The 137308-nt window shown below is 40.7% G+C and overlaps 9 protein-coding genes across 10 annotated transcripts; 4 read left to right on the top strand and 5 right to left on the bottom strand.

Annotated features, from left to right (window-relative positions):
* Window positions 1-46551: 46551 nt before the first annotated feature.
* On the bottom strand, window positions 46552-54457 carry LOC306972569 (WW domain-containing adapter protein with coiled-coil-like). The gene is made up of 13 exons (XM_079569233.1): window positions 54161-54457; window positions 53747-53780; window positions 53325-53514; window positions 53122-53210; window positions 52933-53042; window positions 52697-52788; window positions 52149-52367; window positions 51229-51345; window positions 49074-49228; window positions 48909-48997; window positions 48662-48836; window positions 47694-47821; window positions 46552-47622 (listed from the first exon to the last, which is right to left on the bottom strand). Exons 1-13 carry the CDS (start codon window positions 54199-54201, stop codon window positions 47553-47555), a joined length of 1509 nt encoding a protein of 502 aa, XP_079425359.1. The 5' UTR covers window positions 54202-54457; the 3' UTR covers window positions 46552-47552.
* A 1057-nt stretch (window positions 54458-55514) lies between these two features.
* Window positions 55515-72903, top strand: LOC306972892 (MAGUK p55 subfamily member 7-like; the record flags this gene model as incomplete). Its single annotated transcript, XM_079569599.1, has 16 exons — window positions 55515-55607; window positions 56343-56420; window positions 57267-57347; window positions 58954-59088; window positions 60184-60265; window positions 61168-61253; window positions 61318-61407; window positions 62066-62262; window positions 63525-63583; window positions 64866-64910; window positions 67364-67537; window positions 71258-71338; window positions 71413-71506; window positions 71586-71694; window positions 71806-71949; window positions 72673-72903. The coding sequence occupies 16 exons, from the start codon at window positions 55515-55517 to the stop codon at window positions 72901-72903; spliced, it is 1779 nt and encodes a 592-aa protein (XP_079425725.1).
* Window positions 72904-80185: 7282 nt separating this feature from the next.
* LOC306972119 (homeobox protein Mohawk-like) lies at window positions 80186-86899 on the top strand (the record flags this gene model as incomplete). The annotated part of the gene is made up of 6 exons (XM_079568601.1): window positions 80186-80367; window positions 80446-80605; window positions 81446-81602; window positions 81677-81991; window positions 86502-86536; window positions 86630-86899. The coding sequence occupies 6 exons, from the start codon at window positions 80186-80188 to the stop codon at window positions 86897-86899; spliced, it is 1119 nt and encodes a 372-aa protein (XP_079424727.1).
* A 937-nt stretch (window positions 86900-87836) lies between these two features.
* LOC306972709 (ras-related protein Rab-18-B) lies at window positions 87837-90995 on the bottom strand. The gene is made up of 7 exons (XM_079569411.1): window positions 90800-90995; window positions 90429-90484; window positions 90288-90349; window positions 90019-90091; window positions 89794-89912; window positions 89586-89652; window positions 87837-88983 (listed from the first exon to the last, which is right to left on the bottom strand). The coding sequence occupies exons 1-7, from the start codon at window positions 90865-90867 to the stop codon at window positions 88811-88813; spliced, it is 618 nt and encodes a 205-aa protein (XP_079425537.1). The 5' UTR covers window positions 90868-90995; the 3' UTR covers window positions 87837-88810.
* An 813-nt stretch (window positions 90996-91808) lies between these two features.
* On the top strand, window positions 91809-95393 carry ptchd3b (patched domain containing 3b). Its single transcript, XM_079569598.1, has 5 exons — window positions 91809-92188; window positions 92441-92572; window positions 92647-92768; window positions 92841-92986; window positions 93872-95393. Exons 1-5 carry the CDS (start codon window positions 91859-91861, stop codon window positions 95380-95382), a joined length of 2241 nt encoding a protein of 746 aa, XP_079425724.1. The 5' UTR covers window positions 91809-91858; the 3' UTR covers window positions 95383-95393.
* Window positions 95394-95482: 89 nt separating this feature from the next.
* On the bottom strand, window positions 95483-101612 carry LOC306972183 (ATP-dependent zinc metalloprotease YME1L1-like). Its single transcript, XM_079568703.1, has 18 exons — window positions 101443-101612; window positions 100987-101121; window positions 100728-100893; window positions 100556-100648; window positions 100147-100256; window positions 99900-100060; window positions 99731-99804; window positions 99446-99619; window positions 99215-99367; window positions 99004-99136; window positions 98868-98930; window positions 98671-98783; window positions 98436-98591; window positions 98196-98347; window positions 97988-98114; window positions 97836-97909; window positions 96535-96621; window positions 95483-96453 (listed from the first exon to the last, which is right to left on the bottom strand). The coding sequence occupies exons 1-18, from the start codon at window positions 101473-101475 to the stop codon at window positions 96310-96312; spliced, it is 2148 nt and encodes a 715-aa protein (XP_079424829.1). The 5' UTR covers window positions 101476-101612; the 3' UTR covers window positions 95483-96309.
* A 302-nt stretch (window positions 101613-101914) lies between these two features.
* LOC306973301 (acyl-CoA-binding domain-containing protein 5-B-like) lies at window positions 101915-105498 on the bottom strand. The gene is made up of 13 exons (XM_079570207.1): window positions 105108-105498; window positions 104684-104807; window positions 104536-104608; window positions 104245-104395; window positions 104110-104136; window positions 103830-104012; window positions 103353-103571; window positions 103184-103275; window positions 102892-103060; window positions 102620-102819; window positions 102491-102538; window positions 102287-102399; window positions 101915-102210 (listed from the first exon to the last, which is right to left on the bottom strand). Exons 1-13 carry the CDS (start codon window positions 105238-105240, stop codon window positions 102198-102200), a joined length of 1545 nt encoding a protein of 514 aa, XP_079426333.1. The 5' UTR covers window positions 105241-105498; the 3' UTR covers window positions 101915-102197.
* A 380-nt stretch (window positions 105499-105878) lies between these two features.
* LOC306973345 (abl interactor 1-like) lies at window positions 105879-121345 on the top strand. Of its 2 annotated transcripts, XM_079570255.1 has the most exons (11): window positions 105880-106183; window positions 108721-108888; window positions 113916-114092; window positions 115737-115751; window positions 116023-116129; window positions 116217-116357; window positions 116800-116900; window positions 117063-117278; window positions 118980-119066; window positions 120429-120614; window positions 120799-121345. In XM_079570255.1, the coding sequence occupies exons 1-11, from the start codon at window positions 106067-106069 to the stop codon at window positions 120972-120974; spliced, it is 1491 nt and encodes a 496-aa protein (XP_079426381.1). In that variant the 5' UTR covers window positions 105880-106066; the 3' UTR covers window positions 120975-121345. The 2 variants fall into 2 exon arrangements, with proteins under 2 accessions (XP_079426382.1, XP_079426381.1); XM_079570256.1 differs by lacking the exon at window positions 115737-115751 and having other exon boundaries at window positions 105879-106183.
* Window positions 121346-123557: 2212 nt separating this feature from the next.
* LOC306972916 (amyloid beta A4 precursor protein-binding family B member 1-interacting protein-like) lies at window positions 123558-136232 on the bottom strand. Its single transcript, XM_079569623.1, has 13 exons — window positions 136217-136232; window positions 135998-136097; window positions 133929-133988; window positions 131304-131364; window positions 130805-131046; window positions 130251-130410; window positions 129847-129968; window positions 129713-129781; window positions 129500-129643; window positions 127838-127948; window positions 125941-126039; window positions 125786-125867; window positions 123558-124407 (listed from the first exon to the last, which is right to left on the bottom strand). The coding sequence occupies exons 2-13, from the start codon at window positions 136070-136072 to the stop codon at window positions 124286-124288; spliced, it is 1347 nt and encodes a 448-aa protein (XP_079425749.1). The 5' UTR covers window positions 136073-136097; window positions 136217-136232; the 3' UTR covers window positions 123558-124285.
* Window positions 136233-137308: the final 1076 nt, after the last annotated feature.

The following is a 137308-nucleotide window of genomic DNA, read 5'->3' as shown; positions in this document are numbered from 1 at the left end:
GTTTGACCAGTTTATGAAATTTAAAAGGTTTATGCAATATTAATAATTTATGCAAATTAACCAATTCATGCATTTTACAAGTTTGTGCATTTTATACAGTTTATGCAACCTTAAGTTCATACAACATGGCATTTTATGCATTTTACTTGTTTATGCAAATTAGATTATGCAAATTAACACATTTATGCAATTTCGACAGTTTATGCAATTTCTGCATTCGCTTCCCGCAATTCCGCAGTTTCATTTCCCTTAGAAAAGACTACTCCACTTTAAGTATGTGGACCATGTGGGTACACTCTTGACATTAGCCTGTTTGTCCCAAAGCTGACACATGATGTAAACCTGCTACAGGGCTGCAGCAACAATGGTGTGTATATATTTAAAATGACAATATCAAGACGTGAAACGTCTTAATAAAGCTGTTGTCAAATTGCTTGTAGATATTGCACAGTACAATTTGTTCCCTAAATGTCATCCATCCTGCAGTGTAGCCCTTGGGTCTCATTTCCAGATCTTAAGTTATGTTTGAATGAATGGCGCATTCACAATTTCAAACTTTGGTCTGGACTTTTGGACATTCCATCTGGTTCGGTCAATCTGATCGTTCCAGATGTGAATGTTCCTGCCCAAACATCGCTGACAGTTGGCAACCATGTTGTCAAGCCAACAGTGGAGACGACTCCGGGACAATTTGATAAGGAACAATGTATAATACAGATTAGGATTGTGCATGCTAATCGGGAAAACCTAAGTAACATGAGGTGAACTCACAGTCTCCATGGTCTGGGAACCCTGAACCTTAATACTCTGAGACAATAAAGAGCTCTAACCACAACCATCAGGATATATGCGCTGATAAGATCCCAGAGCTGTTGTATTTGATAACACTCAGACTGTAGTTATGACCGTTTCTGGCAGACTGCCAGTCAGTGCTGTGATCATGAACTCTGGTGTGACTGACACTAAGGTACAAGTATAGATTCTCACATATTATTTTGTAATACTATGATCCTGTGCTTGTATCAGGCTCTGGTCTTCACCTTTGCAGTTCGGCAAACTGCATCGGCCTTGAGAGTAATGAATGATGGAGCAATTTGTGTAAAATTGCTGTTGGGATTTCCACATTTCAAATAAAAATGTGCTGCTTTCTCTTCTTCAATGAAAAGGTCAAGTGCAAACAACTATTCACACTGAGTCAAGAGCACACTGTTCACTTATTCATTTGAATTTCTTTCTTTGTGGAAGTCAGTGCTTTTAGTGTTTGTAACAATTTGAAAGAGAGGGAAACATTGCAGCCACAGACAGCAGTGCATGTGGCACAATGAAGCAATCAACTTCTATTGTCAATAGTTCATTCAGTCTGAAGCTGACAGGTACTGATTATCAGGTCAAGCTGACATTTGAACAATGAAAATTGAACAATTACAATCAACAATAGACATTCAATTTTGAAATCTAATATTCCTTGATTCCTTGAAGTACATTTGAATATCATTTTCCCAGCACTGCATGAGGCACTGCCCTGCAGAAATTGAAGAATAAATGCTGAAAGTAAAAAGTATTTCATACATACAGTATCTCTCAGCTCTAAACTGTGACGATGCAGATTGGGTGGGGAGGTTTAGGTTTAACTGTAAAGCTCTTTCTTAGAATGACATGGTGTGGCTTTATAGAGCTAGGTGGTATGCATGGTGATGCATCTTCTGTTTGAAAAGCCTTTGTCTCATTTCACTTTAAAAGAGCGGGATTCATTTGTGCCACAGCCCACGCCAGGTCACTTCATTCTATTGCACTGCTCCTGGGGGCAGTAATGTCTCTGACATTCTGCTGTTTACTGCTCGCTCTTGTTCTTTATATGACTCAGCAACTAGCGTCTGCAGTTTGACAAAACCCACTATGGATTTAAGACAACAATGTTACAGTCAGTACATAGTCATGTTTTACCTTCATTTTAAAATATTGGTAAATGGTAAATGGTCTCAACTTATATAGCGCTTTTCCACCTACATTAGGCACTCAAAGCGCTTTACAGCAAGGATCCACTCACCCATTCATGCTCCCATTCATACACCAATGTACGCAGACACTGGGGGCAATGTGGGTGAAGTGTCTTGCCCAAGGACACAACGACAGTGTGCACTTCCAGGGGGTGGGATTCGAACCCCCGACCTTCCGATCACGAGACGACCCGCTCTACCATCTGCGTCACTGTCGCCCTTCTGAGATGGTGCAGGAGGCCATACCTTTTGACCCACTATTGTCAGGGTTAATTACAGTCTCTGGCACTAACTCAGGTGACAGTTGGTCTAAATGAGTTCATTAATACCATGAAATATTCACTTTTGGGGAATTCTGCTGCCAGGGCATGTCACTGCTCAGCTCAAAATCATGAGCCACAGTGACATCTTGTCACTGACAAGTATAGTAACTAAGTCACCAAAAACACACATATCATTTGGATTTGATTTGTTTTACGTCATAGCACTGTCCAGATCACTGTCCAGATCATTGTTTCTTTAGTTGTGGGAACAACTGCAACAAATAAATAATGTCCGGTCACTCTTGTAAAAGAGATTATAAATCTCAATAAGTTTTTACCAGGTTAAATGAATAAATAAATAAATACAATGGATATGCAAAATGAACATATCTTTAACATGTGACATTTTGAACTTAATGATGCAGATCCTTTTTGCTTCAGTGAACTGCACAATATCTGTCTCAATTGCTTAAAATCCACCTGTCACTCACTCAGATTGTGACAGAGGCTGACGAACCGGAGGAGGTGGCCATAAGTTATAGATGTGTCTGTGTTTGACCATAGAGTTGCATTAACTGAAGATTACCACCTTTCCAAATTAGAAGACTGCATTTTGATATGACTTGTTTAGATTTGATACTGCGTATCGCCCATCCTGCTGCTCACTGGTCACACACACACACAGTTAAATATTTACAATTAAAGTCTACATCTGAACCCATGAAGAGTTTATCTATGTGAGTTTATCTGTATGTGGTGACAGGCTTATGACACGCTACAGCTTTAATTGGAGCCGAGGGACTGAAGGAAGGAGGCCATGTGGACAGTATCAGGTCATCTATCCTGTGGAGACATCAGCAAATAAAGAACTTCATTTACACTGAGCTCTCGGGTGCTAAATCAATGGTTTGTGAAACTTAAAAACAGCCATCATTAATTGGCCGGGTCTTTTTAAAAGTATAAGAGAATTCACTTTTGCTTGGCTTTTGTCTGGCTGTCTGTGATTTATGAGTAGTTCCTGCAATTCAATTTCTGACGTATGTTCTACATTTTACACACAGCCTGGAGTATTAAGCAAAATAACTGCACAACAAACAAATATGGATCCCATGCTTTTTTATCACGGTCCAAATGACAGGGCATCTGTTCCGGATGCCTCCTGGTCGCCTCCCGTGGGAGGTGTTCCAGGCATGTCCTAGTGGGACAAGGCCTCGTGGAAGGCCCAGGACACGGTGGTGGGACTATGTCTCCGAGCTGGCCTGGTGTCGCCTCGGGGTCCCCCCAGAACAGCTGGAGGAGGTGTGTGTGGACCGGGAAGTTTGGGCATCTCTGCTGAGACTGCTGCCCCCGCGACCCGGCCCCGGATAAAGCGGAAGAAAATGGATGGATGGATGGAAATGACAGGGTGAGGAAGTTCTATACATAATAAAAAATGTAAAGAACATCTTAGTGTAATAGCAGCCTTTGCAGTTTGTGACCATTGAAATTATAATTCAGTGTAGATTGCGTTTAATCATGCAGCTCTGTAAAGAAATGTTATGGACTGGATAGTGATGAAAAATCCACACTTCAACAATTTTCTTTTTAAGAACTTGATGGGCAAATGGTGAGCCCAGTAATCTTTGTAAAGTGTCCTGGTCTGACAGCGCCACCAGAGACAAAAAGCAGCTCCAAACAGCAGATGGTCGTCTGCGCCCTCACTGTCATGCACTGCGCTTATAAACAAACAGGTAAGATGCGACTGTGGGTCACATTGAAGCTAGAGGCAGATTTGAGAGGAAAAAAGCTCAGAGACTTGTTTATGATCAAGAGAAAAGTCTATTGTATCAATAGACATTGATACAATATGTGCTGCATGATATGTTTGGCATGTAGCACCAGAAATCATATTACAGCACCGTATGTGTGCATGAATTAAACAATAATATACACAGAGCTTTCCTTCACGTAGCACTGCATCTGGAGCAAAGTCTACTCGGTGTACCTACAGATTTCATTTTTCTTCAACAAAACATGGTGAGTGTGATATTCTGAGTTCTGATTTTGGTCACTTGGATAATTTCGATGCCATCAACTAATACTACTGCATCCCTTTGATTATACATGCCTTTCAATCATGTGACTTTTGTTATGGTGGCCATTTTGAATACCGAAGTAGAATTATCCAGTACTACAACATGTGACGATATCTCTACTCAGGATGAAAATGAAAGACAACTGATTGACAGTATCTACTTGTAATCATTGCTTAAAAAGATAACAGTTTAAATAGGGCCCCAGAGACGCACGTTTATGTGAAGAATCCAGTGAGTCTGTGTTTAAGCTGCTCAGGATGTTAGCATGTTACCGGTTAACATTTAGCTTCAACAGCTCAGCTCCGACCGCTCCAAGAGAAAGCCCTGGACCATACTCCAAACATCTAGCCTTGGACACAAAATGTGACAGAGGTCAGAGCTGAGCTGTTACTGTAGTATTTCCTCAGTGTTCATAGAAGTGAGCCACACATGTGTTTATCGTGTTGACAGTTGCTAACCGGTAGCATGCTAACATCTTGAACAGCTTAAACACTGATTCAGACTCTGTTGACAAACTGTAAAAATCACAGAGAAAGGTTTTCTGTTTCCTTTTTGATGTGTTAATTTAGTCTGAGGAGTGAAGCAGATCTGTAGTCAATCCTGCTGTGCCACATGTGCTGGTTATATCACATTAACATGTGCCCTCTGGTGCTCTGTTTTTACTCCCATCTTCTTGAGGAATGATTACGAGTAAATAAAAATGCCACTGTCAATCAGTTGTCATTATTTTTTATCCTGAGTAGAGATAGTGTTACATGTAGGAGTAGTTGAATAATTAATCGCAATCTAAATCGCAATCCTAGTGGTCCCAAATAGAAAATCTCAAGGTCTGGATTTATTAATTACATATTATTGTCCCCTGCAAAAAACAAAATAATCTTGATTTTCCAAATTTACTTGCACTTACAGCTCTGTTATTGTCTTCTTCTGAAACAATTTAATACAAAAATGATTTTCTTTATATTTATTGGAATGAACTGTGTGTTAACCAACTTTCTAAAACTGCGCAACCCTGCCACATAGTCCACTGGAATGGGAGACACTGCTACATGCTCAACTAAGCAGGTGAACACAACGGTCTATCCAGTGAGCCAATCGACAAGAACAATCTGTGAGCAGGAGAGGTGAAATTCCCAGGAAAGACAGACAGTATCCCAAGCGTCATTAATCAGCAGCGGGATGACAGCTTGGCTAAATTGGAATGGCGGGATTCCGACCAGGTTTCCATCAGCCTTTCTGGTCTTTTTCATCAGATTTTAACCCATGCTCCATCTTCATCAGCTGCATTTTCCCCACCTGAACCTCATATGTTACCCCCACACCCCACTTTGTCCCAGCTTGGATATTCCATGACCCTCACAGTGTCCCCGACAGTGCTTGTGTTTGCACACAATTGGACTATATGCAATTGCTTTACAAGCCATCAGGGCTGTATGTAGTGGCCAGATTCTGTTTGGAAGCCCTATTTGCATAAATGGGAGATCCCCAACCCATCATTTGTCTTAATATTTTAAGGTACGCACATTATAATAAGTTTGTGAAGGCTCTCATTTATCCAGGGAGTATCCATCATAGAAAAGGTCAAATCATTGACTGGACCCTCTTTTGTTAAGGCTAATGGGTCGTCTACATCCAATCGTCCATTGACTCAGCAGCAGAGCAGAACAAAGAATTGCTAGTTGAGTAATACTGTAAACAACTTGGGTAAGGAACTTGAAGCAAAACGTCCTCAACTTTACCAAAACCCAGTCCAGTTGCTTTAACCTTTTCTACGACAGTTTAAGCGGCAGCCTCAGCCAACACCTTTTCAGTTGGTTCTTGTTTGTACATTCCTAACATTTACGTGACCATATTCATGAGACCAAAACCACAACACATGTAATAACACACATTAACATATCACATCGAGTCAACATCTGGAGTAAGTTGCTGTCAATGGTACATTTATTTACCACGATAAATTCAAAATGACCATTTGAAAATTTAGGAATGAGTTTACAATATAGTACCTTACTGTGTCAAAGCTTGTAGCGGGAAATATCAAGGGCCTTTAAACAAATCATACACTTTCACCATCATTATGTTCACATTGAAACCATTTAAGGATTTTTGTGTTGCTTTGGTCAATTTAGAACCAACTACAAGTCTACTACAACTTGTTTGTCCAAGACATCTTTGCATAACATCACTCCTTTAAGCCATGGAGGCATCATCGCAGCACTTGTGCCCTCTGGTCTCCATCCTCAGCTGCGGTGTCATTGGGAACAGTCTTCAGAGGCACTCATAACCCTGGCCTCTGACAGAGACAGGCCACTCTATGCTGATCTCCACGCACAGCGCTCACAGTGATAGATGAACTGAGGGCTTTAGAGGGAGCCCGGAGCCTGCATGCTACATCATCAAATGATCATTAGTCTTTTACAGACACAAGGGGAAAGACAGAGGTTAGGTGGTAGTGGAACTGATGACAGTGACGGCAAGAAACAGATTCATGTGTATCTGGTATGTTGTTTACTCACAAGACAGAAACAACTCAAAACAGAAACACAAATGCCAGTGATACTGAACATGCCCCATCTCACATAGACACATAACTAGAATTTTGCAGTGAGATAACAAACAAAGTATTTGGAAAAGACCTAATGTAGTTCAACTTTATGTTCGGCTTCTGTAGTTCATAAATTTGCTCTGCCTGTGGGGTTGTCGCAAGATCTCAACTTTCAGTCTCACAAAATACCACCTTGAAAGACTTGAGTTGATATATTAAGGGATAAAATCCAGTCATGGATCAAACCAATCATGGTTAAAAACATTTACCAACAGCAGCAAGCACTTTTTTTGGATAATAATTAACAACATGGTGATGTCAGAAAAAACAAGGTATGCTGTGACTTAAAAACACAAAAAACATTTTTAAAATGTTAAAAATGTTAAAAAGCTAAACAACACAGCACTTAGCTGTGCTTAAGTGCTGTGTTGTTTAGCTTCATTTTGAAACTCAAAGCAACATCCTCTTATCCTGCCCCCAACCATGTTTGTATTTCATTTTATTTATTGAAATAGCGTTCATTGGTCATCTACAAAATGATGACAGACTCTATTGTTGGACATGGCAAAAAAGGCGCTTTTTCCTTAAATTGTTTGATCTCCATTTTCAATTCTTCCTCTCCTTCTCCTTCTTCTCCTTCTCCTTCTTCTCCTTCTTCTTCTCCTTCTTCTTCTCCTTCTTCTCCTCCTTCTTCTCCTTCTTGCATTTTCCCACATCTCAGGGTCCACTGTCTTGCAAGCTGCTCTCCATTTTGGCCGATCCAATTCGACATCTCTGGCGACATTGGTGACTCACATATCTTCCTTGATGGCATCCCTCCAGCGCTTTTCGGGCCGGCCTCTGGGTCGTATTCCAGAGGGGTCTAATCTCATGGCTTCGATGAATCTCTTTTAATATTTACAACAATAAATATAGCTTTACATATTTGGTTTATGCATGCAAAGACAGTTCACTCCAGTACTGTAACACATAATAGACCAAACCTTAACCTGTTAAGGACCACCTATTTTGATGTACTCTCGCCTGGCTAAATTAAACAGTAACCTCTCCATATTAAAATTACTGTTAAAACAACATACTTTGTCCAAATTGCGTATGTGAACCATCATAGGAATCAGGACAAGAAGTAGCTTCTTTGTACATTTAGAAGGACATTGTGACAAAAACATGTAAAAAGGTTCTTTAGTTATAAAATTTATAAAAAATATAGCTTATATAAACTTTTCAATTTTTTGGTGCTTTATCTCATTAGCATTGTGCACAAACCTCTCCAAAGTGCCAAATGTTATAAAAGCAAAAATATTTTCATATATGTGTCAAACAAAGTGCAGCAGTAACAACAAACCTCCCAGAAATTGACTAAATCAAAGCAAAATGAAGTGGGTGATTTCTTTTCCATATTTATCTCAGTGCACAAAGGTGCGTCAGTCACAATGGTCACACCCTTCCCCCGAAACAAAATGGCCGCCTTGTTTACTCAGAAAAGAGCCTTTGCACGTCTTCATTCACTGTTGATATGGACTATGGCATATTGTTGGCCAGAGACAATGGACCTCTACTCAGATGTACCACTGTCCACTGTGAAATCAATGGCCCTGTGGACATTTTAGACAAGTTTGTGCCTAAATGCTAATGTGGCTAACATGTGGCTAACATGTGCTTCTGGCACCCACTGAGCACTGCCAGCACAAATATCAATGGATTTCTTTGGGAAATGGCTCATTTTGAAGAGAATAGTCATAAGGATTAAGGGAACAGAACTGGAATTGCCAAAAAGTTTGTTTACAAGAAGATTTTCTCATTTGTGGAGTATTTCTAGGTAATTTCTGACAGTGAAAATTGAAAATAATGAGCCAAATTTTCCAAAAAGACTATTTTGTTGAAATATTTGTATTAGTATTTTGGACCCAAAAAATCCAGTCAACCTATGATTGGACCACAAATAATTTAATATGGATAAGAAATGCTTAATTTTAATGCTCGATTTTAATGTTTTGATTTAAGTGATGGTGTTCCATGACTGGAATAGATGTTTTGGGGAGAAGTGCCTGTTTAAAAATCTGTGCCACATGTCTATATTGGTCGAAATATAATTTGCCTAAATACTGTATGCAATGGAACTGGAATCAGTCCCTTATCAGGGACGGCGGTCCTGAACAGGTTAAACAACCAGCCCTGACAGCCACAGGACAGGCTGTAGACCTGTCGATTGAAAAGCCCCATGCTGATAGATAATAGATTTCATCATGGTTCGATTGAAACTCAGTTAACTGCACATCCCTATTGCCCGGTTTGTTCATCTGGGATCAGCCCATGTAAAGGCTTGTGGAGGGCCGGCAGCGACTGAGTGGCCACTTCCCGCCCCTCACTGTGACCTTGGTTATATTGTCAATCTCTGCGTGGATGCGACAACACAAATTCCCTCAGTAGTGAAGGCTCTCTCAGCAGAATAGCAAAGTGAGCAGCACCGGGGTTAGTAATGATCCCATAAAGCATCAATTACTGGCTGACATGTCCCCCTCTTTCAGACAACAATCACAGGAGCAAGTTAATTAAGAAAACAAATGGCTAATTATATGCTCGGTTTAGCACTGGGTAACTCGCAGTGGTAAGGGATGTGCAGCCATTCACTCGTATGGCTCCAGTGATTGTACCACGGCACGCCATCAGTGAGCGAGCTCTTTGGGGGTGGAGACTTACACAGCAAACAATTAAGCTTCACTTGTGTGACATGAATAATAATTACAGTATTTCTTGGCAAAAACGTAAATGATTTTGTAATGGATGCCTCCATGTAGATAGCTGCGGCAGCTTTTGAATATGAATGGGATTTCTTTTCCCAATTTGCACACATCAGCTACTAATTATGAACATAATGTACTGGCCTTATAACAAGTGGTGACGCGTATGGATTTGATAGATCTTGATAGATTCCACATGATTTGTTATTCTGCCTGAACTAGTTGATATAATCCCTTTGAAAAGATTAAAAATAAAAAGACAATTCAATAAATAACACACATTTGATGCAATATCACAAAACCAGCATTCAGCTCATTAGAAATCAGTTCAAAAAGCTGAGCAGATTCTTCACTTGAGTATGTGATATTTTTAGCACTCATTTTTCATCTAAATTGGTTCTATGTAAATGTAAAGTTGAATCACATAAATACAGTTTGCCATTTTTTTTTTCTGACATATGAATTGTGCTCATTGGGGTAAAGGCTGTGACAGATTTTCTCCATTTGAGAGACATCTGCTGAGCGTTTAGCGTTGTGATTGCAGACACTCAAGAGCATTTGTGCAAAAGGAAGTGGAATCCCTGAGTAGTGTGCGCAGATGTAATTCGGTCTCGTCTTGTGATAGATTTAGTTGTATTCTGTCATCAGCGCAGAATGACAGATTGTTCGTCGCTGTCAGAGAGAGCTCCTTTCAAAGTGTCATCATTAATAATGCAAAGCTGGTGCCAAGGAGTGAGTGGATGTGGATACAAGGCAATAGGAAATCTCTTTGATAAAAACTTTATTTTGATCAAAATGCAGACCTCTGTATTTACAAGCGATATTAATCTTTCAATGCCTGTACTGCGTTTGAGGTCATTACTGAGTGGTTGTTTCTCATTAAATTTAAGAGATTAACATGGTTTAATTCAGAAACTAAAGCTACAAAATAATATTCTGACTGAAAATCTACTAAGATTGAAAGGGAGGACCAGATTTGGCGAGTATAAAGTATCTCAATTCAATTCAGAACGTTTCCTCTGAAATGGCGAAAGTGTAGCAAAAGATGCAGGACTAATGAAAGGCTAAAGCAAATTTTTCAATGAAATATTTCTCATTTGGTTTCAAGCATTTTGGAAATGGTTTACACAATTTCTAAAGCATTCTTTTTTCCTCTTTGGGACAGATCTTCCGCCTGGCGCACGGACATCATTGCTCCAAATACGACATTGGACACACGTCATCTTGCATGTGGTGCAGTTTTTGCGTTATGTGCGTCGCTTATAATAAAAGGATGGCGTTTGAGGCGTGGTTTATCACAATCAACACTGTGCATTGCTCTCCTATAGAAGCCTCACATTATTTTACATCGCGCTGCCTCTTGTTCTTCCTTTCGCATTACAGGCTTTTATAAGCTCTATCACATCAAATTAAAAACTTTATTTTTCCCAATGTGCTGTTTGTCCGTGTCCCGAGCCGGTTCCGCTGTAGCGCCGTATTGCGTCGGTCTCCTGTGTATTTCCAGTGGCCGCTTTCCGGGTCGCCAGGCAGCATAGGGAATGAATGGAAGCTCGCCACTCTATTGGCTCCCGGCGCTGTTAGTGTGAATGCAATGTAAGGCGCCAGGTCTGGAGAGCAGCGAGATCTCACATTGCGCTCCTCCCATAGTCTGCTTTAGAAACACAAGATCAGGCCTTTTGTCTTAGACTTTAAACGTACCAATGAAGCTGAAGTGTACCCTATGAGCTTTCAATTGTGGTAGTTAAAAAATGTTTTCTGTGTGTGTAAAAGCATCAGTGTTTGCAATATTGTGTCACGTTTATAGCCACAGATCAGTACCGCCTGTGAGAGTCCATGCTAATGAGCTCGCTGTTGGAAGTGACTTGTTTTTCGGGAGCCCTTCCTAAAAATATAATTCACCCCATTGGTCGGAGAGAAAACACCAAGCTGTAGTTGTAGTTTTCCCTGACAATGGACTGAAGTGTTGGTAGAACACATAATACACAGCCCAATGACAAATGGACACAAGTGGCAGCTCCGTTGTCTCCTCCACCGCTCAACCAATTCATTTTCCTGACTCTGCTCCCCGCTGACATGAAAAAAACTCATCCAAAGAAGACATGACCGGAGAGAATTAGACAATAGGGAAATCAATGCGCCGTCTCTCCGGTGCTGAGAAAAAAGGCCTATTACAGCTGGAGCAGGTGGAGAAAGAGTCTTGTCATATTCAGACATTTAATTAATTTCAAGCGTCCCAGCGGCTGAGGAGGGAGGGACAGCGAAAGGACACGAGTCGGGCTGAAGTGGACAGAAAAGGGGGGACAAATCTGAGAGCCAGCTCAGATAGTGTGTTTGACCTATTGTGAAAGCTCCATTGTTTTGGGCAAAAGGCAAAGCAGTTGAATAAAGGTTAAAAAAGATTGAGCTCAATAAGAAGTCGCCCAGACCGACTGTAAAATATTTTTTGTTTGTTTGGGAATTCAGACTCATCCCTCTATGTTTGTGGACACTGCAACTGAAGATAACCATGTAATATTAAGGCTTCTTGACCAAATTGATTTAGGATGCAATTAACTGGACAGAAAGTCGCAACATTAGCTGATATGGGACTGACATCCTGCAGTGCATCCCTCAGTTTATTGAAAACAGAAAGGAAGTACAGGAAAACATTTATCATCTACAATATTTCTGATGTTTTTCTCTACTTCTAAGAATTGTCTCATCTGATGTTCTGTGGAAACGTCAATAGTTTTTGAAGGCTAACATATGCTCTCCGGTGCATTCAGAGTTAGAGTGATTTATCAAGCAACTGAAAGCATCTCATTCACCGTCTAAACATCCAAACACTTTTTTCTTTTGCTTTACAGAGAGCTGCTTACTGTCAAAGCATTTATTCAATAGTGTCTGTCACTCCTAAAAGAACGTCACGTACAGGATGGGGGACAAATCCTTTAACATGTGTCTCTTTTCTGAAGGTTTATTGATCTCAAATCATCTAAAGGATGTCTCAACTTCCAAAAAGCTACCCTCTTCAACCTACCTTTCACTTCAGATTCAAGGGTACTGCTCTCTGCCGTATAGAAGTGATTTGGACAGGAGAGTTAAAAGTAAAATGGGATAGAGAGTGAGAGGAGACATGCAGCAAACTGTCGGAGCCAGGACTCGAACACGATCATTTTGAATTCATTGTGAAGTATGCCAAACATTTCTTCGAACAGATGCTTCAACGTCACAGTGTGTTGTAAAAAAAAATAATAATAATTCTGAGAGGCCTCCAACAGTTTCCCAAATGTTGCTCCTGTTGTTCCTGCTCTATCGTGACAATAAAGCCACCATTAATGTCCAAAAATATTCTGCACTCCCAGTATTAGCTGCTCCCGTGCGGACGACGCTATAGAGTCCCTATTAAAAACAAAAAGAGACACCTAAACTAATTCCTCCCCATTTCGGTGGATCTCCTGAACTCGGGCCAAAGAGCAGCCGTTTGTAATGGATTGAATAAGATAAGATAAGATAAGATGGTACTTTATTGATCTCACAGATGGAGAAATTGCATTCGATGAGAGAGCATCCGGCAGCAGCACCCATTCAGTGCGCACCACTCTTTTTCCACTCTTTTTTTTTCTTTGGTGAAAGATCGTTGTGTCGCGGCCGCCATCTTCACTGTTTTGGTCACAGGAGGAGCACTGGTTGATGGGAAATCTGTAGACGATGACCACGGCGGTGGAGCTCTTGCGCTTGGCCACGATGTTCTTGGCCACACAGGTGTAGTTGGCTGTGTCGGACAGACGCGCCTGCTTGATGATCAGGTTGTGTCCACGGTGATGTAGAAGTTCCTGTCCTCGGCCGGGTCGATGATCTCGTTGTCCTTCAGCCACTCCACCCGCATGACCTTGGAGGATGGAGAAACTGTAGCTGCCCTCTGTCTCCTCTGATCATCTGAAACGGTGCACCGCCTCCTGGGCTTGTCCCCGTCTCAGAGCGTGGTGTCCTGCACTGGTCAGCTCCACCTCGTCCTTCCTCTTCCTCCTGCACAGCTCCCTCCACAGTCTATCACCATCTCCTCGTTGGTCCCTTTTGTTGTTTCCTGTAGCTCCTCTTGTGACGCCTCCTCCGTGCTGCAGGTGTGGGGGCTCTTGGTGCCTCTTCACTGTTCAGTGTCTCAGAAAAAGATGTTTGTAGATCTCAAATGGGTTTAGCTGATAAGCTAGCAGTTTGTTTAACTTCAAAAAGCTGCTTTCTTCAGGACCATTTTGGACTCTCAAAGTAAACAAATCCACCAAACCTCCACAAAAACAGGGTGAAGACGTACAAAAGTATCCAGAAAAACAACGTGGTTCGCTGAAAAGGGCAAACAATTTACTGAAAAAGGCAAACAATTCAGCTGCACCAGGAGAGAGGGAGGTCACTTCCTCTATGAATATGTCCTTGTGGTCATACCGCCTTTGCTATGCCCAATCCCGTCAGACCTTGGAAGCTAAGCAGGGAAGGGCCTGGTCGGTACTTGGATGGGAGACCGTTTGGTAACACCAGGAAGCCTAGCGAATGTAGTGCGTGAGTGAGTGGTTGGTGGTGGTCGGAGGGGCCGATGGCGCAGACTGGTTGCCTCGCTTCCGTCAGTCTACCCCAGGGCAGCTGTGGCTACAATAGTAGCTTACTACCACAGAGTATGGAGTGAATGAATAATGCAATGTAAAGCGTCTTTGAGTGTCCAGAAAAGCGCTATATAAAACCGATGCATTATTATTATTATTATTATTGTCATTATGTCATTGTATTTGTTTTTTATGTTTTTGTCATCCCAAGACTTCACAAAGATGAGTTTCTAAGCACAATTCACAACTTTACAACTCTAAGGGAGTAGTACTTTCACAGTAACAATAAATGTAATAAACACTTTTGTTTTCATACGCTGAACTCAAAGACATGAAATATTGTATATTTACACAATTGACTCATCAAATATTAGAGGAAAAAGCAATATGACTGATTTGCTCTAGGTGAAATGTGTTCCAAAAGTTTGTATTGGTGCTCTTGGGAAAGGAATCCATACTGAAAAAAAACAAATATGAACAGCACGAGGAAGTACGTAAAAGGCTTATATTTAGACGGCCAAGCAATCATCCGGGCTTAAAGCAGTACTAAGTAACTTGTTAACCTTAATAAATCCTTCCATAAATCCGTTCATGTCTTGCATTTATTTTTTTGTTCAGTGTAAAGTTCACGATCAAAAAAAGGCCTTATTGTTATGTACATCTCAAACGTCTGCTTTTAATGTACGTAAGGACAAAACCAATTTAAAGACTCACAGGACCTTTAACAACACACAAATTGTTCAATAATTTCTAAGGATTAAAAATGGTCAGTGTAATCTAATATACATATCCGCTCTGACCCATTCCTTGGCTGACGAAAGTGTCAGAAAACAAGAATGTCAATGACATAAAAATGCTGCCGTACTGCCTTGTAGCTTCCTGAGTGGATCCTGTGGTGAAGAAATATGGAGCTGTCATAGCTGCGCTCATCATCACAGGAGGACGAGCTGACCTCACCCTCTCGGCAAAGACCAACTGCTACTATCACCTTTTAAATTTCAAGTCTTTGATCACAAACTGTGCAGGAGAAGGCATTGTTGTCAAAGTAAAACACTGTACAAAAGCCATTTACCAAAAAGTTACAATGTGCATAAAAACTTAAACTCCCACAAAAGCAAAACAGTTAGAGCGGGTTTGTCATGCAGGCTATGACAGGGCTTTAAAATTCCAAGATTTAACACTGTTGTACAGTGCCGACACATAAAAACCTGCCAAGAAGGTACTGGAACAACAGCTGAGAAATATTTAGTTAAAAAAACTGAAAGTTAAAATAAAGATTAGCAGAAGAATGCCAGGTCGTACAGGAACAGCTCATTTTCTAATCAGATTAATGGCTTTATCAGTGTATTGAATTTGAAAATGCAGGTAAGTGCTCGTACTTCCCAGAGCAGCCGCTGCAGATTCATTCACAGAGAGCAAAAAGTCAGAGCGCAGTGTGTGCATATATCTCTGTGATTTATACAGCAAGAGGGAAGAGTGAATGAATAATTAGTCAAACAAAGTCCTGAATGAGGATGTTTAGAGGCAGGTGGAAGAGGTGGAGTAAAATAAATAAAACATTGGCATCATGCTAGTTTTATTCCCCTTACAAAATTGCAGGAAATGAAAATCCATAAACTTGTCATTTTTGGAACTCAACTGATGTAATTCAATACTGATTTAGTCAAAGTAGATCTGCTTTACATCCTTTTTGTCCGATGAGTGATTCCGTTCAGTATCACAGCAGTTCAGTGCCGTATACAGGCACCAGTTTTATCCAAATTGATCTGGAATAATAGATCAGGGAAGAACAAAACCAAACTACCTACTACACACTTTATTCATTAAGTTATAATTATTGTTACCTATGCCCAAATCATATTTTCAGAAGATCTATCTTTCATGTTATTTGAATGATAGCCTATTTAAATGGTATTTAAATGAAGCATAAATTCAACCTGGGAGACTAATTCTAGCATCACCTACCTCTAGCCAATGACCACGTCACACCTTCACCTCAGCCTATCAGTGCAGAGCCTCACCTTCGTAGCAGCCAATCATCACCCTTGGTTCTGCTTTTAAGCCTCCAGCATTCACGGCTGTGACCCACCTCCACCCCGTCTCCGCTTCTTCCGTCTACATTTCTCGGTGCAAGACATCTCTAACCTGCCCTTCCATGCTAACTTTAATTCATATACTGATGTCTACTGCCGGGTCTGCCAAAATACACATATCAATAAACCTTTCTAATCGCTGCTTTTGTCTGCTGGAGTCTATCCAGATTGAAATGTTTATACTGTACATGTTATGTAATCCCTTAACCCCCGCCTTAACCAGATGCTTTTTCTCCAGTTCAGCCTTACACAGACCTAAAAGGTCACAGCCAATAGGCCAGAGTAACGCCTCATTTTGAAAGCTAACCCTAACTTACAAAACTGATCTAAACAGATCTTTTTCCTCACGCTGTTGTCACTTCTTTTTTTTTCAAATTTTCATCACTTTTTGTCACTTTTCTGTTGCTGTTTGGTGGCTATTTATTTTCGTCACACATTTTTTTTTGCTATGTTGATGCTTTGTTCAAGAGGTTAGGTACCACTCACATTTCAACCAACTGTCCAAACAAAAGCTGCAGTTACATTAGCTTTACTGGACGAAATACCTGTTATTTATGTTGTGATTTATGTTGTGATTTACCGCTAGCATTCATACTCAGTTATTTTCTCGGCGTGAGACCCCGCACAGGATGAGAGTAGTACATGTGTCCAAACAGCAGCAGGTTGAGGAGGTGCATGTGCGGGTTAGTGATAACAGTAATGAATAGCCCCGCTGAGTGTCTAATGAAGCTTTAGTGACAGAGTGCGCCTCGGCTGGGCTTCTGCAACCTTTGCCATTTGTCAGAGCGGTGAGCAGAGCCCTACAGAAGATGAAGAGATTCAAATATACATACAGCGGGCACATCTAGTGTCAGCTCGGCACTAGCATGAAAAACCTGCGTCTCATTTATTATCTCCATTTGGCGCTGAATATGTAAAGCACCCACACGTCTTTGTGCAGTGGAGCTGTTGTTTTTTTCTCTCCATCTCCTTCATGAAGAATGAAGCATTAGAGAGAGGCGAGGGGAAGCAGGTAGAACATTAATAACTGCATACCTGTACAGTCATAGCCACTGCACTGTTGAAAGATGGATGTCTGTGGCCAACAAAGTCAATTCCGCGTTAATCAACTACACTCACTGAGAAAAAGATGAACTTGTGAAATGCATTTCAGTTTTCTCCCCAAACAAAAGACTATTTGTAAAAAACTAAATGTAAATTGACTTGAATGAGCAGCATGCCACACAAAGGTACTAAATCTTTAACCATTAGATCAAGAACATTACTGCTTTGCTTTCACCACTCCTTTACAGAGTGGGATTGCAATCGGCTACAACACAATGAAGAGTTGCCAGTAGCACTAAATAAAAGACATACAAAAATCTCTTTCTTCTCTCTGAAAACAACAGAAACAAGAATGGATTTAATTATATTTTAAAGCATTCCTTTGTGTTTGATCAAAGGAGATTGAGAGAGAGAGAGCAATAAACACCAAACATTCAAACGGTGGACGCTCCCATTATTTATCTTTATGGCAAAGTATTTCTAAACACTGTTGGATTCTATAGTGCTCACGTCAGGTAAGAACACAATGGAGTGCTGGTAAATCCCAGCTGTGGTCACATCTGACCAGAGCAGAGGTGTAAGGAGGTCTCCATACTGTGCAATGGAGCCCCAGGTGCGGTATTATAGTGTGGAGCTTTAATGGCCTGAGGGCAGTAGCATTATTGAATTAACTACTTCATTATCCGCATATTAACAATGAAGTGAGGTCGCCCTACAATTGAAATAACATGTGCATGTTGTGCTGTTACTACCATTACAATAATACAAAGTATATCTATATTCTCTAAGTGTAAAATGACATATTTGATGGAAAGTGTACCAAGAAAAATCAGAACAGTGAGATATACAGGCTGTATATACAGTGTAGCCATGGCGACGTGAAAACAGGAAGTGACCTCCCTCTCTCCTGGTGCAGCTGAATTGTTGGCCTTTTTCAGTGAATTGTTTGCCTTTTTCAGCGAACCACGTTGTTTTTCTGGATACTTTTGTACGTCTTTACCGTGTTTTTGTGGAGGTTTGGTGGATTTGTTTACTTTGAGAGTCCAAAATGGTCCTGAAGAAAGCAGCTTTTTGAAGGTAAACAAACTGCTAGCTTATCAGCTAAACCCATTTGAGATCTACAAACATCTTCTTCTGAGACACTGAACAGTGAAGAGGCACCAAGAGCCCCCACACCTGCAGCACGGAGGAGGCGTCACAAGAGGAGCTACAGGAAACAACAAAAGGGACCAACGAGGAGATGGTGATAGACTGTGGAGGGAGCTGTGCAGGAGGAAGAGGAAGGACGTGGTGGAGCTGACCAGTGCAGGACACCACTCTCTGAGACGGGGACAAGCCCAGGAAGCGGTGCACCGTTTCAGATGATCAGAGGAGACAGAGGGCAGCTACAGTTTCTCCATCCTCCAAGGTCATGCGGGTGGAGTGGCTGAAGGACAACGAGATCATCGACCCGGCCGAGGACAGGAACTTCTACATCACCGTGGACACAACCTGATCATCAAGCAGGCGCGTCTGTCCGACACAGCCAACTACACCTGTGTGGCCAAGAACATCGTGGCCAAGCGCAAGAGCTCCACCGCCGTGGTCATCGTCTCCGGATTTCCCATCAACCAGTGCTCCTCCTGTGACCAAAGCAGTGAAGATGGCGGCCGCAACACAACGATCTTTCACCAAAGAAAAAAAAAAGAGTGGTGCGCACTGAATGGGTGCTGCTGCCGGATGCTCTCTCATCGAATGCAATTTCTCCATCTGTGAGATCAATAAAGTACCATCTTATCTTATCTTAAGCATTCAACCCACTATTTAAAAAAGTCATATTTAAGCACTTGAGGGTATTGGTTATTTCTAATACTATGAAGTTTTAGAAATTGTGTGAGTTGAACTTTCCAAAGAGGTGGACAGGTTTACATGCTCTAAATAGTACTTTGCACAATAACCACTTTTCTTTAGTTTTGACCATTACTTTAAATGAAATGTCAACCAATATTCTAAAATAAGTATCCAAAACACCCACCTGCGAGTGCTACACGTCTAAAAGTTTGATTTTTCCTTAAAATATAATTGAGGTTTAGTTTTCCACTGGGAGATAAGGCAACATGTAGCCTCCGAGCAGCCCTGTGGGTATCCTCACTAGGTCAGCGACTGTCAGTGAGGATGAATCTGGAGACTGGCACCACATGAGAGGATTTCCACTCAGTGAGCTGGGTCATACAAGTACATGATCTCTATCTTTACTCCATTTAAGAAGACCTTTTAAAAGTTCTGCTTCTGTGTCATATTCTTTACAGACACTAAAATGCACGCAATTTAAAAGTAATGACATCATTTTATTATGATGAACTGAAATGCAGAGAGGCTTTGAAAGGTATAGCTAGTAATTGTAAAGATGATCGTAACTAGTAGCCTGCATTAAAAACACCAGACTACCGATATAAATGTCTGTGTTGACTGGATAATTTTTGAAATACAACCATTTTGCATTTAGAAGAACTTATATTTGAGCAGCATCAGCTTCCTGGTTGTAAGCTATGCAGCGGCGGAGTGATCTGCTAGGTTACCGGATCTTCAGTAGTTCGTTTACCTGCGGCCGGCATTTCTACACGTGGAATTCAGAAAGGAGCTTTCTACAAATCAGATGTGGCAACGTTTGAAAGACTATGATTTTGAAGAGGTTTATAATGCAGGCTACTAGTTACCATTGACATGCACTAGCCTAGCACCACTAAACTCTTCAAATATGAGGACTGCATATTAAAAAATAAATATATATCCAGAAATAAAGGAACTATACAGAGTTTAAAAATGTTAAAATTGAGTATTTTCCTCCCCTACATGTTCCAGCAATGCCCTAATGTGTAGAATCGTTTAAAAGCCAGACCTGTTCACCATAACTGCCTCTAAAATCCTGCACTGTCACTCAAAAAGGTGTTAATTCAGGTCCGAAATGCTGTCATGCACAAGCTTAATATAGAAGCTGCAGTTACGCGTAAGACCTGAGGTGGCAGTAGTGAGTATAAAAATGACCAACTTGCATCTAGTCCCTTTTAGATAAAATGCAAATCATATAATAAATTTCTAGGCAAAAATGAATAATAATAACCGCAGACGTCTGAAAGCTAAACCTTAAATTACAACAAAAATAATTTCCTTAATGCTTCTTGAAAATTCCATAAAAAAGTGGCCATTATCCTTGTTTTGTGGACAGACCAAACTATTGTCAGTGGTGCTAATAATAAATGACCTCATTCATGAAATAAGCAGGTGGTGAAAGAGTCAAGTCTGATGCATAAATCATAGTTCCCCGCTGTGACAGTCAAGTGTTAACCTTTGACCTTCAATCAATATTATTCAGGTCATGAACGTGTTGTTTACAGTTCACACATGTTGTCTATCATGTAAACCTGCAGCCACTGGACTTAGACATCAATACTGCATCATGGACTTGACCTGTGCGAGCTCCTCACCGCCTCCTGGAGAAAGCACATCAGTCAAATGAGCAGTGGTTTGGGTTTTTGCACTGAATGAACCTGTCTGGTGCAGCCGGTTGTCTAGTTATGCTAATGCCACAGACACTGAAAACTGTTCCTCTTCCAGCGCTGTGGATTTCAGTCCCGACTCTGACAATTTGCTGGATGACCCTCCTCACTCTTCACCCCATGTCACTCTGTGCTGTTCTATCCAATAAAGCCGACAGGCAAAAATCCTTCAAAAAGAAATTAATAGCATAACCTGCCTGTGCCATTCATCAACAACTGACAGCTCTTCAATCTCTTCTCAACTGGACTTTACAGTATGCACACACCGGCCACTGTTTCAAATTTACCTTGACCTAAATAGGTTGAAAGGACTAAGAAGTACGTATTTCTGTTCTTGTGTAACCAGGAGTCAATAGAAACCAACAGTGCACGGCAAAAGCAGCTTGATGTTCTGTGAATGAAAGCTTTGCCAGTCATCAGCAAACCCACGGATTCACAAGCTTTGCACCAAAACCGTTACAGATTGGCTGCCTCGCCTCCATCAGTCTACGCCAGGGCGGCTGCGGCTTAACACCACCGAGTACGGTGTGAAGGAATAATGCACAGAATTGTAAAGCGATTTTGAGCATCTGGAAAAGTGCTATGTAAGGCTTACTTACATTATTTCAGCTGTTTTCCAAGCTGGTGATTTAATAACATACAGTCTGTTCATGACAACAAAACAACCCAATTACAGTCCACAGACACACCTCAAAATGTTTTGTGCCTTTCACTCCAACAAATGTGGCCAAGCTGCACTTCTTACAGAGGTTTTACTTGTAAAAAAAATAGGTAAGAACATCAAATAGAGTGTGCCATTTGCGGTTTGACTCTTTGAACTTCTAAAATGTGTGACTTTATGAATGTGTTATGAGATCTATGAACTCCTTTCTGGTGGTTGTTTTGTAGTTACTCCTATTTTGTTTTCTTTTGTGTGCTCAGAAAGTCAATTTGTAAAAGAATTTTCTGTATCACTTTTCTATTTTTCTTCCACAAACTAAATGATGATAAAGAATACAACTGTATACAACTTGGCTCGACTTGGACTACATGAGTTTAATAGGATACCTGGCCTGTAATGTGTTCTTCAAGTGAGCAGGTGGAGCAGGAGGGACTCGCTGGGCCCCCTGACCCCTGTGGTTCGTGCTGCTTTATGCATTGTGCATGCACCTGTCACATTTACCAAGTCGACCAATCAGTTCTCACACAGGAGGCCACACGGGGGCTTAATTATACTGTGCCTCTAGGCTGAGAAACTACTGCTATGGTGTTTGGAACGGCCTCATGCCCGAAGGCTTCCTGCGCCTCAAGTTAAAGGCAGTTTGATTAGATTCTCATAATGACACTTAACAATACTCTGAAAGCACAAATTAGGAGAAACAGATATAATAGACCGCCAGTAGCATTCATTACAGCTATTCAGTGAGCAATTGGCTTTTTCCGTGAAATAATCACAAACATTTAACCAAGCTTTCAATCACCATGTAGTGCTGGTGTTGTGTTTCACTCAGGGCAACAGAGAAGACGACTCGCGACAGACTTCAGTGGAAATCCTTATGCAAATGATAATAACGAATCAGATATATCGAGCCTTTTTTTGAAAAGATCAATCAATCAATCAAAACTTTATTTATAAAGCGCTTTTCATACAAAGTTGTAACACAAAGTGCTTTACAGATTAAAAGCAGTTCCCGCCCACCCAACCACCCACTCTTCCAGACAGACAACAACACTGCTCAGCCCACCCCCATCCCCATAGCCACACACACACACACACACACACACACACACACACACATACACACACACACACACACACACACACACACACACACACACACACAGGAAATGCCATCAGAGGAGCCGTCTGCACCGGGAGCGGTACATCACCACACCTCCATCCGGACACCCAGAGGACAGTGCCCACACAGCCACAGCCAACCACCGCTCCCGGGCAGAGGGCTCCCTCAGAGGAAACACTGGAAATTTTAAAAATGCAAAAATGCGATATGCAAATAACAACAGTAGAATAATAAAAAACATATATATAAAACTAAATAAAAACTAGTATAATAAGATCATTATAAACATAAATAATAATAAAAATAACTGAATAGATAAGTAAATCGATATCGGCTAAAAGCTAAACTAAAAAGGTGGGTCTTGAGCCTGCTCTTAAAGACATGAACGTTCTCTGCAGCCCTGAGCTCCTCCGGTAGGTGGTTCCAGAGGCGAGGGCCGTAATGTTGGAAAGACGCCTCACCATGAGTCTTTTTGTTGACTTTAGGAATAACTAGGAGACCCCTGCCGGAGGAGCGAAGGAGCCGTGAAGGTTCATAAGGTAAAAGCAGTTCTGAAAGATAAGAAGGACCAAGACCATTAAGACATTTAAAAAACATTAAAAGAACTTTAAAATCGATCCTGAAACACACGGGGAGCCAATGCAGCGATTCTAAAACCAGTGTAGTGTGATAAATATCTAATTCTTATTCACAAGCAACATATCTTGTGTGGACTTGATATTAGAAGGAAAGCAACTCCAGAAAGGATGCAAACCTCTCTCAACCCTAAAGTGAACTCAAGGTTTAATGGTTTAAAAGTATTATGACGGTAATTTATGCTAATGCCATACATTTGAAAGTGAATTGCTCTGAGTGAGTCATGGTTTGTGTGTTTTCGAAAACGTATGGGAGCTATAAGTGGCTGAAACCGTGGCAAATGAGCAGTATGTGAAAGGAGCAGTGGACGTTCAGGTCTGCGCAAGTAAAGCAGCAGTAACTATGTGTCCTTGGAGACAGGCAGAGAGTGTTATTCATGTAGGCTGCATCTCAAACCCCCCAGTGAGAGCCTGGCACTTCCACGAGAGATTAATGGACTCCTTTACTTTCAACAAAGTCACCGAAGACCACAGTGATTGGCAGAGGGGCGCAAGGTCAAACAGTGCGTTTAAATGGCACAGGTGAAGTCAAGCGGACTGCTACAACTTTGACAGTGATAAAGACGAGTGTAGCTTTGCCTCAGGAATTATATAATTGTCCACTCAGCAGATGTGGCGTCTAGATGTCCCTGCACAAAATGCTGTTTGAGTGGAGCCCCTTTCACCAACATTTTTTCTTAAATTCTCTTGGCTTTGGTTTCAAGAAAAAAAAAATCCGAAGCAATGTAGATAGAAAGTTTGTGGGGGCATGTTTATACCATCTGCTTAAAGAACTGTAAACAAATATGACAAAATTAAGTCAGTGAGTTGTTTTAATATTTTTTGAAATATATGATTAATACTGGAATGAACAGTACTCAACAAACACAGTATGTTAAAGCAGAACTAAGTAACTCATGCTCCTAGAGGCCATACAACACTGCAGGTGTCATAGCATGTTACGTTTATTTACTCATTAATTGTCCGTGAGAGTAAATACTACGCTGACAGAAAAGACAAAGGGAGAGAGGGATATTGTACATCCAATTACACAATGGAGCTCATTTTTTTCTCTCAAACTTGGCTGTAAATACTGTTTAAGTGGTGCTAGCCCGCAGTTAGCTTTGCATGTTAGCCTGTTAGCTTCTTCTTCGTGATTCCATTAGTGTGTATTGCGCCTCTGACCCGGTGCCGTGAAAGCTGCAAGTGTAGTTTTCTGGCCAGAGACACCAGGGGGAGATGAAAAGACCCCCCAATCATCCCATTAACACTTGTATTACCCCCAGCAGGACTACGGAAAGGATTTATTAAGGTAAACAAGTTACTTACTTTAAATATCCGACAACAGGGCAAATCGTTTTTTACTTTAGGTTGAAATAACATTTTTATTTGGGTCGCTGCTTGTCGTGATGCATTGAAGATAAGTCCAGACACCATTTGGTTGGGTCTAGTTAAGTGACCAATCACATGTCTACCTTTGTGAAAAATAGATTACTCCGCGTATACGCCAAGTCACTGTCATCACAGGACATGACAGAAAGCATCAGGGTGAAGCATTGTGCTGGGGAATCATTTGTCAAGTATCGAAAGTTATTATCTTGAGATATGTCGACCTTTACTATTGAACCCGGTGCCCTTGTTTCAGTCTGACAGTGAAAGGGACTCCACACTTGGATATCAGCCCTGAAATGTTGTCATTATGTTGAGTTTGGCTTTATAGCCCAGGTGTGTGCACATATATCTGGGCCATGATGAGGGGAGCCGTGCCAGTGCGAGGCAGTTTACTGGATTTATGCTGCAGCTCAGTGGCAGGTGTGGACCAACAAGGCTGATCAAAGGACAAGCAAGCTGCTGTGGGGTTTAATGTTTGTCGACACTGGGCCAATTCCTCCATGTTCATAGTTTGCGACCCAACCAGAGCAGGGATTAAATGTGAATGTATCCTCACATTTGTATTTCTGACGCTGTGATGAGAAGCTTCAGCCGATCACGAGCTTCCATTTTGGAATTAAAGGGGCAGTATGGCCACTCACAACCATTTCTGCTTATTGACAAAGATGGCGTTTTTGCATTTATGCTCAGTGCAAAATGTTATGTTGCCGTCCTTGTAAACAAAGATAATTGTACTAGATGTTTGAAGACATTACTTTGCCGAAGAGCAGCCTATTTGTACCATTTCAATCTGAAAGTAAGCTAAGTCTAATGTTTTGAGACACAAAGGTGGATGCTTGTTTTTATCTATATCTATTCCCTGTTGATTAAAGCGCACATTACTGAACAATGGCCGTATAATTACAGGGCTATCACTACAAAGTAACACAGCAACTAAAGAACCTTTTTGGGGAAACTTATAGTGACTAACAGAGCACATCTGATGGAGTTGTGTTTTGTTTCAGCAGTGCATAATCCTGTGTATTTTATCAAACTCTTTCTGCAGAGCTCAAGATGGCAGGCTCTATTTTTTACATAACGTGGCAAACCCCCTTCTGTTTTCTACAAGCTATAAACCTGACCAATGCAGAGGAACTGCTTTCGCTATGGTGTATGTCTTGGTAAAAAGCAATTTCACTGTTAGAAAATCTAAGAAGTTCTCCAGGAGTATTTAAAGCTGTATGGTCTCATGTACAGTAGGAGTTGTTTTACAGTGCTGAACTAAACAGAGTGAAACCTGGGTTGCAAGACTATTTTGTCATTTAAAGTTTGATGAACACTCAGTGATGAAAGACAAGCAAGAATCCAGGAGATATTTTAAGTCCAGTTGATGGAAGGCCTTAAAAATCGATGTGAGGGGGTTAAATTTCCCCTGGGTGACTGCCGAGAGGAGGGCTGCTTATCACGTTACTAACCAGCACAAGCACACTGGAGTAGAGCTGAATCACCATGAAAATCTGGGTTCCTCCTGGTCTGAAAAGCGTACTTTATGGGAAGAGTGCATCCGGTTCATTAAAACCTAAAGTCCAAGCAATTTGAGGAGCACAAAAACAGCTGATTCAGTGCAGATAAATTGGCTCGAATGGAAAACTGGATGGCAGAGATAGTGCTCCGGCCCTCGCAGTGAAAAAAAAATTGTTTACACCATGAGCCAGCCAACACGAAATCTTTTTTTTGTCTGTTTGTTTAGCTGTTGTTTATGTGCCCGGCTGCAAGTGATGTCCAAACACTCGAAGACGCACACAGATTTATTCTAAACCTCGCTCTGATCATTTCAGAGCTCAGATTGCATCCACCATAAGTCTTGCGAGTAGCTTAGTTTTGAGTTGCAAAAGCAGATGTTTCCAAAAGTTAGGAAGTTCAAATAAAGCAGGATATCGGGCCTTAATGTTCATTCTAATCAGTGTTCTCCAGAGTTCCTGCTGACCACAGCCTCTGTCCTACCATCGCTCTCTCTTTGTCCGCCTGATTGCCTCCCCGTCTCCCTCTCTAACCCCTATCCCCCCCGTGTCCAGTCTGTACGGGATAAATGAAAGCCCATCAAGAAGTTATCAAGATAAACATAAAAGTAGTCCGAGGCTGACAAGAAAATAAGAGTCATCCATCAAAGGCCTTGGCTACTTACAGCACATGTCAGAGGCACCCCTGGGTGCTCCACACGCCACGTGACGCCCCTTAATTCAGGACGCTCAAGCGCATCATCACATCGGACAGCTGGACAGTGAGCCGCAGAAAAACTGGCCCCGTTTGCTTTGAAGTCCGACATCTTTTGGAGGAAATCTTCATCCCGCCATCAGAATCATTTGTCTTTTTCAAAACACTTAAAAAAAAAAAAAAACAGCATCCTTTAATATCACAGATGTCGAGAAGATGCATATTTTCCCGTGCGCCACTTTGTCACTGATAAGCCGATGTTTATACAGTTTTGTCCTATACAGTAGACTTCTCCCCTGACAAATGTCACACCGGTGATTTTTAGAAGCAGATTTCTTTTTTTCTTTCGCAATAAATCATCTTCTCCACTGCAAATGCCAGCAGCCCCCCCGTCACATGCTTTAAACAACTGCGGAATATAATTATGCAACTTCTGACAAATCAATCGAAAGGCCCAAACACAAATCAATCAGAAAGGTAATGACGCAGGGTGGTGTTTTATCTGGCAACAAGGGAATAAAGTCAAATATAAAGAGGTTATTAGAGGGGGTGACTTTCCCCCCAGCATGTCAAAGACGCACTTATGAATGACTTCCTTGGCGTCAATACTTCATTATGAGGAAGTGATAATGCCGCGACCGGAGACAAGATCAGTGTGTGCTCTACTTAGCCCTGGCAATGAACTCCAGTTGATTAAAAAGCGCCAAAGACTCAAGTGGGAGTAGTAAGCACCCGGGATCTAGTGTTATAGTGATCTTTAAAGATGAAAATAGCTTATCTGAATACAAATTACCTGAGATTTAAGTACTTTGACGATGAGAGCGAGAAGAAGCTTCTGGAGGTAGAAGCGAACCTTAAAATCCTCAACTCAGTCAACCTGGCCAGTTGATGATGTTTGGAAATCTCTACAATGGAGGTGGTGCTTGGTGTGGAAAGCTTCCTTGCATTTTGTAATAACTGTTCAAAACACTATCAAGCAGTTAGTAATGTTAGGGTTGTGTTTGTGTTTCTGTGCACCAGTGCTGGTGGGGGACGGGGGCGTGGCTTGGACCTACAGCAACGAGGCGCACGTGGTCATGATCATGGTGAGCCCGTATACAAAAGCTCGGCTCAGTCCTCTCAACACTACTAGAAAATTCCGTCACGTTTGGGTCATCCTCTGTGCGTGCAAGAGTTTGGAGCTATAGAAATATGCTGGGAGAGGCAAAATGCTAACAACGTCTATTTGCGTGACTGAGCACACGCACAAAGACCAGGCAGGTACGCATCAACTTGTCTATGCTTTCCCTATGGAAAAACGGTGGCCTGTTCCTTTGACTTTAATTTCTAACACATTTATATAGTTTACTAAACAACATGTATAAGTGTGGTGGTGCGCACTTCCGCTGGTTAACCAATCAGATCCGACTCTATACTAGGGGCGCATCTCCTTTTTTTTTTTTTTTAGCCTGTAAATGGTGTAGCAATTACGTAAAAGGCCTTGTTTTTCTTCTCAAGATCACTCCCGAGTTGGATCCAGATACTTCCGCATTGAACAGTCGATTTGTCCCTTTGTCAGAAATTTCTTGCATTTTATTTTATTCATCGTTTCAGTGGATACGGATATGAATGAGTGTGAATGTGGTTGTGTGTGAGTTGAAAATGTTTTAAAAATAGATTTGTATGTTGACCTTGAGCACATTTCCTATAAAACCAAAATAAATTCAACTTTATATAATAACTTTTGCTTTGTCTGTCCACTTTGAAGCTCCTATCGCACCTGTGACCTTTTTAAGGGTGGGAGAAACACATATTTGTGGTTCCTTGGGTCCAGAATCCAAGGTGGCGTTGTTGGAAATTATTAAAGTAAACATTTGTATTACTTTTTTTCTAGGCCAAGACTTTACTTAACAAGCAGATAAAACGGATAAATCAGTTCGCTTCATGGAGCTTTATGTATGTATTTATGCTGACTAATTGCACCAACAGCCAACAATAAATGACTTCAACAAGCCTCCTTAAGACGATAATAAACAGCCGACAGTTTGCCACAATGTTCAGCCGGGCTATTACAAACTTCACCAGACCATGGCAACAACCGCTGCCAGAATAAGAAAAGAAAGTCTAATCTAAACGAAGCAATTTATTCACCATACGGAATATCTAATTAACTTGTCATAATACAGAGATAATGCTTTAAATGTTTGGTCAAAGAAAATGATGAAAAGGAAATCGTCTGATCGAGCTTGGGAATAGTAAGGATTGCAGGACTTGGACTACTGTAAATCATCGGGCCACTCTGTGAGGTTACGTCGGGGACAAGGCTACAGTATAAGGCGAGAATAACAACAGGAACTATACACAGTGTGCCTCCAAAGCAGATAAGTGCAGCTCCTGAGAACAACTGGCTGCAGGAGAAGTGCCCGCAGTGAGAGGAGGGCCGCAACTTTTAAAAGGCATTACAACTTTTAATGAGTAAAAATGTGTCATATTCAACATGGTCCCCAAAGTTTATCCACAGCATAACATTTACTTGTAAATGTTCCGAGTTCCTCCTGACTCCGGAACAAGTGTGAAACGCTACACGAGGGGCAACGCAGTGTTGTTTTTTTTTACAATCAGGATGGTCAAGGTTACAAATTGCAGAAGACAGGTTGGTATAATGAGCCCAAATGAGAGGAAATGGATAAAAAGCAGATTTTGAACATTGTGAATTTCCTGGCAAAGGAATAAAGACGTTTTCATCTCTGGCAACAAAAGCTACTTGGCTGAGACACTGCCTGCTCTTCTTTCTGACCCTTACATCCTCCTTCACGCATAACTGATTATGAGCTACAATATTGACTTGGCAAAGCACTGTTAGACACTACCTGCAGGTAATCCTTAAAAGCACCAAAACTGGATTATGTGCATAGATAAGGTGCATATAGACAAGGTTTTTATGACTTTGTTTTGCTTGTGTCCTTCGTAATATGACTTATTCCCCATCAGATACTTTACTTTGATGCTCACGTCAAATGTTTATCCAATTTATTAAAGGTAAGTGTTTTGTCATGACTGCTTTATTACATTGAGGTAAATGTGTCTGTTTTGCTTTGGATTTTTCAGAGCTGTCTCAATACTGACCATGCACTATCTAATCTAGGTAAATGATGGAAGAAATCTGTTTAAAGTAGTTGTTGCAAGTTGTTGGTCTATACTTGTACTTGTTCACAAATAAAGGTTATCAAGTTCAATCTAATCTGCAAGTCTTTATCTGTAGGTTGTATTTTCTACCTTAAGCAGTCTTTTAATATTCATACATAATGCAGTAAAAGGGTGGTTCATAATGATGAGTCAGTGTCTATGAGACTGAATATGATTAAGTTTATTGATTCACTTTAAGTCTGTGTAAATTATTATTATTTTTTTTCATCTACATAACATAAATGCTTTAGAAAAATGTATTATTTCAACTGGACTGCGAGGTTTGATTCAATGTTGTAGCTATTATGACGTTTCAACGTTCATCCAACTGTCATCAGTTTTCTTTGAGACTGGGCACTCTATTAAGGTGCGTACACACTAAACGCTTTTCGGGCGTCAAAAACGCGGCTAAAACCCGTAGTTAGACGCTTGTGCTTACCTAAAGTCAGAAGCTTGTCACACTCTGGCCGCACGTCAGCGTGTGTTCGTAGCTACAACAGTCACTCATCATTAGCCTCGAGGCCCAAACACATTCCCAGCGCAGATTCAGCCACTGAAATTGTTTTCTTGTCGCCGCCCAGAGCTGCTATAGCTCCGGTTGACAATGAAGGTAAACCTCCGTGACCTGTTTTCATTTTTTTTTTTTTTTTCTCGGCCGGCATATAATCTGCCCCGGTGGCTCAGCTACAACGTACGTCACTGTTAGGGAAAGCTCCTGATTGGTCGACGCTCTCAAATTTCTCCAAAAAGTTCAACATTTCCCAACTCTAGCGTGGGCTGCGCTGGACGCCCTGGAGGCGCGACAAAAGCTTACCACGCGCGGAAAGCTTCAAAACGCGGGATATTTTGACGCTCCCTGAGGCGCGTCCTCCATGTATTTTCAATGTAAACCCGACGCTTTGCCGCGTTTGGTGTGAACGCACCTTTAGGCCACACCTGTGTCAGTCTGTGTTGCCAGATAAGTTAGTAGGCTATTCCTCACTTTGAGGCAATCCCTTTTACTTTAAGGGAGAAAAGTTGCTAGCTCTCAAACTTTGGTATTGTATTTAGCACAGCACTGTAAGTCTATGTCTCAGATGAAACTGTGTCTCGGTCCAGAACTGCCCTGGAAAAACATTCTGACCCAAATTTGGGACCCGAAAGTGGGTTTCCAGCCGGTCTTAAAGGAATAGGCCACCGTTTTTATATACTAAGATATGTTCTTACCTCACTTTAGTCGAGTTAATATATCCCCGTCTGGTCATTGTCCGCGCGCTCTGTCACGCAAACGGAGCACATACGCAGCCTCTCCCATATGTGACATAGCTCCGAAAAAGCTCACGATAGAAGCTACCAAGCTCTTCCACGTGTTCCCTATTTAAATAAAGTTACGTGAAGTGTTTTCATGCGAAGTATATTTACACAGAAATGTAACGTGTCGATTTTATAAGCAAATAAAAAGGGGGACTATATTGTGAGGCGTAATGATACGAGGAGTAAAACGTCCGCGCAGTAACTCCTAAAGGTTATTGACGGAAGTGAGCGGGGGAAGTCTTTAGGAGTTACTACGCGGACGCTGTGCTCCTCGTATCATTACGCCTCACAATATAGTCCCCCTTTTTATTTGCTTATAAAATCGACACGTTACATTTCTGTGTAAATATACTTCGCATGAAAACACTTCACGTAACTTTATTTAAATAGGGAACACGTGGAAGAGCTTGGTAGCTTCTATCGTGAGCTTTTTCGGAGCTATGTCACATATGGGAGAGGCTGCGTATGTGCTCCGTTTGCGTGACAGAGCGCGCGGACAATGACCAGACGGGGATATATTAACTCGACTAAAGTGAGGTAAGAACATATCTTAGTATATAAAAACGGTGGCCTATTCCTTTAAGTCTATAACAAAAATTGTCGATACTTTGTTTTGATGGTTTTATAAAATCTTATTCTCAATGTCTAAATCCGTATTGCATTTATTAAGGTTATGTTTTTCAATTGTCATTGTAATACAACGGAATTTGTCCTGTGCATTTGACTCATCCCTCAACGCCGCTGGGACGACCCGTAAGCAGCAGTGGGCAGCGGCAGTACCGCACCCGGAGACTCATTTCCAGATGTGGAGCCAGGCTGATGGTCAGAATCACCTGGCTGGAGGATTCACCTATTACACATATTTTTAGTGTTTAAAAAGCCAACCTTTAACAATGTCAAATAGTAGAATATAGTATATTTAAATTAATATATATTTCTCCCGGCTTGTCTAAACTCGATCCAAACTCAAGGGCGCTGTACGCTGGTACTGATATATAATATGTGTATATTCCTCTTCTCTCCCAATAATAGTTTTCTCATTTGGACTGAAGACATGAGGACAGGACACATTTGAATTGTTTTTATGCCTTTTCCCAAACTTTAATGTTTGGGTTATTTCTGTAATTAGAGCTTTAGTGCCTTAAAGAAAATACACTGATCTGAAAGACACAGATGTTTGAGCCCTTTTAGAGCTAACATGCTAAAGGTGTTTGTTAGCTAGCTTACATTGTTCGTAAAGTGGACACTCGGGGCTATTTGTCACAAAAACTGAGGGGTTTTTATGATCACTTTAGTTATATTATTGTTTTATATGTTTGGGTAATTCTAGTGAATTTTTATATTTTATACCTCATAGAGCATTTAGCAAAAAAACATTTAACAGTTCAAATGAGTGTCATGAACTCATCTGGCATTGCATTGTGACGGTTTTAAAACATATGTTATACTTTTCACAAAAAGCTAAAAAGTTACAAAGGTTTATCAAATTTCAAGTTAACATAAAAAAATTAAAAAAAATAAAAGTTGATATCTGTGCGTATTTGACCTTGTAGTAACATAACAGCAGTATGAGTGGTTACCATGGCGCCTTTACTTTCCATTGCAGTGTTCTCCAGGAGGCTCCATGATCAATTGTTTGGAAGGTTTTCACTGCTGACGGACCCTCTCACCAGAAAACCTACAACAATTAATCCTGGAGCCTCCTGGAGGCCACCCTGATGGAATGTAAAGTAGCCATGGTAAGCACTCATACAGCCACTGGGTCACTACAAGGTCAAGGTTACCTCTTATTTTTTATCTTATTTATGTATTTTAATATTCTTATGCATGCCCCTAAAGCCTTATAGGTTAAAGTATATAGCTTATTTTTATCTAAAGTCTGTGTTTTATGTTTTTATGTTTAATGTTGCACGTCTCACCAAGAAAAATTCCTAGTTTTTTTTTTCACATAAAAAGTTGCATAATGCACTTGTTTGTTTGTTGTTTGTATACTTTATTGTCCCCGTAGGGAAATTTGTCCTCTGCATTTAACCCATCCTTCGATGCCACTGGGGCAACCCGACGGCCGTGCCGCGCCCGGGGACCCATCTCCATGATGTGGAGCCAGGCTGATGGTCAGAATCACCTGGCTGGAGGATTCACCTATTGCACATGTTTTTAGTGGTAGGGGAAACCGGAGTACCCGGAGGAAACCTACGCAGACACGGGGAGAACATGCAAACTCCACACAGAAAGGCCCCGTCCTGGTGGGAATCGAACCCGGGACCTTCTAGCTGTGAAGCGGAGGCGCTAACCGCTGCGCTACCGTGCCGCCCCTTTTAAATGTTCTAACATTGTTACACTGCTTGCATTAAACTAACTAAGGTTTTTAGAAGTCCTTTTATTCTGCTAGTCTACAAATTGTTATTACAAGCCTTTCAACAAATCAACCCTGAGATCAACTCCCACTGAAACGGGCATCACTTGTTCTGAGTGAGGGGTGCGCCGAGAGCCTCCGCTGTGCATCGCTCAGGCACCAGCTTTATGGGCTGCAGAGAGCAACCCGCCAGCTGAGCACACACCGGGGTATAGCTCAACTCAGTTTAGCCCTCCAATCCCCCAACCACAGCGCTATAATCCTAAAACCACCGGCTGGCCACTCCACTTCATTCATCACTGCCAGGGCACGGGCCTTAAGTCATTAGTTAAGACCCGTTCACACTTCCACCGCGGCCGTGCACTACAGTAGTCAAAGCTGCAGCGCTCCAGGCTACCTGACCTGCAAACAATGGCACAAGGGGACAAAAGGTAGAGTAAGTTTTAAATAAGTCTAGTCCATGAGTCCACAACTCCAAGCTGGAGATAGGAGGCTTATCGAAGACTACTTTTTCTTCTTTGTGACTGCGCATATAATTAAATATCCAACATAATTAGCTAAAAGGCAAAGTGAGAGCAAATCGCAGTCAATTAATCAGCGGCCCTCCCTATTTGTCGTTCTGCCACAAAGAGATTTTGGCTTGTAAGCTGATTCGCAGTACAGCCGCGCAAACAGAATCCCGCTTCCAAGCCGACCTATCTGTTCTGCTGTCGTGTGGAAAACAGCCAGGCATGGCAGAATGAAGATATATGGCTTATATTAGCTTTTGTGATTTGAGGCAATATATCAAATACAAGTGCGGCCATCTGAATAAAGCGGGGTCAGGGGTGGTGGCGTGTAATTACAGCAATCATTAAATTGACCATGTTTTTTTTTTTTTTAGGGGGGGGGGGGGGCACGTACAGTCTTTTCTTACTCACTCTGTTGTGTAGCTATGATTAATTATCTTGAATGGAGCGGTGGGAAGGCGCCTCTGTTCTGTAAAAAGACAGGAGAGGGGTGACCGCTTGGTGCTATGGTGAAATGGTGTCTGTCAGCTACAGCTGCAAACAACCAAAACCAGCCCAGCTGTGATGGGGGGAGAACATAAACAAGACAACAAGATTAGGATTTTGATTTCAAATTATAGATGCAGAACTAGATGGCACTCTCTCTATTTTGTCCGGTCCCCGTTTTTTACATGCGAGATATGTTCTTACCTGAGCTTAGACGAGTTGATGCGTACCTGTCTTGTCTTTGTGTGTGCGCTCAGTCATGCAAAATGTTGTTAGAATTTAGCCTCTCCCAGCGTAATCCTATGGAGCCAAACAAGGGTGAATTTAGAATTCTTTAGTGAAGATATAACTGTGTAGATGTTGAAGTGCTCCTAAAGTGTTATTACACTTTAGCCTGGCTATCGAATATCACAAGTTATATTTCGTCTGGGAAGCACCAATGCATTTTCTCGTAGGACAGGTGTGGTTTACGTTCTGTGATTGGTCCCCAAATCCATTGAAGATTTTGGCCATGGTCCCCAGGCTGCTGTGCAGTTGGAACTGATTCGAGCGCACACTTGCACCTTACAGTATAGTACCACTTTTTATCCACTTCGAAAATCGACATGTTTAATTTTGTGTAACTATACTTGGATCGTGTAACTAATCATGCAACCGTATTTAAATTGGGAAAATGTGGAAGAGCTTGGTCGCTTTTAACTCCACCCCCGTTTGGGGCCATAGGAATATGCTGGGAGAGGCTAAATGCTACCAGACAGGTACGCATCAACTCATCTAAGCTCAGGTAAGAACATATCTCAGTATGGAAAAAACGGTGGCCTGTTCCTTTAATATGTGGACTGATAAAATTGTTTCTGTCAGACTAAAAAATAATTATTGTAAACACAAATCCAGACAAAGTTACAGAACTTGTCTCATTGTTTTCTCGGTGCCTTTGTTGTGTTTGAAAATAGCCAAATATCAAAAAGCATCCTTGACACCCCCAAAGTTGAGTTTTATTATGAGAAGATATTATTTCAGAATAAGCTTATCACCTCGAGGCCTGCATCAGAATTGATTTCCTTCTATTTCCAGTTATTATGTGTTGCTAAAGTGTACATCAAAAAAGCCAAGTTCATTTTGCTGACTACTACCAACAAGAAGGTAAGAGTTGCAAAAATGCCACCAAGAATAAAAAGCAAAAATTTATAGACCACTGTGAATGGAAACGCTGAAAGATTCACAACCTATGGGATTCCACAGTTGATTTTTACAGGGGCTGGTTTTGTTTTCACATTATGCTTTTTACTCTAGTTTAATTTTCTAGTAACATAAAGGCAAAGTTAAGGCCATTATAATATTATTCCTGTCTCATTTGACCAAAGTCTTTTAACAACTATGGAGAACTATAAATTAGTTTATCTCAGATTAACTTGCTAATGATCGTATTGTAAACAACAAAGTAATGCTTTTCCATAACATCAGAGATAAAGCCCCCATGCAATGTAATTAAACAAGGCTTACCCGGGACACGCTTCCCTGGACTGTCTCTGCCCGGGTCTGCTATAGCGGTGGGTAACCTGTGGGGACGCATTAGAGGCAGACAGAGCTACTCCTGCTTCAGAGCGATGACCTTTTTATTTATTCAGCACCATAAAGTTCAGGAGACAAACTATTATTCTCTCCAAGTTTACAAGAGAAGCTGGGACATGTTGGGGAATTAAAATACACTTTTGTTTTTGTTATTACTGTTGTCTACTTGGTAAAAATAAGAACTCAAAATGATCTAGATGGATGTGTTCCAAGCAGCTAAATCACATGTTTAATCATTGGATTTGGCAAAACACCTCTTCAGCACTTACCTTGAGCTGCTGATCTATTCTTGGTAGTGTGGCCATTAGGGATAGATGCAGTCTTAAAGCGGGCTCTCAAACACCGCTGGGGCCATGACCACAATCAACAACATTACTTACAGCACACTCGCTAGTGACACCGGCATTGATGTTTGGTCCCCATCATCCAAATGGATTATGGTGGGATATTACACTGAGCAGGAAATTCCTATTCAGCTGTTTCAGAACAGATGGCCTCTCACCTCGGAGTTGTGTTGCACAATCTGAGGTGATGGAGAAGAACAAGATGAAACAGAGAGACTGCAGGGCTAAGTAGATGGGACAACATGGCATTGTCTTCTGTTTCCCCCTCATCTGTTCAAAGCTGTACGGTGAGACGTCATAGGTGGTATGTTGCTAGACTGAACAAAACAAACATGCACTTCTCAACTACACATGGTTCATTTTGCGATGGATAATGAAAGCCTTCTGCAGCTACCACTCACTTTGACCGTGACAGACACCAACCAATATGGTTGGTGATTAGGTAAAAGTATCCAAATAAGCAGATCACAAATCGATTTTTATCACCATATCATCCATCAAAGCAGAGCAGCTACATCTCCATGGCTTAAACTTGTATTGCTGTTAAAGACACATTTCTACTCAAAAGCTTTTAACACTGTCTAGCGCAGTGTTTTTCAACCTTTTTTGAGCCAAGGCACATTTTTTTCATTGAAAATATCACGAGGCACACCACCAGCAGAAAATGTTAAAAAATGTAACTCTGTAGCCTATAGTCATCAAAGTGTCTTGAATAGGATCACCTAGTAACAATGCCTCAATGCATCACTGATTCTCTTGTCTCAAAGACATTAACTACCTTAAATGGAAGAGTATTATATGGTTACTCTGCCGATCACTAGACAGCACAGACACTCGAAAACGGTAAATTTTTTGTGGATAATAATGCATTTGTTTTCAAAAAAACAACTAGGTGAAATTGGATAATTTCCCAAGGCACACCAGACAATATCTCACGGCACACTAGTGTGCCACGGCACAGTGGTTGAAAAACACTGGTCTAGCGCACATCATGGCCAAAATCTGAGCTGCTAGTGCTTTGCTGCTTGTGCTATATTTGTGCAATTGAGTTGTTTTTAAATGTGCTATATAAATAAATTTGATGTGATTGCGCTTTTCAAAGCACCACACTATAGACATCATTCATTCACACCATATTAAGTGGTGGTAAGCTACTGTTGTAGCCACAGCCGCCCATGGAACAGACGCTGCCAATCTGCGCCATCGACCCTTCCGACCACCACCACACACCCTCATTCATTCTGACCTATTGTACATGGTCTGGTTTCGAATCCCAGCTCCTGATGGTGCACACTGTTGTTGCATTCTTGGGCAAGACGCTTCACCCACCTTGCCTCCAGTGTCTGCGTACATTGGTGAGTGAATAAGAAGGCGAATGGGTGAGTGGTTCCTTGCTGTAAAGCGTTTTGGGCCTAATGAAGGTAGAAAAGAGACCATTTAGTGGTAGGGGAAACCGGCTGGCATGGGGAGAGCATGCAAGCACTAACCACTACACCACCGTGCCGCCCTATTACCGGCCCTTGTGGCAAAAGTTAGTATCTTTAAACTCCAAATAATCCATGCCTTTCATTTCCATTTGCACAGCTTAAAAATACATCAAAAGTCAATGAATGTCACCAATTGTTTCCAGATAGAAGTTTAGTCAAATCAATTAGCAATTCACCATCAAACCATGAAACAGACGATGTGTTGCAGATGGATCACCTTGATTAACAGTCTCACAACACAACTCACTGTAAAGGTCTACAGATTATTGCACTTCAGATATTGATCAAACTTCTGTCATTGCTGCACTGTGCTCTATTGATTACCTTTACTAACTTATTGTTTACACCAAGGATTTGAGAGTGAGACAGTTTCACTTCTCTGTACATGCTCCTCATATAATAGAACTGAACTCATTGACTGTGTTTCAAAACCGTCTCTCCTGATTGCAAGACAGACACTATTGCTGGCTCTGACAATAACAACAAAACATCCAAGGATATTCAAGGGTTTCACAGACAGTAGCTTCCAAACACCCAGCATTGTTTTGGACACTGATCAAAATTCAAAACGACACTAAATGAGAATCTCGAGATAATTATTTGTTTTGTAGCCTTTATCACAGCCAAAATAAATTAGAGGGAACCGTACGCCAGCAGAGCCAATGAATCTAGTCCAGGGCAATGTATCATCAGCACAGCCAACAGTCTCCTGGCTCAGAGAGAGTTCACCAGTGCCAAGATTTTCAGAATACACCCTTGCACTATTAGAAATACAAATATGCGACGTAGAGAAAGAAGAAAGCAGATGAAACGTGACAGTGAAAGGGAAGGAAACAAAAGGTGCGGATTCCTACGTTTGTGTATTCAGGAGGCTAGAAGGTGAAGAAGGTGATGGAACCAATAGGACTGGCACCGAAAAGAAACAGCTCTGTGAATAATTGAGATAGTCTAAATGCCTAAAAAGCAAGAACGAACTATCACAGCACACTCAACAGCATCAAAATATGTGACACTAGATTAATTTGTCTTTTATTTTATTTTTTTGGTGCAGCCTAAAACTTACTATAATAACCGCGTGTGTGAAACCTCAGGTCAACAATGAGTATGTCAAGAATTACACATATTTTGAGCATTTCTTTGTGTCCTTGCATTAGGTTTTTATGCTGAATATAGATAGGGTAGAAACATAGTTTTAAAAGAGAACAGGATGCTAACTCCTCCTTGTAGAGCACAACAACATTTGTGAAGCATGTAGATCTGTGTGTTGGCCTACTGCAGTAGTCGGGGGTTTCGATAACATTTAATTCACATTTTCAGCCGTTCAGTAGCTTCTGTCTCTATTCCTACTTGGTCAGGTAGTTGTAGCCTACTGTAAGCCACAATGCTACTTACACTTTCATTTTAGGCTAACCTTTATTTAACCCGGTAAAAACTTTTTGAGATTTACAACCTCTTTTACAAGAGTGACTTGGCCAAAAAGTTCAAACCAATGAGACAGCATTGACAGTCAAACCCAATCAGAGCTGAGTATGAAGAGTACAAACATAGACTAAGGCTCCATCTTGAGCTCAAACCTGCAGATTATTACAAGACCATGGTCCAATATAAGACATATCTTCCCTAACTTAATCCAAACCAGAGGGACTAAACCTCTGTCAGGTGCTGACCCTGAGACGGTGTCTGCAGAATAACGAACTTGGACCAGATTTAAGAGGGAAACTTCATCATAAGGCCACAGTGGCCTTATAATAAAAGTAAAAATATAGTGCATTCTTTGAATAGTTAGCCAGGGATCCAGGAAAAAAGCAGCATGGAAAAGGGGGGGCTATGCTATTGTTCTCCAAGGAGCAGCGACTGTAAATTGGACTGTTGTGGGATCTGAAACAGCAGTTTAATCTTCTGAGCTTGAATCGTCACTTCTCCAGTCCTATATAGTTAATGCACTTCCTGCAAACATGCTTAAACATCTCTGAGGACATGTTTCAGCAGGTAACACCGTGTTATTCTATTAAAGTATATATATGACTCCTCCTTTCACAGACAAACAAGAAGAAGTGGCTTGTTGGACAATTATTAAAAACAAAATATGTATGGTCTCCCCAAGAATACAGCCCTGAAAGGTTATGGAAATGCCACACGTGTAAGCGCTATAATAAATCACAATATGAAGGCGCAGAGTGGAGTGCACCTTCATTAGAGGGACCGAGGCAGGGGTCCACAGGGAGCAGCCTCTCTCAGTCTTTATAGATGAACTGAGTCCATATTACACAAACTGTCCCAGGTGAGTCTGCATCCTCCAGTGCTACGCCACAGCCTTTCTTCTTTCTTTTTTTTTTACACAATAGACAAATGGAAAGATGGTAACTTGAGTTTGTGACTTCATAACTGGAAATGAGTTGAGTCACCCATGTTTCCATTGCAATCCCTTTTTGAGCTCAAATGTCTCGATAAACTCTGTGACCTGCATCTTAGTTGCTGAGTATAAATCTCCTTAATCGTTTTATTTGGATAATAAAACGATTATTTGGATTTGGTTATGCTCCCACAGTGGACAGGATGGAAACACCTGCTGACCACAAGCTGCTATTATCCCCAAATGACCCATACTCATATTATTTATATCCAATCTCCAAAACTCATATGGTTATGCAACTAATCATTCTGTGAAAACTCCAGCGCAGGCCACAAAAGTCGTCAACTTCTGAAATAATGTATTCTGTTGGTGAAAGCAGAGTATCACAGCGCAGCCAGATGGGCTTTTGAAATCAGCAGGCCAGGCTGGAAGTCACAAATGAGTCTGGGAAACAAATGAGTACAAATAGAAGAGGTATGGAGGAGGTGCAAAAGGCAATTGTTGCAATGAGCACATTTGTCATTGTTTGGAGGTGCTGCTGTCACATCTCTGTGTTTTGAATGGTTGATGAGACGGGTTGGGTTTTCTAACACTTTTACCACATTATGAGATCACAAAGTTTCAATTGTAATGAATATAGTCTGTTCTTCGGTCTTCTAGCATACAATGCCAACACATTAGATTTGTTTTTTGTCATGGAATATTTATCCTTTTTATAACTGGTGTACTATATCCCTGTGAATAGTACCATTATTCATGTTTAATATGTATTTCCTTCGGCATTTGTTCTGAATAACAGATTTATGAAACCAATCCATATTTTATCATGGTCTTGCTCATGTCCACAGCACCGGTGCACCGCTCTGAGGTCACAACTGGACTGCCCTCGACAACAGGACAGACACTTTCTCTACGTACCAAATCTGAATCATTTCAATTGAATGATTTATTTGACTATTTTCCGTTATTATCTTAAATTGTGCATCTTTAGGACTCCATGCTGAAGGAGATGAGCACCCTTAACACCATATGGGTCAGTTTTTCCTATTGACAGTGTACTGTACATGTTTTAGTGAAGCGTAAAAAGTCTATTTAGAATGTAGTGCATGCAATGACCAGTGCCTTGGCAAAGTCAAATGCCTCTGATTGTACTATCTTGTGTCAATCTTCGTACAATGCTTGAACATTCTAGAAATGGCGATTACACCTTTAGTTTTTGCTTTGGATGCCCTCAAAGCTCTGGCCCGGGCCTCCTGCACTTTGGCATCAAACCTGACTACGTAAGTAAGTAAGTAGTGCTTTTTTTATCATTGTACAAGCGTGCAACAAAATAGTGTTCAGGTGTTAGTCCTGAGCTACTGTAACTGAGCCGCGCCGCCACTGTGGTTCAACCTGACCAGCATGTTTTTGGAGGTCGGGGAAACCGTTTCACCTAGAGGAAATCTGGCTGTCTGCCTTCAGTCTCCTCTGATCCTTTGAAACGGTGCAGCGCCTCCTGGGTTTGTCCCTGTTTCAGAGCGTGGTGTCCTGCACTGGTCAGCTCCACCTCCTCCTTCCTCTTCCTCCTGTGCAGCTCCCTCCACTCCACAACAGTCTTTCACCATCTTTAGGGGAGAGCTTAGCAGTTGATCTGTTTTATTTTCCAGTGAACGTCCATTTGCCAAAACAAAGGATGTGAGGCTTAGCTGCGAGTCTCACCCTCGTTTGCCCCTTTTTTGTTAGCTGTAGCTCCTCTTGTGACGCCTCCACTGTGCTGCAGATGTGGGGGCTTCTTCTGTGTTTCAGAAGAACACAGTTGTAGGTCTCAAACGGGTTTAGCTGATAAACTAGCTGTTTATTTTTTAAAAGCTGCTTTCTTTAGGACCATTATAGACTCTTTGCAGTAAAAATATTCCACCAAACCCACAAAAATACAGCAAGACGTACAAAAGTATCCAGTATAACAATGTGGAACACAGAAACCACAAATGCAGTTTGAAGAAAAAGGCAAAACAAATGCAGCTGTACCGAGAGAGAGGGAGGTTGCTGCCTGTTTTCACGTCGCCATGACGATAATGATGATGTCATGTTCACTAGGTCATATGTTAGGCTTGATCTGTGTGTCTTTAAATTGTTTTTGCAGGTTTATTACTGTGGCCTCATTTTTCCTTTTTGTGACATAGAGCACAGATCTCACCTCATCTCTTGGTCTCGTATTCAACAAGGCCATTGATGCGTGGGCGTTAGGCCACCTCCTTAGAATTCCTCTACCTCGTGGACAACCGTAAGCCAAAATCACCCCAAAATGGAATAAATTACAGTTTTATGAGAAAATGTGACATATTGTGTTTAAAAAGATAGCATCTGAATATTGTTCCCATTTATCAAAAGTTGGACAAAGTCAACTGGACAGTGGCCCTTGGCACTGACAAGTATTAAAGGGGAGCCAGTAAAACAGGCAGGACCACAACAGACAGAACAACCGTGAAAAACTGTACATTTGAGGTACAGAGAAACGCCAAAGGGATGTCAACTAAGACAAGAGCGCAGGGGTGAAGTGTCTGGGGAAAGTGGGCTAATTACGGAGAGCCCATGGGCAGATAAGCACATAGAAAACTGGTGGTAATGGCTTGGAACACAGAGGTCTTTCGGTTCAAAGGACAGAGCCATAAATACATGTGTGACAGTGACAACCATAAATATCACATGACAGGTAATCAGCGCGGTTACCCACTCCCCTCCAAGGACAGCAGACATGGGCCTGTACCAGCCTAGCCTGACAGATTAGCCCCCGAGAGAACACAGCCCCAACATGGGAGAGATGGAGATGACCTGTGACCCCTCTCTATGGGCCATGAGAGATCGAAGTCCTCAAATGATAGGTAGTATCAATAAAAAGTGTAGGGATATTGAGTGAAATATAAGGCAGAGCATATGAAGCCTATCAGATGTAGAGGATTGATGGAGAAGACTGAGTATCCCCTGAGCAAAGCCTAAGCTAACATGGTTAACTTCATCGGTGTTAGTGATTGATAAGGCTGCCAAAGACATATTTTGTGGACACTTGAAGCTGACGTGACCTAGAAGGTTTCTATAGGTGAAAATTGTAGGCTATATATTTAAAGGTGCTGTGTGTCTTTTTTAGCTCTGTATAGTCGTGATTTCATTGTAGATTGAAGTTAGGATTCTTTAATCAGGTTTTTGGAAAATCCATTGGACTATAATTTGACCTACAAAGACTCACAGAAACAAAGAGACATTAGAAGAGTTTTATTGGACATGTATCGTTCATGTTCCCCAGCGGAAGACAGTGAATCAACAGTATGAAAAACATGGACGTGATGAATGAATGTAGGAGTCATCCCCCTGGAGTCTGGACATTGTAGAGGATGAGGTCTGAGTCAGCCAGTGGACAACAAGCCTCGGCGAGCGGAGTAGAGGAGAGGCCAGGTGGAGGAGGGGTGGAGGAGGGTCCCAGCACGTTGAAAAACGACCAAGGCAGGGAATGAGGGGACTTAAGAGGGGAATACTGGGCAATGATTGGTTGAAGCAGAATCGTACTGCTGTGGTGATAGACTGGAAGTGCGGCTGGAGATGAATCGATGATTGAATTGTTGAGGTGTAGTCGGAGATGAGGCGATGAATGGAGTGCTGAAGGTCTTGAATTCACGCTTAAAGGCCCTATACTTGATTTATTCATTTTTTTCATTTCAATGGAAACTACTAAATTAAAATGTTGGTTGAGATATGCTTATGGGCACATTTCACTTGCAGGGTCACTTTTCAGGGTCACATAAAAATACTAGAAAACTATCCTGCCTTTAGTGAAATTGATACAAATGCTTTATAATTAGATCTACATTGTTTTCCCCACAAATGTTTGAGTTTACAACATACTAAAGGAAGACAAAACAAATTAGGTATAGCTCCTTTAAGCATAATTTCAGATTTTTTTTTCAGAAAAAAAACAAAACACCAGGACTCCTCTTCTGCATGCACAGAGGGGAGTATCAGTAATGTTTAAAACAATTGCTAGAAATAGGCTTTTTGTCCACAATGAAATGACCAGAACGAGTCCAGTAGAGCCTTCTCACTTTAGAAAGAGGCACGAGGAGATCATTCGGAGCTCTTGATAATGAAGACCGAGTGAAGGATGCAGTTAAGATTTTTATGAGAGTAAAAATGTCAAGAACTGTCACACCAGTCAAGACATCGAAGGCAAGGTGGGAAATGCCTAAAGACACAGGAACAGCACCAACGAAGAAGTCGGGATTCAAACTCCTTTAGATCTGTGGACGAATGCCTTCAAGGCTGTAGTACAGTAGTTCTCAAACTGTGGTACATGTACATGGTTCTCCTGTGTGGAATTTTTCAGTTTCAGACATGGTTTGCACCCAGTTAAGACATCATTTTGTACAATTTAGAAACATTTTTGCTGTGGTTTGATTTTGTTATGGGCCTGATAATACTTGAAGGTCAAATATTTAGCTATGATGTGGAACTTGGTTTGAAAAGAAAGAAAGAAAGAAAGAAAGAAAGAAAGAAAGAAAGAAAGAAAGAAAGAAAGAAAGAAAGAAAGAAAGAAAGAAAGAAAGAAAGAAAGAAAGAAAGAAAGAAAGAAAGAAAGAAAGAAAGAAAGAAAGAAAGAAAGAAAGAAAGAAAGAAAGTTGTGATTCGGATTTCATGCTTGCATAAAAAAGAACCTTAAAAACATCCTAAATGACAAGTTGAGGACAAAACAATAAATATGCAGGAGTAGCAAGGCTTTAATGAGCAATACATTAGATAAATTGCAGTTTAATGATCTGCCGTCAGACCAGTTCTCATGAATGGGATCGCTCAGAGCCATAGATCACATAATTAAAAAAAAGGAGGGAAACCATAATAGCGTCTGTCTGAACAGTGCAGGGGATACACAGGACTAGAGAAGCTTAGATGGCTGAATATTGTGTAGTGTAGTAAAGTTTTAATATAATAGAAGATAAACCAAATTAAAATATAGGCTATAGAAAAAGAAAAGGGAAAAAAAATGTTTCAATTATGCAGCACAGGGTGACTGAGGCCTTTGTATAGTCACTTTGTAGGTGTACTTCATCCTAAATAAAAAACGTTGGCCAGTTACGAAGGTAGTGCTGTTGTTCTCCAAGTGACTCGCCATCACCATCTGGTGGTCAGAAACAAATGTACTTCGACTGCAAAGGACAAGAGATTTTACAAAAGGTTTGACCTCTTAACCCCCACCTGAACCGAGCACATTTTCTCCAGTTTGGCTTTACCCAAATCTAAAAGGTAAAGCCAAACCTGTGACACAGTGACAAAAATGAGACAAAATGAATGATTGAATGAAAACGCAACATAAAAGTGATGAAAATGTGACAAAAAAGTGATAAAAATGTGACGAAAAAGTGACAAAAATATGACAAAAAGTGACAAAGAACAGACGGAAAAGTGACAAAAATGTGACCACAACTTGACAAAAAAATGACAAAAAAGTTACAAAAATTGGAAAAAAGCAACAAAAGAGTCACAGAAAAGTGGCAACCAAGTGACAAAAATGCAATGGAAAGAAATGTCAAAAAAGTGATAACACATCAAAAACGCAAGGAAAAGATCTGTTTAAATGAGTTCTGTAGGTCTTGGCTTTCAAATGAGGCGTTACACTGGCCTATGCTGTAAGCTTTTAGATTTGGGTAGAGCTGAACTGGAGAAAATGCACTTGGTTAAGACGGGAGTTAGGAGGTTAAAGGCCCTTCAACTGATTGTACTTAATCATGCCTTCAAAATTGTGACCGGTGCTAATAAACTTGTCCCTGTGAAGCATTGGGATGTTCTTATAAGAGTACCCACTTTGTTGAAACAATAATTAAAAAAAAAAAAAGTATAGGGGCTTTGAGGCCAGTACATTTCTACTGTACATTCAGCAAGTTACTGACCAGTGCTTTTAGATGTTAGAATTTATTCCTAACTGTTCCACTCAAAGTCACAGCAGGGGCGTTTGAACAGTGAACATGTATTATTTATGTGAATTTCACTTGCACATAATGCAGTCTCCCCAACATCCTTGTGTACATGTCTCAAAGATTAATTCAGCAATAAAAGTAATAAAACACAGAGTGTGGTATAATATTTATTCTCATTTTTTATGGAATACAAAGCCCCCAGTTGTTCCCCCTTCCCTCCCCTAAGTGTGCAGACAGCAAAAAGAAGAGCAGAGACTTAAGTGTACGAGTCAGTAAGATATCAAAAGACCCATCCTCTTCACACAGTTCAATAACTGGGCTTCAGCCAGAAGAGCTGAATTAATTATGTAAATGAAACAATATGTTAATATCTCCTTTTAGCGACAGTCTTTTCATCGATCTCTTGCGTTCTGACCACAAGGACGTAATCAATGTGTGCAACAATAATTTAGCTGACTGCGAACTTGGTCACTTCTCTAAGCATTTCAAAGAATCTCTTCTGAAGCTGCGCATACGGAATGAATAAGATCTCCAATTCTTCATAGAAAGAAAAAAAATAATACATGAACAAAACGTGAATGTCTGGGTGGATTACTTTAAAATTAATACAACCTTATTTGTAGGAGCAGCCAATGTAGGTCCAATGATGCAGAGGGTGTGTAGAGTGGAGTAAATGTACTCAAAACGCACTGTACGATTCGAGCTACAATGCAATGTCTGAATGCTAAACTAAAAGATGCACACGAGTCTAGCCAAACGCCAGCAATAATCGCCTGCGAAACAAACACACCTGTAGAATAACCAATGATAAGTGATGTGAGTAAAAAAAAATTATTAGTAACAATACTAGCATTCAAGCAGTCCATTTCAATGTAAAACTGTAAGGAGTCGAGAACTGTTACAATCCGCTCATGAGATGGTCCAGAAATCTTGTTATGACAACTACACATCAAAACACGCCAGAAAACAAGTAAGCCCAGTACAATACACACGCAATCCACGGTCCAAATGCAGTCTGAAAAAAACCTTCAGGTCCTCTGTATCCACTGGTAAAAATCCTCTCTCAATTCATGGGACAGGCAGTAGAAAAACTAACTTAAAATAAAAAAAATCTACGGGTTTATACGGCTTTGCTGTTCGGCGTTTTGCTGAACAGGCTGTAGTCCGTGCTGTGTGTCCGTTTTGCAGCTCACATCCTCAGACCATGAAGGAGTTCTGGTTCTTAAGCTTCTCTAGCTCCTTGCTCTGCTGCCTCAGAAACAAGACTCTGGAAGAAAAGATCCAATAACTTTAGTATATAGTAAAATCCTATTTTTTACCAAAAGCAATATGGCTGACCTCTGTTCTCTGAGTGTGGCCTGGATCTCACACACACGAACAAGCGAACGCAGGTTTTTCATCTCCGTGCAGAGCTCAGACATGTACAGGCTGCCCATGTTGTAGATGTCCTCTCGCAACCTTGACGCCTGGACAAACAGAACACCAAAATCGCGTTGTAGAAAATGTGTGAAGTTCAGAAACTATGGGAAAATGTCAGAGGTATGGGAAAACCTTTTGATGAAGGAGCTACATTGGGTTTTTGGAGCGCCGTAACAGTGGCAAATAGAACATTTTCAAATAATGAAGTTGTTCTTGACTGTAGGCCTGTCACAATAACAAATTTGAAGTTCCATATATTGAGGAAAGAAATTATCGCGATAAACAATATTATTGACTAACGATACTGGACATAGTCAACTCTTGAGGCATAAAAATAACAGTCAACCTTTGTTCTAAAAGTTCTAATCATATCACAAAAAGTACCACACAAGATGCAACAAGTTTTACAAAGAAAAAATAGGGGGGAAACATATATGCTAATATATGTACAGACGATAAATATTGAGCCCAAACATATATAGCTTGTGGTTTACACCCTTTTAAGCCAGGGCATATCGGGCTTGTTTATGTTTTTGCAGGTCGAATTGAAAGTCTAGGTGGGCCACATTTGGCCTCCGGGCCTTAGTTTGCCCACCTAAAATTAAAGGCCCTAGACCTTTATTTCCTGGTACTTTCATTTAGTTCTTGCACACCCCTTAGGCTGGCTAGTTACTAGTCATTTTATTGATTCTAAACTAGTATCTGTTATCTACATTATCGTGACAATACACTATTCCCTGTACAAAAAATGTAGATGTTAGAAATTATATACATTATACAAAGTAAAGGCAAATCTTTACAAATAAAAATGTGTTTGAGTTGTAAACAAAGGAAGAACACATGAACAAATGCAGATGTCTCAAAGTAAAAAACGCGATAGGCTGTACCTGTTTCTCTGTGTTTTCTGAAGGCCATCCTTGGATGTGTTTGATAAGGCTCTCATCAAAATGAGTTGCCAGTGTTGGGGTGTAGGTGCTGGGGCTGTCGGCCTGAGTTTGACCAGAGGGAATGTGTGACGATGCAGCAGTGGATAAGTTCGAACCTGAGCTCAGAACGTCTTGGCTGGAAGAGGACAAAGCTTTAATAACAGGCATCAAGAATGAAACTAAAGGTACTAAAGAATACGCCACACACTTCCTTTGCTGGAAAGTTCTAGGATCCTCAGGACGTTTGTCCACCAATTGTGACAAACCTGACACTGGTTTACCTGAAGACAAAGTGCTCTGAAAACACACCAGAAAATATTTATTACAACAGTGAAATTCTGAACATGATCAAAAGCCTTCAGTGTGTTCTTACTCTGTTTTGAGAAGATGTGTGGGTGCCAGGGGGTGGGCCCATAGTAGATTTCTGGTTACTCTGTGGAGTGCCATTGCGCGGTGAGACATACGTCTGTGGTGAGGAAGCGTCTGATGTCAAAGAGACTGGAGACTGTCCGGAGTGCTGTGCAGAAACTGGAGCAAAGAAAAGGGCATATTGTGTGTTTATAAGACAAGATAATCCTTTATATTTACATCAACCTATTGTCTTCAGTGCCCTCTGCACTTCCCAGAAGGGTTTATAAAACTTTACAGAAAACACAAAATTGTGTAAACTAAAAAAAAACAACAACACATGACCATCATTAATTATGGTTCATTCATGTGAACCTTTGAGAACAGAGGAACATATTTTTCCCGGTTGAAAAACGCACATGAATGAACAAACAAAAACAAAAGTCCAAACCCAAGTCAAATGCAGCTGCCTGACAGCAAAAATCCAGATTTATTATTTTATTAATCATTTAAGGCAAGCTTTTTGGCTAAACATTGCCACATTCAGGAGTTTACATTGAGCTGCTGTTGCCCTAGAAGTAGCATAATTGAGAGCGAAATTCACATGACAATAGTTACAGATAAATGAACAACAATAGACCAAAATGGACCTACGTTTAGCTTTTCCAGAGGCCACCAAATCTCAAAAAGGTTAGCTCTGGGAAATGCAACATTGTGGGTCCGACTTGGTTTGTGTGCATCTCACTAAGATGAGCACTCGAGTGAACATGAACGCAGTATCAATCTAGCCTTTGTAATGTATGCATATATATTGGATGTATTAAATAAAAAGGTTGGTGGAACTTTTTAAATAGGCTTGATATCCAATCATTATCACAGCACTGGTAGAAAGCAATGTACCCCGTCTGTTAAGAAATAAATAGCCCCATTAGGCTAGAACTATTAGTTCAACAAAGTAACACGAGAGCATTTTCCAGGACTGATGAGCCATTCCCCTCATACATCTTTGTCACTTATCAAAAGCTGTTTTCCCAGGGTTTCTTCACAATTGGCAATGTGAAATGTCAGACTTTTTTAAACCTTTAAAGACCTGGAATTACACAATTTAGCACCTCACGCACAATAAGACGTGTTAAGTGTAAATTTAAGTCAATTTTTATATGTATGTTTGTTTTCTTGCAGTGCTCAGTTTGGAATTAAAACAGCAGAAAGAATCCAGAGCATCAGACAAGTCATCAAGACAATGGTCTTTAACACCAGTTTGACTCACCAGACACTTTGACCATTCTGTCCAGGCCATTCAAGTTAAAGCAGTTATAGTCAGAATGGTACTACTCTCTGGTGCACAAAGAAACTGCAAAACTTGTCTTTAAGTCATTTCCGCTGCAGAACATCACCAAAGACCACAGCACTTCGCTCCTGCGCGGTCATTGTCCTCAGTGATACAGGGGCACATGAATCATGCACCCTTTGATGCATAATAATGACTTTTAGAAGCTGTAAGATGCTAAAGTGTATTATGATGTAGCCACCCACTTGTGACATTGTGCAACGAGCTGTCGTGTCATTCGAATGTGCATTATTCGGATCTTCTGACTGAGTCACACCTGCCTCCGAAAGAACCAAGTATCAAGGATACAATAAAGTTTAAAAAAGTGACAAGGTGGTGCTAACAGTGTTGGCCCCTCTGTAAACATCGGCTGCACTAGACCAGTCTGACCCTGACTCGTTATAAGCCAAACATAAAACTAGCACATTAATTATTTAAATGACTTGTTAGTCTTGTTAGAGCTGGTCTTAAAAGAACATGCTTCAAATTTAAGACTAAATCCTCATTATCAGAAATGTAAGACTTTTAAGGACTTATATTTATATATACACACATTATTTAATAAATCTAAGACTTTTCAAGATAAAATAAGACCCTGCGGGAACTCTGCCAATAACTTTCTAGACAACACAAGCTTGTTGAGATTTTATGCTGAGATTTTTGTAAAAACAACAGTTGAACCAAGTGACCTGATTATTCTTTAAACCTATTTAGGTAACATAAGTAAACTACCTCCTCCAGAATTGAAGGTCATCATCCCCACATGGGCTTTTAGATTATGTGCATTTCCTTTCATATACTGGCAGGGGTTTGTCACAGCAGATGGTAGGAGACAGTGAAGACACCGTACCTTGGTTGGAGTGCTGAGCAGCTGAGAGCAGAGCAGTGATGTTGAAAGCAGGTCCAGCAGCGAGGAGCTTATGAAGCACAGACCGCAAGGAAGCTTGGGTGACGGCAGCGGCCAAGACTGAAGGGAGAGCGAGAGGGGAATGGATACACATACAACATAGATGATCAGGCAAAGGCACACAACAGTGAGTGCATAAGCACATAGACATAAGTCAGAGCAGTGAATGGAAAGACCATCATAGTGGACGTTTCACATGAAAGTCACAAGTGAATTTTCTACAACTTTTTCACTCTAGAGAAACGTTTTATCCAATCCTGGCTACATGGCAAGATAGTAACTTATGTTGCCGATAATAAGTTACCATTGGCAATCTAGTAACTTACTCTCTTTTCAAAAGCAGCAGTGTTTGTGACCCTGAGATGAAATGATCTCTCCAGCAACCACAGCTGTTTCCACAACATTCAGAGTGAGGCTTAGATCACAACTAATCATTGACTGTCAACTAACTAATCAAAAAACATTATCTAGAATATACATCCACTTCAAACATGCCATTTGATGAGAGAATGTGTAAATGTGGTGTTTTTGATGCTCCAGACTATACATGTCCACATATAGAATAAGAAAAGCAGACCAGACTAGAAACATTTTGCCTCTGATCATTATAACAGAATTTGAACAGTTAAGACTGACTATATTCTATTTGCATCTATGCAAAGCATGAAGAATAATGAATGATAAAGGACATTACAGTCTGGATTTATGTAAAAACACACACAAAAAATATTATAGCAAATATTTCATATATTTACCCCTCTTGCCAAGTTATGCCATTACAAGCCAGCAAAATAAAGACTCCCGTTAACTGAAAACCCACCATATTATCAAGAACAACTTGAAATCAGTTTAAATCGACTTACTCTCATTGAGCTTTGCCCTGTCCATGTTCCCATTGTTCATCTGCAGAAGGAGCTGATGGAGGAGCGCAGGATCCTGGAGTATAGCCTGGGACTGAGCCAGCTGCACTGCAGACAGAGACGAGGACGAGGACAAAGCAGCGGCAGGGGCCGCACCGCTCACACTCTGGCCAGAAGTGGGATGTCCAGAGTTGGAAGAAGTGGACTGATCGCCACAAGGCTCTGCAGAACAAATGCCAATGTATTAGATAAAATTACTCAAAAAACGCATCTATAATAATTATTAAACATTCTGTAAAACCCTTTTAAGAAATGGGCATTTAGCGTTAATGAACACAATGGATCAATTCTCTCTTGTGAACAATTGATTCTCTGTAAAACTTGTTGACAAACAAATATAAAAGTTTACGGTTTAGGTATAGAGCAGTTGCACTATACCCTACCTATGATTGGACAAGAAATACCAGTACCAACGGTAAACCAAACTCATCTCAGATTTGCTTGAATTAGCTTTCATAAGTGATGTACAGTAGGTGTTTGGAAATTCTTACTTGATGCACCTTTGTCCTGTAAGGCCTCTTGTCTGTAGTCCATGTCTCTCGGAAAACTGTTTGCCACAGACTTGTCTTTTTGTCGTTGTTCTCTGAATGATATAATAATAGTAATAACAATAATAATCATTACACAGCTGTTAAAAAGTTCAAGAGCAATCTAAGATCTAAAAGCAAGTTTGAAACATCTAGTTATATATATTAGTTAACATATACTATATTCTAAATATCCTTGCCTCTCCAACAGGTCTTTGGGTTTCTCCCACTGTGAAACCTCTGTTCTACAGTTGTAATAGTATTTCTTTCCAGATGAGCTGATGTGTTCTGTCCAATCATCTGCTGGTTCCTGGTAGAGTGCAAGAATTTACAGATGCATTAAAATAAAATACACAATTCAAAACCAAATAATTATAACATGGTCTTACTCTCTCTGTGGGCTTGTTCTGAGTGACATGTGACTCTGAGCTGTGATGGAGACTGTTGTGAGAATTCTCCTGAGGAGAGCCACTGGTCCCTTCAAAATAGATAAGGATGACATAGAGTGACACAGTGTAGTTAAAGTTGTTATGCATCGAGATGCAAAATAAGGAGACAAACAACCAATACTGACAAAGTTGTTTCTGCTTACCATTCTTTCCTCTAACTGCATGAGGAGTTTTGGCCTTGTTATGGGCTGTGTTGTCTCCATGTCTGCTGACAGGGCTGTCGTCTGACCGGCGGAGCACCTTGTACGGAGGCGTGGGGTCTGAGGAGCCATCGCGCCCCTTCTCGTAGCGGTGAAGGCTGCTGGACTGGCTCTTCGGTTGAGATTTATGGGTCTAGAAAGAGTGTCATAAAACTGGTATAAAAGCTATATACAAGACTTTGGAGTTTTAAGGCAATGAAGTTCTGGTAAAAATAAAAACATCAATCTAAGCAACAAGAGATTGTATCTGTAGTTGATTATGATTGTTATTATTGTTTAGACCAAATTATAACTACTTCATAGTACTACTGAATTACAATTTATTGCAGGCTCTTTGCGGCACTTCAGCAGATGTGGGCTCTTACCTGGAAGGACTGCGAATCCCTTCTGTCATTGCTCCTGAAAAGATATGACGACATATTAACTTTGTTAGCTAAACAAATAACACGTATTTTTAGCAACTAGCTTCCGGAAGCTATGTTAGCTTTTCTGTCAACGGGTTGATCGTCTACTTTGCAGGTTATGTTAGATCTAAGGGTTACATTTGGATGCACAGCAAGTCACAGATTTGTTTTGGTTGTGGTTTCAGCTCGAGTCTCTGTTTTTGACTCAGTGATTATGTGTAAAAAACATGATGGATTCTGGGGCTAATCGAAGTCATCTGTTAGCCGCTAGAATGAGAAAGCTAATGGTTAGCATGGCGAGGAACCAAACAGCACACAAAGTCGAAATCTTGCTATATTGCATAGTTTTAGAATTTTAATCTGAGAGAGATTTACCCATCGCCGACTCTTATCGCTTTCCTTGCATACATCACCATGAAGGCCCCGGTGATGTGAGTATGTGCCTGGCCTCCTGTCTGCTCTGCAGTCGTTTGTGGCTTCCTCTTATTTTCACTTCGTCTACCTTGACCAACAGACACCTACAGGTCTAGAATAGTACAGAAGCAACGCATAGCGGGTGGTCTTAACAAAAACCACCCTCAGAGCATCATCTGACATGTAAATATAAGAGTCTTTAGACTTGGCCGATGTAGGTCAAGAAAAAGCAGCAGAAGCGGAAACAGGAGGAAGTGACTGGCTTCTCACGTTCAGCGAGAGGAAACTGCACTTCCGCTGTACGCTTCAAAGTAATATTCGCCTTTTAGATGAATGCATGATTGTAATATGCACAGTAACGACATGTGACTGATGCTATTCTACTTTTATTAAATACGTCTGGAGACCATCCATGTGTGGATGACAGGTGCATTTTGGAAAAATACTTCCGGTTTTCAGTGATGCGCTCGATGCCCACACGTATTTACTTGATTATTTCTGTCTCACTCTCTAGATAAGTAAATGACATTGATCTAAGTAATACAAAATTAATTAAATTAAACTTTTGCAGTAACCATGTACTGTCTGCTTTTCCATTTTGGTTTTCACGCGGTCCAAACCGCACAGCCTACGCGTTTATTATTATCTTTTTTGTTATTAAACGTTTATTGCGATTAACTAAGTAGGATCCTATCGTATATCAGTTTTTGTCCAAGGATTACATGGTCGTGACCAAAATAAAACTAACTAACTAAACGTTCTCAGCTGGGTTTATTTTTATGGTTCAGCCACTGCATGCTCTGAAATTGGCATTGATCACTGGGGCTTGATTTAGGTCAGAGAGCTTTACGTATTGACAAAATCATAGACTGTTTCTATCTCTTTTACAATTGGATCATCAGTAATACACATCCTTTCCACACAAGTGGATGTCTCAGATCTCAGATGGTTAAAAAGCTGCTGCAAGAAATACTACTGGTGAGTACAATCTTTGTTTCTCGTTTTTAAACGATATCTGCACATTATGAAGTAAATAATTCATTAACACATTCCGAGGTAAAGAAAAAGGCAATGCCCTTTATCAGAATGTATAAGTTTGTCTTCTTGAGTTCAGCATTAGGGGGCAGTAATGTCAAGAGTTATTGAAATTGTTGTCTCACTCAAACAGTACATTTACAAAGCTTACAGGCTGTAAGCTTGGCCGGAGTGAGATTCCACCGGCCCACCAATGTAATGATTTCTCTGTATTTTAGCATTATGTTCTTACATGTATATTTTTGACTGTATGGTTTCAAATGTGAATTGTCATTAGCAAATGTCAGGACTGGAGGATTATCCAGATCAAGAGGAGGACTACAAGTTTCTCCACAGCATGTTGAGAGAGAAGAAGATTCACCTGCTCTTCAAGGTTACATTTGCTTTTACATCCTCATCCTCCTCAGCAAGAACTAATTCACAGCTCCTCTGACTCAGGCATCCAAAGGTATATTGGGTCATATTATATGATTTGGTGCCTGGATCTTCATACAGAACATTGGAGGCACATGTGTTAAAGTTAGGTTATACGTAAAAACATTTGGTCAGAAGGATACATTTAGTGGTATCCATCTCTGCTGCTCATGTTTTGCTCCTAATCTACCCAATAGCTGTAAAACAAATAGTAATAATAACAGTAATGGCTTACACTTGTATTTTGCTTTACAAGCCTGTCAGCACAAGTTATGTCGTCATTATTTTCACTGTACTCATTGTACTTCACTGTATTCATTCACTCCATACTTGGTGGTGGTTGGCTATTATTGTATTGGGTAAACTTTAACAGAAGCAAGGCTGCCAATTTGCGCCATCGGCCCCTTCAACCACCATCAGCAAATCACACACACTACATTCACACAGGCGGTGGGTTAATTGTAGGATCCCTGCACCTGTAGGAGCAGGGATTTAAACCACCAACATCTTGGTTATTGGACGACCCGCTCTGCCATTTGAGCCACTAATCCTTCAAGAGTATAGCTGCTTTGTTTTTTGTTGTTTACTCAGTTAGGATGGATTTGTGGATGGAAGTGTGTACTGAATATAACACAAATTAATTCTCTTGATTAATCAGCAGAGCCAATATTTTGACATTTTACTAACCTGACAGATCCATGAGCGACTGAAGTTTTTTGAGAAGAGAAGACCGGTCGCTGTCCAGGACTGTGCAGCGCTCCTGGCTTCTAATGTAAGAGACTCACTCATCTTTCACTGATAGACAGAAATGTTATTATTGAAAGAGCTTTTACAAATGTACAATTAAGTGCTTTAAAGACACTTTAAGGCAGTTAATTGTGAAAATGTACCTGATGATCAGAGAGAACATCCTGCTAAAATCATTTCTGTGTGCTATGCTGTTTCACGATTGAATTTTGAAATGAGAGTGACACAATAGATGACCACTTACCACTTGAAGTCTTATCCATAAATAGTATATCAGAAATTTTACAAAATTAATTGTGTAATTTACTGATGTTATTTGTCAGAGCCAGTGAGAAAACCTCCAAGACAAAAAGCCTAACTTATATTAGTGAACACAGCCATGTAGGTCACAAGCAGAAGATGCTTTGTTTTTTTTCTGATCAGTTTCTATACTGTCCCTATGCGATCCTCGGCGCTCCCTGTTTCACCACCGCTCCTGTAGATTCGGACGGACAGCCACTCTCCGTCTGGCTTAAATCATCAGGACCTACTGCAAGGGCCAAGCCTCGGTCTGCTTCCCCTCAGCCAGGCTTCTGTTTGCTCACAGTGGAAACTAATGACCTTCATGCATTGTGTCTCTGGAGTGTGGCTCGACATCTTGAAGCAGTAGAAGTCATTACAGTAATACGCTTGACAAGACGACAACTGCTGCTCTGTCTGACGCTGGTCAAGGCTGCTCCCATTTAGCTGTCGCCACACTTGTCATATAGTCTTGAACAGTTGGGAGTTTTTATCAACAGTGGCTCAAAGACCTAAATTAAAAACAGCAAAAGAAACACCACAATAATATCCATAAAGTTGGAGAATTATATATGTATTTTTTCTGTTTCAGTTGATGGAGGAACTGATGCATAAAGTCAGCAGAGATGAAGTCACAGAGCTGGTGGCAATTTTGTCCAAGCCGCACTTTAAGGTCTTTGACACTCAGTACTTTTCTATTTTTAAACCTCCATAGATGAGATATTGTTGCTCACAGTTATTTTAATGATCTTGCTGGGCTGGCTATCTCTGAATTATATTCTTGTTTGTTGTGCTACCAGGCAATACCGTAATAGTAGTTGTTTAACAATGTTTTTTAGTAACTGTATGCAACATTGATCATTACCTCAGACCATATCCTCAAGCAAAATCCATAACTTTTATTATTTATTTGAGCAGGGCAACTAAGTGAAGTGACTATCTTTATTGTAGTCATCACTGGACACCTAACTCATCCATCCCTTTATCCTAAGATTTACCGCCCTTTATCTTCCTTGGTATGTGTCCAAACCCTCTCAATCTTGCCTCTCTGATTTTATCTGCTACACATTAACTTAGGAAAATGTACTTATCCTGTTCATCCTTTTTTATTATCAGCAAAAGACATGTTAACATCCTCAAGTCTACCGCATCCAACTCTCCCGGCTGTCTTCTCCCTGTCCCACTGTATCATAGCACCCCATTTTCAAGCTGTGTTCATCTGTTCTCACACACACTCGCACCTGTATATTGCATTTTAAGCTACACATTGTACATACAGTTTGAACCACTGGGTAGGAGTTTTCATAATGAGGAGACAGAGCCAGCAGACTGTAACAGACTTGTTTAAACAGTCTTAATGATCTGTTTGCACTTGGCTCAAAGGCAGCAGCTCACACGTACTTACCAGCGGCGCAGTGTGGAATAGTCTGTGTTTATTTCTGTAAAATTATGTTCCTAAAGTGGCCAGACACTTATTACACTGCAGAGGTTCTGGTGAACACAGGAGTAACAGGCAGATTTCATACAATATTCAATATTTTTTAAATATTCCACTTTTTTTTTTACTGCCTGCGAGTACTCAGTGGATCATAAAGGTGTTCTCTGAGCATCAGTGATGTGTGTCAAATCATACCTGGACAGAGAGGTAGCAAGGGTTTTCAAAAAGGGATCGGCCAGACCAGGGGTGTCCAAACTTTTTTTTACTGAGGACCACATATAGAAAAATATACAAACAACCACACTCAGTAGAGGTCAGATATATAACTTCACCTCTATTGTATTAAAGTCAGCGAATTCAATAAAATGTTAGCTATGCTTTTTAATTGAATATGCTTAAAGTATAAAAAAAATAGCCTTCATCACAGCTTTCCATTAATGGATTTTAATTTATTTTATATATATTCAATTAAAGCCAAAATAAGAAATTAAATTATATTTTTAGAATTTGCAGCGGGCCAATTAAAAGTGGGCCACAGTTGGCCCGCTGGACACCCCTGGGCTAGACGTAGGACAGTTGACTACCTGTGGATTAACTGGATGATTGTGATCTTACTGACGCTGTCCACTGAGATTGTAAAAGTCATTACATTCACCTAAACAAAGTAGTACCTACCTGTATTTGTTTTTGTTCTTTTCTAACACATATATACACTGTTGACTTTAAACCTGATGTAGTTAAGGTTAATGAAGTATTTTAAAGATGCTGTGTGCGTTAAAATATGTACATTTGAAGTCATTCAAGTGTGTGTCCTTTTATTGAACCTAATCTTCCTCTCCAGAGCTTCCTGTGTGTCCATGATGCTGTGGCTCAAAGAGACTATGAGCCCACGCTGCCTCCGATCCCTGACGACTTTATGGCAGATGATGAAGATTCAGTCAAAATTGTCAGCATGGTAAAAACCAAGGAACCCTTAGTGAGTACATGTGTTTTTATAATTCTGTGTTTCACTACCTCCTCACTTGATCTGACCATTCATTTTCTGAGTTCACCTTTGAGCCAGGCACACAGACACGGAGGGACACAGAGTTCATATTCCACACCACCTTCTATATACAGTATTAGACTAATTAGGGTAATTCTGCACTGACTCACGACATCCTTTTACTATTATCATAGGTGTCTAAATTCCGTATTCATTTGAGCTTGAAAAGGCTGGAAATTTCAGTTCTTTGTGCAAATCCACCACATTGCCCCGGTGAGCATCATTTCCTGATACTGTGACAAATCCATGTTTTATTTCAAGCCATCGACAGTTCATCACAGAAATTTCCTGGAGCAACTCTCTTTATAAAGTAATGAAACTACAAATGCATCAGGCCACCGCCAAGGACGCAAAATCCTTTAAAACTGTTGTTTTAAATATTGAAAACATTTTTACATCTGGACATAGTTCTTTCATTAAATACATTTCTTGATAGACAGTAATAGGCTGCCGTGCCAGATCTTTTCCAGTAAGTACGTCCAGTAGTTTTTTTGGACGTGTGCGTAAAAGTCTCACAACATAAAACAAGGCATTTAATACACAATAAATGCAAATGAAAATGCTGTTATTAATTATGAAATGACAAAAATTGCTAAATGCCAGACAGTACCATACATAAATCACACATTGTTGCATGTTTCCATAGTTTACCATTACGGAACGCAGTATGGTTATAATTAGGCTAATGAGGGTCATTGTTATATGTTTTGGTATAACAGTTTCAGTAATGGGGAACACGTTTATTATTGATCTTAACGCTACACTGGGAGTTGAGTGACCTTTTCCTGACACTGTCTCTGTCTTTGATGAAGCCAATAAGCTCCATTTTCCACAGAGCATACAGACTGATTGTAGGCAGCAACAATACACGCTCTTTTCAGTGCAATTTGCTCCTCAGTGACATCTGGTCAAAATAACGCTGATTTGAGTGACCTTTGCTAACGTTACTGTGTGTTAAGAATGCAATGATTATTTGTCCAGACAAAGCCCTTTTCTGTGTCGATATGAATTTTTCATTTATCTAAGGGCGCGACGATCAAAAGGGATGAATCCAGAGGCGCCATAGTAGTCGCGAGGATACTGAAAGGCGGTGCGGCTGATAAAAGTGGTGAGTTTTAGCATTTGACTATTCTCAAAATCATCAATATATATTGATGTTTTAATGGGTAAAATGGTTAAAAGAGAAAACTTATTTTCCTGCTGCTGTTTTTGCTATCATTACTGACAATAATAATACTGGTGCCAGTGATGACACATGTTCTTGTAAAAGATATACTTGCACAAGATACGTGCACAACTCATTTCAGAACTGGCTGGAGTATCATCCCTTAAAAATGTGTCCAGTTCGGCATTATCCAAATCTAAAAAAAAAAATTAGCAACAAAAACGAGGGTGAAAACACAACAAAAAGGTGGGAAAAAAGAGTGACAAAAACATGCCAGAATAGCAATACAATAACACAGTAAACAAGCAACAAAAATGTAACAAAAAAATTATCAAAAACTCTTCAAAAATGTGGTATAAACACGGCGACAACGCAACTAAAAGGTTTTGATCAGTTCAAAATAATAATAATACATTTTATTCAAAAGCGCCTTTCAGAACACCCAAGGACACTGTACAATGGACACATTAAAAAACATTAAAAACAAGAGCAGCAGAATAAAACAGTACAACATTGAGAATGTGAGCGCGTAGCTAGGTGGTGTTGGACTGTCTGAACAGGTGAGTTTTGAGTTTGGATTTGAAAAGTGGCAGTTATATAGGTCTTAGCGTTACACTGGCCTATGGTCTGTAAGAAGCCTGTTAGATTTGGGTAAAGCCGCACTGGAGAAAAAGGCTAAGGGGGTAAGAGAATGTTCACCTTTATATGGAAAACCAATTAAATCCAGTAGCAAATGTATCTTCCTTCTATTTCTGTATAGTGTTGCATTCATAGATTCATTTCCATGTGACCATATTGCACTCAGACTATACTCAGAGTCATGTGTGTGAAATGCGTGTGCACAGGCCTGATCCATGAAGGAGATGAGCTGAAGGAGGTGAACGGAGTTTCAATGGAGCATAGAAAGCCAAAGGAAATCCTCCCTCTCCTGGTGAGCAGAGGCGCCTCCTCATTTGTTGTTACTAAAACCTAATCTTTTGTTCATTATATAACAGGCAGGTTCTAAAGGTGAGGTGACGTTTAAGATCATCCCAGCTTTTTATAAAGAAGAGGTGTTGTCACAAAGAAAGAAAGTATGTCCCCAGGTATGCGATGTTCACATTCAATATTGGTTTTACTTATTACAGTTGGAATGTTGACTTATTCACAACAACAACAACAACAACAGTGAACTAGCAAGAGCAGGATTCAAACCGCCTGCCTTTTGGTTATGAGACTATACCGCTCCATCACCTGAGTCACTGTCACCCCACAAACTTTATTTTGTTAGTTCCAGCACCTGTTTTTAGTCACAAAAGTGAAGTCACTGCTTAGATGTTGTATTTGTGCCACAGTGCTGTCACAAAAGCATTGGCAAAATTTAAAATAACATCAGACAGACAAGGACAAAGCAATCAACAAAATTGATTAGGCATGTTTCATTGAGTTGTCTTATTTATCCTTTCATACAAGTCACTGCGTCTGAGCCACCACTCAGTGGGATGCCATAATGACGTTTAGACGAAGAGGAAAATGTTAGTCTCTGTCTAATATTTTCTTTTAGTGAAGTCGATAAAGATGAAGTCAATGTTGAATCTGGAAACTGTTAGAGACTCGACCATTTGCTAAAGATTAATTCAAATTATTTTCAGAGATATCTCAAGAAATGACAAAGGTTTTAGTGTCACTGCCAGGAAGCAAAACTGAAAGGTGTATTTTTCTATGTCGTGATTTGAAAAAGTCTTAAAGAAATTTCCTCTGCAGCTGTTTGTGCGGGCATTATTCGACTATAGCCCGGATGAAGACCCCTCTGTCCCGTGTAAGGAAGCTGCAGTCCCTTTTCAAAGAGGAGACATTTTACAGATTGTCAGTTTGGAGGATGAGACTTGGTGGCAGGCTTGTCACCATGGAGATGGCCAGTCCCATGCTGGTCTCATCCCATCACAGCAACTGCATGAGAGGTACATTAGTTCAGGTATTGTGGCATCTGTGCGGTCAACCCAACTACAAAAACATGAACTGAAACATAATACTACTTAAACGTTTCATTTACGTGTGATGACCGTAACTGCCCCAAGGAGTTACACAATTTAGCTACAGCATATTTGGCTACATCACGTGGCCAGAAACAAAGAGATCATCAGACTGCGCGAATATACTGTTCATAAAACATTTTCAAGATATCTTAAATAAAGTTGAGTTTTAGATATCACTAAATCATGTCTAATCAAAATCTGCTTGTAGATATCAAGAACTAGATTTATTACTAGTCGCAATGACATCACGGACATACATATTGACATCACCTTTCCCGATGTCATTTGTACCAGTATAAATTATGTCATGAAAAAATTATATTGGGTATAGTAGAAATGGGATTATGGATATCCGAAGTTGAAAAATTAATTAGAGATATCTTTATTACATAGTAGCATGAGCATATTGCAAAATGACAATTCCATCTTAAAGCAGTACTAAATAACTTGTTTACCTTAATAAATCCCTTTCGTAGTCCCTCTGGGGGTAATACAAGTGTTAATGGGATGATTGGTGGGTCTTTCATCTCCCCCTGGTGTCTCTAGCCAGAAAACCACACTTGCAGCTTTCCCTGCTCTGACCCGGAGCCACCAATACACCTAGTGGAACCACGAAGAAGAAGCTAACAGGCTAACGGGCAAAGCTAACTGCGGGCTAGCACCACTTAAACAGTATTCACAGCCAAGTTTGAGTGAAAAAAATTATATCCATTGTGTAATTGGATGTTCAATATCCCTCTCTCTTTTCTGTCAGCGTAGTATTCACTCTCACAGACAATTAATGAGTAAAAAAACGTAACATGCTACGACACCTGCAGTGGCACTTATGGCCTCTAGGGGCATGACTTAGTACTGCTTTGTTCAGAATGTGTTGACTCTGACTGCGTGACCACTATTTCACAGTTTAATTCCTGGCATTTCCACCTTAGAACATTCCCGTTACATCAAGGTAGAAAATGTTGTATAAACTTGTCATTCAGTACACAAGGTAATCCGCTGACCTCACTCTTTGGGCACATAGCATTGCTGAACCTGCAGTACCTGGAGGTTTCAGTCCTAATTATGTGCAGTTAAAAGCAAGGAGGTGTACATGGATAGTGTAAATAGATCAATAAACTAACATCCCCATTGCACTGAAGACTTCTCTAGCATTAGCCTCTTAATAACCTCTGTGATGTTTCCTTCAGGAGAGTGGCCCTGCAGCGACCCAGGGCCCTGTTCAGGCCGCGCAGACCCAAAGCACCAGGTGACCTAAACATGTGTCTATAAAAGCACCCCCACACCCAAAACAGACTTTCCACCATTCATGTTAGAGCTATGGTTAGAGCTGCCAAACTCAAAAACCCAAGGGTGGAAAGGTCATGCAGGAGGTTATGGTCAAGGTCACTGCTGCTGTCTGACTCTACTTCTGTTTTCTCCACATGCTCCACAGATGAGCCTGAGGATACAGCAAGTATATCTGTTTTTATTTTTAAACATTAATATGAATGCCTTACATTTTGTTTTGGTTTGTGGGTTTGTAAAAAGTGATAGACACAGTAATTTTGGTGACATCTTAATAAAAGCGTGTGTGGTTTCCAGGACCACTTTGTTCATTGAGTAGATGGTTATTAACATTACACAGCTGATGGTCATGTCTAAACATAGTAATGGTAGTGTGTCAGAACCAATTGGGGTAATAATTTGATACTCTTATCAAGCATTACAAATACCGTATGTGTCATTTTTCTGTATATTCTAGAACCGCAGCGAAGAGAAAAAGGCTCATCTTCTAGTTTTGGTGAAGAGGTCAAAGTAGTTGTATCACATGTTGCATTTGGGTCTTTTAAATTGCCGGATTGTCATTGTGATTAGACGTTTTATTTTCAATAAACAAAATGCACATGCCCAAAACATCACAGAGCATTAATTTTTGAGAGAAGACCAATTTATTAATGACTACGAATCCCATGCCTTTCAGGACATGTTGAGGTGAGAATCACAAGGTTCCCAGGGGTTATATAATTAGCATTTTGCAGAGCACACTTTATTTGACCTTTATGTAACCAGGACATTCTCTCAAGCCCTGAAATGGGAACCTTTTGTGTTATTTGGCCTACAAATAAAGTTACTGCCATTTACTTATTGTGTTGCTAAATTATAATTATTGCAATATCCATATCAAAAGCTTTCACATAGCTCAAGTATCACAAATGACTGAGGTTTTCCATATGACATAACAGTCCACAAAAAACGAAAAAATAAAGCATAGTAATTTAACGTTCAGTTTCAGTCATAATGACCAAATAAGATTTTTTTGGGGTCCTGATTTGTTTCTGTCTTGTTTTTTTAAAATATTTTTTGGACACACTGCAATGGAACATAACGTGTTGAAATGGTCTTGTATAATATATCAATAATATTATGGAGACAGTTTTCGAATATTACAATTTGTTCCCATGTCGTGCAGCCCAAGTAAAGAGTATTGTCTTTACTAGCGGCTTTAGATTCACTGTTGTACGCTCATTCTTTCCTTCTTTCTTTTCCAGTCTTGGAGGATGTAGACTACCGAGCCATAACAGGCTTCCACATTGGTAAGACCACTGGAAAAATATGATACAATACAACTGTTTCATTTTATCGTGACTGCTCAAATGAACAGGCATCAATTTAGCAGAAGAACAAAGCGAATGGCCTGTGGTGTAATTCAAATCTGTTCTTGAGATGATGTATCTCTGTGGTTTGGAGATTTTAGGCAAAGGACTAAAACAGGGCTATGGCTTTGGGCTTTCAGTTTATCCCATTTGTCTTAATCTGTTGGATTGCGGATGATGTTATCCTACCTCACAGCTAATTGTAAAAAGGCCCTCATGCAAAGCAGTCCAATGATTAGATATGTTGCATTTCGCAGAGTCACGCGTTTAATACACGGAATGTTCATCTTGTCTTTAGCCAGATACCTGAGGACATGTCCGGAGTCTGGGTGTCCTCAAATTCTGGCTTGTAAACTTGTAAAACAGCTTATATAACCCTTCCTGTGGAGCGGAGGTGACCTAATGACCCGGATACTCACTCCAGTTTAGAACAATAGGTTGATTGGAAGGTAGGTAAGTCTTAATTGAAAACTGCAAAGATGTGTGAATTGTTTCTGCCTCTACTTATTTATAGTATTTTGTAGGTCGCACTGTTTTTATAGTTTGGGGGTGCGTCTTATACTCAGGTGCGACTTATATATCAAAATATATAATTTCACGTTTGTTATTTTCTCACTGACAGCCGCTAGAGGGCGCTCCAGGCTTGTGTACCAGTATCTGCTATCCTGTACGGTTGTACAATGACAAATAAAGTGCTGACTTACTTACTAACCGGTAAAGTTTGTGAGCGAGAAACTTGTGAGGGACTGGCGAAAAGCAAGAAGAAAACCAAAAAAAAGCTAATCGCGGGCTAAAAGCTAGATGGCCACAGCTAGAGCAGTGGTTCTCAACCTGGGGGTCGGGACCCCAAAGGGGGTCGCGAGACAAATTTGGGGGGTTGCCCAAGATCAATACTTTTTTATTGTAGTATGGGTTTGCTATTTTACCAGAGTGCCATTATTTGTTCGTAGTTTGATGAATTTTATTTCAGCCGTTTTTTTTCTTTGTTTTTAAAAAAATATGTAGGCTAATGTTCAGTGACATTAGTTAGAGTCATAAGTAGAAAGGTTGCATAGAGTAGGAACAATAGTAGTTCCCCTGCCCTGTATGAAGCATTTTGCGTGACTTGTGTCATTGGAAAAGCGCTATACATTCATTCTTCTCAATTAGAAATAAAATACATTTACTTTTTCCACTTCTGCGTGAAGGTAAAGTTTTTCAGCCGAAGCGCCACAGAAAGTCTTCTCATTTCTCTGTATTATGTCAAGCTTTGGCAGCACTACATTGAGTTCATATCGTCCCACTCATCTTAATAGGGACACCACAGACTGGGCTCACAACATGTGTTCCACTGCATCAGTCCTCTCCATCCCAATCTTATCTCCACTTGAAGACTCTCAGGAAAAGTGGAAAAAAGTTCTGCCAAAAATATTCCTACTTTTACGACTGAGTGCATAGGGCTGACAATTACAGCATGTTTCCCTGAAGGCCTAACCTGATTGTAGCAAATGCGATTTTCTCATCCATTCATGTATGTATTTGTTTTTGCACATGCATAACTCCCTTTTACACATTAGTCCACATTTCTGAGTGAAGTCATCAGTTTTGAACAGAAGCGTGCCATTGCTGCCAGTTTCCTTGTGTCTCGCAAGAGGAAATGGACTGATTTGCTTACATGCCCAAATTACAGCTGACGTCAAAAAGGCCTGGCACCATCACTTAGCAGCAGTTAACATCATGAAAGAGAGAGTTAGCTGCCGACCCAGGCCAAACCACAGACGCATGGCAGACGGTGGCTCTCAGACGGACTGCAAACCATGCGTGACTGCACTATTCTGAGATACTCGTGTCTTTAATGTAACTCACGGCATAAATCTGTTTTGTCAGTCGAGCTGTTGACATCCTGCTGGGTGGTGGCTATGATGACAGCCAGGACTTTTGGGTCAACTTTGTGTAGCTTTAAATCTATTCACCTTTAAGTCATGGAGCTTGGTCTGTATTCAGCAATGACATACCTTCCTTTACCATATTGACAGGTGAAGGGAGTAACAGATTATCTCTTCAACCTATTAGAGAATAGATTATTTAAGGCTGCTTTGGGTTATATGTCATTTTCTCCCTGAACTACAGCTCTTTGGGGCTTTTTTCTGGTTTACAGTAAACACAATGTTTGAAAAGTGGCTCCACGGTGGATAAGTGTGTGTTAAGTTTGCAAGCATAAGCCAATACAACTTCTAAGCTCTTGTCGTTCTTAAAAGCTCATGAAGTTGCTGCTAGAAAGGTGTAAATATTTACAGTACATCATCGTTTGTTGAAAATGTGAGATCTGTTATTGCAATAGTTATAGGCAGGGGTTTATCATGTACCTTTTGGTAATTTCCCACATCTATCTGTTTGTTCTGTCTGTTCTTCAGCTGGCTTGAGACGAAGTTTCCGACTCGGGAGGAAAGACAGCGTTGCCCGAGAAGCAGCCCGGTCTCGAAGGTGGAGCGCCGGCCTTCACAGCTCCATCAGACCCCCCACATACATGGAGGTCATCCCCTACCACAGACGGCCCACAGACAGGCACAGGCTGGTGGTTCTGGTTGGTATGTAACGTTTATGATGCTACCGCTGAAGCAAAATAGGAACATTTCGTAATGATTCGTTTATTCATGAAGTCAATATTGAGATGCACGGAGACTGAGAAGCTAATGGGATAGGTATTTATTGTCATTGCAAAATTAATCACAACGAAATTCCCTTTTAGAGCACACTCTTGCATAACGGATTGAATTACATCATTTGAAAACATCAAATAAAAATCTGGATGAACAGGTGAATAACTATCAGAGATGTAGTACTCAAGTCCCAAGCTCATTTTCCAGGTCATTTGTGGGACGCGTGACACACGTCAAACATCACATTGAGGGACCTTGGGACTTAACATGAACTCGGGAGTTTCTAGGGAGCAGGACTTGTGAGATTTCAGAATTAGGGGGTTTCTTGAGTGGCCATTGCTAGGAATATAATTTTAAAAAAACTCTTCTTAAATGGGCTGGAATTGTGACTTAGACTCAGTCTTGACTAGGTTTTAGGTGATGATGATTTGACTTGGACTCAGGCTTGACTCGAATTATTCCTTAGTGACTCAAATTTTTATTCAGATTTGAACAATAATTACTTGAAGATGACTTGGATAGAACAAATAAACTGATTGCTGTGAATGAGATGAACCTGGTTTGTTCGTAAGAAAATTCAAGGAAGACAAAGTGCTTCCATTAAAGGTACAGAATGTTCATAATATAAGTAGTAATATAACTAAGGCTACATCAACCACTAATTATAATTCAAGCCTGTTTTCTGTCATTCTTATGTCACGGTATTTGAACTGTAATACAGTTTGGACCCTGATTACCTGCAGATTTACCATATCCTTTTTTTACTCTTCAAAAGAAAAGGTAGTGCATTGATGAAAATGTATGCTCATTCAGGTACAATCTTTTCCATCAGACCCATGTAAACAGTGTCAGGAGCCCAGAGTCAGAATAAATGGTCCTCTTCTGAATCACCGCTGAGCACAGATCCAGGCTCTGCCAGCTCCGAGGCCTGCGCTGTGTATTCAGGCCTGTGCCGTACTGTAGGGAATTGTTGTCTGGGCCACGCCAAGAACCTTTTTAAAGTCATCTTACAAAACAAGTGTAGGAATGGTGTGACAACTGAAGCAAATGTCAAAGATAGAAAGTATTTGTGGATCATTTTGAATAAGCTTTACTTTCAAATAAACAACAAAAATATATTATTATACTCAAAATTCATATCTAGGTGCACTTGTCGTATTGTTTGTTTGTTTGGCTCCAACAGTTCGCTGGATGTCGCTCCTGTTCACGCCCATTTCATGCAGCTTTGAGCAGTTTCACACCAGCTTTGACTATAGTTTGTCCTTGAGTGTACATTTTGACTATATATTTTACTTCTGATGAATGCAGAAGTGCAAAACAGACCGACTGATCGAGACTGAGCAGATAACAGTGGACCGAGACAAGTGTTTTGTGAATATGATTTTTCCAAGCGTCTCCCTAGTGCTCCATCACTGTCCTGGAACAGTGACCACAGCTTGGATTTGGATTTAAACTTAAATCGTGCTGGATGGGACTCCACTCTGGGTTCAGTTTTTACTGTCCGCTCTTCTCTGACAAGCGCTCGTCATTAGGAGTAGGGTTTATTGGCATTCGGGCTTGTAGGCAGGAAAACCACAACCTGGATGGCAAAAACAGCAGCGGCAGATCACCATGGTCTCAAGTTAAAAGTTTGTTTTTCTGTGTGTTACATATTCACTAGAGCGATTTGTGAGTTCATACGGTGCACATTTTTTAACTCATCCAAGAGCTGAAACACTAAGACTGAAATATAAACTGCTGTTACAAGCTCATGCATTTCGGTGTGCATGAGTGAAAGTCGATCGAAGAGTTTTAAACTGGGGGGTTAGAAGGATTTGGACAAAACAAGACCCATACAAGATATTATTTATATGCAGTGGACATTATATTGCCTAAATGTGCATATGCCGCAGTCTCACTAACTAGGCTATTGGAGCGCACAGCTTTTGTGAATTTCTGTGCAATCATTCTAGTAGATTGATTCAATAGCTATTAATCTCCCAATATCCAGACTACATTATGTCTTAAGTGGGTGTAAAACAGTACAGGCGGCAACCTCCCTCTCTCTCGGTACAGCAGCATTTTATTGCCTTTTGCTGCGAACTGCATGTGTGGTTTCTGTGCTCCACATTGTTTTACTGGATACTTTTGTACATCTTTTCTGTGTTTTTGTGGGGTTCGTTTTTTTTATTAATGGTCCTGAAGAAAGCAGCTTTATAAAAGTAAACAGCTAGCTTATTAGTAAACCCTTTTGAAACCTACAAATTTCTTCTTCTGAAACCCTGAAGAGGCACCAGGAGCCCCCCATGCCTGCAGCACAATGGAGGCACCAAAAGAGGAGCTACAGGAAACAAAAAAGGGACAAACAAGGAGGTATCTGGGCGAGACTCAAAGCTCAGCCACACATGTCTTCTATTGTTCTGGCTAATAATAATAATAATAATGCATTGGTTTTATATAGCGCTTTTCTGGACACTCAAAGACGCTTTACATTGCACTATTCGTTCACTCCATACTCGGTGGTGGTAAGCTACTTTTGTAGCCACAGCTGCCCTGGGGTAGACTGACGGAAGCGAGGCAACCAGTCTGCGCCATCGGCCCCTCCGACCACCACCAACCACTCACTCACTCACTACATTCGCTAGGCTTCCTGGTGTTACCAAACGGTCTCCCGTACCGACCAGGCCCTTCCCTGCTTAGCTTCCAAGGTCTGACGGGATTGGGCATAGCAAAGGCGGTATGGCCACTGGCTAATGGACATTCACTGGAGAATAAAACAGATTACCTGCTAAGCTCTTCCCAGAAGATGGTGTAAGACTGTTGAGGAGAGGAGGGAGCTGCGCAGGAGGTGGAGCTGACCAGTGCAGGACACCACGCTCTGAAACAGGGACAAACCGTTTCAAAAGGTTCAGAGGAGACTGAAGGCAGCCAGCCAGGTTTCCTCCGGGTGCTACAGTTTCACCTGAACACTATTTGTACAATGACAAATACAGCACACATGCCTACATTTGAAAAATACCTAATTTACATACATTACTAATCCCTCCCAGTCTAGATTTGTATTAATTTTAGGCTGCAGTTTTATCATTCTAAGCAACCAAGCAAGTCTTTTGTACAATACTGTATGTTTTCAGTGAAACAATAGTCAACTCTGCCTCTAGAAATGTATTAGATGTAAGAGAAAGAAACCGCACGCGCATGCTTTTCTTATTTATTCCATCACCGGGGCCTCTGTAAAAAGCATCAGTTGCGCGTCTACAAACTCGATATTTTGTAATGCATCAGTCTCGTGCAACGCTGTGATGGAAATGGCAGCTATGTAAGGAATCCCTCTTTCATTTGCTCCATTTGCGCCTGATGCAATCTGGACGAACCCCGAATAGGAAGCAAAACCCAGATGCGACAGTTTTATGTACGCGCCCTCCATCCTGTGCGTCCTACACTGTAATGATACTGATCCCTCTATGGTTTTTCCAGAGGCACAGGAGCATTAAGTATCTGATACGCAAGCAAAATAATAAGGACTTTTGGAGAATCACTTGTAGATGAAAAAAAAAAAAAGAATGAAATCAGAGCCGTGTCTGTCTGACTCTTTGTAGGTTTTGTAATGATAAAGGCAGATGTGTCACCAGATCACTTCGCTCATTTGATGTTGGATGTTTCCCCCAGGGCCGAGCGGCGTTTGCGTCAGTGAACTGAAGAAGAGGCTGCTGATCTCCGACCCGGACCGCTACGGCGTCACTGTGCCCTGTGAGACAAACTGCACTTCCTGTATCACCCTTTCACCGTGTCGGGACTTAGTATCGATTGTGTGTTTGTTGCAGATACAACACGAGAAAAGAGGCAGCAGGAGAAAGACGGAGTGGACTATTACTTTGTGCCAATTCCCAAGTTTGAGGAGGACATTCTCAATCACAGGTGAAGAAGAATTGAGGCATTGGTTAAACCATTGTCTTCTGCTCATAAACCCCCTCACATCTGTTTTTGTTTTATTTAGGTTTATTGAATATGGACGCTACAAGGGCCATTATTACGGGTCAAGTTTAGACTCAGTCAACAGAGTAATGGCAAACGGCAAAGTGTGTCTTCTGGACATGCATCCGAGTGTGCGTGTTTAAACTTCTTCTTAAATTGACTGTGTTTTATAGCGCTGACTGATGTCTCTGGGAAGCATCACATTTCAAAGTCTTTGCGATCATTTATTTGTGTCATTACAGAACGTAAAGCATGTTTACACAGCGGAATATAGACCGTTTGTGGTGTTTGTGAAGCCCCCGAGGATCGAGGAGCTGCGTCTGACCCGCCACAGAGCCAAGTTCATCTGTGACGAGGAGGACAAGACCCCGGCCCGCACCTTCTCTGTAAGAGGCGCTCACACACACACATACATGCACATACTGGATCTTCACGCTGTAAATCACTGCCAAAGCTTTGTTTGACATAAACACTGTGACGTAGAATCTACCTGGATGACTGAGGCTTCCTGTTTTATCACCTACTGTATGTGCATATTATATGGCGGAGAACACAGGTGTCTGCTCATGTAACACACTGGGAGGGTCAGGTCAAACTGCTCACACCCTGCTCTGCATCCCGGGGTCAGCTTCAGGTTTGAGTTTAAGAGACGTTTAAGAGAAGAGGGGGTCACAACACGCCTGGTGGGTGGCTTTAACGAGATACATAAGGTTAACAATTCAGGTTAAATCATTTTGGAAATGTTTTTTAATTTGCATTTTAATAAAAATAAAAAAAAGTGAATCTAAACTCTAAAATACAATATACTCTGTTGTTCTGTTTTTGAGCCAACACTCCTAATGGGCTGTATGTAGGACACTTTGCCTCCATCTGTGTTCCCTTACACCGAGCTCTGTTGGTATTGCCCTTATAAAACCCCTGGGGTCACACACCTGCACATAGGTCGCCCCTGTCCCAAACACTGCTGCCCCAACATCACTTTATAGGGCTCATGTGAAAAGCCCCCTCTCTCAGCATGTAATGACCAGTTATGCTTTTATGGATTTCACATGTACAGCATGTTGCGCCGCTTTTACAAACGCCACAACAACAATCTCATTTGGGAACAGGAGGAAGACTTTGAGGAGATGATCGACATGTCTGAGTCCATGGAGCGGGAGTACGGGCACCTGTTTGACAAAGTCTTGGTGAACGGGGACATTGCGGTGGCGTTCAGGGCGCTGAAGGCCGAGGTGCACAAGATCTTGGAGGCTGAGGTCCAATGGATACCGACAGAGTGGCTTTGTCCATCTCCAACCATGGCGCGGAGGAGCTGCAGTCACTTAACAGGCTGGATTTGAACTAAAGTATTTAGTTTTTAATTAAACACGTTTTACTTATTCTCTCTGTCCAATCAGGCGACAGGCCCATAACATCTTTCTAATCTTTCTCAAGTCATTTTCTGAGAATCTGACTGATATCCTTGTTACCCTTTATGTTTCTTGGTTTAGACAACTGATCCCCAACTGGTGTAGCTTCAGGACCTTATATTCCTAAACATTGTCCAGTCTAATATTGCTATAGTACGTAATAATAAATAAATAATTTGTCGACAAAAATCTTTAAGTTGTGATTGGTACTTGGTAGTTTAAAGGTGCATTATGCAACTTTTTATGTGAAAATAAAAGTCAATATTTGTGCGTATTTTACCTTTAAGTGACCCAGCGGCTGCATGAGTGGTTACCATGGCGCCTTTACTTTCCATCCCAGTGGCCTCTACAATGCTCCAGGATCAATTTTTCGCAAGGAGCGTTGTCGTGACCCCTGTGATCGAAAGTAAAGGCGCCATGCTGACCACTCATACAGCTGCTGGGTCACTACAAGGTAAAATATGCAGAGACATTAACTTTATTTTCCTCACAAAATGTTGCATAATGCACCTTTAATTGTACTGAAACTACAGTTTAACCTCTTCCCGCCGCCTTATCCGGGCACATTTTCTCCAGTTCAGCTTTACCCAAATATAAAAGCTTCTTGACCAGTGTATCAGCTCATTTGAAAGCTAAGACCAGTAAAACTTTTTTGTTGCGTTGTAGTTTCTTTTTTAGTTGTGTTTTCGTAGTTTTGTGTTTTTATTGTGTTTTTGTTGCTTTTTCATCACTTTTTTCCTTCCTTTTTTGACACGTTTTTGTCTTGTTTTCATCAGTTTTTCATCGCATTTTTGTCACTTTTTTGTCACGTTTTCTGCTGCTGTTTTGTGGCTTTTATGTTTTTCTTCAGTTGTGTTTTTGTCACCACTTTGCAGCTTTTTTGCCACTTTCTTGTTAGCTCTGGGTAATGAACAACAAGAAAATGTGCTCGAGTAAGGCGGGGTTTGTCTACGATGGAATATTCCTGTACGACTAAGAGCGTAATTACACAAACGTGATTTAGGCATGAAAAAAGGTGGAAAAAAAAACAATTATTAAAACAATTTATCAGCAGTCACCTCTGTCACAACAACCTTGTGACCCACCTTTGGGTCTCACCCCGAATAAAGACCATTATAATTTCACTCTGAGCAGCCTTTAAAATGCTCCATTATTTTATGAATGCTCAAAATGTTACAGTTGTGTTGTCGCATACAGGGGAATGACATACAGCCCATGCAGTAACAATTACTAGTACATTCTCTAAGATGTTTTTTGTGTATAAAACAGCAGGCCTAATGTTGCTAATGTTACCTATTAGCCACTGTCCCTTAGTGTTTTACTAATAAGACAAAAACAAACCATCTCTCCCCGTTTCCTGTGTCCAAGTTCCAGTCTTTTTTGTTGGCATTAACCTGCATAATCTACTCACAGACTGAAAGAAAAAGTTAAAAAAAAAAGGGGGAAACTCTCCAGCTCTTGCGGTCAAACATAATCTTCCCTGCCAAGTCACAAACATCGGCATGTAATTATTCTGACAGCTGCTGCACTTCAATTAAGTGTAATGCACACCAGAGCAGTAATATTAGCAGCAGTTGCGAACATGTTGCACAAAATGGGGACACGGGTAAGATAACAGTCTGTTAAAAGGCCTGGAATGAAGCATATTGAAAATGGCAGCGTATTTGGAAAAGTTATTGTAGACCAATACCATTAGAGATCATAAACCAGACTATATATCGCTTATATGTTACTCGGTAGAGTCTGCTGCTACGGCGCAAAAAGAGTCATATATTTTTAGTGGCTATACATTCTTTTACATTCTTGGGGTTTCCTTCCTCTTCAGTTGCCGAGCTCAATTGGGTGTGAAAGGGTGTTAATGTGTCAATCATGTGAAGTTTAGAGGAGGCAGGAGCGGCGCGATGTGCTTGTACAAGGATAATGATGGCTTTCAAGGGACCTGGGTCTTCACAGAGGAACACAGGCGGATTTACGACCGCACATAAAAGCTACTGCAAAAGTTCAGGCACTAAATAGGCCTTGTTTTGTGTGAGTAAGTAACTTGATGTTTTTTGATCTGATAAATTTGTCTTTTTTTTTAAAGCTGTTTCTGTTATTTTGCTTCATTTGCAATGTACATTCCTAATTAGAGTATAGAAGGTGCCACTTTATTTGAACATTTTATAAGAAAATTTACTACAGAAAAAAAGACAAATTGATCAGTGTACTGTATATGGTTGGTATTGCTCGTACGTAGTTTGGGAACAATGGTTTAGTTCCCCATATGCCCATTGAAGAAGGAAAAAACATATAGAAGTCGCTCCAGAGTATTAGTCGCTCCGGCCTTGGCAACTACCTGGGCATGGAGGCGTAACTGCACCGTTGACAAGCCTCTCCCGGCAGCACGTTGTTCAAGCTCTCATTTTCAAACTCTTTCCCTCTAGCTGTGGCCATTTAGCTTTTAGCCTACGATTAGCTTTTTTGTTTTGTTCATTGCAGTTAGAATAACCTCCACTTTTCGCCAGTCCCTCACAAGTTTCTCGCTCACTCCAAACTCGCTTTCTGCTGCTCAATTACCGTTTCTTAAATCTTCAGTGGTGCAGCAGTAGCAGATACTGGTATACAAGCCTAGAGCGCCCTCTAGTGGCTCTCAATGTGAAAATAACAAACATTGTGGGATTATATATTTTGATATATAAGTCGCATCTGAGTATAAGTCGCACCCCAAGCCAAACTATGAAAAAAGTGTGACTTATAGTCCACCGGAAAATATGGTAGTTTATGTTTTAAGGAGCTATCCCCAGGCTCCCCTCTAGCTCCGCCACAGACCCCTGTGAACTTTGCAACTGGGGGATCACTGTCATGTTACCTAATAGTATCGTGAACTAACTACTCTCTTAACAGATGATGAAAACTTCCTATACCTTTTCTCAAAGTAAAGACAGTAAACAAGTTGGAGAAGAACAAGTTGCTGAAAAGTATTTTGTCAGGTGCCAATCCAAAAGCCCCCGTGTTTACTTTGGTGCCAGACCCGGACCTCAGCGCGGTCCAAGCAAGCACTGCAGTATAAGTTCATATTGCCTCTGAGAATCTACAGACTCTCTGAGATCATAACGATGCCTTTAAAGACACCACCGCCATCCAGTAAAAACAAGTACTCCGCTGCTCCCACTTCAAACATTACGCTGAAAAATGACGACTGTTGGTAACGGATAATTTGGCTCAATCATGTACCAGTTTACATAGTGCATTAAAATAAATATGGCAGTCTAACCTGGTCTTGTTTTAGTGACATTAGAATCAGATTGAATGATAGAATGAGATTTGATGTCTGTAAAATATCAGTCATTATGATTACATTTTTGAGCATATTTCTGTTTATACTACAGCAGACGTATGGTGCAAGTATCTTAGTAGTGCAAGTAGTAACTGTTTGAAGTCACTGTAGTGCAAATTATAGTACTCATTTTTAAGTAAGAGTAAAGCAGAAATAGTAGTGCTGGGTGAAATAGTAGTGGTGGTTTGTTTTGTTTTTATTCAACTTTTCAATTGTAATTTAAATGTACTTAACTATTCATTATGTTTTATTACAGCCCGGTGAGAAATGACTTACACAATATATCCCTGAGGCACTTACTCTCTAAGTACTATTTAGTGTCAGAAATACTTCCTTATTTCAATAGGCATTAACAGAAATCAGGAGGAAAGTTTGCTTTGGTTTTGCCCCAACAGTAACATTAGTGGTTCAGGTCCAGAGTGGGGACTTCCAGGTAGTATGTTCCATGCCCAGAAAATACACTTATCCCACTGTGCCTACCATTTCCATTAAAACACTTTAAATAGTGTTTTTATCCAAATATCTTTTTATTGATCTGACATAGTTTAGTGTGTCTACCGCACTCGGGGATTTCCCTCTCTTACCTCGGAAGATCACCTGCCTCCTTGCATATTAAAGAGAGTATGTGGCATGCCAGTCCTGATGCAGTTCTATCTGGGCTTAGGACTGGCACAAAGGGCAATGTGTGATATGATAATGGTAATAGATAGATATGTCAGATATTTACGCAAGTTGGTCATTTTTATACTGCCTGCAGTCTCTATATTAAGCTCATGGATCACAGCCCTTCGGACCTGAAGTAACAACTTTTTGAGCGACAGTGCAGGATTTTAGAGGCAGTTGTGGTGAATAGGTCTGGGCTCATTCTACACATTAGGACATGGCTGGAACATGAAGGGGGAGGAAAATACTTAGTTTTAACATTTTTTAAATCCATATAGTCAAATCTAGAAGCTTCTCGACTGGAGAGTTTATAGCCGACAGTGTAACCTATAAAACTGATCAAAAGTTATCTTTTTTTCTTGTGATGTTGTCACTTTTTTGACGTTCTTTTTCATCGCTTTTTTGTTTCTTTTTCATATCTTTTTATTGCCTTTTTGTCACTTTGCGTGTCACTTTGCGTGTCTTGTGGCTTTATTATTGTATTTCTGCCACTTTTGTTCTCCCTTTTGTCTGTGTTTTGAGGCTTTTTTCAAGAAGCTTTTAGATTTGGGTAATGCCAAACTGGAGAAAATGTGCTCGGGTTAAGGTGGGGGTTAAGAGGTTAAACAACAGGTTGGTCAAATATAGCTTTAGATTGTTTTTCCAGATTATGCACTGGTTCAGAACTGAAACTCAATGGAGAAGGTTCTTTTCACTTCAGATATTTGGACCTTTCTATCAATGGCAGTGAGACCTCAAAAGTAATTCTTTATTCATTTTAGACTGGCGCAACGAGATGGCCGATTTTTATTTGATTTATTTTTATTGGGAGCTGTGTTTTGGAGAAACCACATTTAATCAGATTGACACAATTTCAGTTGGTACAGCCTTGGACAAACACTATTATGATTTACACCCCTTACGATGTGCTGTGTCGTTCATTATAGACAGATGAAGGTTGAAATGCCTGGACACAAACGCCAAACTCTCCAAACAACTCGAAATATATGCATGTGTGTAGTTGCGCGGGTCTCTTGGCTGATGGGATGGGCGTGTCCCCTGGTAAAGTCAACAGAGCAGACGCTGAACACAACGCTCTGGGACAGGGTTAAATGGTGTGTGTTAGCGTGTAGCATTCTCCAGCCTCTGTTCAGGAATGTCCAACAGGAATTTACGGCACCTGAAGGGGGACGCATGTGGTTTTCAACTCCGCACTGATATCTGGGAATTATGCACAGGGGTGGGACTTATGGGGGTTTTAATACTTTTAGCAGTTAAACACGAGCCGCTATCACTGTCGAAATGAGAGCAAGAGGGACACTTTGTCAGATAAAAGAACTGGCTATGGGAAAGACATTGCTGCAACAATGTGTAAAAAAAAAGGGGGACAGACATCTTAATGATCACACTAGTTCAGGGGTAAATGTTTGGCAGGATACGATTTTCTCTTACTGACATGCTGAGAAGGTGGTATTTTAGTGCATTATTCTATTAAACAGTAATAAAATAGTATATATATAGTAACTTTCATCTTAATATCCATCAAACGAATGACAAACATGAATGACAGTCTTGACACTCTTATATGTATCTTCCAATAAATATACAATCTTCCCCTTTACAGTAAGTGTTGTCAAAACAAGGGGGAGACCAAAACACATGTTTAAATGATTACCACCTCACAGTGTATCAGACTGCAGTGTCTCAGTATAAATCACATGGTGAGAAAATGGTGCTGATTTACAAGATACGCCTGTTCTGTCATTCCCAAGGAGGTGTGTGACAAGATAGATTATGTGTAAGGCTCGATTTAAAGCAATGTATCCACTTTGAGGCAATTTCTTGATCAAATTGTAAAACATTAAAACTTATGTACAATGGGAATCAGTACTTTACCACCTATTGCAGATGTGGAAAAACTTTTGTGTTTTTATACACTGCTGATTGCAGTTTTGGGAGTTGCCCACCATTGAGCTACTGCATACACTGCCCCATCTAGTGATTAACCTCTTAACCCCCACCTTAACCAAGTGCATCTTCTCTCCGATCTTCATATCCCCTTTACCCAAATCTATAAAGTTATCTCACCTATATTGGCCAGTGTAACACTTCATTTGAAAGCTGACCTACAAAACTCATCTAACTTGACCTTTTTCCGTGCATTGTAGCCACGTTGTCGTCCATTTTTTTGACATTTTTTTTTCACTTTTTGCCACTTAATTGTTGTATTTTCTTCCCAGATTTTTGTCACTTTTTCAACACTTTTTTCTGCCATTTTCCTGTTACCATTTTTTGTTGCATTTCCGGAACTTTTCTGTTGCTCTTCTATGGCGTTCTCATCCTTGTTTTCGTCTTATTTTTGTTGCTATTTTGACACTTTTTTTTACTGGACGCTTTTAGATTTGGGTAAAGTCGAACTGGAGGGGGTTAAGAGGTTAAATCATTGGCAGCTTTCTCCATCTTCTTGAGTTATTTTTACTCATGTATGTTGCCAACAGCACAATCTGAACATAACTAACAATGATATGGAATCATTTTAGGAAAATCTTAGCGATGACAGTTAACCCTATTATGGTGCCATGTCTGACTTTTCCTCATACTTTTTTGTGTCAGAGTCAAAACAGCATTACTATTTTCCAGATTTAAAACGCATTCAACCATCTGTGATTTTATTCCATCTTCAGTCTGTCTTCTAACAGCCACCAATTTGTTCGGAGATCAGTCCGAGCCCCCGGAGGATTCACTCCCGTCAGGCCTGGGGCATCATCCTGCGGTTTCGCCGGTTATTAGCCTCACTGTAATTACACCATCCATTTCCAAAATCCTCACTAAAACATGCATTATTATTTGCTGACACGATTCTTTCAGTTCAAACCTCAGCATCCACCTCATGTTGAAAGTATGCAAGCTTGTGGGTGAAATTGCTTAGCGCTGGCAGCGTGTCACACCAGGCCAAATGTTACTTGTAAATCCACTGACCGCATTTGCTGATATACATGTGTTCAAGTTTTCATTTTGCGGGGTGCTACTGCTTGCTCCCAAAGCCTGCACGTGATTGGACGGTGGGAGGGCCAATAGACAGCGATGCAGAAGTTTATGTGGGCTCCCTTCACTCTTGACTCCACTACATCTTTGGACTTTTTCAAATACCTCCGAGTGAAGCTGGGAGTATCATCTTTTTCACCAAGGGACCAACTCTTTTTTTTATTTTTTTTATGGAAAGTATGATTTGTCTGATTTGAGGACATTTTTGTGATGCACCTGTTGACTTTGGAAAGAATGGACCAGTTGGACATGAAATCTGACGCCGTGCTGCAATTCGGAGGCAGAAAAGAGGAGGCGAGTCGACTAAACTGTGTGGACATCTCTCCAAGTAGTTTAATAGAGAGATGCCAGGAGACGGCGCAAAACGGATCACCAAAGTACAGGAAATACGGGTATGTGTATCCCTTTGTGCATATTTGAGGGCTGTCTTTGTTGTCTACAGTTGATTTTTGTGATGTCGTCTCCTCCAGGTCTCGTCTGAGTGGGGTTAAAGTTCGGCACAAGAGGCAGGTGTTGCAGGACATGGCGCGGCCACTCAAACACTGGCTCTACAAACACCGGGACAATCCGTATCCCACTAAAACTGAGAAGGTCCTGCTGGCTCTGGGATCACACATGACACTAGTGCAGGTGAGACTGGACAGGCACAATTACACAGATAGGAGGGAATTAAAGCATTTTTATTATGGAGTGAAAGGCATTTATTTTTTGAGCACATTTGTTTTTTTAATATGTTTTTTGTCAATGGTGGATATAGAGACATTGGTTTGGGAACTGTATTATTAGGCTACACAGGACTACACCATAGACATTTAAAATAAAACGTTCACCTCTTAACCCTCACCTGGACTGAGCACATTATCTCCAGTTTGGCATTACCCAAATCTAAAAGCTTTCCTAACAAAGCATTAAAACAGCGACAAAAACGAGGATGAGAATAAAAAAATTAAAATGACCAAAAAAGCAACAAAAGAGTGACAAAAAAAATCAAAACACGAGAAGGCAACTTAAAGTGACGAAAAAGTCACAAAAACACGACGAAAAGCATCAAAGAGCAAGGGGGGAAAAGCGATGAAGAAAGCAACAAATGACAAAAACAGGGCAAAAAAATTGCCTACGATAACCAAACAAAGAAGAGGCAAAAATGTGACAAAAACACGGCGACAATGCAAAAAAAAAAGTTTTAGATTTGGGTAAAACTGAACTGGAGAAAAAGTGCTCAGTTAAGGCGGGGGTTAAGAGGTTGACCATGCAAAATGTACTAAAACTGAGAAAATACTCAGTTTTATCCAGTCCTATTTGAATCCTATTTGAAATGTTAAACAACACCGAAAAAAGTAAAAACGTTCTAATGCATTTGTAAAATGTACAATGTTTTGGGTAATCCACGACCAGAGTTTTGTTCTTCTGTGTGTCTGTGTATTACCTTCTCACGGAGCTGAACTCTTGTTATATGTTTACCGGGCACAGGTTTCAAACTGGTTCGCTAATGCCAGACGGAGGCTGAAGAACACGGTGCGTCAGCCCGATCTGAGCTGGGCCCTGAGGATCAAACTGTATAACCAGTACATCCAGGGCAACGCTGAGCGACTGAGCGTGTGCAGCGACGACTCGGACACAGACACAGGTCAGCGCCGACTGAAAACAACCTGTTTTTATTCTCATACATCCTCCAGCTGACTCTTTCCTCTTTGCACACAGACGAATGCCCACTACAAGCCCAGATCCGGTCTTCAGACTTTGGCAGGATGTCCTCACACCAGAGCGTGTTGCCGCCCCAGGGCAGAGTGCACTCCAGCAGTGAAGGCGTGTCGGCCCCCTCCAAATACAAGAGCGGTTTATTGAACCGGTACCTGAACGACACCCTCAGACACATGATGGAGGCAGAGCGAGTGGTGAGCGCCGGGAGGAAGAGGAGGAGCCACTCCGAATCTTTCAGCTCCAACGACTGCGAGCGGGACGTGGTGTCTCCGGCATCGTCCTACGAAACAGAGGCCAACTTTGTCTACCACATGGGTGAGAGAGCGGCTTGTGAAACGCGATAGTTATGGTGTGGTTTTGCGTGGTGTTGGCTCTCGTCTAAGCCCCTGCTGGTGTAAACACAGGTCACATATTCTAGTGTTCTCAATTGGAATGGTGTCGGCGTCTATTACAACCTAGACTTGTAGCATATTGTCTTTCCCTCAAATATTGTTGTTGAATAAGCATGAGATAAGAAAAAATATGATAAAACCCGGAAACATAATTTTAATAGACTCAAGTAGTGATTCTATACTTTTTTCTGTACATAAATATTAAAAGAAACTCACTGAAATTGGTTCCGCGACCCACTTATGGGCCCTGACCCATCAGTCGAGAACCACTGGTCTGGTATAGAGCAGTGGTTCCCAAAGTGGGAGTTGGGACCTCCCAGGGGGGGTTTAAAGCTACTGTTTTTTGTATATTTTTGTGTAAAACAGCATAGATCATGTGAAATCCATTGAAAAATTCAAAATAAACTGTTTAAATACATATTAACTTGGGATAAAAAATCGGATCGGATTTGGATCGCAATACCAAGCATCGATACTTCATCAAGTATCGCAATACTTTCAATACTTGTGTTTGGAGGCATTTGTATCATAAATACCTTTGTTTTCCAGTAACAGCACTTTGTTACATTTTTCAATATTAACACCTCAATTAATATCAAATGGCATTTGGTTTCTAAACATTGGACACATGACTGATACACATTTTAAGATAAATATATTACCAATCATAATAACTTGAATTGAATCGAGATACGTATCGGATCGTGACAAAAGGGGATCATCCCAGCCCTATTGTTTATGTGTACATTTTGGGGGTCCCAGCCAAAAAAGTTTGGGAACACCTGTATCAGAGTAGAGGACTATTTTTACATTGCTTTTAAAATGTACCTATACCCTTCTGCTTCTTCTGAGAGATGAAACTTTACTGGGTTTTGGAGCTTGACAGGAGGAATGCGTCAGGAAAAGTTGAATGCGTTAGAGCACAGAGCAAACAAATACATTTCTGAATCACAATATGACCATGATTTGATTTTATATTGTCATTAGGCCAACCCATAAAATGACAGATCCGTAATTAGCCTGTCTGCAGTTTATATAGCTGTCAGATGTCATCGATTGAGGCAATGTGTGAATCTTAGCCAGAACTGTTCATTTACTAATGCACTAATTATGGATTTATGCTGAGTGTGTGTTAAGATGACAGTTTAACGACACTCTTTTCCTCACTTCTGCCTTTACTACACCACCGTGTACAGTAAAGCAAGAACAGAGTGAACCAAAACTTCCATGCGAGTCCTTAGGGACCCGAGACGTCAATAAATCCCTGGCATTCCCGTAGATGCAAGCAGCTCAACCAAATTCAATTATAAAGTCGCTGCAACAAAGGTGCTGACATCTGGGTGCCCCCTCAGATCTAAAGAGACCCCTGCGTACATCAACCGGCCCCAAATCCAAGCCGATCCAAGAGCCAGATCTTTTACAAACATCTGTAATAAAGACCCGGGCAGACGGCGAAATCCCAGGGTTTATGAATTGGAAGGCCCTCACGCTGGCGGCTGGTGTTACTGTGCACCACAAATATCATTTCCATATATTTGAATGTGCCGTTTGTTCCGCTGCAGCCGCTTTGCCGTGGAGGTGGAAATGTCCAGTCCAGTCTCGAGGACAATTACAACATGTCTGAGACTTTATACATCCCAGGGTGAGAAGAGAGAACCTGGGCCAAAGCGTAGTTAGGAGAGTGGTCAGTTTAAGAACCACTGCTGTTACTCTCTTGTTTTCATCACTTTAGTCTAAATATCTGTTCAGCCCATGAAAAGTTGTTATGTGATGCTAAATAAGTACTAACACTTTTCACTGTGTGTTATATCATCCATTTTTGCTTAAGTTTCACTCCAAAGATCTGAAGTGCACAATTACACTGCACTTTAACCTCTTAACCCCCACCTGAACCAAGCACATTTTTTTTCCAGTTTGGCATTACCCAAATCTACAAGCTTTTTGAAGAAAGCATCAAAACGAATCCAACAAAAGAACGACAAAAACACAATTAAAAAGGGATTAAAAAAAAGCATAAAAAGAGTGACAAAAGAGTATGGCTGGGACGATCCCCTTTTGTCACGATCCGATACGTATCACGATACTCAGGGGCCGATCCGATACGTAACTCGATCCAATAAGTAATTATGATCAGTAGAATGTTTATCTTAAAATGTGTATAAAGACAACAGTCATGTGTCCAAAGTTTAGAAACCAAATGCCATTTTATTTTAGTTGAAGTGTTTAGATTGAAAAATGCATTAACACAAAATGTATAGTTTATGATGAAAACGCCTCCAAACACAAGTATTGAAAGTATTGCAATACTTGATAAAGTATCGATACTTGGTATTGCAGCACAAAGTATTGCAGTCGAAAACATTACGGCAAAAAAATCTCGTTTTGTAGGTCTTTCAAATGAGACTCTGGCCTATAGGCTTTAAGCTCCAGTCGAGAGGCTTTTCGATTTGGGTAAAGCTGAAAATGCGCTTGGTTAAGGTGGGTCTTAAGAGGTTAACTTACTTCAGAAGTAAAAAATGTATACCTAAAAAATATTGTCTTCAATTTCACTAAAGATCTTAAGCCTAGAGTTTCATTCCTTCTTGGGCTGAACACACATTAAATATTAAATTGCCCTTAGTCTGTGGACATTTGATACTTGTAATTATAGTCTCCTCTTATTCATGCTATGGCAAGAAAGATATCAATATTTTAAAGAACAATATTCTTGTCAAAGCAGCGATTTTTGGAAGACAAATGTTTAAAACACGTTAAAACCATGATATAAATAACATGCCTTGACAGCAACATGACTCCAGAGCTCTTTGTGCCATTTTTCTATCTAGGTACCCCTTACCCAGTACATTTGTGTAGAGATATGAAAAAGTGACATAATAAATGTGCACTATACAGTTTTCCTAATACTTAATGGTATTTTTTTAACAGTGTAGCCTTGTTAAAACACTAAACATGCCTCTCAGGTCATATTTGTGGAGGTAAAGTGGAAAGTCTCAGTGCCAGATCCATGATGTGCACTCAGCCCATTAACACGTCTGTACTCCTCCCCGGAGAGACCTAAAACCAGCCCCGAACCTGCAGTGATGGACTCCCACAATTCACTGTCCCACAGTCACCAATATGTAACTTAATGTCCTAATAAAATGCTGTGTTATTTGCTTGTTTAAATCAGGTGCAGTGTTTCCCTGAGAAAGTTGAGAGAGTCATAAAAGTGGCTCCTCCGTGTTTATATAGTTAAAAACATAACCGCTGAAAACATACCTGGATCAACGTTGCATTTTTGTCCCGTTATGTTACAAATGAAAGGAGGCGTGCTGAGAGGGGACTGTTCACAAACACGCAAAGGGGATATTAAGTGTATTGGCATTTTCTGAGCGCTTAGTTGTTTTCCAGAGCTTTTTACAACGACACACCTGTTTCAACCCGAGGGAAGCATTTTCGGAAAAACATGATGCGGAAGAGCACCAGAGGAGTAAATCCACTCGTAATGCTACGTCTATACGACTTCAGTGACATGGGCCAGAAATGGAAAACTCAGTTCCATAATAAATACATAAAGAGTCCTTTTGCGCTGCTCCAGGCCTTCATATGGGGTCCGGTGCCCTTCTTGAAACAAGCATCTTTCCAGTAATTAGGGTTTGGTAGCTGTAACGGTGGCTGGCCAGCGCATCAGTGTAACTTTGATATAAACATGAAGAATCGTCTTGACCTGTCACTCAACCTGATACTCATCCCGTCTGTAAATGTGAGACTCACCAGAGCTGAAACTTTTTCAGTGGAATAGCTACATGGGAACTGTTTTTGGCAAACAATGTGAAGCTGAAGTGAGAGTGCTCAGGGATACTCAGTAGCACAGAGCATAAAATATGAGTATGATTTATATCAGTGAGTAGTTGCTTTTGGCCGGAGCATGGCTCAGGGAACCAGAGACAGGGATGTTTCGGGCTGTTAGCACCAAAGGACTGTGTTTCACAGAGGGCCTCTAATTTCTCTGTCTATTGCTCTGAGATTTGGCCAGAATCTCTGATATCTCAGAGGCAGCAGTATTTCAAAACTGAAATGGAAACGGATTGTACATATAATACATACTTTAGCAGACCACACTGAGCAGTATGATGTTACTGCCTTATTTTTGGAGTGACTTTGCAGCCTATAAATGATGATTGTTTTACAGAGGATGTGGACTTTAAAACAGGAGTAAAAATGTGTTGTTACATGCACATCAGCTACCAGAAACTGTGTTTTAATGACAAAACAAAAGACTGTAATTCTATTGCGTTAAACATATAAAATAAGACAGACCAAACCCTCGGTCTACTCTACAAAATACAAAAATACACATTTACAATGTTTGGAACACCCTGTAATCCAGATTATTTACACTGTACATACAGTATGTTGCATTCAATCAATTTCTCCTTATTATCTTATTACAGACCCAGTGGACTATACCTCTAAGTCTGGCAGGTCAGTTTGTATTGTAACCACACACGCAAATGAATGCCACACAAAACTCTTTTATATTATAAACAGGGTTGTTTGTTTCTTCTTCAGTGAGGAGCAGCAGCAGCCTGGAGAAGACCCCGGCTGGAGGGAGCTCCATGCGGCAGTGGCCCTGACCAGCCTGGCACAGGGACAGAGCAGTGGGACTGAGTCACTCAAAGCCCCAGACTCCTGCTCCTCCGGTGGGCCTCTCTCTGTCTCCCTTCCTTTGGACCGGACAAATGCCAAACCCTACCCCTCTCTGCCCGCCCTCACCAGCCGCATCATCCAAAAGTCCTCTCACATAGCAGAAGTCCAGACTGTCAAAGTGGCTCTGGCAAACTCTGTGTAGGCATTAGCACACTGTTCCATATGGGGATACCAGATGCTAAAGTAGCCAGTGCCCTGTTATGTCTGTAAAACTCCATGTTATGTTTCATTCATGATTAACTCAGACATCTGAAAAAGCACCAAAACCATTGTATATTGTGTCATCTTGATGTCATTGCCTTCCTATTGCCTTCTGTTCCTCTAAGTTATATTAACTTCATGAGACTGGATTGTCATCCAATGTTCTGAGTTTGACAGCAGCTATTTGAATAAACCCAATGTGAAATCCATTGGCCAGTAACATGTTTTAAATCACTGCTTGGAATGACCTGCGCTATATTTTACTGTAATGTAGTTAGTGGTATATTTCATGTGTAGTTATAAGCCATAAATTATTATCAAATCTCTAAATGTCTTATTTAATAGTTGTAGCCTGGGCATGAGCGTGGCACTAGCAAAGTTATAATTTGTCAGCATGCTAAGAATTAGTCAATAGGCCTTTGAATTCTGAAACTGTCTGCCCCATTTTCAGCCAACCTGTCAAAACTGGGTAAAATTGAGCGCATTATAAGCCTTAAGAGTATGCGGACTGCTGTTCCACTCATTGGAGATTTGTGGGGAGCGTCTTGTTCCATGTGGGGACACGCTGACACCAAACATAAGCTTGTAATCACTGCCTCGCTTCAGGCGCTATTCTGCAAAACATGATTAACTAGATCTTTCCACTCGCCTTTTGGTCAACTTTCTGGCATTTTCTTCAAACTATATTTCAGTTTTGCGTGTGCGGCAAAGACGGCATGAGAAACATTTAATGGAAAGAGCACCTCTCCCTGATTTCCATTGTAAACCTGTTTTTGATTTGGAGGGGGGTGGGGCTTTGTGACAACATGGAAAGTTAATGGCAGGTCTCATATAGCAATTAAACAACAGTTAGTGACAGATTGAGGTTGTCCTTTATTTCCGATTGCAACAAAACACTACACAGGACACAAAGTAATTTTACATTAAGGCAGAGTTCATTTTTAGCTATTGCTTCAAATGACGCAGAGATGCACAGCAAGAAACGCATCAATAAAATGGCCAAGGGCAATGATAAGGGCTTTAAGGAAAAACAAAAAAAGCAACAAATAAAACTATTGCAAAATATGGATTAAGAAATGCTTAGGAATGTCCTCAGACTATAATGTTTGCGAGTTGTCTTCACTGATCCAAACAGCACACAGAACAAAGTAGGAAAAAACGGATCTACTTTAAAACCTATATACTGTAAACGCCTCCACCATTATAACATATGAAGATATGGTCCAACCTGGAAATACTTAACGAAAAAAAAAAAAGTGGGGGTGTTTTCACATTGTGTATCATAATTGTAAGATGAAATAAAATATGTTTGGACTAGTCATCTTCTTTGGGAGTATCCACAGTGATTCAGTCTATTGTACCACCAGCTCTAATACCAGTACTTAATAATTGAACTAAGTGTACGGTTAGACTTAATTACAAGAACAAACCAAAACCAGAACTAAAGCCTGGAAGCACAGGATTTAAGCGACATCTGTTTTGATTATGACTTATCATTGACAATACAATTTGACAAGCTACGTATGTGCTGTAACCAACAAAATGGTTCAAGTTATAGGCACTACTCCATTAACCTGATTCGATCATGTACAGCTGGATCGCTCCGACCAAAAACATTAATTCAATCCAGATGTACACTCGGGGTTCGTTAGGTCAATCACTATATCTCCTTTTAGACAAAGTGAGGCTTAATCTTCATGCTTTCATTCATGTTTTTACTGAAAGTAGTGAACTGATGGTGGTTAAAGAGGCGTGTGCAAACAGCAAAGTCCACTTGGCCAACAGAAGTTTAACCTCTCAACAGTAGTGTCTGGTGTCTGTAGCCGTGGGGTCAAACTGAGGTGTGTCCTGTTCAGGGTATGGAGCAGTAGCCTCCACACGCCCCACCCTGGCTCTGCTCCTGCGCCCCCAGAATCACCTTCTGCCCCTGGTGCTCACTCTCCCACAGGCCGGGAGTTTGCAGGATCTTCTCCACCAGCTCCTCAAAGGCACACTGGACTCCGTCTTTGGTTTTTGCACTGGCCTCTGAACAAAGAGAGGAGGGGCACCAAGATTTATGAGATCAGCAAAAACTGTGGAGTCTTTTCCAAAATGTTGCGAAACAAAACAAAGATGAGGCATGTGCATGGCTACAAATTCAAGACAGCTTCTCTTGATGATTAAAAAAAAAAAAAAAATACATATAGCTTTATATGAACAAAGACATGACCTATAGAATGGATAACAGCCAAATGAAGACATCCTTGTAGCGGATAAACCCTATGACATATTTTGCCCAGCCCTTAAATTAACCATTTAAAATGGAAACTCTATAAAATACTAACCTAATTTTGAAGAGCGGACCAAGAGATGAGAATCGGGAACATGTGCAGCGTAGACTTGATAAACAAAAACCCACTCGATTTTAATCATAATGTACTTTTTGTGGAGACGCTGCATCTGTCAGCACAACGCTGAGGTTGGACATGCCAAAGTGGTAAAGCAAAAACTACAAAGTCCTACTATAAATACGTAGTTTGTGATGCAATGTCTTGACCATCAGCAGCTATGCAATTAGGTTTCTGCCGTTCAAGATACTACATTCAGAGTCATAACGTCCCCCAAACAATTTCACAAGTGATATTTACCAATAAACAGCATGGAGTGTTTTCGTGCAAATTTCAATCCTTCATTTCTGTCAACTTCATGGTCCTCCTACAAAACACAGACATATCACTTTATGAAAATGAAGTTGTTCTGACAAATACCATAATAGGTATTTTAAATAAACAGAGGATCAAAAGGTATAGTATTTCATATTTCATATGGTTAAATCCTTAAATCCTACAAACTTACTCTGTCAATTTTGTTCCCAACAAGCATTTTTACAATGTCATTCCGTGTTGTGTAGGTCTCCAGTTCATTCAGCCAGTTGTCAAGTTTTGTAAAAGTGTCCCGCTTGGTGACATCATACACTAATCAAAAACAGGGTAAAAAACAAACAAACAGATTATTAAATAAAGTTTTTTTTCTTTTCTTTTCCTTATATACAATTGACCTAAATGTATTCACAGGTTATACCTAAAATGACACCTTGAGCACCACGGTAGTAACTGGGCGTCAGAGTTCGAAACCTCTCCTGTCCTGCTGTGTCCTGGTAAAGACAAGAAACCGTTTACTTAGACAAATGTAATCTAATGATTGTATCACTAATATGACAGGGATATGATGACATTGTTGTTTGAGGACAGTGACACTAGTTTCAATGAACGATGTCGCCCCCGTCTGGATGAAACGTGTTCTACATCATATTTTTCAACACAAAAGTACACAAAGGCCTCTCTTCTCACCCATATTGCAAGTTTTGCTCGGTTTCCATCTATGGCAATAGTCTTCACTTTAAAGTCCACACCTGCGAGTGACGAAAGAGTTGGAAAAGTGCTCAAACATATTACTGTGATAGGCAATAATATTGTAAACACAATACAAACCTATTGTGGCAGACTGTTCAGGATCAAAAGTATCATCTGTGAACCTCAGGAGGAGACTGTAAAGAGACAATAAAAACACAGATATGGCATGTTTAGAGAGCAGAGAGGCAATCCTTCAAGCGGTCACCACAATAACAATACAATAATGGCCTTAACATATCAAGTTTTATAAAAGTGAACACTTTGTACTCAGTTGTACACTATTATGTTATATCTAGCTACCCACAATTGCTACCATATGTGCTTGAACAAAAGAACAAAACTGTTCCTTGATACCTCGGTACCTAAGCAGTAATTAACTTACATAACAAAACAGAATGTCAACATCCACAACAGGCTAGCTAAGTAGTGCGCTACAAAGAGTCACAAACCTGGACTTTCCGACCCCGCTCTCGCCGATAATCAATAGTTTCAGGGTCGTTATCACGTCTTCATCCATATCCTTACTATTGAGAGCTTGACTTTTAACTTATGTATGCTGTAGTATATATATTTGACTTGTTTTGGGGACTGTAAGCAGCTAGCGGGCTCGGCTCACAGTTTGCTCGCGCGGCGTAACTTCCGGACTCTGCGTGACGTCACCAGTAAGTCGGGTATGTAGGTTTTGTGTTATATTTTCTTTAATTGTGGTGAAATGGTGAAATGTGTTTCTTTGACCAGTGTTGATTTTTAATAACATATTTTAATTTAGTTTCAGTCTTAGTCTTTTGACGAAAATGTAATTCAATTTTAGTCGAGATTTAGTCCAAAAAGATCTTCAATTTTAGTCTAGTTTTAGTTGACTAAAGTTGCAGGTAGGGAGACAAATTTAGTCGACTTTGCATTTATGATATTAATTATAATCATATTTAATCAAAGTCCTCTGCTTCATGGAGCTGCTCCCACATGAACAAAGCTCAGAGCTGTTCCTTTGGCAGTGAATTTACATCACACGAGGCTCTTTAAGACTGTCATTGGAAGTTTGGATGATTTTAGTCTCTCCTTTTCATTTTTATTTAGTCTTATTTTAGTCGACTATAATATCTGGTCATTTTAGTCATAGTTTTAGTCTCATGAAAAACTTTTAATATAGGATATAGTTTAGTCCAATTTTAGTAAAAATTAAGATTAAATATTTTAGTCGACGAAATTAAGATGTCGACTTAATTTCGGTCTTTGGCACATTTAGACTGTATTTGAAACATAATGAGTGTATAGTGTTTTATCAACAACAACAAAAAAAACATTGGGATGCCTTGAGGCTAAATAGGAGAACACTGTTGGATTCAGGTGAAGTAGTGGCCACCATCTGTTCAGCTAGAGTCTGTAATTATGCAAATGTGAACTCAAGAGAGAATTCCTTATAAAAGGCATTTAACTTATTGTCTGCAGTAGGTCTAGTTCTGTGATCAGCTTCAGTTAAGGCAGAGTCTTTACCCACATCTACAGCGATGGGCCGCTTCCACACAGATTGCATCGAGAGACATTTAAGGACAGCTTTTAAATATGTGGGTTACTTTGTCGGTTCCTATCCCTGGTGGTTCTTTTTCACTCCACTCCTTCTCTCTATTGGATTCAGCAGCGGCTTTTACTTTCTCAAGGCTCGGATGTCCAACAATATTGAAGAGCAGTTTACACCTGTTAATGGACCTGCCAAGATGGAAAGAAAATACATGCAAGAAACATTTCCAAGAAATGACCCATTGTTTACTAGTTTAAGACTGACCACAGATGGGACCTATGCCACTCTTATTGCTGCAAGTCATGGTAATATTTTGTCAGTAGAATCACTGCAGGAAGTTATTGAGTTGGACTTTCAAATTAAAAACATGAAAGTGCATTTGGGCAATACCACTTTTGAATATTCTGATGTTTGTGCTTTTGTGAATGGACGCTGCAGCTCTAATAGTGTCCTAGAGGTCATCAATTACAATGCAAATAATATAGAATCACTTAATCTGACTTTCCCATGGCATTATTCTGAATATGGAGGAATACCATTGTTTACAAATCTTGGAAATGTAAAATTAAAGAACAATAGCTCGGTAGTGGAAGGTGCTGAAGCCATACAACTGTTTTACTACTTAGAAACTAACAAATCAAGAGCTGACATTTGGCTGGAAGGCTTCATATTGTTGCTATCAAATCAGTCTACCTCTCTTCAGGTAAGCTTTTTTTCTTCTTCCATCAACACATATACCACTCATATAACCCATTAAAAGTCCAAACTGTGTTTCAGGTGTCCTACTCCACCTCGATGTCAATGCAGTGGGAGTTCGACAAATCTCCAGATTCAGTGGTCTTTCTGTTCTCCATCACTTACACTATTGCGATCATCTTTTCAATTGCATCATGTTGGAGGTAAGGATTATTATGTTTAGTTTTTGTCCTATATACCAACTTTGTGTCTGATTATTTTTGTGCTGATTACAGGTTGGACAATGTCAGGACGAAGGTGTGGGTGGCCCTCTGTGGGGTGCTCTCCACTGGACTGGCTGTTCTGAGTGGGTTCGGTGCGCTGCTGTTGCTGGGACAACCTTTTGCGATGACGGCTGCATCATGTCCTTTCATGCTGCTAGGTATGGTCAGTGGTGGAAAGTAACAAAGTATAAAGTACAAGTACAAGTAAAAAGTACAAATTGTTGGTACTTTTACTTTACTTCAAGTACATTTTATGATGAATGCTTTTTATTTTTACTTCACTACATTTTAGAGCCCGTATCTGTACTTTCTACTCCACTACATTTTTAAATTGTGTTAAAAGTAAAAGTATTTTATTATCAAAGTGACCTCTCTACGAATAACTGGTTGAGTCCCAATTCAGACTCGGTTTAGTGGTTTATACCTTTAGACCTTGTTTAGATCTGGTTTAGACCTGACCTAGTTTAGTTCGGGTTAAGACCTGGTTTAGTTCCTGTTTTTGACTTAAGTTAGTGGTTTACTCGTTTAGACCTGGTTTGATTCAAATGACTTTAAAAAATCCTGCACATTAAACTCTTAAATACTTTTACTTTTTACTCATAAAGTACATTTTTGGTCATGTATCTGCACTTTTACTCAAGTAAGACTATCGAGTAACTTCTTCCACCACTAGGTATGGTAGGACATTCCCTTTGGCATTGTTTCGTTGTTCTTTTCTTATTATTACAACTGACATTTGCAAAACTTAAGCCGTACTTTAATAGTGTCAATCGTGTCTGTGTGAAGATACTGACTGAAATAAAAACTAAACTAAACTAAATTAATAAGGACAAATCCATATATAACTAGGAGCAGCTTCACAATTGCTTGGTGTCAGGGCCAGGGGTCTCCCAACTTTTATCATTTTCAGAAATAAGTCACACTGGTGCATTAGGTTGTTAGGGTAGGTTTTAAACTTTATCATTCCCATAATTATTTCTGTCATCTTGAAGTGAGGACCGGCTCTGAATGATGCTACTTTTTCCTTCCTCTACCCTCTGCAGGTATTGGCCTTGACGACATGTTCATCCTGATCTCCTGTTGGCAGAGGACCCGCGTCTTGGACAATGTTCCCGAGCGCTTATCCCAAACCTACAGTGAGGCTGCCGTCTCCATCACCATCACCTCCCTCACAGACACACTGGCTCTGTTCCTGGGCTACACCTCCCCATTCGGTTCAGTGCAGTCTTTCTGCCTCTACGCCTGGCTCTCTGTTGTCTTTTGCTACCTCTACAGTATCACGTTTTTAGGGGCTTGTATGGCTTTGAATGGCCACAGAGAAGGAGAGAATAGACACTGGTTTACTTTTATGAAAGTGCCCGAAGATCTGCCTCCAAGTAATTCACAAGTGTTTAGTGTTTGCTGCATTGGTGGTGGTTATAACCGCATGACCGAAAAGGAACAAGGGGAACCAATGAGCATTTTCTTTGAAAGATTTTATGGGCCATTTTTGACCCACAAGTCAATCAAAATACTTATTTTTGTCGTTTATGCTGGCTATTTATCTGTTAGTCTTTATGGCTGCCTTACAATTAAAGAAGGATTAGATTTAAGGAATTTGGCATTAGACAATTCTTACATCACAGATTTCTACCAAAGCCAAAATCAGTATTTTTCTGAATATAGCTGTAACGTCATGGTGGCAGTAAAGCAGCCTTTTCCGTACTGGAATGAAAGTGAATTTGAAAAACTTAACTCTTGCATTGAGACATTTGAAGACCTACAGTATGTCAACAGCACTCAGGCGTGGTTCCTTGCATTTCAACAATACGCAAATGAAACTAGTCTCAATATAAGCACACAAGAGTCTTTTAAAGGCAGCTTAAGTCAATATTTGGAGCTATACCCGATCTTTAGACAAGACGTCAACTTGACAGAAGACAATGAAATTCAAGCATCTCGTTTTTTTCTGCAAACTCGAGACAGAACAGGGGTGAAAGATGCGATGCTTGGGCTAAGGAAAACAGCAAATGAATGTCCACTGGAGCTACTGATCTACCACCCAGCCTTCATCTATTACGACCAGTACACAGTGGTAACAGACAATGCTATACAAACCATAATCATAGCCGTCATAGCGATGCTGGCTGTCTCCCTTATCCTGATCCCTGACCTGCTTTGCTGCATTTGTGTAGCATTTGCCATTGGCTCGGTTGTAGTTGGCGTGGCTGGCTTTATGGCTTTATGGGGTGTTAGTCTAGACTCAATATCTCTAATTAACCTGGTCATGTGCATTGGATTTTCAGTGGACTTTTCTGCACATATCACCCATGCCTTTGTCTCCAGCCCTAACTCGGACGCCAATAAGAAAGCTATTGACTCTTTGGCCAATCTAGGTTATCCAGTATTACAAGGAGCTTTGTCCACCATCTTAGGGGTGGTTGTGCTGTCTGTGTCTGGGAGTTATATTTTCAGGACATTCTTTAAGATGGTGTTTCTAGTGATTTTGTTTGGTCTAATGCATGGTTTAATGTTCATACCGGTGTTCCTTACACTTTGGGGGAAAAAATCCTAGATAGAGGATTGTTACTTTTATATGTGTTTTCAACCAAATAAATGGATCTAGCCAAATCTGTTATTTTTTTTATCTTCTGAAAGGATATGCATTTACTCCTTTATTAACTGATAATCCACTTTTATTTACACTTAACCCGGCTCAAATATGATCATTCAAAATAAACTGGCTGAAGCACAACAGCCACTTCCTGCATCCAAATTAAAAAAAAAACACACACATTTAATATCTTTGTCTGGGATATTTCCTATGATAAAATGGCTTTCAAGTCCCCCCAAAAAAGGCTTTTCGATGTCCCAAACATCAACAGATGAAACCTGGAAGGAGATAAAGCAAAACATCTCTAGTTTTTAAGCTAAATGTACATGAACATCCATTTCTATTCTACAGAACCCAAATTCACATCAGTGAAGTTTTTTAAAACAGCTTTCTCTCATCTTAATTACAAACGTGTTTCGCTCACGCTTTCAGTCTGAGCAGCAATTCCTATTATCTGTACACATATCAATAAAATATACTATTGACATTAAGAGTGCATAAGTGCATTTACACAAACATCCCTTTTATGGAAACTTACAGAACAAAAGCAAAATACAGCAACGTTGTAGGCAAGAATTATAATTGAACATCACAAGGATCTGATAATCCATTTTCCTGACAACTGATAAGAAGGAATCCTGTCAGTCAGCACAGACAGAACAAGTCACAGCTAATTTCACAAACCTCGATATTGAGGCTGCGTTGGGTTTGTGGAGAATATATCATGTACATTCACGGTTTCATAATACTCACTAAGTGACCTGAGGAAGACAAAGAAAAGATTCTCTACAATGAAAGCATTGAAGTGTTCGAGCGTTGATGTGAGCGGTTTTTGCTAATTCTTGTGGTATTGCCATGTCTCATACTGTCCCACCAGGGTGTCTAGTCTTATCTGCTCTCCAGAGTCTTGCCCTCGAGGACCATTTTAATATCTTTGGCGTCCAATGTCTCGTACATGAGCAGCGCATCCGCAAGGCTTTTGTGCTCTTTGCTGCGAGACTTCAGCAGAGCTTTGGCTCGTTCGTAAGACTCCTGACAATGAAAATACATTAGTACAGGATGTTGTCACAGTTCATTAATAGTGTAATTAAATATGTATGTAAAGGCACAAACCTTCAGAAGCAGCCGGATCTCATGCTCCACCGCTGCCTGAGTCTCCGGGCTCTGAGCTGTCATGTCCCCATAGGTCATCACACCCAACTGATAAAGGCAGAAAAAATATATATATATTATTACTGTAGTATATAAATAATAATCCAGATTAATGTACTGTATTTTCCGTACTATAAATCACACTTTTTTTCATAGTTGGGGGTGCGACTCTATACTCAGGTGCAGCTCAACTTAGATCAATTGTGTCCAGAGATGATCTTGAAATGATTATCCACGCCTTTGTGTCTTCCCGTTTAGACTATTGTAACAGTGTATTCTCGTGTCTAAACAAAAAGGCGCTGTCTCGTCTTCAGCAGGTACAAAACTCTGCAGCGAGGTTACTGACTCGCACAAATAGAAGGGCTCATATTACTCCCACTCTGAAAGCCCTTCATTGGCTTCCAGTCAGTTTTCGTTTCCATTTTAAAATCCTGGTGTTGACCTTCAGAGCCTTGCATGGTCAGGCTCCGTCCTACACTAGAGACTTGTTGTGTCCATATTCCCCCTCTCGGAGGCTGAGGTCTCAGGATCATAACCTTCTCATGGTCCCTCGTACTCGTTTCAACACCAGAGGAGATCGCTCCTTCCAGGTGGTCGCGCAGACGCTCTGGAACGATCTTCCGCTTTCCTTGCGCTTACTTGATTGTGTTGATGTTTTTAAGAGCAAACTGAAAACCTACTTGTTTCAGAAAGTGTTTGAAATTCCAGTGGAATAAGGGTTGTTTCATAACCACGTTTTTTGTGACTGTAAATGTAAATGTACTTTTGTCTGTGAAAGGTGCTATATAAATAAACATTACTTACTTACTTACTACTTACTTATATTGAAATATATAATTTCACATGTTCGTTATTTTCAAACCGACAGTCGCTAGAGGGCGCTCTAGGCTTGTGTACCAGTATCGGCTACTCTTGTTCCACTGAAGATTTGAAAAACAATAATTGAGCCGCAGAAAGAAAGTTTGGAGTGAACGAGAAACTTGTGAGAGACTGGCGAAAAGCGGAGGTTACTCTTACTGCAATGAAGAAAACAGAAAAAGCTAATCGCAGGCTAAAAGCTTGAGGCCACAACCAGAGGAACGAGTTTGCAAACGAGAGCTTGACAACGTGATGCCGGGAGAGGCTTGTCAACGGTGAAGTTATGGCTCCGTGCCCAGATAGGAGCCATCTTCCTCATGTATTTTTTGGCTGGTGCGACTTATTCTCCAGAGCGACTTATAGTCCGGAAAATACGGTACTTTTTTTCATTTCTAGCTGCTAACCTTGTCACACATTCCATATCTGGTTACCATCATCTTTGCCAGCTTGGTGGCAGCGTCAAAGTCACTAGATGCTCCTGCAATAAAGCACATGTCCCTTTTTTACTTGATTGATTACGGCAACTTGTAGATTTGACTCTTTAAAGAAGTTTTACCTGTTGTAATGTTTTCTGTTCCAAACTGAATCTCCTCAGCCACCCGGCCGCCCATGCTCACATCCATCTGGGCCAACAGCTGGGAGCGGGTCTCACTCCACCGGTCATTCTCAGGAAGCATGGACACCTAAATTAAACCCCATTAAAAAAAAGCAATAAAGCTTCTATGTAATATAGAGTACAGTGTTGTGGCAGTGGGATTTCTTACATGCCCCAGGCTCGGTCCTCTTGGCATGATGGTAGCTTTATTGATTGGCATTGCATCTTTGGTGTAATACGCTACAATTGCATGACCGGACTCATGATATGCAGTGATTTCCTTATTCCTCTTGTCGATTTCTGCGCTCCTCCTTTCAGGTCCTATATATAACAAACACATCAAAATCGTATTTATGAAACGAAACTTAGCAAAGACATAAGAAGAGCAATGGCTACTTTGAGTGCTCACCCATGAGGATTTTGTCTTTAGCGAACTCCAGCTCTTTCATTGTAACCATGTCCTTCTCATCGACTGCTGCCTTCAGGGCTGCCTGGTTCACCAGATTTTCCAGGTCAGCACCTGAGAAGCCCACTGTGCCTCGGGCAATAATATTGGCTTCAATGGCTGTGAAAACAACACACAATATATCCTCTGTACTGCAAAACTGCTGTAGGCTAAATAATAGAGCAGCTTTGTTCTGTACCTGGGTCCACCTTAATCTTTTTGAGATACCAATTGAGGATCTCTGTGCGACCTTTGACATCTGGTTTGGGGACAGTCACCTGCATATCAAAGCGTCCGGGTCGGACCAAAGCACTAAAATAAAATAAAAAATAGATCATTCTAATAACAAGAAAAAAAAGATGGAACAACCAGATGCTGTAACAGAAGTAAACTCACTTATCCAAAGCCTCTGGAAAGTTTGTAGCTCCAATGATAATCACACCCTCATTTGTTTTGAACCTTTAATAATAACAAATTTAATGTTGCATATGTAACACGTGACAGCATTCTACAGAGAAGTTGTGTAAATTACCCATCCATCTCAGCAAGGAGTTGGTTGATTGTCTGTCTGGAGTATGGGTGCATTGGAGACTCAATCCTTTTTCCTCCAACACTGTCGAGCTCATCAATAAAGATCACACAGGGTGCATTAGCTTTGGCCTCTCCTGCAAATAAATATCACACTACTAGCTTGAGAGGTTTATAAACTTTACTATTCTATAATGTGGAAAGTAAATACACACTGAAAAGATTTCTGATGCGACTGGCTCCAACTCCAACAAACATTTCATCAAATTCAGATCCAGAGGCATAATAGAAAGGTACATCTGCCTCTCCCGCCACTGCTCTGGCCAAGAGAGTTTTTCCTGTCCCCGGGGGTCCCACAAGCAGCACACCTGAAGGCAAACCAGAACAAACAGAGTTAAACACACTTCACACATGTCACTGTTGTGTTTATTGTCAGCCAGTCATACCTTTAGGCAGCTTTCCTCCCAGGACCGTGAACTTCTGTGGATTTTTTAGAAACTCTACCACTTCCTGTAGTTCGTTTTTGGCCTCCTCCACACCTTTGACGTGCTCGAAGGTCACATTTTTCACCTGCACTGGGTCCACAGCAGAGTCTAAGCCTGATGTGGTTCGGAACCGTACTGTGCAGAATGGTTAGATTACAATTCGAAATCACACAGCATACAGTTAAACCTACAAAACAGGTTCAGTTTATTAACTCATAAAAGATATACATTGAAAGGAGCCTTTACCCGATAGAAATGGTGTCTTTGAAATGCCATAGATCCCAATAAGAAGCAGCACCAGCAAAATCAGACGAGTCCTCCTCGAAGTATCTATGCATTTGAATTAAAATAACAAGTCATTGATTGAAAGCACAATGAAGAGTAGCAGCTTTGGTTTATACAGAAGAATAACTACTGCAACCTGCCTTGGGTGCGTTGTGTCAGGGCTTGTGCTTTGAGGAACCCTTCAGCAAACCCCCTTTTGAAAGAGTCGTGCTGCCCATCTGGGATGTTCTTGTTCTTTAACAGAGTGTCCAGACTTTCCATATCTACCCCTTTGTCCCGAGTTAGGAAACCCTGCAGAAACATATAACCTTCATTCTCAGAAGTATTACATTTGCAATTGTTGCTTTAGTTTTCGGGGGGGGTAGGGGAGGACTGACCTTCATGAAGGATGGTGTGAATCCCTCTGGCTCAATGGGTCGGTCCAAACCTGACTGAAGGCGCCTGGTTTTGGTCCTTAAGGTCTTAAAGCCTCTGCTCTGAACCAATACTATAATAAAACAACAACTATTTACGACAGACATTTATCAGAACACACAGGGGGTCATTTATCAAGACAGGCGCTAAACAGCAAGTGCAACCCAGAAAATTGCATATAGCTTTCTGAGGGCTCACCCAATTTACAGTTGGACTTGCCTATATTACAGTATATAATGCTGCATGCGTCAATATTGCGCAAATGACACTGTTGAATCGGATCTACTTTTGCACATGCTATTCATTTTACACAGGCTAACGCTTGGCAAATGACCTCCATAATATTGTCATTAAATATTGTTAGTTTGTTACCTGGCCAGGCCTGAAGCTCTGAACAGACCGAGTGAAAAAGAGAGGAATGCGGCTTTGCAAAAATCGGCATTGATCCAGGAAGATGTTGGAAGCCTGGTAAGATAGGAGTCATCGACAATTGACGCAAAGGTGAATTTGAGACTATAACTGATCTTTCTGATGGAATATTTACCATGCTTATTGTGGTAAAAGGAGTGTGTTGAGAGATGAGAGCTCTTCCATTCACTGTTACTTATATGAGCTGAAGACAGAGACTTTTCTTTTGGAAAGACATTGTTCATCAAGTCATCCAGCTGCTGCTTCCCAAGATCTGACAAGCCCAAGTCACGCAGGCTTGGCTGTTAATTGAAAAATAAATATGTGTCATAGCTAAACAATACATAAATCAAATCAAATATTAGATATAATTTATAACTGAATTATGCAAATACCTCTGCGTGGAGATGTTCAGACTCTGGAACATACTCCTTGTTTTGTGTTGATTTACATGTTGCAGATGTTCGTGAACTCACTGAACCCTTCAGAGACTGGAGAACATTTATCAGGTGGCTGAGGGGCACAGTCACCTGAGGAAATACACATGGATATGAAATGCACTATAGGGGGGAAACATACAGCACTGGATTTTCAGATCTAAAAGAAACTGAAACGAGTCTCGGTGTGTAATGTCACTGACGCAGCAAACACTAGAGGTAACACTATGGGTAACACACAACTGATGGCTTCATAAAATGATTAATAGGAGCGGATCGTGACTTCTATCTGCTGCACTGATACAGGGCAATTCTTGGAGCCTTATTGCCTAACTACTGTAACTACATGAGTTGATAACGAGAACCAAAACAACAACGTTGATCCCACAACAGGGCCTAGGTTAAGATCCCTACCTGCGGTTGAACGGACGTAGACAACGAAAACATAACGACTTGTGGAGATAATATGGTGTTTCTTGTCGTTTAAAGGCGATGCTCTGGTTTATTCCATCTTTATTAAGGTGATATAATAGCTAACGTGAACTTGAAATCACTCCAACAGCTGACACAAACCGGAAATGACACTGACGTCATCACTGGCCTCACAGTGAAATGTTTCCCCCTTTTTTGCAGATGATGCTTCTCGTTCCGCTTTACTGTTATGATCATGTTGAAAAAGAAAGAGTTTTTTATTCATTTGTGTTATAATATTGGTGTGGTGGCTGATTAAATAAAATATTAGATGAATATGGTGTTGGTCTCAAAATGGTTTATTGCAGTCTAATAAATAAATTACAATTAAACCATTGTAGTTTTGAAAATACAGCATTAAATTGACATAGACTACACACATTTTGTACAGTCATAATGATTAAACATAGTTTTAAAAAAGTGTGTCACAGCGGCTACGTCTCATATGCATTCAATAGTTTACTACCCTTTATGTTCTTTTATTTTGTGAACTACCAGAAAGTCCTTAATGGTCTAACAGATTGTATTAATCTATTTTACATTATTTTTCTGCATGCTACACTTTCACAATGTCAAGCCTAGAGTACAAAGGCTCTTATTCTGTTTCATTTCAACCTTCAAAGCTTTTACTGCTTTGCTGATATATCAAAGGATCATTACCCTGTTTATGTTGTTGGTTCAAAAAGGTTTGCACAAGATCACGTAATCCTCCTGTAAAAACAGACAATATACAAGTTATTATTGGTGAGAAATAATCTTGCAACGATTGAGTTGATACGAACCTCACCTCCTTTTACTTCGTAAGTACATCCGGACCAGCCAATGTGCAAACACAGGCCAAAATACAGTGAAAAACACAGCAACTGGAGAGGTCTGTAAAGGCCACCAAGGTCTGATGATCTAAAGATATAAGTAAAAGATATAAGTAAAAGATGTGTGTAAAAGATCGCATTTTCATGATTCATAACCAAAATACTAATCTTAAATATACCTGGAAGGCAGTAGCCAGAGGATATTGATTCGGTGAAGGTGATGGTGGCTTAAATGGGGAAAATATAAAAACAAACATTTTACAGCCATTATGGAAAGATAATAGAAAGTGAACAATCTTGAGTTTTACCTGTGACGCTGTGAGGACCTCTAGAGTCTGAAGTCTGTATAGCACAGTGTCCATGTCATGCTGGAGTCTAAACAGAGCACTAGCAATTTGTTCATTAATGTTTTCCCTAGAACGACAAAGAGACTGTGGCCTCTGTGACCCATTGCAACATGCTGCAAAGATATTAGGACCAAATGGTGAGCTGCATGTTGATCCAGTGCCTGAAACAACAATAGATTTATACAACTTAAGTAGTCACATCACAATAATTAATCACAGCTGAAAAAAATCACCTGTCCCTGTTCTTGACAGAGCGCTTTTGTTTTCAACTGTTCTCATCCCATCCACCAGATGAGATTCAATTGTACTGTTTAGTGCTGAAAAGGTGTCAAACCATGGGTCACTTTGTCTTAAGGCGGTAGATCTTGAGTTCTGTGATTGTCTTTTTGATGCAGGCAGACCCTTTTCAAAATAGATGAATATGTAAATAAATAATTAACAAAATCAATCAATCAATAAACAAGTTAATAAAAACATTATCAATAAAACAACACTTCTACAGTGAAATCCAAATTAATCCTGTACCTCATGCATAGCTAGGTGCTCCATTGAATCACAGAATTCTTCATTATCTGAATCTGGAGAACTAACATTTTTCCCAGCAGCTACACTATGATCTGTATAAAACATGGATTATCAGCCAAAAGCTAAAGTGTATGTATACATAATGCTCATTTATTATTTATAATCGTACCACTCGGATGCCCATTGAAATGCGTATGAGGATTGTGACGAACAATTGGCTCTACTGAACATGCCAGCTCCTCTTCTTCCACTTCACTGTTGAGAGAGCTGTGTGTCCCATTGGTGAAAGAGGACACACTTGGTTCCATGCTGCTGCCGTTTGAGCCCCCAGTGTCCGATCTCCACCTCCTGCGCTCAGCCATCAAACGCATTGGGTCAGGATTCCAGGCTTAAACATACAAATTGTCACTTATAGATTATAAGAATATATTTGAAAAAAGGCACCTGTGTATGCAAGTAGTACACAGGTACTATAAGAAGCCACAGTCTACTTCAGTGTTAATTTCCACAACAGATTTAATTTCAATGTTGGTCATAGTTTAGATTTATTGATTGTTTAATTACAGTCAGCAAGTAATATTTTGGGAAAGAAATGAACACTGATAGTCACTAGCCAATAACCCCAGAAAACATATACTACGTATACCTTGTTCCTCCATTTCCTCTTCCTCCTTGTTTTCATCATAAGAAATATCAGCCTCCCTGTTTATGTATTCCCAACGGTGTCTGTAGCCATTTGACTCCTCACTATCCACGCTTACACCAGCAAAGCTGTCATCTTTTTCTATTTCCGGTAGATTTTGTATATCATCCCAAAGATCTCCATAGCCTGAACAACGAAGTAAATACTTGTGTCAATTATAGTTGATATGTTATTAGCCACAAAGAACAAAATGGAACTGTGAAAACACAGAGCACTGACTTGCCTTCAATGGTTGGTTTCATGACTTGCTCTTTTAGAAACAAAACAAAAATACATTCAATCACTGAGTGTTGGTGATCTTGCTAGTTTCCTATAGCCTACTGTTTGATCTATCTATTGTAATCCTGTTCTATTGTACCTGTGTGATTTGCAAATGGTCTTGTGAAAGGTCTTTTATCCAGCATATTTTCCCCTGCATCTTCATCATTGCTCTCCACCTCTGTGTAGAAGTTACCGAGCTTTTGTACCAAGTCAGTAACTTCGCTGGATATCGGGATGGCCTCCAAGATCTTAAAGTAAACAACATAAAGGCTTGTTAAATAATCTATATCAGAAAAATAATAGTCTTAACATATGAATTGTATCCATGGCAAAAAAGCTAATTAATATTCAATGTGCAAAGAGCTTTCAATTTTGTGAATGGACCAACCAGCTGGATGTCTTCAACATAATTTTTCATCGCTTCTTCCCTTGTCATATTTCCCAGAGCACTCCATGCATCCCTGGAAACACAAGAACTTGGCTCAAACACCTGCAACATGTTATTATTACTGCATAAATCCTTTAACAAATGTTACCATTTAGCTTTGCCCCTTGTGTCCCAGAAGCCTGTTGGCCGAGGCATGTTGCAGGGCCCTAATGTCGCCTGCTTGTAATAACTGTAGAACATTAACATCATGTCGTCTGAGGGTTGGAAAGGGCCTGAAAAAATTGAAATGTGGTAGGTAAAGGTGCAGAATAAAAATGTTCACCACTGTAGAAAATTGTGCTCTATATGAGTGTAATAGATATTGCTTAGGTTACACTTGATCAGGGAGGAGGCTACATTCCTCACTTAAAACCCAATTCACAGACTGTCTAACACAAAGCTTGATGATCCATTATCCTTATAGCAGCTTTATCTTTACAGGGTCAGCCAAGAGCTCTTGAAGAGCTCTTCACAGCTGAATGTAGGTCAATCAGAATCTGTTTACTCACCAACAACGAACAAACCTGACTTACCATCTTCTGGCAAAGTCCGGATCACTTTTACTGCAGCATAAAATTTTTCCTCCAGGCTGTATTCGTCCTCCTCTTCTGGTGTCATGCTCATTTCCAGCAAGGATGTCAAATGGCAAGAATTTAAATTAGGCATAAATACTGCTGATAAGGGATTTCATTCAATAAAGAGCAGTCTTCTTTCATATCACAGGGGTTTGCTGATGAATTCAAGTTGTAGCGTTTCCTTTGGGACAGTCAATGAAAAAGCTCCGTCAAAAATGATACAATCGATATTTGGCATCATCATAAATAGGCCAAGTTCTAGAAGCAATTCTTTCATAAGTTAATTATCTTGCCTCCCTCTGCAATGTACCTGCGAGCCAATCTGGCGGATCTGGCCTCGAATCAAGGAGATGGTGAACGGCGGCGTGTTCTGCGTCGGGAAATGTATTTTTTTCCGGTTCAGTCCGTGGAGCAGATAGAATGCTTTCTACGTGCTTCATGCAGCAATTCTCCTTCAAATCCCACAAGCCCTTGAGAGCGGAGGATTTAAACCGAAGGGGCTTATGGGAAATGTAGTATTGCGTAGGCTTCTGTAGATATATATATTAATCCAAATGAGGGTTTTTTTTTTTCGTGCAAATTGAACACCAATATGAACGAGGGATGAATATAAAACTCTATATAGTTTGACAGTAAATATCTCACTTTACGCACGCCATGACAGACTCCCTTCATATTTCCACTATTATTTACTGTAACGCGCAGAGATCGTGACATGATTGGTTAACTAGTCTTTCGGCCAATCCGTGCCCCGTGTTTTCATGTCGATTTGTCACGGGCTGTTGTGACTCGGAGGCCCTACCGCCCCACAAAGCCGGGCGGGGGAGCCCCTTTCACAGCCACAGCCACAGCAGCATCACCGCCTCGCTCCGCGCAGAAGGACAGAGAGAGAGGAGAGAAATGCAAAGGGATGTAAGATGGCAGAGCTACAAATGCTGTTAGAGGAGGAAATCCCCGCTGGGAAACGGGCGCTTGTGGAGAGCTACCAGAACCTCTCCCGTGTTGCGGAATACTGCGAAAACAATTATGTTCAGGTAAGAGAGAGAGGGGGGCGCGCACGGGGGGGGGCGCTTTGATTCACAGTGTTTGGCCGCGATCTGCCGTCGTGTCTGCGGAACGAAACCACAGGCAGGAAGCGCTTGGTCCGACCGAGACAGATCCAGAAACCGCGATTTCTCCCCCCCGAAAAAAAACACCCCTCCGTCGCTTCGTACGGTGCTTTTTGACCGGGTTGTGCGGAGGTTGCGGTCCGGCCCGGGGATCCAGAGCCGCGGTAGCAGAAATAAGCTACACTCGCCCGGGTTGAATAGCCTTTGGGAGCGTTTAGAGAGGGTGTGTCGTGCTACGGCCAAGTGGTTTGTGAATGATTGAATCCGTTCTGTGAGATGGCTGTGACTGTGCAAAATGCTTCATACTATTCAAACACACTCCCATAGAGGTTGCATTGGATGATACAAAATAAAAAAAACAAATCAGTTGCGAGAGAAGGATCTGCTACTACCTAATCATTGAACTGCAATGTTGCCACACTTTGCTTTTGCCAAGGCTGACAAACCGTCATTAAAATAAGGCTTTTGGCAGCAATGTTATCCTACCATGCAGTACCTGTGATGGATTCCCCCCCCCCACACCCCTTTACAAACGCTTCACATGTGATGAAATATAGATAAACCCTTCAGATGTGCTGCACACGTCCAGCCATGAATGATGCTATGTAGCTGCACATGTTCTTTGACATTATCAGTGTGGTTGACTGACTGGTGTGCAGCATGCAGTGCCTATAACCTTCATATTGCAATGCTAACACAAGTCATTGTATTTTTGTTCATCTAAATATATGTTTTAAATATAGGTTGATCGCAACTTGTGTAATGAATCTTGAATAAGAGGATGCACAGTCTATGGTTATGACTGTTGAAGACCCTTAATTGATCTACAAAGTGCTGAAGTCATCACTTTCTATTGTGCACACTCATCATACATGACTTTCTGGCTTTCCGTTCCTGACAGTGTGAATAAGAGTCAATAGGAGGAAAGCTCATCCATTTTTACCTGGTGAATGGTTAATTTCTCTAGTCCCTGTGCCCGCCCATCCGCAATGAAACAAAAACTTGTATCGTCTTCTCTGTCAGCAGAATTTCACTAAATGAACAAAATAATTGTATGACTTGCTCATCAAAATGTTGCGCCATTATTCACTCAGAGAGGCGTGATTGTTGTCTGTTAAATATTGTATTAAAAAAACGGCACAACCCCGATCTCTATTTGACAAACTCTGTGCTGATTCTGACCTCACCACGTCCCTTTGAGGGTCACATGATATGTTTCTGAATCACAGCTCCTCACATAATGACTCATGGGGTTCAGTCTTTGCCAATATCAGGACTAGTGTTCAAACTGATATCACGTCCAGGGCTCAGGATCTGTTATAGGGTACAAAGGAAATACAATTATTAAGTAAAGGGAGACAGCCGTGAAGGCATTTTCATAAAGGTGTGTGAGCGGAGGGACTTTGAATAAAGTTGTAGGTGACTAGATTTATTTTTATTTGTCGCATCCACATCATTCAAGTCTTTAGGGTGTGTCAGGTCTGTAGTATATTTGTGATGAAGTGGGATTAGACTTTCCATTTTTCCTTTTCTCGATTTAGTCAATTCATTTTTCATTAGAAGTCATATAGGCTCTATAATACTACATTACTTATCTGAAGTGTATGTTCCCGTACCTCTCTACTCTACTAATATGTGCAATAATATCTCACCGTAGTTGTAGACCTGTGCTTCTTATCCCTGTTTTGCTATTAAACTATAAATAAGCATATCCAGCAACTATTTAAAGGTTTCCAGAAACAGATGGTTTGCCAGCCGGTGGAGATTTAGGATCCAACAAAGTGTCTTGGCATTCCTGCTGGCTGGTCTCTACTCCCACACGCACCTGTCCCATCGAGCTATCCATCTGAAGTTATTGTTGTCCTTATCAATCTTTTTAATGTCACATTACACAATAAAGTAGTTCATTTATTTTCCCGTTTATTTGTCTAATAGGCGTGATTAGCAAGATTAGTTGTCATTTAGCAAGTTTTCAGAAGTCGCTGAATTTCAGGAGGAGCTGAAGCAAGGAAGAAAGTGCCCTGCCAGCTCAGGAAACCTCTAGACCAGTGTTTTCCAACACCTGGGGGACCTTAACACTTAGCAGGGGGCACTTGGAAGGAAAGGGAAATGATGCTTTTCAGTAAAAAGGTTGATTTTGATAGTATTGTAGCTTTATTTTAAAGACAACACACTACTAAATACTAATAAATCATTCCCTTGTGGCAGAGTGCACTCTTGGTTTACATGAATGACTCAAGGGGTACGGGAGACAAAAAAGGTTGGGAACCACTGCCCTAAGTTAGGGCGATGTTGTTTCATGTAGTAATTACATCCTGCTGACATTATTTCTTGTAAATGATTAGTGAAAATGCAGCGTTTCCGCTTCTTCTACCTTACTTCCTGTGGCCAACTTCTCCATTTCCTCCTCCACACATCCTGTCTTTAATTGGACTGACCATGTCTCTGCTGTTCTCTCTCAGGCCCAGGATAAGAGAAAGGCCCTGGAGGAGACTAAGGCCTACACCACTCAGTCTCTGGCCAGTGTGGCCTATCAGATCAATGCCTTAGCCAACAATGTGCTGCAACTACTGGACATCCAGGCCTCGCAACTGCGCCGCATGGAGTCCTCCATCAACCACATCTCTCAGGTATGAAGTTAAAATACTGTAGCTAGATATTTCTACTAATTAACCATATTTCGAAATGCATGGATATTCACTGAGGATCTCCACGAATACTCTTGTAGTCAATTGTGCATTGATTAAAAGTCTTGTCCATTTCTATTTTCTAAACAAAGTGTGGCACATGGGTTCCTCTATCAAAGGGTCATTTACTGCTATTAATCAAAAATATCATATTAATATTTTCCAAAATGCTATTATAAAAGTATTTTAGAAATATCTTATGAAATATCTTATGAATACCAGTAACATTACTGTGTGGTAACATTTCTTACAGTATCATCACAGCTCAGCAGTGTTCCCCTTTATATTCAGACAGACATGTGACATTTAGCTCCCTGGACCTGCCAGCCTCCACAGTGTTTCAGTGACAGCCCGTGCTTCATCAGCAGTCCTCTCTGTCGCCTATGTCCCATGTTGTTCTGTTCTCACCCGGGCCACTCTCTGTCAGTCTCTGTATGTCCTGCTCTTCTCCCTCTGCACTTCATCAAACCTGTCAGGGGTGAGCTCTGAGGTCCAAGTTGCACTTTAGAGTTGAGGCCTTGCACCAAAAGACACTCACCTTAAGTTAACATTGGTTAATGAGGATAATGGAGCTTTTTCTTCTGCAACAGGCAGCCAGAGAAGGATGTGAATGGCAAAACACGAATCCAACACTAATAGCCACGCGCTTAAGGACAAACCTAAACCTTTGGGCGACTTTGCTCTCATTACAAAATGTTTAAATAGATATAACCTGTACATCCCTAAGGGTTTTCCTCTTCTCACGGGTCAGTCCGTTAAATAGATGCGATGACTCCACTTGTGTAGCTCAGCAAGTAGAACGTGCGTATTTGTAATCACAAGGTTATGAGATCGAGGCCCACGTTTGTTTTCATCAAATAATTAATGCAGCTCATTTAATGCTATTTGTGAACGGCGGCGACAATGGTACTTTACTTGCCATTAATACAAGTACAAGTGATATAACCAGCTTAATCTGAAAAAAATGTACATGATTTATGGAATGAATTAGGATTTAATATGTACAAATATACTGTATATGACTCAGAATGTTGGGTTCCATCAGAAGCAAGATTGTGAACAGAACTGGAGGTTTTTTTTGTGTGTAAGAGTCCTGTTGAGTGTTCTTAGGATTTGTTCTTACAGAGGTACATTATCAGCAAAGAACAAGTTTTGTGAATGCCAAAATCTTCCTAAGAAGGCGTTAAGAACAAACGTGTCGTGAATGAGGCCCATCGTCCCCAGTCACATGATCATATGAAGTTGCACCGACTATCACTTTTCATGATAGATTTACAAAAAGAAGTTGTGGAGCTATAGTGAGTGAGAGTGGCCAACCAAAGCTGAGATGAATACAAAAGTTTGGCCTAGTTGTTGAATCATCTCATCGTCATCTTATTGTAGTCTAAAATACAAATGCTCTGAGTCACTTAAGCGTCTTACTGTAGTGTTCGACCCTCTATTTCAACAACTTCATCTTAGTAGTGAGATACAATATAGCTGTGAAGACGCAAAATGAGAACAGGAAGTGTATGCCAAAACTAAATTAGTAACACCTAAATGCAATGTATTTATTCAAAGTGCCAAACTCTTTCCGATCTGCATGTTTGTTTGTTTGTTGTTTATAATTACGAGGTCTTAATACAGCAGTCATGATTATAATTCTGTTGTGCTGCAGAAGATTAAGGGCTTTGAAAATATTCAAGCCATTATTTGTTCATGCTTCATGATGATGTATTCACACTAACAATACCATCTAATGCCAGCGCTTTTATTTTCTTTGAGCGTGGATGTTAAATGCAGGTTGTTCTAGGACTTCCTTCTATGAGTTGCTAAGGGGTTGTACTTCTGTGAACCGTCACTGCCATACAGCGATTAGGTGAGCACACATCCCACGGAGAACGCTACAGCTGTGCCATCTGTCTGACAATGGGGCGGCAAGGCTTCACCCAGGCGTGCGGCCAGATGTTTTTATTAAGGATTACACACTAAATTAGATTAGGCGTACGCACAGGAAGGCCACGCCGAGGTCTGCCGTCAGTCATTAGGTAATAACAGGTAATACAGAATGCTTGATAGTTTTACAATTACTTCATATGTGACATCTTCCACAGTCAAACAAATGAATCAATTTGTCGCATGCAGATGGTTCACTCATTTGACTTTAAGAGCATAGATAATCACAATAAACTCCATCGGGTTTTTACAACCACTAACATTCATTCATCTTTTTCTCATTTGAAGAAGGTTATTGCAGCACAAAGGAGGTTTGAACGGAGTAGTCAGATACTCATACTAGTACTTGTAGGATTGCAGTTCAAGGTTTGCTTTATTGCCATTTCTACCACACAAAATTCATACTTACAGGCAATCTGTTCAAACTGTAAACAACACTAGTTTACCATTAGGGCAGCAGTTTAAAGCCACATTGAGGAACATTCCACGTGGACGTGACCTCTCTGCGTGTTCTCCCTGTGTCTGCTTAGATTTCCTCCGGTTTCTCCTATCAGTAGAAACATGTACAATAGGCCAGGATGACGGAGAGTGCGAGTGTGGGACAACAGATGCAAATTAACCCATGGCTGCAATCCGATGTGGTGTTCATAAACGTGCACGGTCCCCAGCAAATAAACCAAACCGAACGAATTCCATTTGTTGTACATATTATATGACTTAATTGGGTGTTTTATTTGGACAGTTTTGTGGTAAATGGACTCAGCTTATATAGCGCTTTTCGGTAACACTTTCTTTTACACAACCCTTGATACATTGTACCTAACTAAATTTAGTACAGTGTAATGTGCTCTGTAACAATGTGTAATAAGTTGTACCTATGGGTTAGATACACAATGGAATAATATGTATTTGTAGTTTGTAGATACATCATGTAAAAAGACATAATTCTAACTCTAACCCTAACCTTAAGCCCTAACCCTCAGGGTCTCGGGTGCATTATGTACTTACAAAGTACGAATACAAGTTATTCCATTATGTAAGTACTACATAGGTACAAGTTATTACAGACACTGGAGGCAAGGAGGGTGAAGTGTCTTGCCCAAGGACAACGACAGTGTGCACCTTCAGGAGGCGGGATTCTAGCTCGACCCGCTCTACCAACTCCGCCACAATTGACAGTATTTGTCACATTTTTAGAGTAGTCAGGGACCCTCTGATTTGTGTAATAGTATTTCTCAAAATCATGTTGAAGGCCAGAGTTTAATCCTGGATTTGGCCCCTGGCCTGAGGTTGCCTGACCCTGAACTAAACTGTCATAAAATACTGAGCCACAAGTTCACTCAGTAAAGACATGTTATTAGTTTAGTTTAGTTTTTTTTAACCAATTTACACAATCATAAGCATATAAATGCTTGTATTGACTCCTGAAATGTTAGGTAGTATGGCTTTAAAATACTATTGTACTCTTGATAGAAAATAAATGCAGTATTTAATGTTGTAAATGTAATACCCACTGTATGACTCATTATTACGGTACTTTTTTCAACTACAGTTTTCTCTACATGCATTTTGGCCCATGTGCTTGTGTAATGTCCTCTCTGCCACTTCTTGCTTTTCAGTAACAGGAAAAGGAGGGTATCATTGCTTACTTCCAGTTGAAACGGGGTGTGACCCATCAGCTTCCTCCTCCAAAAGCAGACACTATATATATCTCACACCATCAGAAATAAACAGTTGAACGTCAGGGAGCGGCCGTTAGCGCCACAAACGCCCATCAAACTTCAGTTTTCTCTGTGTGATTCGTATCTTCAGCCTCGGAGGGAGGTGGGGCTGTCAGTCGGTGCCTGCTCTGAGATGGATGGGTGACCTTGTTATTCTGTGTTTCCTAAATGCGTCAGCGTGTTGTAGATGCAGCTGAATTAAGGCACAACTTCGAAATAATTTGAATTGAAGTATTGTAACGTATTTCCCCAAACCACCTCTTCATTAAGAAATCCCTAACATGTAGTGGCAGCTTACATTTCATCACTCCTTCCTTGTGCAGGCCGGCTGTGAGCGGATGCAGTGAGCCGCTGTGATTTTAATTTTAAATAAGGAAGAGGTCACCATTTCATGAGTTTGACCCTTATTTGGGGTTAAATGAATGTTCATCAAATATGTGTGAGGGCAGCAGCCGGTCGAGCAGAATAATGGGGTACAGGATGGCCACTGCTGGAGTGTGGACACACAGTGGGAGGCTTCAGTGCCTGGTGGGACCTGGGAGCTCAAATATTTTATGAGGTAGTATTTGGTGTGGAAGGTTTGAGAACTCGACACAGAAAGGCCAGGGTGCTACCTACGCCTTTGCCTTAATTTGTCATTCAGTGTTATTCAATGTAGTATCTTCACTATTACAAGAGAAGCCATAGGTGTCGGAAATCAATTAAGCTTAAAGGGATTTACCATACCATAATAAATCCTTTTTGTAGTCCCTCTAGGGGTAATACAAGTGTTAATGGGATGATTGTGGTGTCTCTGGCCAGAAAATCACACTTGCAACCTTTCCTGCGCCAGGTCGGAGGCGCAATACACACTAATGGAATCACGAATAAGCTAACAGGCTAACGGGCAAAGCTAACTGCGGGCTAGTGCCACTTAAACAGTATTTACGACCAAGTTTTAGTGAAAAATATCTCCATTGTGTTATTGGATGTACAATATCCCTCTTTCCCTTTGTCTTTTCTGTCAGCGTAGTATTTATTCTCATGGACAATTAATGAGTAAAAAATAGCACAATATGCTACGACACCTACAGTGGCGCTTATGGCCTCTAGGGGCATGACTTAGTTCTGCTTTAACTTAAAATGTGTTTGGAGTAGATTGGAGTAAAGTTTGTGATATAAAATGGAATGGCACTTTTTTACATCAATTGATTAGTGTGTGGATGAATTATTAAGATATGGGGTAAGCATGTATTCATATATTTACTGGAGGCTGGATTTTGCTGTGAAATGATCATAAATACTCACTCACATTAATTTCTATTGGCCCTGCAGACAGTGGACATTCACAAGGAGAAGGTGGCTCGCCGAGAGATTGGGATCCTGACCACGAACAAGAACACGTCTCGCACCCACAAGATCATCGCCCCGGGCAACATGGAGCGGCCCGTACGCTACATCCGAAAACCCATAGACTACACACTGCTGGACGACGTGGGGCATGGGGTCAAAGTAAGAATTTTTCAATCTCAGTGATACAAGAGCAAAGTCCTTTGGCCATAATGTAAAACCAATCCTAACCTGGCCACAGTCAAACCCCCTGAAGTCATTACTTTGATGTAGTATCCTGATTTGCAGCCTAATCGATTATGGAAGACAGGAAGAGCCATTTTAGTGGAGTTCACACCTAGTCCATGTAACTGTCGGCTCTAATATTTCACAAACGCTGATGCGCACTCACACTTCAGCCATCGATTTGTGGCCGTTAAAGTAATTACAGCTCCCACACACATGCAGGAAATGTTAGTCAGTTGTACAAAGTGGATTCTTCCTTCAAGGCAAAACCTCTCCGTGCAAAACCGTAATGCTTACAGCATTTGATGCAGACACCGTAACTGCAGCGACTGGAATATTCTGCTTTTTTCCGCTTAATTCTTGTGTTTTATCCTCTCTCTGCATGATCCATCCGCTCTCCCACAGCCTCTTATTCACTAAACTACTGTGTTGGGATGTGAGGAAGCATTCATTGTATTTCACTATTATGTATTTCTGCACCAGTCTCCTCTTTCCTCTCTTTTTGTATAGACAGAGGCTGTCTGTCGATATCAGACATGCACTGATTCAAATTCAAAAGCTGGTGTTTCCTCCTCACAGGGATTTGGCACAGCCCTGTATGCTAATACAGCTCCAGCTACAGATGCAGAGATGAATGATGTCTGCTCACAAACACATAATAGATGGACCTTGCACTTGGCAACATGACTAAGGCTGCATTCAGATCAGATCAAATCAGATATTTTACGCACATTTGACCCAAATGTCACTACAATCTATCTGCTTTGGTTGCTTTGAATCTCACAAACAAGATGAAATCAAAAAGCATGTTGTTGTTTTTCTATTTATAATCCAATACAAATTTTAGACAGAACAGAAGTAGTGTTCAAAGTAATGAATAATAAATAGCCCTAAAATGGTTCAGTTTGTGGAGGGGCCGGCCTGATTGCTAGATTTGATTTCACACATTACAGACTTTTGTGAGCTTCCGAGGCGTTCGAAGGCCTGACATTCAGTGTCCGAGTGAACACACTCATAGACAGTAAACTGTTACTCATGGCGTTACTTTGCGACCTGTTTATAAAGCTACGACCCCTCACAGCTCCATCACATTCATTATTCCGGTGTGTCACTGAGTTTAAGTGGACGTGATTGTGAGAGCAGCAGCATCAAACATAAGTGTAGACTCTGATGTAACAGCATAGCCACACACACACACACACACACACACACGCACACACACGCACACACACACACACACACACACACACACAAACACACACACGCACGCACGCACACACACACACACACACACACACAAACAAACACGTGCTGCAGAGGACTCTTTTTCATCCAGTGTTGCTTTAGATGTTGTCTCTGGGAAACAGTATTAATAGCTCCCATTGCCTATATTTAAAATGGCACTTTTGCTGATGCAATCTAAATGTAAAATGTGGTTCACACAAACTACTTTTGCATTTTCAGCGTCGGCTGTGGGGGTTTAATGTTATACAACTTTTCAAAAATGTCACTAACTGTCACCTCATCCGCCATTAACCCGTGTGTGTCTTCTCTGTCTCTGTTTCTGCTGCTTTTTCTCAGTGGCTTAAGGCCAAGGTAAGATGCTGATGTCTTTTTTGTCATGTTTCATGGAAGTTATGCATGTTTTGTAATTGTAACACAAAAATATATTATTTTATGCATCAATACTGTAAAATATAGACTGTTCTTATTAAATATTCGAAAAGTCACTGTGAAATTGAACTGAAACCAATCCAGGCTTTCTTAGTGAGTCCTAAAGTGTGATGTTCTCTGCTTAAAAAAAACACTGTTGTCAGCATTTTAGTGCACACAAAAGCGGTGTTTTAATTTATCTTTGCTTCTCCAGCAACACGGAAACAATGCAGCAGGACGCGGTGGTGGCACGCTGTCCCGGACCAACCCACCAACACAGAAACCTCCCAGCCCCCCCATGGCCGGCCGCGGCACGCTGGGGTACATCTAAATGCATGTTGAAACATACATTGGGTGAAATATGTTCCCCTAATTGAAAGTGCTATTGTGTCATCTTGACAAACACAGACGTAACACTCCGTACAAGACTCTGGAGCCGGTGAAGCCTCCTGTGGTGCCAAACGACTACATGACGAGCCCGGCCCGACTCGGCAACCAGCACAGTCCTGCACGCACCGCGTCCCTCAACCAGAGGCCCCGCACTCACAGGTACCATACAACAACAATCATTTACATATTTGCTCCCTAAAAACTTTCTAACTCATCTGATATTTCATTTAAAAATCACATTATTTTGGCTTGATAAGTGAAAAATCTGGATTCAAAGGACTGTTGAACATGAGGAGACTCTCTTTTTCAAAATGGGTGTAAATGTTGATCCAAACAATCCAAGTCCAGGCACATCCCTTCACTCTTTAATTTATCCAAGCCTTTGAAATGTTTGTGTCACTGTGGCGTTGTCAGTGCAGTGTCGCCCAGTGACTGTCCAACAGCACATTTCCAGGGCTGTGAGTGCGTTGCCGCAGAGACACGGGGAGCGATGACACCACGGATGTAATAAGGGGTTGTCAAACACAGTCGTCTAATTACACCGCGGCTCGTCCCGAGGCTATCACCCTCTACATTCTGTTTCTCTGTATGTCCTCTCCAGTGGCAGCAGCGGGGGAAGCGGGGGCAGAGAGAACAGTGGCGGTAGTGGATCGGGGGTACCTCTGGCAGTTCCCACCCCGTCCCCTCCCAGTATGGGCCAAGGTGAGGAGCTGTACACCACAGTGCTAATTTATAGTTCAAAGATGAAATGGCGATAGTAAATCTTGAGTTTGATTCCTACCTATAGTTGCTGAGATAAGCTGCTGAAATGGAAAAGCCCCTTTCAATTAGTTATTTGTTTTTTGTGTCTACCTGATGTTTCAGTTGCTCCATCTGCCGCCTCAGTGCCACAGGGCCCCGGTTTGGGTCCGATCCCCATGTCCCAGTTTGGCACGATCTCGCGGCAGATCTCGCGCCACAACTCGTCGACCACATCGTCCGCCTCAATGGTTTCTGCCACTGGCACGTACCGCCGCGCGCCCTCTGTGTCCTCCCAGCAGCCGCACCTGAACGGAGGACCGGGCTACCAACAGAACACAGGTATATGCTGCGCTGCGCAAAAAGATTGTACTGTATTTTCCAGACTAGAAGTCGCTCCGGAGTATAAGTCGCACCCGCCTTGGCAACAACCTGGGCATGGATGCGTAACTGCACCGTTTACAAGCCTCTCCCGGCATCATGTTGTTCAAGCACCCATTCGCAAACTCGTTCCTCTAGCTGTGGCCACCTAGCATTTATCCCGTGATCAGCTTTTTTTGTTTTCTTCATTGCAGTAAGAGTAACCTCCACTTTTTGCCAGTCACTCACAAGTTTCTCGCTCACCCCAAACTTTCTGTCTGCTGCTCCATTACGGTTGTTTAAATCTTCAGTGGTAAAGGAGTGGCAGATACTGGTAGACAAGCCTAGAGCACCCTCTAGTGGCTGTCAGTGTGAAAATAACAAACATGTGAAACTATATATTTTGATATATAAGTCGCACCTGAGTATAAGTCACACCTGAGTATAAGTCACCCCCAATCTATGAAAACAGTGCGACTTATAGTCCGGAAATTACAGTAGCTCCATTTTAGTTGCTATATTGAAAAATGCATTTAGATATTACCCTCATACATGGGTCTATCGAATTAAAAAAGGTTTGTTGCCATGACATTGTTGTTGTTTATATGGCTAGTATCATTACGTAACTCGTCTGATAAAGTAAAAAAGGCATTAAAACAAGAGCCATGTAAGGGCAGTATGTGGACAAATATGTATTTGATAAGGAGAAACCTTTTTATAAACCAATATTCTGTTTGAGACTAGAATTTACTTTGGCAAAACAGCTGCGCTCCTCTAATGGCCCCTCTCTCTCAGGACGGCCAGCATCAGACAGAGGAGCTTTATTGTCTGTGAGGGAAAGACAATAAAGCAGCCGCACAACATCAGCATCAGCAGGGGATTTAAACTGGGACATCAGATGAGCTTTATGATGGCGGAGCTATAAAATTAACCGGATTTTCCTTTGCTCCTGGTAGTACTATTTAAGTTACTTGTTTAGAAAAACTTAAGCTTCTTTTCATGGAACGTAGTCACCAAAGTAATGACAAGAATACTCACGAGGTTTAGCCTTAATCAGAACATATTATCACAACATCAAGGGACAGAAATGACCAAATTAGGACTTGGTCAGGATTCATTGTTGCAGGTTTTTTAGGGCTCTACTTGGTGCCGTCTAGTGACTTACAGCCCTGTCTGGGTTGTTTCTGAGGTAATAATAAGACATGAGTTTCCAGGGACGTGTAATTTCTGAGTCATCGTTGGCTTTCATTTGCCGCTGAGGTGGAAGAATTATGTCACACTGGGCGTAGCATGTGTAATACTCAAGAAACAACCAGTAAAATGATATGTGTAAACATAAATGCAAGCAGTTTTATGCTTTACATTTCGCTCTTTTTGCCGACTATAGATTAAAAATGTTACAGTTGTTAAATAATGTCTACAGTTGCACTCTGAAAACAAGTGGACAATGCTTCACATTTATACAGTGGGTTCAGAAAGCTTGTCTATGTTTATTATGGTATTATACAAGGGCAATTGTTTCTATTTTAGTAACAGTAAAAGGGTATATATGATAATGAAATAAAAGGCTTGAAAAATTAAATGAAATAATTCTGAATCCACTGTAAACAGCAAGCTCTTTCACACAGTTGCTTCTTTCTTGTCTCACGCGCTGCATTTCTTCTGCTGCTTTTGCTGCTTCAGTGTCTGTGGCTCCTCCGCCTCCTCCCATGGTGCAGCTGACTCCACAGATCCCTCTTACCGGCTTTGTGGCCAGAATGCAGGAGAGCAGTAAGTGAAATGCACGACCACTATACTGTATCATTGGCAGCTGCAGGCATAATTATGACAGGCTGTGCTCAAACAGACACTCCTAAAGGTCAGTCGCGTCATGCTCTGAGTAAGTGACAGATTGCTTTAGCCAATCACGGTCAAGTGTGAACTTTCTGAAGCAGCAGACACCTTTTTATGCCTCTTCAAGGCAATGTACAGAATTCCAATGCACACTAATCGGGAAAAATCAAATATGTGTGAAGAAAACTGCTATAAATGTTGGTATTGTCTTATATAACACACACTGGTCTGAGCGTTTCTACTGTAAGTCTTATTAAGAGCAGGATTTTAAAAGTCATGCACAGTTAGCCCTGTCTCCTCACTGTACGTCTGCAGCTCTAAAAGGCCACATGATTTGCCCCCTCTGCTCCTCTGTGACTCACTGCACTCAGCACACTTTCTGGCGACGGGCACGCCTTTTCAATGTCTGTCTGTTGCTATGGTGATGGATCACAGAAAGCTCCGGTCGAACTCGCAAAGAAGAAATGTGAACTGATTGTACGTTCGGCCTGTCTAGAGGCTTCAGGTTACGACAAGCAGTGAGTCATTCAGTCAAACACATCATTTTAGGCCTGATCCTAAGTTATCCAATGTTAATCCAGAAGCTTTGATTAAGACATTTAATCTTGAGGTTGAAAAAGCATTACACCAGTCTCGTATCATAATTACCTCAGTATTTTTGACTCATCCTTTAACTATGTTCTTAATCAATTAGAGGATTTGTTCAAGCCAACCCAAAAGACACATCCTTGTCTTCATGAAGATCCAGAAATGTCAGTTCATTGTTCCACTGGGACATAAAATCTTTATAAAAAATGTTGTCTATAGTAAACAATAATTGAATATTTCTTTCTAATTTTTCAATCATAGTGAAACTATTCCCGCAGAAACTTAATGTTGCAGCGCCCTCTAGAGGATCACTGTCAGTGCAATGTGATGCAATGTAAACCATATCAACAAATACCAACATAATAGCAGTCTACAGGGCTGCTCAATTAATAACAATTTAATTCAAATTGAATTGGTGCCAATAAGGCGGTAATTATTGTGGTTGCACAATGGCATCAGCAAACAACAAAATCTCCTAATCTCTAATAATACCTATTTCAGTCTAGTCTTCTCCTGCACTTTATCTTGATTTTAAAACATTATTCACTGATATAATTGCAATACTTGCCAGAAGTAAAACTTACAGATACATTTTGTGGGGTAAAAGGGGTAACATTAATCATACATTACTTTGGAAAGCATACAAATACGCCACCACTGGGCGTATTTGTATTTGTTGGTGTTTCTCATTTGATAAATGTGTGTTTGCAGTCACAGACAGCCCTGCCCCGCCTCCTCCTCCCCCTCCAGAAGATCTGTCAGTGTTTGAGGAGCCCTCTCCCCCTCCTCCCCCTCCCCCAGTGGACTACGAGGAAGAGGACGCCTCCGTGGTTCAATACAGTGACCCATACGCGGACGGAGACCCACAGTGGGCGCCCAAGACCTACCTGGAGAAAGGTCTGGCAAACCCTCCATTCTCTCATAATGAAACCTGGCAGATGCTATTGTGCTTCAGAAATTAGCTTCATCAATGATAGTGTTGCCAACTTATGTGAATGATGCACTGATACTGAAGCTGATAATCGAGGTGCAGCTTGGGTTTGGTCTTGGTATTAGTAAAATGTTTTCTGTTTCCCCGTAGTTGTGGCCATCTACGATTACTCCAAGGACAAAGAGGATGAGCTGTCTTTCATGGAAGGAGCCATCATTTACATCATCAAGAAGAACGACGACGGGTGGTTCGAAGGCGTCTGCAACGGCGTCACTGGACTCTTCCCAGGAAACTATGTTGAGTCCATCATGCACTATGCCGACTAGAACACTCAGCGTTGACCTACTGCCATTTTGAACTCCGATCACGACAATGTACAGAAGTGAATGCAGTGTAGCGATATGTACAGCTCCCGGTCCGAATGAAGTGCCATGGTGAAAACGTTAGGAGTTTACATGTTTATTTTTGAAAGTCGATAAGGGACCAGTCCAAAAACCTAGTCGCACAAGACGGAGGGTGGACAAGCTGTGGATAGTGGCATCTGTTAGTTTACACTGTTGTTGTCAGGCAGAAGAAGTGAATCAAGAACTGACAATGATCAGATGTGTCTGTGAATACTCCGTCGCCCACCGTAACAAACGTTTTTAAAGTAGTCATCAGGACTAGGTTTTTTTTTAGAAGAATGAATCAAATTGACTCGGGGAAAAAAGCAAAACAAAACAACAGGTCATGTCATTCTCCCTCCACAGCCGTGTTCATGAGGGCTGGGTACTGTTACATTATTTTTCTGTTCCCGGAACTTTAACTCAATACCGATACCTGAACGATACTTAATTATTTGTCATATAGAGCCATTAAACAGATTTATAATTTTAACATTTTATCTACTTTGCATTTGTATCATTTGTTTGAGGTGAAAGAACCAAGAAGCTTCTATAACTACTAAAAGGGCAGGAAAAACACTTTCAAAGTTTTATCTTATTTTACCCAAATGTCCCCAATTTTTTTCCAATTTTCCCCCCAATTTTTCTATGTGTTTTACCCCAATGTAACTTTTTTTTTTCTTTCTTTTTAAAAAAAAATATATTTTTTTCCCAGTTAAAAAAAAAAAGTTCCCAATTTGTCCACTTGTTTCCCCCCTAAAAAATTCTAGTTTTTTAACTTTAGTTTCACTTTTTTTGATGAACAGCACCAAAACAAAGATTTTATATTTGTTTTTGGTACCTGCTTTCGATACGGTACCCAGCCCTAGTATTCATTAATTGTCCTAACTAGAAAAATGGTTGAAAACGTTTTCAACTAAACCTGTCCAGATGACCACTTTAAAAGCATTCATTTATTTATTAAAACCTCTGACTGAGTTGATTGTTGTGTTTCCCAACTCCAAATTCAGAAGCTTCCTACCCTTCATTTGCACTGTGAATGATCTATCTAAAGACCTTCCCCTCTATGAAAAAAAACACACAAAATGAAGAGTATTTTTGGACGTGACTTGAATGTTTGCCACTGTTGATGTCCGGATTGCTGAGAAGTGACGGTGAAGTTTGTGTGTAAAGAATGCATTGCAAGCTAAAAAAAAAAAAGAAACATAGTTCTTGTCCCTGGTGACGTCTTTTCTTCTTGTATATACTCTGTACCGTGAGAAGCTGCCAGTGTTTTGTGTGCTTCACCATCAGTGGGAGTGAGGAGGTGCCAGCGTCCGAAGGCCCCTGTTACATTTGATATGTACTTGAAAAATCCATTTCCCCGTCAACACTCGGTGCCATTTTATGTCATGAATGAACAGAAGCGTTATTCTGTCGCCTCCTGAATTCATAATGCTGTCCAGCTACTGTAGCAGAAAGAGGGATTCAGATCAATTTACAATGAAGTCCTGGCAGTGATTTGTTTTATTTCGCACTGATGAGTAAATAACTGTGACTGTTTTTTATTTCAACTTCAAAACTTGTGTTACCAGTATTTGCATATACTTTACATTATTGTTTAGTTTAGACATTTTTTTATTTACCTTTTGCTGGTCCAGTTGATAACAATGATGATCACAAGCTCCTGTTAACAGCAACAACCTCCTCTCAGTGTGTCCTGTTACTTTCAAGCTAAAATTCGCGGATTGTATTATTTTCAACATTGTAGTGAATGTAGGTGTTTGGTCGATGCATATTCATCTGTTTACAATTCAGGAATAACATTACAACCACGCACAGGTGAACTGGCACAATGTCAGCCCACAAACATCCATATCCCAAAGGTTTTCTAAACAAAGACAAACTGTATCCCATACATCCCTATCAACCTCTTACCACCCGCCTTTACCCAGTTTTACCCAAATCTAAAAGCCTCTTGACCTGAGAGCTATAAGCCTATAGGCTAGGATAACACCTAAATTGAAAGCTAAGGCCTACGAAACTCCTCTAAGCTGCTTCCTTGTTTTTGTGGTCAAGTTTTCGTCTGTATTTTGAGTTTTCGTCCAATTTTTGTTTCTTCATTACACTAAAAAACAAAATGTGGACAAAACGCTGCCAAAAAGCAAGGAAAACATTACAGAAACTAAATCTAAACTTGACTAAAAAACAAGGAAGACGCTTAGCTCAATTTTGTAGGTATTAGCTTTCAAATGAGGCTTTGCCCTGGCGTATAAACTTTGAGCTCTCAGGTTGTAAAGCTTTAACATTTGAGTAAGGCCAAACTGGAGGAAATGTGCTCGGTTAAAGGAACAGGCCACGGATTTTCCATACTGAGATATGTTCTTGCCTAAGCTTAGACGAGTTGATGCGTACTTGTCTGGTCTTTGTGCGTGCACTCAGTCACGCAAAAAGACCAAAGATGTGTTTAGCCTCCAATATGGCCTCGCCCAGAATATCAGCACCTCGGGCCTGACTCGTAACTTTACTGGGAGTGCAGCTTTGACAAAAAGAATGTGAGCTTTACGTGTCATATATGTCCCGTCATGCTTTATTTTGAACACACTGGGCATTTGGCTGGCATGTTTATGTATGTTTCGAGAATGTTCCGCAGTGTGGCTTTAATATGCTACAGTGGAACAGTTTGAGATTACGCTGTGCATCTGTTGCTGTCGTCATAATGTTATTCCTGATCAGTGTAAAAGGCCTTGAAATCATCGCGTCTCAAAACAGTGCTGAATCCAAGAAAAATACTACATTGTCGACATGCAGTCATCAGTATTATAGCCTTTGTGCATGGGAGTGTCATCATTTACAGCGAATGGTTTGCCAATACAACCTGTTCTTGATTGTATTTTAACCATCATGTTTATAATGACTTTTTGTACTTAATATATTTCTATCCGTTTTTACATGTTTCTGGGAACTGCCCAAAGGAGCAGTTGTGTCTGTAAAGGATTTATTTATACTTTTTTCATAGTGAAATCATGTGACAACCACTGAACCGTGTAATGTTTACCACTTTCAGGGCATCACAAGTCGAGGCGCCTTCCTACTTTTGTGTGTCGCAGAACAAGGAAAAAAAATAATGTACCTAAATGTGGTCGGGAGCAGAAATCGGTGTCTGTCTCCTCTCCGTTTGTAAATAGGATGTGTTCACTGAAATTTATGTACAGTCCTTTTGTAATAAACAGTGGATCAAACCAAAAAGATGTCTGAAATATTGTTTTTATTTCTCAAATTATTGCCATGTATCCAGGAGGAGGTGGGGGGATGAAGTCAGGTGGGCCCTCGTCTTCTTGTGCTTCTGTACATTGATCCTGGTTAGGAGCGTGGACATTTGCACTACTCGGAGTGCCTGCAAGAACAATTAACTGTTTAATAAGATTGCTATGTTCAGAGGTGAGTAGTAATCAGATGCATTAGCTTTTAGAGGAGTAAAAGCTTTCTCAAGTCAAAGTACTTCGGAGTGTTTGGGTTAAAGCAGTACTAAGTAACTTGTTTACCTTAATAAGTCCTTTCAATCGTCCCTCTGGGGGCAATACACGTATTAATGGGATGATTGGGGGGGTCTTTCATCTCCCCCTGATGTTTCTGGCCGGAAAACCACAATTGCAACTTCCCTGCCTCCGGGTCGGAATCACCAATACACACTAATGGAATAACGAAGAAGAAGCTAACAGGCAAGCGAACAAAGCTAACTGCGGGCTAGCGCCACTTAAACAGTATTTACAGCCAAGTTTGAGTTTAAAAAAAAAGTATCTCGATTGTGTAATTGGATTTACAGTATCCCTCTCTCCCTTTCAGTAGCATTTACTCTCACGGATAATGAATGAGTATAAAAAACGCAACATGCAACGACACCTGCAGTGGCGCTTGTGGCCTCTAGGGACATGAGTTACTTAGTACTGCTTTAATGAAAGCTCTTTGTTGACATACATACATAACATACAACATACATAAGATTTTTTTTTCTTGCACTCTCCCTTGAGAATGATTTACTTTTTTTTACAGTATACTTTGAAAGAAAAAAAAAAGACAGTGTTTACCTGTTAACGTTCTGTTTTGTTGGTCAGATTATATCAATGAGCAAACTATTATTTAAAGTTACATTACTAGTCATCCAGTTAACAATATTGAACCTCTTAACCTCCAGCTGAACCAAGCACATTCTCTCTAGTTTGGCTTTACCCAACTCTAAAAACCTCTTGGAAAAAGTGTCAAAACAAGGATGAAAAGAGCGTCAAAAATGTAACGAAAAAGTGAGGAAAAACCACAAAAGAGCAATAAAAAAGCCATGAAAAAGTGATAAAAATGTGTGATGGAAATACAACAAAAAAGAGCAACAGAAAAGTGACAATACAGTTATGAAATAGTGGCAAAAATGTGACAAAGAAGTGACGAAAAACCCACAAAGGAGCAACAAAAAGTGATGAAAAAGTGACAAAGATATGATGAAAAGCCAACAAAAAAGCGGTGGGAGATAAAAAATTGACGAGAGCGCGAGGAAAAAGATCCATTTTGATGAGTTTTGAAGGTCTTAGCTTTTCAAATGAGGCGTTACACTGGCTGTGACTTGGGTAAAGCTGAAGTTGAGAAAATGCACTAAGGTGGGGGATAAGAGGTTAAAAATCTCTGTGATGACTGAGATTACCCAAACACACTTTCAAATAAATCCTTACTACTCCTACTTCTGATCATGATTTAACACAATACGGTTCAGAAAGTTGTAGTACTTGCACCGCTGCTTGAGAGATCTGGCGGATTCAGAGCCCTTTTTACTGCAGACTTGTAGTTCTCATAGAGGGTTGTCCCATACTAGGCACATACAGATTATACAAGTGAATTTGCATCCACATCATTACTTTAGGATTCATGGCATGTTACTGACCTTGGCTATTCTGATGGAGTTGACCCAAAGCAGAACAGAGTCTCCATCTTCACAGCAAAGGAACTTGACATAGTGGGACTCCTTCTGGAGGCAAGGGTGCTGAAAGGTTACACAGAAAGTCACATTTTAATGCATAGTAGTAACTTTATTTCCTCCTCATGCCACTGCAAAGAAGTTTAACTAGTTAACTATCTCAATATTTGTCAATTACATATTCAAATGAGTTCAATAATCATTCATAATTTGTTTCTGGTTTGTTATCACATAGCGTCTTTAGCCAACTGGGCCCAGCACCAAATGTATACATACAAACAAAACAAAAAGAAAACAACACTATTTTTCTATTCACAAGTGCTACTTCCGGGTTTGTTGGTCTGTGATTGCAGTTTGCTGAACTTCCAGCAGGTGGAGCAGTTTACAAAATAATATCTAGAGATGTTGAAGACTTTTCCTGTTCATGGTTCAGAGATTAACCTCTTAACCCCCATCGTAACCAGCAGATTTTCTCCCGTTTTGCTTTACCCAAATCTAAAAGTTAACAAAAGAAAAGCATCAAAATAGCGACGCAAACGAGGATGAAAACGCAGCAAAAACGTGACACAAGAAGTGATGTAAAAGCAACAACAAAAAAAGCCACAAAAAGTGACATTAAAGTGACAAAAAACATGACAAAAATGCTTAAAAAAAAGATTATTCTCTAAGCTTTTAGATTTGGGTAAAACTGAACTGGAGAAAATGCGCTCGAAAACACAAGAAATAGGCGTCAAAAAGCAAGGGGGAAAAAAAGAAAAAATGCTAAAATCATACAAAAAACAAAAACATGACAAAAGTGTTACAAAAGTGCGGCAACTGGAGAAAATGCACTTGGTAAAAGTGAGGGTAAGAGGTTAAAGGTGCATTTTGCAACTTTTTATGTGAAAAAAAAAAGTTGATATTTGTGTGTATTTGACCTTGTAGTGACCCAGCGGTTGTATGACTGGTCAGCATGGCACCTTTACTTCCCATCGCAGTGTTCTCTAGGACACTCCAGCATAAATTGTTTGGAAGGTTTTCAATGCTGACAGACCCTCTCACCAGAAAACCTACAAAACAATTGATCCTGGAGCGTTGTAGAGCCCACCGTGGTCAAGGTCAAGGTCAAATTTATTTATAGAGCACATTTACAAACAGCAGCCACTGCCCCAAAGTGCTGTACAGATACATAAAATAAAACAATCAACATTTAATACAAATAGAATAATAAAATCAACATGAGAAAAATGCTCAGCTCAGCTCGTGCCGAAGGCCAGTGCAAAAAAGTGAGTCTTCAGCGAGCGCTTGAAGCTCTCCAAAGATGTTACAGTTCTAATGTGTAAAGGGAGAGAATTCCACAATTTAGGGCCGGCTACAAAAGCATCAACTTTTTTTCTTCTTTTTTGCATATAAAAATTACATAATGCACCTTTAAACAAACAACTTTTGTATTGTGTGAAATGTAAAACCAATATTTGATTTGGCCATGTTCACGTCATCGTTACAGAAGAAACAAATAGTTCAAGTGTATGAAAATGAACACACACAAAAATCTTACATACACACCCTCCCTATACCTTTAACTTGAGTTTGACCTAAACTTTCCATGGCAGAAATATGAGTACGACCTGAGGCACACGCCCTGGTGACCCCTGACCCCTGCTGAGCCCCTTGTTCCAGTCTGTGCTCAGAATTAAACTGTCTGGGCGATGATAAACTACCACCACAGCGTCTCCAGCTCCATCAAACCCAACATTTGCTCTGCACATCTGGACCATTTCCATTCCCTCTCCTCGTTCAGCCTGCCTTCAAAGACAGTGTGGATGTGTGTGGATGTGTGTGGATGTGTGTGGATGTGTGTGCGACTGTGCGTGCGTGTGCCCACCTTCAGTACAAAGCAGTGGTCTGTGGGGGCTCTGTATTTCAGCCTGTAGCTGTCAGTCCAGTACACGTTCACTTGTTCAAATCGGATGAAGCAGGCCAGGTCAGAGGAAGACTGAAAAAGACAATAATATTTTGATTTTTCAATTTTACCATGAAGCGGTCCGACACAAAACATATAAACTCACTTATATATTCAAAAAAGAATTTAAGCTTTGGAAAAAATATGAGAAAAATGAATAACACCAGTGTTCAGAGCCTATAAACCATCTGCAGACCCGTTCCATTGTTCTCTGTCATGGCAGTGCTGTCTTTCACCATTCATAAAAACTGTGGTAAATTCCATTCATTGCCCATGATTCAGAAAGTACAGCCTCTATGCACGCCTGATTGTGGTCTTTGTTTTATTTTTATAAGTTCACCATGAGTGTAAAATGTCTTGCCGAAGGACACAATGATTGAATGCAGAGTTTTGATGGTTTGATTAGAACAGAGAAACACTTAGTAAAAATCTTTCTGACTCCACTGTTTTATACTCCTTCCACCTTTGAACATAAAATGCCTTGATTTCAAACTGTAAGGAAGATTTCGCTTTTGAAGTCGACAGTTATAGCTTGTTTAATGGACTGTAACCCTTTAAATGTATCTTCGTGGTATGAAATAAAAATCAGTTTCTTTCCAGCATCCTCCAGTTTTTCCGAATTAGGAAGAAACAATGCGGCCACTTTTCCACTCAAAGCCTCTTCAGAACTGTAAGCATCCGTGCCATTTGTATTTGTCTAAAACAGTAGCATGTGCTGCATCTCCGCGACCTCGGCTTCAGATGATTCCCACAGCCCTCTCCTGTTTACCACTCGCACATCTGCTTTGCATACTTTCCCCTGTGCCCTTTCTCGCTATCTTTCAATGACTTCATGTTGGCAGTGGGGGAATACTAAAACCCAAAGTATGTAGGGCAAAAGTCTACTTTATATTATCTTGACTTTTTATATGGTTTATATGGGAATGGAAGAATAGTGTGTTGGCACTTTTAAACAGGCACTTTCTCTCTTCTCTCTATTTTTTTGTATTTGGTAAATAATTAAGACATTAAAGCTGCACTATGCAACTTTATATGTAAAAGAAAATCTTAATGTTTGTGAATATTTGACCTTTATGTGACTCCATGGCTGTATGTGTGTGGCTCCAAGATCATTTGTTTTTTAGGGTTCGTACCAGTCACAGGCCAGGAACCCCAAAACAATTGATTCTGGAGCATAACTGAGGTCACTGTGAGAAAGAGCAAATGTGCTATGCTGCACCCATACAGCCACTGAGTCACAATATGAACAAAGATTAAGATATTTTTTTCTCACATAAAAAGTTGCATAGTGCATCTTTAATGTCTTAATTATTTACCAAATACAAAAAAATAAAAGGGAATTCGCTTATTATAAGTGTGTGAATAACTGTCCTGTACTTTACTGAGATTCAACTATCACATTAAAAACACTTCGCTCATTGAGATATAAGGAAGTCCGAGGGGGTTATTTGCCGATAGGTTCCTTCATTTTTTTTTAATAAAGTAAGTGCATTCCATAATCATGTCAACCAGCTGTTGGTAAACATGGTGCATGTAGGTTATAGCATGTACATTATCTCTTCAGTAATTATTAATCATAGTTACCCTGGTCTTTCCTTTGGGAACATAATAGAGCCCTGAAGCCCTGAGCACAAAGTAGCGAGGTTTCCACACTTTCCTCCCATCATCCTTTAGGTACAACCAGCCTTCGAGATCAGGAACTACCACAGACAAACCTTCAAAATTCTCCTGTTGAAATGAATCATAAACAGTTAGATAAGACCCACAAAACCAACATTAGATGAATATCATACTGACCTTGAGCAAAAGCTGTTTATCTTGCTCAGTTACAACTTTCAGACAAGACTTTTTCCACATGTAGAAGAACTGCAAGATGCAGAACAATATGTTAAAAGTGTTCAGTCAAACTAAAATGTGATTTCCGAACTCACTTGTGGCTGTATGAACATGACGTGTTTCCGAGGTCTTTGCAGGAAGTAGATCTTGTTTTCAGTGCTGTTGGTCCAAGCTGAGACTGACTCCCCCATATACTCATGGTCTTCCAAGATTCTTTCTACAAAATAAAAAGACCCAAGAAAACTGTACAGCAGGTGACTTTTTAAACCAATATCATATAATGTGTTACTAGTGTATTTAAAAGTCTTGACAGCATCTCTGCACCATGGAGAGATTAGGATACATGTATATATGGGCTACACAAATGACTCTAACCACAAGAGGTCAGTAAAGGAGCAAAGTTCTGGAGGAAGTCTCATAACGCTGATGCTATTATTGTCTTAAGACCTGTGATGATTGACAACATTTCTAGAAGATTCACTGTTTGCATTGGTCTGACCGATGCTGAGCTCAGGGTTGGTCTCACAGAGGCTCCAGTCAGTGCCACAGTCGCAGTACGTTTTCTCAAACAGCTTGTCCAATACGTCCCTCACTGTCTGTGTCCCCTCCACCATCAGAGTCTTAGAGCTGCCGTCTGCCATCAGCACCTTTACGATCATCTATGAAACAGGAGACATGATGCATAAAAACAATAGTGTGTGCGAGCTTTTGCATGAACCAGTGTTTCCCACAGATTTCTATTAGGGCTACATCGCACAGCCCTTGTTCAATTACCGATGTGGAAATGTTACTTGTTGCCTTTAGCTAAGCATTAAATGGCCATTTTGAACTTTTATGACAAGAACAAGAACAATGTGTTATGCCCATTACAGGTTAAGCTTAATATTTTTCCTGTTATGGCCCCATTCAAGCTAGAACATAGACTTGAGTTCTTAATTCCCATGGCAACGGTGCTCATAAATCATCAACCTGCACCCACGGAAAGGAAAGAAGGGACAACTGTGGGAAGTCACTATTGTGTTCTGCAGGAATGGGGAACACTGATGGACTTACATTATGTGGTTGTTCGTGGTTTACTGTTTGCAACATTGTGAGCTTTGGTGCCGGAGGTACATTTTCTTCTTCGGGGTCAAGTGTTTGGGTCACATGATCAGATGTTGAAGGCGGTAGAGGCGGTGCAGCAGGTGGGCCAAGTGGAGCAGTGTGGCTTTCTGTGTGAACTCTCTCTTCTGGTTGAGTGCTTGGGTCGGCTGCAAAAACGTCACCCACATTGCCATCCAAGCTATTCAGAGACTCTGCAAACAGACATTATGAAAAAGCTATAACTTGTTCTCCATTGTGCTGCAGAAAACAGTGCAGTGACACTTCATTGTTTTGCACAAACAGACTAAATCTGCATCAAGTTTGAGCGTTGGAGTTTCCAGGTTGGGATGGCTTTTTGGAGCCCGAACAATCACCCTGTCCCTAAACTTCAGCTCTCTGGAATGTGTTTGTGGATGGAGGACTGAAACTCGCCCCCCGGCCTGGATGGGTGCCACGAGAGAGGACTCACCATTGAGATCCGAGCGTCCCGTGGATAACTCCGGATCGGTGACCACTGATTGGGCCAGGCTCTGCAGAACAAACAGTTAAGTAAATGATGAGTCACACAGTAGAAAAAGGTAAAAGAGGCTGGTTTTAACACGTTGTCATGGTAACAGCTTTGTATTCTCGACATGATGAAAGTTAAGCATCGATTTTAAGCCAGACCATGTGTGAGTGAGTGCTATTGTTCAATCATGAGCGCCTGCTATGTATCAGACTGTGCGCGGCTCTTTTTGCAAACGCCGTTTTCAAGATGGCCCCATAATAGAGAACATACTGAACTCCTTATACATGCCACCGTTACATGGCAGTAAATCACTTGCCGGGTAATTTCCACATCAATTTATCAGAACTGTGATGAAGTGACAGTAGAACAACAAGCACGTTGCAAAACACTGAAACATGTTAGCGGCACTAATGTAGGTTGTAAATAATATGGCTCCCAAAGAGGCGCAAAGAGCCAAATGGGGTCTTGATCACTTCCTGGAATCCAGTGCTTTTTTCTTTCCCCCAGACAATGAGGAATCTGGATCTGATGAGAGTTGACAAGTCGATGATTTATTAATTGACATGATATTCTGATTGGAAAGTTAATTTAGGAATTTGTATGTGAATGTAGACAAAATGAATATTGATCAAACATAATATAAAATCTGATAGATACATGCCTTAACCGATTTTCCCCAGTTCAGTTTTACCCAAATCTAAAAGCTTCTCGACGGGAGCTTGCAGCCTATAGACCAGTGTAACGCCTCATTTGAAAGCTAAGACCTGTTGTTGTTTTTTTTGTCCTGCTTTGGTCACTTTTCCTTTCATTTTTGTCACCTTTTTGTCGTCTTTCGTTCTTTGGCTTTCTTGTTGATTTTTTGTTGCTTTTTCATCACTCTTGAGTCGTCTTTTTGTCTCTTTTTTTCCACCACCTTGTTGTTACATTTTGTCATGTTTTTGTTGTGCTCTCGTCTCATTTTTGTCACTTTTTAGTGGCTTTTTTGTTGCGTTTTCGTCACTCTATCGTTGCTTTTTCATTGTGTTATTGTTGATTTTGACACTTTCTTGCTTTTAGTTTTGGCTAATGCCAAACTTCAGAAAAATGTGCTCGGTTCATGTGGGGGTTCAGAGGTTACAATGTATTTCTGATTTGAGACACCAATAGCACTTAGACAACAGCCAAAAGCATTAAATCAAAATCATATTGCATGTGGCCTGATAATCTTCTAGTGGGCTGCTGAGCATGTGTTTTGTACTCTCTTCTGGCATATGGGTTTGAGTCACCCACCACCACCACTAATCTGTCCAGTCCAATAAAACCTAAGGACCAAAACACAGAATACACAATCCTCCCACCATCACAAATCATCACTGTATCAAAGAGCTGCCACATGAGGAAACAGTATTGCACACTGACCTCTGCAGACATTGAACATCCCACAAATAAGAGAAGCCATTTGTCCATCACAAGTAAGTTCTTGGCAAATTCTTACCAACACACAAGTCTTTTATACTTTCACCACCCTCTGCCTTCTACCAGCAGACACAACAATGCTAAAATGGAGTGGTGGTCGCAATGTCAGTGAATGGAAAAGCTTCTTGATTACTTTACATTCCTGTTGCCTCCCCAATTACAGTGTTATTCTCCAATCAATAGTTCATTTAATGCTACTCAGTAAACAGCTGTAGTGTTCATCGCCAATGCCTGTGGCTCCTACTTCAATATGTCTAACCTTTGAGGAGAAAACAATAACAAGGAATGGCCCCAATCAGCACAATAAGTGACTTCACCATTAGATACTTTGAATACTCAAGGATCAGCATTTCAATCTGTTTTTCTCCAGATTGCCCGCTGGGAAGCTCGTGCCAGAGTGACGTGTGTTAAACTTTTGTGTATCTGTACTGTATATTACTTCCATGCGCACACTTAGATTAGCGATAAACTCTCCCTGAGGCTGGCCTTGCCTCGTCTGGACATGTCATGTTTTCTTTGGCATCATGTGCACTTGATGGTGAGCAGCTCATGAGTGCTTATGTGGGGGGGGAAAATCCACTCTCAGTGATGTGACTTCACTTTTATCAGTTCAATTAGCCTGTGCTGCAGATTTAAACAAAGCAATTTGGCTATTTTGACTTTTTTGTAGAACTCTGAAACCATGCAGGAAGTGGGGGGATAAAGGCTTTAAAGACACAGGCCTGATAACAAACCACGGATTTTCTGTAATGGTAAACAGTTGTTAACTCATGTGCACTCACTCACATAACTTACAGTGAGAAAGATCCTTGAAAATATGGAAATTGGGATAGCAAGATTTGATATTTTTGCCTCAATAACACAATGGTTTTGACAGCACATATCACTAACATGTTATTCAATCAACACCGTCAAGAAACTTTACTTTATATAGGCACACACCTGCATATATAACTACCTCTACTTTACCCATGACCAAAGTATTCACTGCAGTTTCACTACCCACTTAGAATCTCATGTCACCACTTCCCACAAACGCAGGTCGTATGCGAGTTGTATGAGAATGTGAATTATAAAAGCTACTTCATATTGCTACATTTACATCTGCATTGTGAGCTAATCTGGTCTTACCTGTGACAGACCATCAATCTCCTCCAGCAGGTGACTGAACATGGTGTCTATGTCGTCCATCTGCAACGTACAATTCCGTCAGATATTTGCCCACTAATTATTTAATAACAAACTGAGATGGTGAAGTCAGATGAAGTCAACACATTACTTCACCGTCCAAATGTAACCACTTGTGTATTCGCTGCATAGCAAATATTGTAGAGACGCAAGTTAGACACTTGCGAGAGTTTCCAGATAGTCCTCACTTCCCTTGTCGGTTCAGACATCTCAGACTCATTCAAAGTATAGCACTTTACTTTACAGCTCTGTAATGGTATGGTAAACATAATGTAAATACCATGGCTCTAATAACAGAGTAATTATGGTGATTGATTACATTAATAAGACACAATCACTCTGTACTTTCACTCCAATGTAAAGATGATAAATTACTAGGAAAATGATCTTTGGTACAAAAACAGGGCTGTAAAAGGATTTATCCCTTATATCAACATATCAAATGCAACATCTAAACTCTATGATGTCCAGCTGAGATGAGAACATTACATCAAAAGTGTCCATTTCAGTACATTTCTTGTGACAATGCAATCCGCTCTGTTCTTGCCACTCTTTTTGTAGGTTTCTGTGCCTCGATTTTGTCCATATGGATCCCAGGACTTTTTTCGCTTGTATTCAGGTCAAAAATACATCTGGCGCATGGAGTGGCTTAAAAGGCCTGAAGAATGGGCCCAAGTTCACTGCCAACTCTGTGATACTGCTGCTGTGAGATGCTCATCGGGTAATCAATAACCGCACTTAACCTGTCAATATGTGCAGCAACTTTAAACTTTCAGATGGAGACAAAGTAGCAACATTTGCATTGAGGTGTTCATGCTTTCACTTAAGAACAATACAAAGACTTCACAAATGCCATGAACTGCCATTTGGTCCCAGAGGAAAGTGGACACATAAATCACTGACTTCGCAAACAAGCCTCCATTCCATCTATGCAATACAAAATCACTAGAGAACGGGAGAAATCTTGTCTCTGTGGAGTCTAACTGTGAACTCCTTAATGTGACTGTGGTAGGCCATTTCAACCCCCTTATTCCTCTTACTGATCTTTCACATTTAAATTCATCAGCACTTGAAACATAGTATATTTCTGCCTGTAGTATAAGGTCATAAAGCATCATTTCTTCACAGTGACAGACGTCGTCAACAAAGTCCTTGACAAAGTGTGAAAGACACGCTGAGTGCATCAGTGCAGCTGCAGTAATGTATTTGTACAGTCCCTGCTGCTCTTATGCCGTGTTTATGCTGACTGTAAACAGACGTCCAGTAACACGTAATGAGCTGAAAGGGAAACGGTCAACAGCGGCACATCTCTGTTCTGTATCATTTCCATATGAAAGTGAAGGTTTCGAGACAAGTCAACTTCACCTTTACGGCACCTCTTTAGACTCCTACCCACTTAAAGGCAGTGGCTTCAGAAAGATTTAACACATGCTTTATCATGTGGCAGCATAAACCAAAATCAAATAGAGGGGTGAACGCACTGTCTATTAGTTTGGATAAGGGAGCGCTTTACTGACGTGCACCCGATGACACACTGCATTTGTGGACTGTGCTTTGCTTTTCATCACCAAACCGCATTTGCTTATGAATCCCAGCCTCACTCGTGTCTGCTCGGCTGCCTCCCAATGTGGTCCCAAACATCAACAGAACAAACAGCAAGCCACCACCAGGACGCAGGAGCCAAACCGAAATCCGAGGCACAAAAGGCCATTTATTGAGACTTAAAAGCCCAGATGGGAAAGCCTTTGTCAACACGCTTCTCTGTGTCATTGTTGAACAAGAGAACTCAGAAAACAACAGAAACCAAATAAATATGCTGCATGCTCTCATGTTTAAACAATGAAACTAACGTAAATATTGTCACAAATCATCTTGTCAAGGGGAGTAAATGCCCTTTCAATTGAAGCACAAAACACTTCTATTCAAAAGTCAGAAACTCCAATCAGTTATGGAGTGGCAGCTCAAAATGGCACAGAATTAAAAAACACGAAACAACTCTGGAGATGTCTTACTTTTGTGTTTTCCTCCCAGTGCGTTGTATGTTCAGTTAAGTGCTCCTCATCATCATCATGAGAGTCGTGAGGCATAAGCTCCTGCTCATAGTGAACCTTCCTGTGAAAGCAGGAAGTGCATACTTAAACAAAGGTTAGCTAAATTTATGTGGTACTGAGAAAGAGGTCAGAACCCACAGAACTATATAAAACATCACGAACAATTGTGAAAACGCATACCTGGCTCTGGTGTGAATTTGAGTCAAGAGCCTTGGTAACAAATTATAGCTCTTTTTATGATTAATGCATATTTAGTTTTGTGTACCTTTATCAGACTATAACTAAATCTGCCTGCTTCAGCTCACAGTTCAAATATCACTGTGATTGGTTAAATCTACCTGTCACTCAATGATAAATGGCAGAGGGTGAACAGAGGAGGAGTGGGTGGGGGAAAAGGTATGGCAGCTTGTGTCTGTGTTTCAGCGCATCTGCATTAACAGAAAAGGAATCGAGTAACAATGACAATCTGACTGTCAGAGAGAACACATCGAACAATCAACTTCTTCTACCCACAAACACATCACTGGCAAAGAATGTACATCAGTGTCTTTCTCCATAAACTGAGAAGAGCCAAAGTCCCACCTCATTGTGCACCTTCTATAGCATCCTGAGCATCCTGCTGTAGGAGTCACCAGAGCATGTAGTGAAAGCAGCAGTGAAGCTAATGGCTCTCTCTCCTCCATTCAGGACATTCTGTGGAGTTGTGGACGATCCAGTGCACTCATCAGACAGTGTAAGGACGAGTGTGCCAAGTCTCCAGGTCCAGCCAACTCCGTTTCATTCACTCTCTCTGCTCATCCTCTTTCTGCTCACTAACTGTGGTCCTCTCCAGCTCTCACAGACACTGAACTCTGATTCCTCCCCCCTAATTGCATACAGTCTTGCTTTGAGATTTTGATCAATACCGTTTGCACCAAGGGCTGCAAACAGTATTGATTAAATCATTTCAGTTCTCTGTATGTTTTCATGTGGATGAATCGGAACAAACAATTGATGATTCTAATTTATAACACTGCACTACATCATCCACCACTTTTTTGCACTCTTGTGAGATTGGAGCTTATCAAGTATGACATTATGTAACTCATCCATCCAGCAAATCTACTAGAAACCCTAAGAAATTATTGATCCTAAAGGGTCCAGAGGCTGCCGCGATGGAAAGTAAAGGCGCCATGCTAAATCACTAATTAACTTTATTCCTGCCTAAAAAGTTACATAATGCACCTTTAATGGACCTGTTGATATGTACAGGCTAATCTTCATATCTCCCTA

This window comes from Gobius niger (genome assembly GCF_951799975.1).
Source record: "Gobius niger genome assembly, chromosome: 13".
Taxonomy (NCBI): Eukaryota; Metazoa; Chordata; class Actinopteri; order Gobiiformes; family Gobiidae; genus Gobius; species Gobius niger.
The sequence above is the reverse complement of the archived record's forward strand: the minus strand, read 5'-3'. Positions and strand labels throughout refer to the sequence as shown.

What these genes read in the sequence shown, in the direction of transcription:
- LOC306973345 (XM_079570255.1), top strand. Translation starts at nt 106,067, where the DNA reads ATGGCAGAGCTACAAATGCTGTTAGAGGAGGAAATCCCCGCTGGGAAA. An exon ending in GCCGGCCGCGGCACGCTGGG is followed by an intron (nt 116,130 to 116,216) that starts GTACATCTAAAT and finishes TGACAAACACAG; the next exon opens with ACGTAACACTCCGTACAAGA. An exon ending in CAAGACCTACCTGGAGAAAG is followed by an intron (nt 120,615 to 120,798) that starts GTCTGGCAAACC and finishes GTTTCCCCGTAG; the next exon opens with TTGTGGCCATCTACGATTAC.
- LOC306973301 (XM_079570207.1), bottom strand. Translation starts at nt 105,240, where the DNA reads ATGCCTAATTTAAATTCTTGCCATTTGACATCCTTGCTGGAAATGAGC. An exon ending in CCGGACTTTGCCAGAAGATG is followed by an intron (nt 104,808 to 105,107) that starts GTAAGTCAGGTT and finishes CAATTTTTTCAG; the next exon opens with GCCCTTTCCAACCCTCAGAC. An exon ending in AGCACCTAGCTATGCATGAG is followed by an intron (nt 103,061 to 103,183) that starts GTACAGGATTAA and finishes TATTTTGAAAAG; the next exon opens with GGTCTGCCTGCATCAAAAAG.
- LOC306972183 (XM_079568703.1), bottom strand. Translation starts at nt 101,475, where the DNA reads ATGTTTTCGTTGTCTACGTCCGTTCAACCGCAG. An exon ending in CTTTTACCACAATAAGCATG is followed by an intron (nt 100,649 to 100,727) that starts GTAAATATTCCA and finishes CTATCTTACCAG; the next exon opens with GCTTCCAACATCTTCCTGGA. An exon ending in AGAGCTTCAGGCCTGGCCAG is followed by an intron (nt 100,257 to 100,555) that starts GTAACAAACTAA and finishes GTTTTATTATAG; the next exon opens with TATTGGTTCAGAGCAGAGGC.
- LOC306972916 (XM_079569623.1), bottom strand. Translation starts at nt 136,072, where the DNA reads ATGCCTCACGACTCTCATGATGATGATGAGGAGCACTTAACTGAACAT. An exon ending in ACCACGAACAACCACATAAT is followed by an intron (nt 130,411 to 130,804) that starts GTAAGTCCATCA and finishes CCTGTTTCATAG; the next exon opens with ATGATCGTAAAGGTGCTGAT. An exon ending in ATAAACAGCTTTTGCTCAAG is followed by an intron (nt 129,644 to 129,712) that starts GTCAGTATGATA and finishes TCATTTCAACAG; the next exon opens with GAGAATTTTGAAGGTTTGTC.
- ptchd3b (XM_079569598.1), top strand. Translation starts at nt 91,859, where the DNA reads ATGGGCCGCTTCCACACAGATTGCATCGAGAGACATTTAAGGACAGCT. An exon ending in ATCAGTCTACCTCTCTTCAG is followed by an intron (nt 92,573 to 92,646) that starts GTAAGCTTTTTT and finishes ACTGTGTTTCAG; the next exon opens with GTGTCCTACTCCACCTCGAT. An exon ending in TCAATTGCATCATGTTGGAG is followed by an intron (nt 92,769 to 92,840) that starts GTAAGGATTATT and finishes TGCTGATTACAG; the next exon opens with GTTGGACAATGTCAGGACGA.
- LOC306972569 (XM_079569233.1), bottom strand. Translation starts at nt 54,201, where the DNA reads ATGGTGATGTATGCAAGGAAAGCGATAAGAGTCGGCGATGG. An exon ending in CCCAAAGACCTGTTGGAGAG is followed by an intron (nt 52,789 to 52,932) that starts GCAAGGATATTT and finishes TATATCATTCAG; the next exon opens with AGAACAACGACAAAAAGACA. An exon ending in CAGAAAACACAGAGAAACAG is followed by an intron (nt 47,822 to 48,661) that starts GTACAGCCTATC and finishes CTGTTTGTCCAG; the next exon opens with GCGTCAAGGTTGCGAGAGGA.
- LOC306972709 (XM_079569411.1), bottom strand. Translation starts at nt 90,867, where the DNA reads ATGGATGAAGACGTGATAACGACCCTGAAACTATTGATTATCGGCGAG. An exon ending in TGCTCAAGGTGTCATTTTAG is followed by an intron (nt 89,913 to 90,018) that starts GTATAACCTGTG and finishes GTTTTTGATTAG; the next exon opens with TGTATGATGTCACCAAGCGG. An exon ending in TTGGGAACAAAATTGACAGA is followed by an intron (nt 89,653 to 89,793) that starts GTAAGTTTGTAG and finishes TGTGTTTTGTAG; the next exon opens with GAGGACCATGAAGTTGACAG.